This window comes from Ursus maritimus, unplaced genomic scaffold (assembly GCF_017311325.1).
Source record: "Ursus maritimus isolate PB19 unplaced genomic scaffold, ASM1731132v1 scaffold_8, whole genome shotgun sequence".
NCBI lineage: Eukaryota > Metazoa > Chordata > Mammalia > Carnivora > Ursidae > Ursus > Ursus maritimus.
In genome coordinates, this window is record NW_024426996.1 from 51,220,808 (window position 1) to 51,359,592 (window position 138,785).

Below are 138,785 nucleotides of genomic sequence, written 5' to 3' on the forward strand. Positions count from 1 at the left end.
CACACACTTGCTAGATGTGGGTTATTGAAGCAGGGTTACGAAAACACACGAGACACATTTTTTCCTCAGAGATCTTGTATTCTAGAGGAGGGAGGCCCAGGTTAACTGCCAACCGCCATGACAGATGTGAGTGGAGTGCCAGCTGGGCACCAGGGAGGGAACTTCAGTCCCCCTTGGGGAGGCAAGACGGTGGGCAGGGAGAGTTCACAGAGGATGATACTTGAACTGATACCCTCCTTGCTCACGGCCTTCAGAGCCCTTCTTTTGAAATTGTTGTCTGTAAACACTTAAAAATTATTTGCACACATGGCTAGTCATCCTCTGTGAATCTGAAGACTGATTTGAATTTCCAAAGTGGCCAAAGTGCACGGAGAACCATATAAAAAATGAAGTAGGGGGGGGAAGTGGGTGGGCGGGATGGGGTAAGTGGGTGATGGGCATTAAGGAGGGCACGTGATGGGAGGAGCACTGTGTGTTATACACAACTGATGGATTATTGAACACTACATCTGAAACTAATGTACTATATGTTGGATAATTGAATTAAAAAAGATAAAATAATAAAATATAGGCCGAAAGTAGAGTGCAACATAATGGAAGCTACTCAATCAATATTGTTAAATAAATGAGTGAATGGTTTCTTTCCTGGAAAAAAAAAATGAAGTAGGACTATAAAGTAGAAAGGTTTTCATTCTGCAGGTCAAACCCTTGCTCTGGAGGGACAGCCAGCAGAGGAGCCGCAATTCCCTTTGGAATGTGTTTTAATATTCATTGTCGTCGTAGATTCACACAGCAGGATAAGTGAGAGAGTCAGGGAGGGCATCACGGATGCTAGGACACCATTGTCCTAAAAACTGTAATGCGTATCACCAGGGCATAATGCAATCGGCGAGGAGGCTCGGGGAGAAGCTCGGCAGGAATTCATCAACACCAAACCCATTAGCTAGAGAGTTCGGCCGGTGGAAGCAAACGCACCCTGCATGATGGCTGCCACCACGCCTCTCTGCTCTGACCTTTTCAGAGCCTTCTTTTCTGCTCATACACTCATGAATAGGCCTCAGGGTCCTAGAATGGCCCACGGCAGATTCCTACACTTTAGATATATTTTCTAAATAGCAGTTGGCGAAGAGTAAAATTAAAAGGTAGTTATTGAATACATGTGCTTGAGTGCAACACTAGTGAAAATGTATACACACATGGGGGACATTATGGTTTCCCCGTGTCTTCTGCAGGGTAGCCATTCCCTGGGAGGGAATGCACTGGGGTTTTATGCTTTGGATATCCTTTGGGAAGGGTTCTTTTTGGCAAAGGACTCTTGTCAGCATCTTTCTACCACAGTATCTCTTCTGCTTCCTCCTAGTTCATTCCATTATGCCAAGGTGATGAGCAATGAATCTTTACTTCAATCTAGTAATAAATAATCATGCACTCCTCAATAAATATTCATAGAATGCTGACTATATGTTTGGCACCGTGCTAAGTGTCGGGAACACAAGGGTAGACAGCCTGCCTTGTCAATCTTTTCCCTGAAAGGGAATATGGGGTGCCGCTTTGAAGATTCTTGTTTACTGTTTTTGTTAGCTATTGAGTATAGTAGCAATAAGAATGATCAGGTTTTTTCTTAAGATTTATAGTATACCACATTGCCATGTCTGTTGCCATCCTAGAATCAATCTAATAGAATAGTAATGATAGTAATTCCTTAATATTTCCATATAATGTGTCAAAATTTTAGCCATTGAAATGTCAACAGAGGTGATGTGTATCATTTCTGGGTCAAAGCTCTTAAAAAATGGGAGCAGGGTACCAGGGTGGTACATGGGTTGAGCGTCTGATTCTTGGTCTAGGCTTAGGTCATGATCTCAGGGTTGTGACATTGAGCCCCATGATGGGCTCCGTGGGTGGGGAGCCTGCTTGGAATTCTCTCTTCCTCTCCCTCTGCCCCTCCCGCTCATGCTCTTTCTCTCTAAAAATAAATACATATTTTTAAAAAAATGGGAATGTACCCACTACACTCTCTGTCCTTATGCTGGTAGGTTTAAGATGACAAGGAGGCCCTAGAGGATGGTGACAGCCAATACTTTAGACTCAGACACAGGAGAGCCCACAGGGCCAAAGGGATGTGCCCACGCAGAGCCCCCACACTTCTCCTTCCTGACCACTCTCCAGGTACTAAAGTGACCAAAGTTTCCCTTCCACAGCCTGTATAGATCTCTTCCCAGGCTGCTCTCCTTGTGGTGGGACCACCCACTGTAGGGTACACACCTACGTCTGAAGGATGGCTAAGAGGTAGCTGTTAGGAGGGCTGCAGGTGCAGCTTGAACCAGGGCATCCTCACAGGTGCACAGAAAGCTCCTTGAAGGGAGAGACAGCTGGAAATAAAGGGGGCAAGAGCAGGCAGGAGGGTGGCATGGAAATGTGAGGGGTTTGAGAATTCTGAATGGGAACCTGGTTTTTAAAGTCATTATGAAAGTGTGTTTGCTAAGGTAGGATGACAGTATATTTTCTTTAACAGCTTGTTTCAAAAGTCCTTTAATTTTTTTTTAAGATTTATTTATTTTTAACAGAGAAATAGAGAGAGATAGAGCGAGCACCAGGGGGAGCGGCAGAGGGAGAGGGAGAAGCAGGATCCCCTCTGAGGAGGGAGCCCCACATGGGACTCAATCCCAGGACCCTGAGATCATGACCTGAGCTGAAGGCAGATGCTTAACCAACTGAGCCACCCAGGCGCCCCAAAAGTCCTTTAAACTTTAAGTACACCCTATGTATAAGAGGTCTAGTTAAATATGGATTCTAGAGAAACAATATTTTCTTAGTAGGAGGGTATGTCCCAAATATTGTACAGGACATATTTATACTAAAAAAGTATCCATTGTTTATCAAAAGTTGAAGTTTCACTCATCATCCTGTGTTTTCATTTGCTAAAGCTGACAACACCATTAGGGGTCTCCGTGTGTATTCTTGCCCGAGGCCCGTGAACATCAGGATGGGTCTAGTGGAGCCATAAGATGAACAGAGTCTGGCCGCTGAACCCCTAATGCAGGCAAGCTGCCTGATGCCCAGGAAGGCACTCCCATCTTGGGCTGTTACAGGAAGGAGGAAAATATTAGCCTACTGATTTTGACCCATATGTTTTTAGGGCTTCTTTATTACGGCACCCAGAAACTGTCGTTACTAATCCAAGAAAACAGACTGCATTCCTTACCGTGAATACTATAAAAACATCTAGGCCAGGGGAGAGAAAGCAGAGCTTGTAGGAGCAGTGAGCAAACAGGGAAATGCATCCCACCAGGGACCAAACTCCCTTCCTAGCAACATCAGTCCTTTGGGGCTCTTTTCTAGGGACCTGGGACTCTTTCACAGCTGAGACCTGGAATGAAACCCGCCAGAGTGGAATCTCTCCACCACCATGATAACCTCAGGGGGCCATGTGTCCCTGTCATGTTTTTAATAATAACACACACACACACACACATATATATAACATAAGAATGCATGTAAAAATAAAAGGCCATCAACATATATGCGTATACATATATGGTATACCAAGGCAGCTAACATTTATCGAGTACTTATGTATTAAGCAAGCCGCAACTGGCTTCCATGGATTCTCTCATTTAATTCTTTAAATATTCCTACGAGGTAGGTTTATATAATTATTCCCATTTCACAGAGAAGGGGATTGAAGTTAGATGGGTCCAAAATCATACAGCTACTGAGTGGTATTTGATCACATGATGGCTGACTCGAAACCCAGCTTTTATAAGAACAATTTGTGCTTCCGTGGAAAACTGCACTTTCTAGAGCATACATTACCAGATTATCTGATTCTGAGTCTATGGGAGCAATTTCACAACTCTTTAGATTGTGGCTCGCTGATAGCAGTGCAAAATAATTCTTGTCTATAGACAGGTGAATAGATTGTGTCTAGCAGACAGGCAACCTCCCCTCCTGTGGGAGGGTTATGCCCATTTGCACATTTATTTCAAAACTGCTTTACTCCATACAAATGTGTGCGTTGGCTTTTCCCCTTGAACCAGTTAGAACATCTGCTTGGTTCCTTCATGTAATGAAGAGGCTAAATAAATTCCTTAATTCATGTTCATTTTATATCTGTATATGAGGCATGATTTTGCTTTTAAAAAATCACCCTTTAACAGTTTCACCAGAAGACTCTCACTGATGGCTCATGGATAACAAGAGGAAATAAACACAGATAGTAACATGTAACTCCCTCCCTGGAGGGAGGAGGATTTCATCCTGCTTGGTTCTTGGTTGCCTGTTACCTGCCATTACCCCTGCCTAGGTGGGCATCAAGAATGTCTCAACCCCTTTGGAGTCCTGTACTTAGAGGACACCTCCCCATTCTAAAGCTCACTTCCAACTTCCTCTTCTCGTCGGGGGGCCTGCTTCTCCACAGGGAATGTCACTGAGATGACCCAGAGCCTCTCCCAGGAGGTTCTGTGGGTGCTGCCCTGTGGGTTCCCCCGGAAAGACATCCCGGATACAGTCAGCCTGACCTTCACACACAAGAGCTGTATGTACAATTAAATGAATTAATAGTTTTAAACTGCTTAGAAGAGTGACTATATAAGGCCCATATGAGTATTTGCTAAATAACCCTCCTTCCCACATAGATCCTTAAAAAAAAAAATCTCCAAATCCTGCTGATGTTTGCTATTTCTGTTTTGCCTCTTGAGATCCCAGTGGGGGAATGCGAATGTGCGGGGCTGTTAGGTAATGTTCGTCTTCAGGAACATTCTCAAATAGAACTTTAACTCCCAGTATGGTGGCCCAGGCATTTCAACAAGTGGGTGAATAAACCACTATAGAGCCCCTAAAACCATATTAAAACCTGCTCTCTGGTAGAAACCTCAGCTGCTTTGTTTTCACGGGGTGGGAGCGGCGACCCGGCCTGGTAGGGCATCCCTGGTCTGGGTGCTACGTCACCAAAGAGATGCACAGGGCCAGGAGCCTCACAGCCAAGTTTCTGAGCAGCCTTCTGTACCATGAAGTGGGGGCAGTGAGGACCCTTACTTTGCTGCCCTCTTGGGGCTGGGGTACGGTAGCAGCACAGGACAGAGAGGAAGTAAGATGGTGCATGAGGGGGTCAGCAGGCTGTAGAACAACTATGACCTTAGCACAATACTAATGAGGCCCTAGAAATGAGATATTTTAAAGGCAGATTTTCCAGTTTCTTTCATGTGTAAGAAAACACATTAGTGACTTGGTATTTTAAGCGACCAGAGTAGACATACCTTGCTTTCGCTTTCGTTGGATAGAATTTCCAGAGCTTCCAGGTGTGACAAACCTTGATACTCATCAAACAGCATCCCATAGTGGGCAGTCCTCTCGGCCGTCAGCTGCTGGGCCAGTCTCTCCTTCTCTTTCTCCTTGGCTTCCCTTAACATCTGCAGAAATAGACAGTGTTTGTACCCTGGATGTGGGCTCGAAAGCCTCGTTTCCTGTGTACGATGTAGGGGGAGATGAGGGCTGGCTTTCTTTGTGTCCCTTGGGAATTTCTAACAAAATGATTCTTTCCTTGATTCCACAGACAGTTTTTACATAATATTCCACTTCAAATCTTACATGTTTGTTATGTACACAACAAAACAAAAAGCAAAAATTCTATGCCTGGCAATGGGATTGGAAAGAAGCAAAACAGAAGCTGAACGAACAGTGGTTTCTGCAGAAGAGCTTTCCATGTGTGTGATTAATTTTCTTATTTTCTGAAATATCCAAATTTTCTATAATGAGCAAATTGATGTACACCGGGAAAGTGTAATCTATTGTGACAGGGTTCACTGCAACTTCTGCACCCAGGCAGACCTCAGAGCAGCCGCAAGCTGGTCTGCTTTGACTGGAGTTACATTGTTTTAAAAATGTATGTGTGTGGTTACTAACCGTCTTTGATGAAAAATTAATAAAATATAAACTCATAATGTATTCCTCATCAGATACTGAGTATAAATAAGAATATTAGCTTATTGATTCTTGAGAAGTATGACTGAGAGTGGATTTCCTCTCCATGTTGATCATTTTTCTCCCGTTATTTTTCATTGATTACGTAAAGAGAAGAAAATGAACACGAGTCCCTCAGTCACTCCCAGTTTCCTGCACTTGCTTTCTGTGATTCTAAGCATCTTTTATCTGATTCCTCATTAAGTTTACTGGGCACTATGTTTATAGGGTTCTTTAGTATCTCTGGAGAGCACCATAAACACAGTGGCCACCACGAATTCACAAGGGAAAGATCATGGAAGAACAGACTGTGGTTTTTACTGGGTGTCAATAAAACGGTCAAGCTCCTTCTCCTTTTGGGTTCTTGAGGCCATCAGCCAAAACCTCACCGGGCTTCCAACAGAATTCTCCCCTCTGTCCGTCTTTAAGAGTATGTATGTACAAGCTCTGAATTTTAAAGTTTTCAAAACAACTCCATCAAATGAAATTATCACTGGGGATTTTTAACACTTAAAATAAAACCCAACTTTTCCCACTGATCTTCCTCGCTCAGTGGTACAACAAAACAACACAGTGACACAGAAATTGCTTCCTTTCCCTCGAGCAACATCCGTTTCTAAATTTATGTTTTGGAACAGAGGGGAAGGGATGAAATGAAGGGGGAGTGGGGAAGGTCGCTCTGGAATGACTTGGATTCAGTCAAAAGATGGAGTGAAATTAAAGTTGCTTAAAGAAGAACTGGCTTTCTATAGGGTGTTGGTCCTTTTTCCGTCCGGCAAAGAAAAGGAGATGGTTTGAAACAGCAACGAGTGGTTGTGGCGTGGGAGTCTTCCTGACAGAAGGGCAGCCCTGGACACTTGCGTCTGTGAGTCTGGGATCCACCCTGTGCCACCGGGATAGAACACGGGAGAAGTTCGGGGAGTGTAGGAACACTGGGCTTCTGCAGTTACTTAGTGTGGATTAGGAAAAACCCAAGAGACTTCTCTACGTCAAGGGACGGCAGCTTCACCCTTTGAGCTGTGCATGCCAACAACCGTGGCTCTTGCTGCCTCCCTATGTCACACCCCACGTTCCCTCCATCGGGAAGTCTGGGTCGAGCCTCAGAATATCCCTGGAATCAGCACTCAGCCCCTCTTCCAGGGCTCCACACTGAGCCACCACGTCCTCCTGCTTAGGCAATGGCACTTGCCCCCTGAGGGGGCTGGGAGAGTTGCAGCATCAGTGACCTAGGGCCCCAGTTGCTGTACTTTGCAATCCATGCCTCACTGGCACCGACGTCATGCCTCCCGTGATCGATCACCGGTGCAGCAGGGACACTGGGGAGACCTGTTCCAGGAGATCAGCTGAAGGACTGTCCCAGGGCTCTGCCCGGCTTTCCTCAGGGGACACAGTAGCCTAGGACACTTCTACCCCATCTTCTCTCCCTCTCCCCATCCCTGGGGTCAGACTGGTATCTTAGTCTGACGGCCCTCCCAGCCGTCTTGCCCCCCACCTCCACTTTGTCGCTCAGCATTTCCCCTAATAAAATCCCCGCACATTAAGGCCATCTTGGCCTCTGCTGCTGGGAAAGCCTGCACTGGTACACACTCTAGCTGGTCTCCCTGCCCTCAGCCCTCCCCATACCCAGTCTGTTTTCAACACAGTAACTACAGCGCTCCTGCTACAGGCAGATCTTATCACTCCTCTTTTCAAAGTGCTTTAACGTTTCCCCCATTTCACTAACAGTACAACCTAGGTCCTTACAAATGCCCTCCGGATCTGCCATGACCTGCTCCCCACTAGTACTCTAGCCTCGTCTGTAACAGTTCTCCTCCTGGCTCACTCCTTTCCCACCATGTAGCATCCTTGTTCCTCATCCACACTAGACACTCCTGCCCCAGGGCCTTTGCACAAGCTCTCTTTCTGCATGGAATGTGCTTCACTCAGATTTCAGCATGGTCAAGCCCCTCATCTCCTTCAATTATTTGCTCAAATGTTGTCATCTCCATGAGGCCGCCCCCCTAACAATCCAATTTAATACCTAACCTGCCCCTCACTCCCACATTCCTGACTGCCTTCTTCCTGCTCTACTTTTTCTTTTCTTTTTTCCCACAGCACTCAATCATCTTTGAAAATACTAGACAATGTTGATGGCTTGTTTGTTTCTCCTCACTGTAACAAAAACTCCTTAAGGACAGGGATTTTTATCCATTTTGGCTGCTGATGCATCCCAAGTGCTTGGAAGAGTGCCTGGCACATAGTGGTCATTCAAAATGCATCTGTGGAATGCATGAATGAATGAATGAATGAATGAGTGAACGAATGAAGGAAAAATTACTGTTTGGCAGGAGGTTAGAGTCGGTAGTGTTGTGGTGATCCATGTGAATTAGAGGCGCCATGCTCAAGTGTGCCCCCGAATGTTGGGTACCATACTCGTTGCACTTTTCCGACGTGTAATTAGAATAAAACACTGTGGGGGGCGCCCGGGTGGCACAGCGGTTAAGCGTCTGCCTTCGGCTCAGGGCGTGATCCCGGCGTTATGGGATCGAGCCCCACATCAGGCTCCTCCACTATGAGCCTGCTTCTTCCTCTCCCACTCCCCCTGCTTGTGTTCCCTCCCTCGCTGGCTGTCTCTATCTCTGTCGAATAAATAAATAAAATCTTTAAAAAAAAAAAAAAAGAATAAAGCACTGTGGATGGCCAGTGTGGATTTTCACATGACATATTTCTGTGAGCATTGCTCCTTACTTTTCAGCAGTAGACTGATAAAAATTGTGACGGTGACCCCAAACCTACAGTAATCTGGGAACCTGAGCAGATCCAATTCTCCATTCTAGAGGTGTGTAAATTTCAGACAAGAGTAGAATTAGCCAGTTTCTGCACTTGGTTACATTTTCCCCACATTATCAGTTTTTTAACTAGAATCAAATTTATTTATTGACATATATACTTATATATGTATATGTATGAATACTTACATGTACATATATGTAATATATAGTTGTATATATATGTATATAGAAATTTTATAGACATATGAAATCTTGTGGCAAAAATATTCCTACATGCTCACCAAATATCCTTTTCCTCCCAGACACATGGCTAGACTATATTTCTCAGCCCCCTGCGTTGAATTAGGTAAACTACGTGATAAGTGTTGGCCAAAGGAATGAGGGTAAAGTCCTGAATTGTCCCACCTAGTCCTCTCCATCTCACCCTCCCCTCTCTATGAGGTTAGAAGTAAAGAATTTTAGGACGGCAGAGCCATGGGATAGGGGTCAGAAAAGAGCTACCTAGAAAGTCCCTGAACAGGAACACTCACACGGTAGGAGGCAAAGATAGACTTCTTTCTGTTCTTAGCCACACTGATCCTTGGGGGTTGGTTTTTTTTTGTGTGTGTGTTGCTTCTGTTTTACAACATCTAGTATTAATTATCTGAGTAATATAAATCTATTTTCTTTTTTTAATGCTTTTTCAAAAAAGATTTTATTTATTTATTTGAGAGAGAGAGGGAGCACTAGTGGGGGGAGGAGCAGAGGGGAAGCAGGCTCCCCACTGAGCAGGGAGCCCGACAAGGAGACAAGGACACGGGGCTCCACCTCGGGACCCTGAGATCATGACCTGAGCTGGTGGCAGACGCTTCACTGACTGAGCCACTCGGGCGCCCCTCTGTTTTCTTTTTAAATATCAGTAGGGTGGTGGTTTAGGTGATCCTGCCAAGTCCTGACCTGAGCTATAATACCAGAGTGGTTATACGAGGGTTACTCTGGAAGAGACAAGGGGAAATAGCTTAAAACAAAAGCTTTTCAGGAACTGCCACTAACATGATGTCAGCGATAGCTCCTTAGTGGCTTCCTAGTACTGAGCTGTGAGAAGCTATGTTTGTCCTGCCTGTGAAATTTACAAAACCCGGGGCCGTATCAGCTGCTCCTGGTTTCAGGAAGGCAAAGACAGACCCGGTGTGTCTGACTGTTAGGGGGAAAGGGGACAAGGGGCCTGCTTGCACTGGGCATGTGCCATCTAAAAGAGCAAGTTCAGAATTAGCGTTTTATACTTGGAAAATAAGATAAATAGTATTTTTAATTTACTTGACTACTATAAGTAAGCAAAACACAGATTAAATTCTTTTTTTCTTTTCTTTTTTTTTTTTTTTTTTTAGGTAATCTCTACCCCCAATGTGGGGATCAAACTCACGGCCCCATGATCATGGGTTGCATGCTCTACTGAGCCAGCCAGGCAGCCCACAGATTCAGTTCTTCATATCATATTTCTCAAGGAGGGTTGGGAAGCTTTAAAACTGGAAGTGTGAGAAGCCCATCCTTGCGCGTAGTAAGAGGACTATAAATTAAAATTCCAATGAAATAGTATTTCCACCTATTACATGGACAGAGAATAATGACAATAATAACCAACATTCCTGAGTGTTTGCTAAGAGCTGGGTACTATGCTAACTCATTTCATGCTTAATCAAAGCTCTCAGTAGGTACTGATGTTATCCCCAGTACAGAAGAGTAAACCAGGGCACAGAGGGGTTCAGTGACCTGTTCACGGTCATACAGCTAGAACGTGGCAGATCTAGAATATGTATGATAGTGTTATAAACTGAATGCTTGTGTCCCCCCCCAAATTCATATGTTGAGACCTAGTCCCCGGTGTGATGGTATTTGGAGGTGCGGCCTTTGGGAGGGGATTAGGTCGAGGGTGGAGCCCTCACGAGTGGGATCAGTGTTCTTAAAAAAGAAAGCCCGCAGGTTCCTTCCCTCTTCCACTATGTGAGGACGCAGCAAGAAGACAGCTGTCTATGAACAAGGAAAGGGCCACCACCAGACACCGAATCTGCCAGCACCTTGATTTTGGGCTTCCCAGCCTCCAGAAGTATGAGAAATCAGTGTTCGTTGCTTGTAAAACACCCAGTTTATACCATTCTGTTATAGCATCCTGTGTGGACTAAGACAAATGGCAAGAATATAATCATCTTCGAGAAATTATGAAGTGAATAAAGCAAGGTACAAAAGAGTGTGGTTAGTATGCTACCATTTGTCTGAAAAACTGTGTATGTATATATGTGTATATGTATGTGTATATCCATATCTCTCTATGTATGTACGTATGTGCGCCCGTGTGTAGCTACGCGATAATTCTGACAGAATCCCTAAGAACCTGTCAACTGTGTTCGTCTCCCATGAGAAACCAAGTGGCTGGGGAAAGGGCTGTATCAGAGACTCAAATTTCCTTCTCTACTATCTTATGTCATTTGAATGTAAGCCACATGCTTGAAAATACCTATTGAAAAAGATACATACAAATGTATTTACTTTACCAACTGAAAGAAAACATTGCATATATGCATAATCCCACCTGTGATAAGGAAACGGTTCTCTCCATGAGTGTCTTGGTCCGCTTAAAGCCTGGGTCACTCTCCGCAAGGACATTCATGGTTTTCTTACCGATGAATTCCAGAGCATCAAGACCGCCGGTTAAGACGCTTTTACCCTGCCGATGAGATAATTGCATGAGATTGGTTTTTGCCTTTCGCTTCTCCACAGCGGTCAGCAACTCCTAGATGGCACCATTTGCAAATATTAAAATCAATATAAAGTCACAAGTTTTTCTCATCGGGGATTTAATATCCATTTCATCCTATTTTCTTTTCCTTGGAAGGGCATATGTCATATAATTTGTAGGACAAACGATATTATTTAAAAAGGGTGCTTAGCAAAAACCGAAGCATATTTGGGATGAATTTTGCTGGCTTTGTGTGTATGAACAGACATGTAATCTAAGACATAAAATTAATAGGTGATCCCATTACTGTTTTTGTTTGAAAGAATGTTAACCCAAGTAACAGAATTACGTGGAACAGTCTATTAAAATGTCAAATACTCTGGCCAATTTAGTGAATTCTTTAATCTAGGGCCTTGGAGTGTAGGACCCTCCGGCTGTGTCAGATGGCTCTGGCATACTTTCACAAACTACTAATAACCGCCTATAATTAGTATATTCATGAAATAAGACAGGTTGATTTCCATAGACCACTGGCTCTAGAAACTGTTCTATCATACAGTTACCCTTCTGCAAATCCTCTTGTCAACCATTGCTTTTCTTTAAAAAGATTAAAACAACCAAGCTTTACTCACATAAACTGTTCATATAAATAGAACTGCTCACATGTCTTTGCCAGTTCTGTACACTCCCACGCCACAACTTCAGTTATACTACGCATACACCTGTGTTTTTTCCACCTCACATGAATTTATATACATTATATTTTTGTATTATATTATTGCCTATATACATTTCCTAATCTTCTTAATTATTGCTTCATTAGCAGTATTAGACTTCACTGACTATACTTCAGTCGTCATTTCCATCTTGGACATTTAGACTTGTTTTCAGATTTGGGAGCCCATCAACAGTCACGCTATAAAACAGAATTTAACACACACATATTGTGGAAGGACTACGGGATATCAGCAATTTATATTTTTACCTAATGTGGTTTATTTTCTTTTAACATCCTATGAGGGATTACTCTGGTAAAGCATCAAATGGGAGAAAGAAGGACATAGGGACTTCGATTAAGGGCAGATCTGATGGGAGCACCTGGAGCTCTGGAAAAGAAAGTACCAGAAGGTAGAAGCGAACACAGACCGGGAATGAGGGTGCTGAAGACAAACTCGGAGTGCCCTGCATAGTCGCTCAGGGAGACAAGGAACCCGAGTCTCATAACCAGGGCTACCGAAGGACCTCCTCCCCATCCCCGACCTAGCCACCCCTCACTGTAGACATACTGGTACTGCTATCTGACTCCAAAAACACATTTGTTGCTTCCCGTTCACCCTACTTAGTCTACAGGGCCTCAAGTCACCAAGAGAAGAGCCGGCATTTTCTAATTCTGCCATGCCCGGACCCCAAGGTCTAGGTCACCTTCTCTTCTTCCCACATTGCATTGTACTTGCCTGTGGAGTTGTCTGTCTCTGTTTTCCAGAATGTTGTGCCCTCTTGTTTGTCAGCATCTGCCCAGCATTTAGCATAACTCTTGGCACATAGTGAGGGCTGATGACCTTTTTTTTTTTTTAATGAATGAATGAATAAGTTGGATAGCAACTATATTTCTAGAAAACTAGTTGGCTAGTTTCACACGGTAGAAAATAAACCTTTTCTTCATGTCACTGAAGACCAGCTACTTGTGTCATCTCAGTGGAGGGCCTCCCTCTTTTCTCATTATTCATCGATGTTTTGTTGCCAATTCCATACTCGTTTAGGAGGCAGGCAGGGGTCTGGGCGGGGGGAGTAAACTTAAGGTTATTTAAGGAAGGGGGAGAGTAGGAATTGGAAGGTAGGGATGGGGGAAGAATGTTGGTCTTAGCTATCTGGAAACACTTCAGAAACATCTCGGGATGTTGTTCCCAATTCCCTACCAGGGTTTTTTTGCCTTTTTTTTTTTTTTTAATTTGAATGGCTTTATCATTTTCAAACTGAAGTTTAAGAAACACAGACCATCTAGGAAAAACAGCTGTCTCAGCTCTAAGAAAGAGCCCTTTCTCCTCCCCCAGCCAGAGGCTGTCCTTGCAGCTGTTGGAAAGGACACTGTTACATTAGACTGAAAATATTCCTTCTAAGCAGCTCTTTTCTTTTAAACATAAAATATATCTTTTTTGCCTTTATTATTCTGGTGCCAAGGTTACACCTACTCTGTAGGAGAAAGCATAACAAAATCATAATCCAAAGTTAAGAGCAAGGCCATCTTTTCTCTGATGTATCTAGGTCACTAGTAAATACAGATATCAAGGCGGCGCTGGGAGACGCAGGGGAAACAGAGAAGCAGCTAACGACTCACTGTGTTTTGAACCACGTTGCTGATGGTTGACAGCATGCCCCGAGACCCAGATGCAGGAGAAGTGGATGGGCTTTCTGCGGGGCTCTGATCTGTGGCCACATCTGCTAGTAAGGAGAAGAACATCCTCTTAGAGTTCATTCTGCTGATCCAAACTTGGAAATCTTCCATTTGTGCACATAATGCACTACGGCCCAAGTCCAAAAAGCTCCCAAGTAAATACATCACTCACTGTGAGAGGCTCCATTTTCAGCATCAGGTTGGGCCCCTTCAGGAGAGCTGGAATTTACACTATGAATCCGCAGGGTGGCCCCTGCTTTTTCCTTGACTGCTGTCAATCCATGACCTGTCAGGAAATAAAAACATGGTTCACGAATACAACAGAAACCCCTGGTCTGCCAATTCAACAGTGCACGTTCCAGAGCTTTCGTAAGCTGTAGGTGGATACCCTGGGTATAGGAGACTGCGGTGGTTCGCAGCGTGGACGTATCCTCTTTACTCTTTTCTAAACTCCTCAAAACAGGCATGCATCATCCACTTTTGGATTCCTTGCAGGCCTAGCCCGTCATAGACACTCAATTCATACTTGTTGAATTGAAATCCGGTGAGGCTCATGACGCTTTCTCAAAGGGTCCGCCACGCTCTCGGTGTGGAGAGTGCAAGGTCTGCAGCTGACAGGTCAAAACTGAAAGGCAAATCGGTGAGGAAACCAGGAGGGGCACCCAGCGGCTCTGACAGTTGTCCTAAGCAGTAACAGGACAGAAGCTCTACCGGCAGCCAGCCAGGATGAAGGACCCTGGCTCTACCCCACGTGAGCAGGGCCCACATCTTCACATTCTCCGCAGCCCAGCACAGGGCGCATTCGGTAAGTACTGGTAAGCGTAGAGCTGACCTCCTCATCCCAGCACCCCTGCCACGCACCACAAACCAACCCCCTGGCCTGGCAGCGAAATAGTCTTGTCTACATTTTATTCTGGAGCAATTTATTTTCTCCTCAGAGGCCCCCATGATGTGCTATAGTTTTTCTCAAGTTCCCAAACTGAACACAGAAATGAATAGTCTGCTGAGAGTCCTAAGTGGCTGCTTGAGTTCTTGAAGGAGAAATAGCCCGGCATGCCTTTGCTCCAGCACTCACCTCCCCCTGAGCCCGCAGGGAGAAAGGGAAAGATTTCACTAGGAACCTGAGCAACGTCAGGTTTTTAAAACCCAAGACAGCAGCAATATTAATATGTGCGGAAAAAGTCCCAAATCATGGCAGGATTTGAGAACCAAAGAGAAGCACCTACCCTTAGAAAGCACTGTCAGAATGACCCATTATTCCTCTCCTGAATAAGAGAAAGACAGAGATGAATCCCAAACCCAAATAACAGTATTTTATCAGTTGTAACTTTATTTATCAGAGTGATCTTCACACAATCAGGGCACTGATATTTACCAGAGGACTAATTAAATCCAGTGGAAATCACCTGTCATTATACACGATCTAGAAAACAGGGAAACTTAAGAAACATTTACAATGTTTATAACATTAATTTCATACAGAAATATGTCTACATCCACGTGCAGCTCATTAGATATCGTTCAAACTTATTATTGAGTTACTTGGAAGAAAACATGCCCGTAACTGTTAAAATTAAGGCTGAAATTCATTCTCTCTATCCTCCAGTAAATTCCAAGCATTTTAGTGGAAAATTGGAGTTTCGGGAGCACACTGAAGTTATAGGATATCATTGAACTTATTTACATACCAAGTCCATATTCCTTGCCATATTTTAAAAACATATATTCTCCAAAAGGAAATAATGTACACCCAAACCACAGTCATGATTCTCATTGAGATTTCTGAGGGCTTAACATAAAGACATAAATGAGCTGGAGAAGGCTGGGAGGCATCTGCTACAACTTCTCTGTGAGAGCCATACAAGAAAGATGATTCCACGTCCCTCATGCAGGGTTCAGTGAAGCTCACTGTCATCTCCTTTACCTTCTTTACCCCTTCCATGTGAGGGCCACGCCTGATTCATTTCCTGGGGAAAAATGGCTTCGTGCCATCTCAGAACACAAATGATTAGGGGTATGTCTGCAGTAACTGCCTCTAGAAAAGTTACTTTGTTTCTGGAAGGAAATAACCATGTTTGTGTTCATATAAATGGGTTGTACCTGTTTAGTACATATGATACTATGCTGCTACTCCAGCCTCTCTCTCTCTCTCTCTCTCTCTCTCACACACACACACACACAGCTTTACTGAGGTGTAACTGATATACAAAAAAAATTGTACACATTTAAGTTTGCTCCAACTTATTTCTTGCCGAACAATTCTCTCTTCTGAATTCTTCTGTTAGTGCAAGTACATCTTTTCCGCATCCTACTAGAAGAGACAGCTATGGCTCTTCACAGATATGGTTTAGACAATGCCACACCCTCCTTTGAAGACTAACTTCTAAAACTTTACTTAGTGTGACATCTAGTGCCAGACCAAGGAAGTAATAATATGGAGTCACTGTTGCCTTTTGACTGTGAGTGATTCATTCTCCGAGATACTGATTAGGTTTTACCAATAACAGAAAAAAAAAAAAACACAAAACAACCCAACAAATACGAGTAATACTATAGTGTATAATTCATGGATTCTTTATACATCATCATGAACCCTAAGTATCCTCAAAGAAATGAAACTCCTCCAAATTCCTTGGCTCGAAATGTGGACTCTCCTCCATGGCTTGACTTGTTGCAGAGGAAACAGGTGAACATTGCAAAGAAGATAAGAATGTTGTACAAACGCTGTGTTAGTGTATCATTTTAAAGCAAATGCTAAATGACTGGCTGGTGTTTAATTTCTCCCCTATACTCTAGTGGGAAACATCCTAGACTGTGGAGTCAGGAGGCTTGTGGAGGAATCTGGGTTCCATCACTTATTAGCTGTGATCTGCGCGAGTTACTCAACCCGAGTGTCTACTGTTGTGTCTTCTCTGAAAGGAGGATTGTAACATCTATGTCCCAGGGTTCTACAAGGTCACTAAGGAGAAATATGTGAAACCCTTGGTCCTGGCCAACGTTTTTTGAACACTTACTGTGTCCCAGGCACTGGACTAAATATTTTTAGTCTAGTAAATTATCTCATTTAGTCTTCTCATTATGAGGTAAGGGATATTATCATTCCCATTTCACAATGGAGAAAACGGAGACCTGGTGACATGAAAGCATTTGCCCAACGTCCCAAAGCCAATAAGGGGCAGAGGCAGGATTTGAACCCAGTCCTAACTCTAGAACTTACACACTTAGTCACAATGTTATATTTAGAAAGTTTTATATGCCATTTACAGTTGATTAAATGTCACGTTAGTCCCATTTCTATAACTGCCTAGAAATCATATCGTTTATCAGGGCTTTCTTATTTTTAAAACACTGGCTTAGGCTAAAATGACTTACCTTACCTTGACCAGACAGCAAGGTGAAGGTCACCCCTGGAATGGAACCTTCCTCTAATCCTGCCCCTTTCAGCCAGGTCTTGGGTTGGCATAATGTGATGTTTTTAGGGTCATCTCCATGCTGTGCACAGATCCTAAGGCACTGTGTGGTGTTATCTTATACACCCAGTTTAATTTTTCTTTTCTCAAAAAGCACTGTGATATCACCAAGCCATTATCTTGTGAGTTCCACCAAGATCAAAACCCAAGATCGAAACAAATTAAAAAATAATTTATTGGTGGTGGGAGGGTCTCTCTGGCCAAGCGGTCACTTCAGGAAGCAAGAGCAGTTCTCTGCATCACCCCGGATGACTGGCGAGCGCTAGGAGTTCTTTCTACTGGGCGCATACAGTAAATCACCGGTAAGTAGGGCACCAGCTAACTCACTCACAGGGCTCCCTCGCCACTTTAATTTTCATTTTTTAATTTTTAAAAAATTTTTATTTTTAAATTTAAATTCAATTAATTAACATATCATGTATTATTGGTTTCAGAGGTAGAGGTCAACGATTCATCAGTCTTATGTAATACCCAGTGCTCATTACATCACATGTCCTCCTTAATGTCCATCACCCAGTTATCCCATCCCCCACACGTCCCTCCAGCAACCCTCAGTTTGTTTCCTATGATTAAGAGTCTTATGGTTTGTCTCCCTCTCTAATTTTGTCTTGTTTTATTTTTTCCTCTTTCCCTGTGATCCTCTGTTTTGTTTCTTAAATTCCACATATGACTGAGATCATATAATTGTCTTCCTCTGATTGACTTATTTCACTTAGCATAATACCCTCTAGTTCCATCCACATCGTGGCAAATGCTTTAATTTTTAATATAATGTTTCCTTCTTTTCTGTTTCTTTATTTTTCTTTTAAAAATTAATATATAAAAAAGAAACTAAAAAAATCTCATAATCTCACTTTCCTATCTGGTTCATTTTTATTTTTATTTATTTTATTTTATTTTTAAAAAAGATTTTATCCATTTATTGACAGAGAGACAGAGAGAGAGAGAGACACACACACACACACACACAGTGCAAGTGCGGGGGGTGGTAGGGGCAGAGGGAGAGGGAGAGAGAATCCCAAATAGACTGCAGGCTGAGCATGGAGACTGAGCGGGGCTCAATCCCACAACCCTGAGATCAGGACCTGAGCCGAAATCAAGAGTCCAACACTTAACGGACTGAGCCACCCAAGCGCCCCTCTGGTTGATTTTTAAAACAAAAACATTTATAATATTACCAAATTCAAAGAGTTTAGGAACACAGCCAACAGTGTGGACCAGCCTCTTTCTCCCTAGTCAGCTCGTACTGACTTACTAACGATAGGCAATAGAGTCTATGAACTTATAAGGATCTATGGAATTTTCTTTTTTTTTTAGTAGGCTCCACACCCACTGTGGAGCCCAACGCAGGGCTTGCACTCACAACCCTAAGATCAAGACCTGAGCTGATATCAAGAGTCAAACACTCAACATGCTGAGCCACCCAGGCACCCCCTATGGAAATATTTAAGGCTGAAAAAAAATACTGCTTCTAAAAGAGAAAAAGGAAAATTTGCAAATTGGAAATAGAAATTAATATTTAAATATATTCAAAATGTGATATCAGGTCAACTGGCCAAATGAATTCAACTCTTACATAGTTATACGTAAATTACATATTTAATGAGGCACGTGGCTACGTTTCATTACGTTTGCTGTGATATAAGAAGGACTTCAAAGGGAAAAGTGCTTGGCGCTCTTAAAAGACTCTAAGTGACTCTGCCTTCCTCCCCACCCCCACCCCCCACTTCCCTCAAAAGATAACAGCTCTTATTTGTTTCTTGTGCTTCCTTTCATAAAGAATTTTTAAAAAGCATATACATACGTATAAGAGTTTTGGACCTGGCCTCTTCCACTTCAAAATATACAGTGAAGGTCTCAGCACGTGCAGGTGGTGGTGGGGGCTGTGCATTAATGACTCTAAAGAGTCATCCTGACCCTCCCCCACCCCCCGCCAGCTCCCTGGGGGCTGCCGGAGTCTCAGACACAACTGTATTCAGCTTCTCCCATGGCCCAGTTCTGCTCCCCAGTCATTTACTCCTCTGCAAGGCTTCCTCCTGAGAGCACTTCACAGAGAGAGACTCCCACACCCTAATCTCTGCTGTGCCTCTCCCGGGCATCCGATCTAGAACACTGATCCGCTCCATTCTTTTTAATGGTTGCATAAATTATTCTTCCAAACGGCTCCATCCCATCTTAACATTCTCTGTGCGTGGACACTTGCGGTGTTTCAAGGTGAACTCCCTCACCCTCCTTCAGGTCTTCGCTCAAACGTCACTTCCCCAAGGCCTATCCCTTGCCACCATTCTAAAATCTTAACCTGGACTCCTGACTCCACTTTTGATTTTCAGACACTTACCACTGTCTAGCCCTCTTTATCATTTTCTTTTTCACTGTATGTATTGTTTATTATCTGTCTCCTTCTACTGTATGTAAGCCCTACTAGGACAAGGGTCTTTGTGTCATTTGCTCGCTGCCTTATCTCAAGTGCCTAGAATAGCGTCTGGCACAGTAAGTATTTGCTGAGTGAACTCGACATTGAACATCTTTATATATATTACTGACTTTTTGCAAAGGATCAACAGAACTGCTGGGCTAGAAGGCACGTGCATTTCACATTTGATAGATAGTGCTACTGCTCTTCTGAAAGCTGCATCGGTTTGTGCTCTGGGTGAGTTTTGAGAAATACAATAGTTTAGACATATTTGCTGCATCTCAGACTTCTATCAAGGAATTCAAGAGAGTATAAAAAGTTGTGAGTAGTTGTTTACAAAAACCCACAGATGATGTTGCTTCTCGTTAGTGCAGCGAGAAGAGGAGCCATTCAATCTTCCTTCTGGAAAAGTCTTCCTTCTCCATCATGAAGGTTGGTGTCCACTCTGTAATCAGATACTCACTTCCTTTTAGGTTCAAAACTGACAAATGTCTCTGAACTGACAGCGTATGCCTGGCCATCAGACAGAGAGATTCATTAACTCCTGGGCCTTATTCCTGGATTGTAAATGATCGAGAACGAACTCCATGCACCGACCTATAACCCTATATCTTGTGTATGGATGATCCTGGAGAATTTTCACATCATCAGCGATGTCACCTTCAAAAATGAACCCATGTGATATCGATAGTGATTTACCCACTTAAGAGTTCTCACTCTAGTATGATTTTGACAAGTCTGCCAGTCTCTGGAATAAACGCTGTCATTATTTCTGACAGTGCTGGTAGAAGGGTTTCATTAACATGTGCAGAAGGGAAAAACTGTGTGACTTGGGAGAGGGTGGGAAAGGGGAGCAATGGTAATTTTGAAAAGGTAAATATACACATCAGATACACCTCTCCCCTACACAGGTAGTCCAGTACAGGGTGTTTAGACTTAGAAAACTGTCAAAACTAGAATTTTAAAAAAAGACTAAACATTTAGGGCTTTTGTAATATCTAGAAATAAACTGCTCTATTCTGCTACAGAATCTGTATGTTGGTATATTTGTATATGCCGGCTTTTGCTGTCGACTTTCATCGTGATTGTCAATTTATCATTTTGCTTAGCAATATAGTCTAGGAAAAGGTCAGGTCTCTAAGATGCTGGTGGGAAATCATATCTGGTTCTCACAGCATCACCTTGAAATGATTATCAAAATAATTATTTTTTTTATACTTTTCCTTTCCCATTCTGGTTTCTGCCTGATCTTAAATAATAACCATTTCAATTTCATTTTATGAACTTCCCCAAAGGCAGGGGCAGCAGGTGATCAAGTTTTCTTAGAACGTGATGACAGTGTAGGTGTGGAGGAAGCTAATGCAAGAGTTACAGTCTCTCCAAAAATAGCTGTTGGCTGGGGACTTGATGTCATATATGCAGTGGGGAGGTCACTTTTTCCCGTTTTCCCTTAACCGTGGGGTCAACGTAGTGAGGCAAAAAGACAAAATATAAAAATACAGAGTGGCGAAAGATCGATCAGTTTTTTGTATTTTCCCTTTTAGCACAGGGCTTATAAATATCTTTCTCCTTCTGTATATAGCCACAGACTATGGAATCATCATGTTATGGAAATTGGAAGGAATCTTGGAATTTCTCAAGTTCCCCCACCCACACTTTTCCAAATAAGGAATCTGTGTCTGCAAGAGGTTAGGTGCATGGTGTTGCTAGTTAGTGACCCTCCTCTGTGACTGCATGTTAGTAGCAGTGAGGACCAGGGCTCAGGTCTGTATGACTCCTGTTCCAGTGCTCTTTCCAAGAGAGAACTACCTTCCAAATGGTTAAGTTCTCCAAGCGCTCTCCTGCTAACTCCGCACAGTTCAGACTGCAGTTTTTCAACAAGTGTAAGAAGTATTGGTTTCTATTTCTAGTGCTCAATTGACAGCTCTGTGTTTTGTTACCGGCTAGGTGTTTTGCACTTCTGTCTGCAACTGGAATTACCCTGGGGGTAACATGGGGTTTCTGAGCAGGAATCAATTGCAATGGAATACATGGTTACTTTGTTTCTTTACTTTCCACAGGCAATTGATAAACCTTCAAGAGCTTATCTACTGCTGTAGAGTGCTCTGTTTCTCACTATGTTTCTTTGCCCTGTGATGATAACCTCTTAGCGCTGCAAAGTCTTGGGCGGATGTTCTAGCTGTACATCAGAAGCTGTGCCCGGCTTGCTTCTCTCCATCCCTAGGTAGCAGCTCGATATGGACGACAACCCAGGATGGCACCCAGAACTTTGTAAACCCCATTCCAACCCTCTGTTTCAGGTTCTGAGCCTGGCTATGGCACCTCTCCATTTGTGGGACGCCTGGGATCCCTATTATCTTTTGGGAGTCAAACTCCCAACCACCACCAAGGTTTCCAGCCTTGGAACCCATCACTGCAGCCTCCCCTTACGCTTCTAGCTTTAGTTCTCTCTCTTGTCCACAGAGAGACCCTCACCCAGTTTTAAAGCATGTATTGCTGTTATTTTAGCTACTATTGCTACAGAACGTCACACGTCTTGACCAGAAATCTCCAAAATAATGCCTCAGGAACAACTTAGGGCTGGTATTCGGGGTTATTGCTTTTGCATTCGTTGGGGTTGTGATGACCAGTGGTGAGGAACAAGTTTCGGCTCTACTTTTCTAAAGATAGCTCCAATCTGTCTAATAGGGTTCTTAGAATCAGCATCCACATTTCAAAATTTCTTTGAGCTCCCTCATGTGCCCTTTGGACACTGTGGGTGCAAATAAGAGAAAAATGCCAAGATTTAAATGCTTCTAAAAATTCCAGCATGTAGCTAGAGCCGTAAAAAGGAATATGTTTCTGGACTTGGGGGGGTCACTGAGGAGGACCTCAAACAGAAGAACGAAGTGTGGCAGGTAGTTTTGAGAGAATGCCCCCCAGAATACACACCCAGGGTAATCCCTTCCCCTCTGAGCATGGGCAGGACTGTGAAAATGATGGGGTTTCACTCCCATGATTAGGGAACATTATATGGCAAAGGTGAAGGGATTTTTCAGTTATAATTAAGGTCCTTAGTCTGTTGAATTTGAGTTCGTCAAAGAAGATCACCCTGGGGGGGGGGGCTGATTTATCAGGTCAACCTTTAAAAGGGATGAGGCCTTTCCTGAAGGGAGAGAGCTGAAGCATGGCTGAGATCATCTTGTCAGCTGTGAAGAAGCTGCCTGGAGGAGCTGCCAGTGACCCCCGGCCAATAACCAGCAAGAAAATGGGGGTGTCAACCCTACAACCTCAAGGAATTGGATTTTGCCAACTTGAATAAACTTAGAAGGTGACCCCGGATATCATACAAGAACACAGCCGGCTGACACCCTCATTTCAGCCTGGTAAGTCACTTAGCAGAGAACCCAGCTATCCCCTACCTGAACTCCTGACCCATGGAAACGGAGATAGTCAATGTCTATCATTGTAAGCCTCTAAATTTGTGGTAATTTGTTACACAGCGAGAGCAACGAATCCCGGAGGTTGTACCGGACTNCCTGCTGATATTTTATGGGGTGATGTGCAAATGTCATACAATCTCAGAAACACTCTATGTGTGCCAACCATAGGGAAAGTGGCCCAGTGACAGGCACAGTGATCCTGCTGGTCCACGACAGTTCTCTTTCTAGGCTTTTCTGGATCAATTACTGCACAAAGCCAGGGGAGCACCACCAGACATTTTAAGTGTTTGCAACATTAGCAAGATCCAGCATTTCTCATCTTCATGGTGCCATAGACCCAGGGAAACTTCAGGGGTAACGGCAAACACAAGCACTGGCCATAGATTAACACACCGACTTCAGATCAAGTTAGATGAGTGCCCCCCCCCCCCCGGTATGCGGTAGGACCTGCCACTGGAATCACATCCTGCTTCTAAGCAGTAAAGCCAACATCATCTCCTGGTTACACTTGAACCAGGTAACAAAACCCAGAGGCTGTGGAAGGCAGTCCACGGACCACGGCCACACCAGGCTCTCTCTGTGCAAAGGTCAGATTACAACAGGACACCTGAGAAGATAACGGAGGGTAATCTAACAGGCAAGCTGTCAGTTGGTGGATGGAAAACTCTGTAAGGATCCAGTGAAGCTCAAAGTCAAATGGTTAGGTGTAGCCGCTGACTGATGAGAAAGAGCAGCAAACCATGAGCTGGTGGCAGACCAGGCCCAGCTAGGGGCTCCTGTAAGTGTACCCAAAACACCTGACCTGCGACCCCCAGGACCGGTGAGTTCAGTGTTTACTGTGGAAGGAACTTACACTTAAATTTTTAATGAGAAAGTAAATCCTTTGTCTATAATAGAGCCTTTCAAAGCACCAAATTCATTATAAGCCAGGGCATTTCTGGACACCCTTATTACTCCTGGAAGCATCCAGAATGCTTCATGTTTTATGACATAAACCACGAGGAGAGCTGTATAATTTGGTAACCATGTTATTTACCGTTCCATGACTCAATCAAATGTCAAACACTTTTGGATTCGACAGTTTTAGGGTCAGAGAGCATATCACTCCTACGTGCTGTTGGCGTTCAGATCCATGGGAGAGCCCCGAAGAGCTCAGGTGTTTCCCTCAGGAAGCAGGACGCCCCCAAGGCACCTGTCTTCACTTTCTTGAAGACACTCTGTCCTGTTCAGAACACAAAACAGGCCCCTCTCCTGTACCTTGGCTGATTTTGCCATCGGCATAGGTAGTATCCACAGCACACCTGGCCCCTTCAATTAGCAACAGGAAATATCTGCCGTCCAGCATCTCCCCAAAGGTCAAAATTTAACTGACCACCATCTCCCTCTTGCCAGAGCGCCCCAACATTCCAGATACGAAACAGAGGAATGCGGTCTACCCATTCTTGCAGGCAGTTAAAATTCCACCTAATTAGATGTCTGGCCCTTAAACTGTGACCATGGTCCGTTGGAGTGGGACAAAGGACCTGCAGCCTCCATATCCCTCCTGCTTTTAGGAGTAACAGCCTTGGACTACGCCTTGAGGACTCCTGACTTAGATGACCTGAAAGCTATGTTACCTACTTCCCCTGTCCTGCCCTTCGCTCTCCACCTTCAGGATGAAATGCCTTTGCTAAATCAGCTTAGACACCTTGACGTTATACCTTCAGCTGTCACAAAGAATGCCCAAGAGAAATGGTCACACAAAGAGTATTGTGACAAACCTGTACCGATGAAGACATTGTCCATTAGATTTTCTCTTTGTATATACAGAGCCAATACAAGAAATGTCTTCAGAAATTTAACACCAGGAAAAGAAATTTATCTAGATAAACTAAGTTTTGGTTTATATTCCATGAAAATTTGATAATCTACTGGCAGCCAAGAAGCTCAGAGTCAAGGTCAATGCTCAATTACAGTAACTCTACCAGCCTTGGGATATATATTCTATATCCTTCATACCTGCACATTGTATTGAAATACCTCAAATCTTTTCGGGGAGTAGGTTAGTCGTATATTTTAAAATGTTCAGGTGGGAGGAAAAGTACAAAACTTCAAGAATATAAGACCCCAAATCTTATATTTTAAGATGCAATATAATATAGTGGTTAAACCTATACTACTTAGTTCAAATCTCAACCCAGCTACTTCTTACTTTGGACAAGGTCTTAGCCTCTCTGTGATTCACCTTCTTTATCTCTAAAATGGAGAAAACAAAAACACCTCTTTCTAGGGTTATTTTGAGGAATAAATGTATCAATATACATGAAGCACTTAGAACAGCAAGCATGAAAAATGATTTGCTCTTATTATCTTGCAGGCTACTGGAAACCTCTATCGGTACTGGTATGATCAAAATGTCAAATGCTATTATTAGGCTTCTGAACTTTATCCATTCAAATGCAACATATAATTCTTACCTACTGTAGCAGATGCCGATGAGAGCAGAGATTTGCCCCAGGAGCCCCAGCCCGCCCATCTCCCTCCGCGTGAAGGTGAATCCACAGCCTGTAGAAAAACAGGTTAGCAGAAGGTTAGCAATTCAGTATATGCAGGAATGAAAAAATACCCATTGGTTTGAACAAAACAAAAAGCTTTTAAAAAACAATCACCAGTAACCATATCTCCCTGGCTTAAAGCTCATAAGGGCCGTAAAAGAACACACCTACCCACATTTCAATGTGTACTTTGGAACAAAATTGATTAGTAGTGATGCTGGCTTCTGCGGGCTAGCCTTGAAGTGAGAGGAAGGGAGTTTGATGTTGACAAAGACCCAAATGTCCTCTTGTCTGGAAGACAGGGACAAGGGCTATAGGGGGGAAAACATTTAATACATTAGGGCACAAAGTGATTTGAAAAAGTTCAAAACTCCGGCAACTTTAACATAGCTAAACAAATGTTCTCTTCTAGGTAGAGGTAACTTTCAAATGTCTGGGGTGATAGGGAGCTCTGATGGATGACAGGCGAAGTGACTAGAAAAGCACCAGTAAGCCTAGGGATGGGTAGCAGCAACAGGTAGCCTTTTGAGGTAGACATCTTTCTTTCTTTCTTTCTTTCTTTCTTTCTTTCTTTCTTTCTTTCTTTCTTTCTTTCTTTCTTTCTTTCTTTCTTTCTTTCTTTCTTTCTCTTTCTTTCTTTCTTTCTTTCTCTTTCTTTCTTTCTCTTTCTTTCTTTCTCTCTCTCTCTCTCTTTCTCTTTCTTTCTTTCTTTCCTTCTTTCCTTCCTTCCTTCCTTCCTTCCTTCCTTCCTTCCGACTTATTTATTTATTTTGAGAGAGGGGGAGAAAGACGGGGGCGGGGGTGGGGGAAGAGCAGAGGGATAGAAAATCTTAAACAGACTCCATGCTGAGTGCGGAGCCCGACACTGGGCTCGATCTCACAACCCTGAGATCATGACCCGAGCCGAAATCAGGAGTTGGATGCTGAACCTACTGAGCCACCCAAGCGCCCCAAGGCAGAGCCTTTCAAGGTATCTTTCACTGTCCCTGGGCTCTATGGATTCAAATTCTTCTGCCTAAGTATTTGGATTGAGATTGAGAGACTCTGGTTCAGCTTGAGCTGGCCACTTGAATAGAAGATGAAAACTCAGGCAATGTAGGGTGACCATGTTCCATCCCGCATGCCAACCAAGGATTAAGAGAAATCAGAGTGAGCATAATGAAGGAGATATGTTCAGAAAAGCTGTCGAATCCTGAAAGCTTCTCAGCCCCTCGTTCCTGTCCCTCCTCAAGACCCGATTACATCCTTGGGTTTCATGAGATTCCTGCATAGTCAATGAGTCTGTTCCTTTTTTAAATGTTTTGTTCACTGATGTATCCCCAGAGCCTAGAAGAGTACATGGCATGTAAGAAGAGATTAACACATTTATTTGTTGAATAAATGACTGAAATTCACCTCTTTTCTTAAGTAATGTAATAGTTTCCATTACTTGCAACCAAGGAGCCCTGACTTAGTTAGTGGAACTACAGCTTTTCCTTATTATCTAGGAATACATTCTAGAAAATGAGGCAAGAATACATTAGGAGTAATACATTAAGTGCTGGAGAATCACAGCTCTTTCTTCCAAAAAGAAGAAGAAAGAAGAAAGAAGAAAGAAGAAAGAAGAAGAAGAAGAAGAAGAAGAAGAAGAAGAAGTAGTAGTAGTAGTTCAGTGAAATATTCCTACAGAGTTTGTAGCTTCTATGACTTTTGACCCAAGGCTGGTGCATCGGTCAGCCCCCTTCCCTTCTCCCTGCTGCCGTCTACCTTCGCAGATGGGGGTGGTCATGTCAAACGGTTTGGATCAATGAGACACAAATGGGAAGGCTTTTGCTTTCATGATAAACTACACACTTAGGGCAGGTGCCAATGCTTCCCACCATCCTCTTTGTCTGCCCTGAGTGTGAATACGATGCTTGAAACTGAAGCAGCCATTTTTGCGGCCACGGTGGAAAGGCCGGGGAATCAGAGTCGCTGGTCCTGGTACTGTTGAGCTACTACACCAATGTGAGTAGTTGACTGCCTTCATTCTTTCTGTTAAGTGGGGAAAAAATAAGTTGCTATTTGGTCAGATACTCTCTGTTGGATTTTAGTTATTTGTACCCAAATGCATTCTTAACTGATTCACCTAGTAAATATCGAACGCCATCCAACAGTGTAGAATATTGGTCAAGAGAAAAGGTTATGGAATTAAAGTGCTTGGGATGGACTCCAGGCTCTGCCATTTTGGGCAAGTTATTCAAGTCTTTGGAGCCATCATTTACTCACTACAAAATGAGGTATGGTAGTATAAGAACGGTCAGTATAAGAACCAATAACCTCACAGGGTTATTGTGAATGTTAAAAGAAATAATTCATATAAAGCTTTGAGCATAGTGCCGGGCACATAATACTCCACCCATGTTAACTAGTAATAATTAATAAGAATAACAATAATAATAATAAACAACTATATTTTTCACACTAAGAAGCAAAAAGCTTTGAAAGTTGGCTGACATTTATTTCTGTCTGGGAACAATGAAGAGCTTGTTAACATGAATGGAAATACTCATGATTCATGACTGTCTGCTTTCACTTTTGGTGTCTACACTGATTTACTTCACCTCTGCAATGGAAGCCAGTGGCAATTTTATACCATCATGAAGACACAGGTAAGTTGGTGATTAATATCATTCTTTCACAGGACAAATCACTACCTATGTGATTAGGCAGAGTTAATACACTTAGGGGTGACAGCTTCCGACTCAAATTTATAATACTTAATATGCTCTGACAGCTGGTAATTGACTAGCAAATGAAAATAAATGTTAAATGAGTCTAGAACTTTTTGCAATATAAATGACTACTTCAATTGCTTTATTAATAAAGCTCCTTTGACATTGAGCTGTGACCTCGTGATCAGCTACAAAGAATATTTGTTATCAATGGCAAATACTCAAATGACTAAATGTGCACATTTAATATAAAAACCATATAAACTAACTGTTCAACATGAATTCTCCTCTTGAGTATTGCCTCCGCTTTAAATGGCTTTAATGTTACACACTTATGAGTCTATAAAGTAGGCCGCATGGATCTACTCAGATCTTTCATTATCAAATATGGCTATTTTAAAATGTTTTTTCTCATCCTCATCCCATGGAACCCCTGCCTCCTTGAATAGACAGCTTCACATACGAATTTGCAGAGAAAACAGAGGCCACCAGATGGGAACTCTCTTAACTTCCTGCCCCTCCTCATAAACTCTCAGAAGAATGACCTCATCTCACAAGAGCAAATCAGACTTGACTGGATCAAGAGGGCTATCCAAAACTCAACTGAAGATCATCTGAACATCTGTGTGGTCCTAAGAATATGAAGAATGCAGGATTCCATCAAGTTCAAAGTTCTTTAAATAGAAAAGATATGTACACATCTGGTGTCCCATTCAAAGATCTTTATCATTAAATGGAAAATACATTATTTTAGGCTATAAAATTTACATGTATCATTAGATAGAAAAAATATACAAATGTTAGAATTCCATTAAATTTTAAGGCCTTTAACATTTATTTTTATTATTATTTTTTAAAGATTTTATTTATTTGTTTGGCAGAGAGAGAGCACAAGCAGGGGGAGCCTAGGCAGAGGGAGAAGCAGGCTCCCCGCTGAGCAGGGAGTCCAATGAGGGGCTCGATCCCAAGACCCCAGGATCATGACCTGAGCCGAAGGCAGACGCTTAACTGACTGATGCACCCAGGCGCCCCATGAAGGCCTTTAACATTTAGATGGAAACATAGGTACCTGTCGTAGAAGATCAAAGATCAACCTGGTTGTCCTATGTCCTTGAGTAGATCAAGAATCAGGTACTGTCCGCAGCTCGCATCTGCGAGACCAAATCCTTTTTAAGTTTTGCTACTCTTGACATAGCTGCTCTAAAAAGGGACTCAGTGTGACGTTCGGGGAGATGGAAATTGCTCTGGATGCCTGCACTGCTGTCAAAATATTTGCTTGAAAATGGCCTTGGTTATTTCCAAGTAATTTTCTTCCTTGGTGAATATTTAAAATTAAATATAGAAAGGTTTAAAGCATCAACATCATGCTATTATTTTTTTTAAGATTTTATTTATTTTTTCGACAGAGATAGAGACAGCCAGTGAGAGAGGGAACACAAGCAGGGGGGGGCGGTGGGAGAGGAAGAAGCAGGCTCATAGCGGAGGAGCCTGATGTGGGGCTCGATCTCATAACGCCGGGATCACGCCCTGAGCCAAAGGCAGACGCTCAACCGCTGTGCCACCCAGGTACCCCATGCTATTAATATTTTTATGCATATTTGTTCTTTTCTGCACTATTAAGAAATTAGAATGAAACTTAAAAAGAAACAATTTAAAGTGAATAATTGAATGATTAGACTTCTTTTTTTTTTTTAAGATTTTATTTATTTATTTGACAGAGAGAGAGAGAGAACATAAGCCAGGGGAGCGGCAGGCAGAGGGAAAGGGAGAAGCAGCCCCCAAACAGAGCAGGGAGCCCGATGCAGGACTTGATCCCAGGATCCTGGACCCCAGCCTCATGGTCTGAGCCAAAGGCAGACACTTAACCGATTGAGCCACCAAGGTGCCCCAAATGATCAGACTTCTGATTTTAAGTTGAAATCGTCCTAAGTTTATGCATGGTATTATAATATCTAATAAATCTTTAGGTCCATATCTATAATTTAATTTAATAGGTTTATAATACTTCCTATGCACTCAGCAAGGTTTTGAGTAGATAAATGAGGTGCTTAAAAAAGAAAACTGAATATATTACATTCATATAGACACAGTTTTAAAGTATTTGAACATTCTCAAGTTGGTAAAAAGGACCAACCATTCATCAAAAGTCCCTTGAAAGTGCCTGTTCAATTTTGCTAGACTTCCAAATAGAGTAAGATTTGTGAGATGACTATAAAGCCTGGAAGAGTCGCATTTTTGAATTTATAACCTTTATATATTGAACACTAATTGTTTAAACAAAATTAAAAGTCTGAGTAGTCCTTTTTATTTTTTAATTTTTAAAAAAAATTTATTTGAGAGAGAGAGAGAGGTGGGGGAGGGGCAGAGGGAAAGGGAGAGAGGGAGAGAATCTCCAGCAGACTCCCCACTGAGTGCGGAGGCCAACGTAGGGCTTGATCCCAGGACCCTAAGATCATAACTTGAGCCGAAATCAAGAGTCGGACACTCAACTGAGCCACGCAGGCACCCCATGAGTAGTCCTTTTTATGCACAAACAGACACTGGCCTACACCAAAAACCCATTGAAACACAAATCTAACTTAACTGCACCCCCACTCACGATTACCTCCTTCCCTTCTAGCATTACGGAAATGATGTCATCTTCTTAGTTACAATGATCACTTCCACCTGAACCCCACTGGACCTGGGTAGGTTGGTCTTCCTTCCTCTCCTGGCTTTTCAACCTTTCTCCACCTGCTATTTCCCACATTCAATCATGGACACGATTCCTCCACCTTAAAACGAACAAATGAAAATCAAAATGACAAAATGTTTCTTTCAAACCTATCTGGTGTCTGCTCTACTTCCCGCTTCTTCACCTCTTACAAGACGTGCCCACCATCCGCACCTGCCCCCTTCATTCCTCTACCTGCCACAGGACTCTCCCATGGCTACCACGACTGCATGGAACCATTCTCGTCAATGTCACAGTGGCTTCCTTTAGTCACTTTATTTCGTGACCTTTCACTAGCATCTGCAGCTTAACCACTTCTCCATTCTTAAACTACTCTCTTCTCATGGCTTCCATGCCCTATCTTCTGACTCTTACTTTCTTGGCCCATCTTTTATTTTGATGATTTCAGTTTACTTTAGGAAGTTTCTAAATGCATATTGTGATATTATGAGGGGTGCTTAATTAAGCTACAATCCAAGAGTTTCCAGCATTCCAATAAAATATGCATAGTTCAGGGTGGTCAGCTGGCATCCTAATCAGGAAAGCCATCCTCCAGAGGCATGTATCATGAGCATTTCTATTATCTGTCACTTTATTAACACCTGATGCTTTGCTAGCTAGCATACTGAATTGCAGAAGTGGGTTTTAACTAGTAGACATAGTGAACTATTAACTAGCATTCTGAATACCTGAAAGGGGGTCTACACAGTGAGATTAAAGGTATTCAAGAGTTACAGATGGGTAAATTTATTTTAGAGCCTCTTTCTATCTTTTTATGAACAGGGCATAAAAAGGTTTTTTGCCTTGTGCTAAATGGGGTTCTATCCAGCTCTGAACTCTGGGGAATTCTAGTTTTTTGATTACAGCTCTAAAGGAAGAAAATCTGCCTCTAGAATTCTAGGCATTTGTCTTGAGTGAAACTCATTCACGGTGGTGGTCGAAGCACCCAAAAGGACAGAACAACGGGACATTCTCAAGCCTACATGAGAAACAGTTCTCGTGAACTGTTTTTAGTTTTCCGGTTAATTAATGTTCAATTTTAAAATGTCAGTGTGGTACAATGTGATTTGTGATTTGATTTCCCTTATAGAATGTGATGAAAAGATCGTGAAGAAAAGAGGTAACCCTCACCATCTCAACTTCTGGCTACCACAGCCTATCAAAAAGAATCCAAGAGCCAAACTGGCTTAGGGACAGGAACCTTCCAGGGCCAAGGCCTTGGCCTCTGTGCTTCTTTATTTACATATAACACTGGGGGCAATCTCACCCAGTCCCATTCCTTAAATAACATCCAAGTATTAATGGCTTCCAAATCTCTCTCCTGGACTCCATGCTATTATAACCAACTGCCCACAAAATGCCTTCCTTTGGATGTCCCATGGCATGTTCAATACTGAACTCGCCATCTTCTCAATCTCACCCGATGCCCCAACTAGCTCTTTCTGTGTCCTGGTATTAGTAGTTCCCAAACACTGGTCCATAAGACTGACTACAAAAGTATCATCTAGGGGAATTTATTAAAAATACAGTCTTAGCTCCCACCGTGATCTTTTGAATAAGAATCTCAGTGTAGATCCTAGGAATCTGAATTTTTAACAATAACCCGAGGTTATTCCAATACGCCACCAGATTTAGGAAGTAGTGCCCTAGATGGCCAAACTGCACCAGCATCCACCAAAGTCAAACACTGAGTGCCATCATGGGGAAGAGGCTTAAAGGGGGAAATACTCAAAAAGAACAGAAGCGAACTCGACTTACTCATTTAAGAGGCAAAAATCTGCCATCTGTGTGTCTTGGTCTATGTTCACTCTTCTTTGTCTCCCTTGGCAGCAATTTTATGGCTCTTATACATTCTGTTTTTCCTTTTCTAGGGAGAGAACTAACCAGTGGTAGTCTCTATTTTCCTCTGTGAGTACCTTTAGTGATAACATTGGAATTCTTTACTTTTATAATTGACCTTATATATTGGTGTTGAACAGTAGAGATGATTTTTTTTCCACTCTGGGTAACATTTCTTGGTGTTAAGAACTTAGGGAAATTTGATTTAGACTGGATCTTGTAGGGGCTGATAGGCCAGTCTATAATTAAGTTCCCAGAAAATCTCTGGAAATAAATGTCACTCCTGACTAGCACTCCAGACAAACATCTCTAAATTGAGGCTGAAGATGTCCCTGACTCCTGAAGATTGATTTAAGTGCGTCTGCCCTGTCTAGTACTATACGATATGCTATCATTACTTGTATACAACACTCCCTTCTCCAACTAGACCGTAGGCATCCTGAAGCCAGTTGCACCACTCAGATTCCTGGGCATAACGTGTGGTATCATGGGGCTGGCAGAGGCCTTCAAGAGTCTAAGCTCCAATGTTCAAATGAGTTTGGGGGCCTTCTCCATGGATGTTGTAGAGTAGATCCTGCAGGACGTCTCAACTCAATGGCTTCTAGTCTGTACATCATAATGGACAAGAAGCTGAAGGAGCACCAGGGACAGAGATAGCTTCTGAGTGCATAAACTGTGAGTGGTGTGATCCTTCAAAGCAGAAGTGCCCGCCCAGCAGCTGGCAGAACCACTGGCCTCTTCCCCTTCCTAGTCATACCACCCTACCCGCCAGGTTACAGCCACTGGGTGGATTTTGAGGGGACACAGACCCAAAGTGACTATGCAGATACAAGCCACTTAAAGAAAAACTATATGCACATTTAAGCGCATTATCACAGAATCTAGTGTGTCCTAGAAGATGATGGGTTATCCTTTCTCAAAGGCTGTTCTGCCAGTCCTTTTGTTTTTGTTGTTGCTGGTTTTTTTGTTTTTTGTTTTTGTTTTGACAAAGCAGGCATTTCCCCACAGAAGCTTGTTTAAAGGGATAATGAGATTCTTTTAGGCTCAGATATGCCTGGGATCAAGTAGGCTTTTGAGCTTGGCTGTTTTCCTGTTGGACCTGCCATTCCTCAGGGGCCCTGTGCTCAAGATCCATAAAGTCAACTTGTAAATGGACTTTTGATTCAAAGTTTTCTTTAGAATTAATTCTCTTCTAGATCAAGAGAAAAATAGTTGTTTTCATCATTGCAAAAGGATTTCTCATAAATATCCAACAAGGCAAAAAACTAGAGCAAATGAACAACGCTTGAAGACAAGGTGCGGTGTCGGCTTCTTGTATAGACGTAAAAGGATAAATTACCAAGAGAAATAGTAGAACCCCCTTCTCTGGGTAATCTTTAAAAAGAGACTAAATTTGCACCTACTTAGAAGGGTTTAAATACGACCTGGAAGAGCTCTCTTCTTCCTGAGAGGCCCTTCCACCAGCCGTATTGGCTTTCTGCCTCCTTAGAACAAACATACTGACGGGCATTCCCCCCACAACTTGGTTTCATGGGAGCTCCCGGCGCAATGCCACACACATACACCCGCAGCCACCATCCCAACCCCGTGGCCAATATTTGCACTTCCATCCAGATAGTTTTGGGATGCTTCATGATGAAGAAATACTCTTTTCCAAGTCCTTGGAAACTATCAAGGTCATGCAGGGAGAGGAGGGCAGTATCTGTCCGCTAATTGGCTCTAACCCTGTAGCATGAAGGAGGTTTATAAAGAGCTTTTCAAAAGTAGGACTATTTCAGTTTGCTCAAAAAATTAAGAAGGCAGATATGTAGGACCATATGGACTTTTTGTGGTGCTACCTTTATTAGCAATCTCGTGTTCCTTATTAGAAGTCTGCAATTGGAGTGTATAATCTATCCATCAGGAGCGTATATATTTTGAATTAGTGGAACTTGTGTAGTTCTTTAGGTCATCTCAGGTCACAATGCCGTGGCCAAGATATGGGTTTCTTAATGTACAGATATTTATTAACCGTAGCACTTATGATAAGAATTGAGAATCAATGCTTCCCACAATAGAAAGCGTGCGGGAAAAACAGGTTCCAGAGTCAGGTATACAGGTATATATAGCTATAGGATTTTTCAATATATATCCTGTTGGCTCTGTTTCTCTGGAGAACCGACTACTACAGCATCAGCGTTGTCTAAAGCTTTCCCGGTGGTTGAAATGTTCGGCTACAGTTGAGAATCTCCGGTCTAGGAGTGCTTCATCCCTTAGGGGGTCCATGGATGGCTTTGAAGAGTCTGTGAGCTTTTAGAACTCACAGACTTCGAAACTGGGCCTGTATGTTTACCATATCTCATTCAAACTCTCAGCTGGTTCTCAGATCCCCTCCCTGACATCCCTGCAAAACCACTGTTTGCTTTTGTTTAAATATCTCTGGTCATGGGAAACACTCTCCTCTCTGAGGAAGTCCACCTCCCCTCAGAACGGTTCTAAAACTCAAACCCCTTGAGGAAACTGAGGCACAAGGAGCCTAATTTTGAATAAAAGAATCACAAAACATTAGTCAGAAGAATACCTAGTGCTATTCATGGGCAAAATTCTTCATCTTATAGAGGGAAAAACTGAGGCATGGAGAAATTAGGTGTCTTGCCCAAATTAACAGTGTTAATATTAGGTATGAGGGGGAAAGCCAGGCCCCCTGGTTCCCTGTTTTGTTTCCTCCCTCCATCGCATGCAGTAGAGTCCTTCAGGGAGGTAACCCACGGTGGGCCACTTCCAAGGAGCAGGGCTGGGGCCTGACTGAGGGGAAACCCCAATTCCCCATCTCGTACCATCACTCCGGAAGGCAGGACTGGAAGGGAGCGGCCCGCTTCCTTTCACGCCGAACGCCTCTCCACTCCCACCAGCCCCCACGTGACTGAAGGTGAAGATGTCAAGAAAACCCAGCTCGGCGGTCATACTGTTGTACAAGGTACCCATTGGGAGACACTGGTCTATCTTATCCCCCAGAAAGACAGGTGCAGGCACCCAAGGGAAGGGGCCAGAAACATGCTCTGCCTCTGGTCCTCTGGAAGGTGGTGTGATGATAAAATAGTGATCTGAAGGTTTAAGATTCCCACATGGATTTATAACTCTGTGTTAAAATTTAAGTGATATTAAAGAAACACTGATTTGTTTACAGTGGAATCAGGCTCATTAATAACTTGGACTCATTATGTTCAATATCTCAATATCTTCCATTTATTACCAAGTAGCTTAATATCTCACTAGGTTGCTTGCTATCTCTGAGCCGGATTGCCTCGTCTACAGATTATGGTTCCTAATATCCAGCTGAGAACCTCAACGAACTGTGGGATGGGGTGAATTACACAACCTATAAAGTGGCTAGTGGGGTGCCTGGCATATAGGACATAGCCGGTCATCGGTGGCTATTACTATTATTACCACAATTATCCAAACGCAAATATTAGAATGACCAATTATTCTCATATATACCTTTTCTCACTGCACAACAGCCTTTTGAAGACAGAGGTGATGTCACAGTATATTCTGAATGCCCCCCGATCCCCGTAAGCATAGCAAATACCCCGATCTGTGCCCACGGCACGAATCAATAAGAACGTAGGTTGAACTGAATCGAAGGAGCCACACCTACCGGGTTAGGCTGTTCTTTCAGGGATATTTCAGATCCAAGCTCTGCCTCGAGGCTGACGGAGTCAATGCATTCCACAAGGGCGTCCTCAGTCACTTCTCCATTGAGGGGGGGCTCCGTGGCACTGGTGCGTTGGGGCTGCTCATGGTGCCCAGTGTCAGTGGTCTCTGCACCCTGGACGGTGGCATTTTCGTGCCCGTCTCCCCTGGCGTCAGCTGCTGTCGGCTCATGTGAAATCATAGCTGATTCACAGTGTGTGTCTGTGTCTTTGGGTGAAAACTCAGTCTCGGGCATCTTGGCAATTTCTGCTTTGTCTCCAGTGGCTGAGGTGTCACCGGCATCGTCAGACATTTTACTATCTGTCAACACGATTACAAACACTTTCTGCTTTAATCTGCATTGTTAAACTTTAATTCCAAAGCCCCAATAATTACATCTGGTAGGGGAAAACCTTCATCTACCAGTAAGGAACTTTATGTACCCTTGAGGTAGGCTGAAATATGGCCCCCAAAGATATCCATAGCCTAATCCTTGGAATCTGTGAATGTTACCTTGCATGGCAAAAAGGGATTTTGCATATACGGTTGATTTAAGGGTCTTGGGATGGGGAGATTATCCTGGGTTATCTGGGTGGGTCCTAAATGAAATCATAAGTGCCCTTAGGGAAAGGCAGGAGATTTGATGACAGAGAGAAGGTGATGAGAGCAGATCTTGGGGTGATGAAGATGAAGGAGGGGCCACGAGCCAGGGAATATGGGTGGCTACTAGAAGTTGCAAAAGTCAAGGACACCATGCTCCCCTCAGAGATGCCAGAAGGAACCAGACCTACCAACACCTTGACTTTAGCTCAGTGAAACTGGTTTTGCACGTCTGACCTCCAGAACTGTAAGAAGAGTAAATCTGTGTTGTAAAGCCACTAAGTTTCTTGTAATTTGTGACAGCAGCCATAGGAAACTAATACAGCCCTACAGCACTAGCTCTAAACTTCCATGGATCTCTTACTTGGTATGTGGGGATATGTATATGGGAACTAGGAGTATTTGTATCTGTGAAATTATTTAACATCACTTTATTAATTATAATTGTAGCAATAATAAGAATAAGCATAGAAAATACCTGAGAGCTTATCAAAAACGACTTGACATTTAGCTTTGCAATGTCATCAGAGATTCACATTGAGAAAGAGACACATGTACATGTAAGTGTGCTTTGTTGGACACCGGCTGGTGAAGGCCTGGGCTCTGTTTGGACAACAGTTTACACAGGGATACACAGGAGGAGCTGGAAGGGAAAGAAGTGCGGTATTAAGTCAAATGCGGAATGTCACCACTGTGAAATTATCTACAAAGCCGAAACTCTTTACGAAGCTTGCAAGTTTTGTTTCATGTAGGACAGCACCACTCAACAGGAGTTTTTGTGATGATGAAAATGCTCTAAGTCCGTACCGTCCAGTGCCGTAGTTAACAGCCACGTGTGCCTACTGAGCGTGCGAGGTGTGGCTGGTGCAGCTGAGCAACTACTTTTTTTTTTTTTTTAAGATTTATTTATTTGAGACAGAGAGTGGGGATAAGGGGAAAGGGAGAGGGAGAGAACCTCAAACAGACTCCCTGCTGAGCGTGGAGCCTGATGTGGGGCTCGATACCATGACCTGAGCCAAAATCAAGAGTCAGATGCTTAACTGACTGAGCCACCCAGGTGCTCCTCCCCCCCCCCAACTTTTTAAAAGTAGGCTCTACACCCAGTATGGAGACCAGTGTGGGGCTTGAACTACGACCCTGAGATCAAGACCTGAGCTGAGATCAAGGGGTCAGGTGCTTCACCAACTGAGCCACCCAGGCGCTCCAGCAACTACATTTTAAATTTTATTAAATTTTAAATGATTTATGTTTGCATTTTACATAGGCACGCGTAGCCAGCTCCTACCTTACTGGATGGCACAGATCTACAAGGCTAGTTCGAGACGATACTTTTCTTAGGCTAGCATGAAAACACAGTGTTCGCACCATACCAGAAGGCAAGTCTCAGTCAAATCAGCGGGTATTTTTGTTGACCTGAGATTTACCAATTGGTCAAACCTCAAGTTGCCGCTAAAGCCACGGTATGTAAGAAGCCACTTAACATACTGGCTACATGGAGTACAGGCTTAGAATCACACACACATGTACTCTGGTCCCTCACAGAGCCGTCCCCAAGGTTATCTGACTATTGCCTTTGCTTGTGCTACCCTGTCTCCCTTGGTGATCACATTCCTTTCTCAGGGTTTCACACACCACTCTCATGTTGTGAGTTTCAAATATATCTACCTCGTTCCATTGAGATGGAACATGAATTAGTGGTTTCCAGAAACTGAAAGGAAGGGGAATGAGTAGGGACTGCTAATGGGTACGGATTTCTTTGGTATGTGATGAAAGTGTTCTAAAATTAGTGGTAATGGCTGTACAACTGTGTGAATATTCCGAAGACCACTAAACTGTGCACTTTCAAAGAGTGAATTCTGTCGTATGTGAATTGTATCTCAATATATTAAGAGTATACATAATACATATAATCTATAGGGTTACATGTTAATAACACTGATATTAAAAAATATTCTACTTCTGGGTAAGTAGTTCCAATGGCCAACTGGACATCTGTTCCCATCCAAATGGAAACCTGTTGTCTTACTGTGAATACTCGTTCTTCCTCTTGACTTTTGTGTTTCTTTTAATGGTACCTAGATTTCCCCAATAACCCAGGCTTAAAACCTCAGGGCTGTCATTAACTAAACCTTCACTCTCTCAGGAATATATAACATCAATAGTTATCACTTACTGAGTGCCTATTAAGTGCAGTCTCCTTACATGTATTCTGTCCTGTGAGTTAGATATTACAATCTCCATTTTACAGATGAGACAACTGAGGCTGAGAAGTCACACTTTCAGTAAGCAGATTTGAGATTTGAACCCACATCTAACTTTGAAAATGAACCATATCAGAACTGTATCTGCAGTGCCACCAGCCTCTCCTCTCACATTCGCCGATTGCCCAAATCCGAGAAGCTCTTGATTCAGAATTCATGTCTTATCTTTTACCTCTCTCCTCACGGCCACCCCTCTAGCTCAGGTTCTCACATGGTTCACGTTGATGATTTCAACACTGGGTTCAGCCCTCCCCATCCTGTTCCTACATCCTCAGGGCCTTCCCACCTACTGAGATGAGGCCACCAGCTTTAGCTGGCATCCAAGCACGTCTGCACTCTGACCCCACCAGCCTTACTCCCACTGATCCCTTCCAAAACGAGACAATGTCGTATCTACACAATGCCTGACATTCACACGGCTGTTGGTTCAATATGCTGTTTTTCACACATTTAAGACCCAGTTAAAATAACCACTGCCTCCATTGTTTGTTCTCCCCAACTGGGTATTATTTTTCTTCCTCTGACCTGCCAGAGTGCTTTGTGTCTGTCTCACCTTGGTTAGAGGTGTTGAGGGTTTTCCTATTATAGTGCACTATAAATACTGTGAAGACAAGGGTCTTCCTTATCTTATTTTCGTATTTGATATAGCACTCAACACGGCTTCTTGATCATAGTGGGAAGCTCAGTGAGCATGTGTGTTGTTCTATTGATATTTTTGGAGACTTAAAATTAAAATGTAATTTGGATTAGTGTTTTTGTATTTCTTGTCAATACCCAGTAGTATGATGACTGGATTGTAGTTGTACCGCTATGTTTCTAGCAGCATTATTTACAACAGCTAAACTATGGAGGCAGCCCAAGTGTCCCTCAGTAGATGAATGGAAAACGAAGATGTAAGATCGATTTGATCGATCTACCTATCTTAGCCAGAAAAAAGAAGGAAATCCTGAAATCTTGTCATTTGCAACAACATGGATGGGGTTAGAGTATCATGCTAAGCAAAATAAGTCAGTCAGATAAAGACAATACCATATGATTTCACTCATTTGTAGAATTTAGAAAACAAAACAAAAAAAAGAGAGAGAGAGAGAGAGAGAGAAACCAAGAAACAGATTCTTGACTATAGAGAACAAACGGATGGTCACCAGAGGGGAGGAGGTGGGGGATGGGGGAAACAGGAGATGGGGATTACCGAGGACACCTGTGATCATCACAAAGTGATGTCTACAATTGCTGAATCACTATATTGTACACCTGAAACTAATATAACACTGTATGTTAACTATATTGGAGTTAAATTTTTTAAAAATGTAATTTGAAATGAAAGCAAGCAGAAAATGCCTTTAGCCCGTTTACTACCCAAGACCTACCTTACAGCAAATGGTTCCAAATGATCCACATTGTCTTTCCTTCTTCCTTCACCTCCCAATGAACTAAGTTAGAATATGTCCTTCTATACAAAAATCCTCGAATTCAGTAATATCACTCCTGTAATCAAGTCTACAGGTGGGAAAGGCAAAAAAATGCATACTTCCCTTTAGCTGGCATAAAAGTTGAGGACATTTAAGGTGGGAAATGGACTGTCAATGAGTACGGCCAATGCCTAGTTGAAACCGTAAAGAAGGAAACAAGGCCACTGTACAGAAAAGGTAGTTTGGCCCTTGACAAAAATGTTTGCTGACCCACGGTCTAGAACATTGCTTGGTTGCCATGACCTGAACATTTTTCTTTTTCATCCTAGCCTCGCCTGGGTCCTAGGGGCGTAAGGAGAATGGGTCCGTGAATAAATGATGCTCCGGCATCACTCCGTTCCCACTTCGTATTCATCGTATTCATCAGTAGCTGGTCATAGGCACTGTCTGCTAGTTTCATTTCTTTGTCAAGACTCTAAGGCACTCCAAACTATTTCACTTTTCCACAAGCAGGGACGTGAGAATAAACCTGGTTATAATAAACATTCACAGGCAAATAAAAAGCATTTTGGACACTTTCTGATTATGCTTTGCCCCAGATGTGTCGCCATGCCCTTCATAATGTGCTCGGAAATACTCCAGCATCTATTGTGTGACACACGCGCAGCGTAGGTGAAATTTGCAGCCGAGGGGTGGATGGTTCACATCTGAGGTGCCCTATTCAGTTAGCATTCAAAATCTGTAACTGGGTGTCCCCCTCTAGAGAGGGTTTCACTAACACCCTCTTTAGTCAGTGCTAATTAGCACAAGGGATATTAGAAACCATTTCTCACCGGTGAAATGGGAAATGCTTACGATATGTGGATTGGCGAGCAGTCGTGTACAGGTGCGATCTGACCTTCTACTCCCAGGGCGTAAGATGATACTGAGTACAGCAGCTTAGCGCTCCTTGAGATAGAGATTTTCTAGTTATGCTCTGATTGCGGGAGCACCCCAAAGCCTGACTGGGCTAGCTGAGTCCTGCCTCTAGAGCAGTCCTTGCCAGAGGCCCTGAAGGGTGGAGAGCACGGACTTCATCAAGCTTCTAAGAACCAGCTGAGGGTCAAATTGCCTCAGATCCGTTTGCCTTAACTGTAGAAAATTTGGCTGTGACACAAACCTCTTTTCCCTGCAACTGCTCTGCATTCAGCCGGCAAGAGGGAGCCATCCCTTCAGAAATACCCCAAATCGGCTGTAAGGTGTTGAGCCCATACTGTTAAAAATATTTACAGACTACTTATACATTTCAGAGACCGTATTTGTACATCAGTTTGATAATAAAAGTGCTCACCAGAATATTCAGTCCTACTTTAACTGTATCTTTAATCTCTATTTACTTTTACCTGTTACAGGTCTCCATTTTCTCTAAACCAAAACCAAACCCCCAAATCTTCTTTGTTTGTTCTGGTAGGCCTTCCTTTCCTCTGGGGGTTGTGACAGGAGGGATGAAATCAGTTTCAAGACTGTGCCCCTGTATCTGAGACCGTTAGAAACTGTTGTCCTAGACACACGGCTGTTTGGGCACAGTGACTTTTGGAGTCCACCCGGACGACAGCTGTGACACATGCTGTTTCCTGGGACAGTCCCCATCTCGGCCTGGGTGTCCCAGAAGCAGTCAGACATAAATCTCTCCCGAGGTAGGGTTGGAAACACGCATCACCGCAGCCTGTCTTGTGGCTTTGATGCTAGCGAAACTCAACCCACAGAAACAAGGAGGCTTCTTTAGAAAACTCCAAGGAGAGGAAGAGTAGCATATAAAGGAGCCTTTGTGGGCTGGGAATAAGTTAGTTTTTCATGAGTAAATTCATTCATCACCTAAAATGCTCCCAGAATTATGCTGGGAGCAGCAACGTCATGGGCTCCAAAAATAAGTTTCAAACGGAAGACATGGCTACTATCCTTCAGAAAATGACTGATCTGTTTTCATGTTATCCCTGGTCAATGAAGGTCCAGGAAACCACTTCAAGCTAACATGCAATGGTTAAGTGAGGATATAAAACGGCACACCAAATAAGGGAAAGACGTGCCGGAATTAGACTGACCTCGTGCGAAGGAGAACCTTGACAGTGGCTTTGATAGGAATACTCTGGCATGATGGGATAAGAGTCTGTGCCAACGGCCCGCATCAGGGGTGAACTCTAGAAAACCGGGATGAACGTGGCCCGGCCAGGAGGCAGTACAGAGGACTGGCAGGGCAGATGGCTGGGGGCGGGGGGGGGGCGGTACTCTGAGGTGGAGAGGGCATGCTCTGGTCCCACCATCTCCTTGTGGGTGCACAACTCACTCCTGTTGGGCTTCCTCACTTCCTCCTCTGCAGAGTAAGACTGGACAAAATGATCTGGATACTTGGTTCCCAAACCCCAAAGACTGCAGGGCTGGGACCAGTCCATGATGATATAGGAAAATCAGGACAAGATCTCAAGTTTTTCATTAACCTAAATTTATTAAAGGACTGACTTCATCTTGCAGGTTTAGCCTCCATGCTTTTCTTGGTATTAAAATCTTTCATTTTATGAAATAGTGCAGCGGACGGATATTTTTTAAATGGCCTCATTTGGCAAAATATGAATTTGGTAACACGACACCCTAGGTAAAATCACTGCTCCCAATTTTAAAAAGGGCTGGACAGTGAGGCACAGGAACAAACACTCTGGATGAGAGGCTAATCAGCTCCTAAGAGCTCCTGCCTATGAAGCCCCAACCTGCTTCCTCCCATCTAGCCTCCACCGGTCTCCTATGTATTTTTCTGAAACACAGATGGGACCTATTTGCTTCCCTGTTTAAAAACAACTAGGTTTGGGACACCTGGGTGGCTTAGTCGGTTAAGTGTCTGCCTTCAGCTCTGGTCATGATCCTGGAGTCCTAGGATCGAGTCCCGCATCGGGCTCCTTGCTCAACTGGGAGCCTGCTGCTCCCTCTGCCTGCCACTCCCCCAGCTTGTGCTCTCTGGCAAATAAATAAAATCTTAAAAAATAAATAAAAACCATTAGCTTAAACACCTTTGCATGACATCTGTGGTCCCTCATGGTCCAGCTCCGATCTCTTTATCCGCCTCTTGGAACTCTTGACACCTTACGCTCTCGCCTCTGCAGACTTTGCATTAGTGCCCACAGCTTGCAACCACTCCCACCTCGCGTTTGCCTATCGGCTTCCTCTGCCTGGGCCGCCCTGCCTTCAACTGCCTGGCACACTCCTATTCCTTTCTCCATGTCTAGTGTCGCTTTTTACTCTACAATTTTCCTTAATTTCCCCCACTCCTTTCCCAAGAATTAATTGCTCTGTCTGTGGAAGATGCTGGTGTGTGTCTGCGTGATACTTTGCACGGACTTCTACAGCATTTATAAGGAGTACCTGTCTGTGTCATTTCCTCCTCCTCCAGGACTGTTACCAACAAGCACTTAGCTTGGGTTCTGACCCTCAGATGTTTACAGAACTGAAACATATTGTTTGATATTGGTCCAAAAGAAAGAATATTTGACATAAGCCAGACTTACAAATAAATGGCTACTTATATGGGCTGAATCCTTGGTATTCTAGAAGGCTCCCTGTCACCCTCAAATTCCTTCTGCACTGGCTCCCTTGTGTTTCAAATACCACCCTGGAAGTTTCATTCCTTTGCTTAAAGCTTACAATGTAAGGAGTTATCAAAGTCTTTCCCGAGCTCAGGCTCTGACAGAGGAAAGGAAGGAGGGAGCAGGGGGTGAATATGGGTGAGGTTGGAAAGGGCATTAGGAGGAAAAGAGGACAGAAAGAGGCCTCTGAGGAGAGAGGCTGTCTCCTCGGTTACCTCGGGTTGGGGTTCAAGAGACATCGATTTTAGAAGCCACCTGCTCGTACCCCTAACGTTCAGGATGGGAACTGATGGGATTAAGAGGGTACAGATATACAGCCCTCAGCACGGACAGAGATGTCTTTCTGCTCCAGGAAAGGGCAGAGAAGTTCAGGCGCCTGATCTGACATGGCTGGAAACACTCACCAGATTCCAGGGCAGAAAAGGAGACAGTGGGTGAGGGGTGGGGCCTGGGGAGCTGGGGGTAGGCTCGGCCGGGGGCTGTGAAGCCAGGTGGTACTAGCTTAGGGTGTTGGCTGAGGTGGAAGAGCAAGCTGGGCTGCAAGAGGAGAGATGATGAAGTTGGGTGGGAGGTCAAGGCCAGAGCTCCGGTTTTCTGAGGCCAACGGCAGGCAAACCCCGGGATAGAGGCCTTCGCCTTATGGGGACCCACTCCCTCTGTGCCCCCGGCGGCGGGGGCCCTGTAGCCTGCCTCTGACTCGGACCTGGGACACGGGGAGAACTTTCTCAGCCTTGCTTGGTGCCGGGACCGGATACTTGGAGAGCACAAGGCAGGCTCCGCGGAGGTTCACGCCGGCCGAGGGGGCAGACCCCGAGTGCGGGCGTGTGGGTGTGTGCATGAGCGTGGACCCGGAGCGACACACACTCACACACACACACTCACACGCCCGCACCCACGCAGGGCCCTCGGCCGCGCCGCCGGCGCCTCCCCGGACCTTCGCCCCAAGGTCCGGTCCTCCCGGGTCCCGCGCCCGGTGCCAAGTCCCTGCGGATGGCTTCCCACTAACGCAGCGGGCAGAATTCGGAGGCCAGGACAAGGAGCGACAGCAGGGTCTCCCCACCACCCCGCTGCGGCTGTCCCCGCACTCCGCCGCCCGCCCAGGGGAAGGGGATGGGGAGAGGGTGCCCGGGGCTCTTACCGCTCCGGCGGCCGAGTGCGCGCGGGAGCGCCCGGCGGGTCCCGCCCCGCCACGTCGGCAAGGCCGGCGGGGACGCGGCCGGAGGGCGGGCCGGGAGGGGGACACGCGGGAGGCCGGCCGAGCTGCCCCGCCCCGCCGCCGGCCCGGGGGGAGCCCCGCCCCGCGTGCGGCCGGCGCTGGAGCCCGAGCGGCGGGGCGGGGATCCTCCCTGGGAAACTTGGCTTTTCCCGCTCTGTGCCCGCGGGGAGAGCCGGAGGGCGCCACCCCGACCTGGGGCAGGCCTCGGGGCTCCCCGCACCCGTTTCCTGCCTTTAAGGGTGCCCGGAAAACCCCGCGGGCAGTTCCCCTGAAAGGCGTCGCTCAAGTTCAGCAAGAGTTTACGATGCCCGGATTGTGCGTTCAAGAGCTTTTCCTTACCTTGCCCGAGGGAGTGCAATCTGATTTAAAACCGATCAGCTAAACAAAAACGCTTTCTAGAAGGTCAGTTTGGAAATGTGAATCAAAATCCAAAAGCATTAGCTTTGGCCCAGGAATTCCTCATCCGCAAATTTGTCTTAAGTAAACAGTCAAATGTGCGAATATGTATGTACAAGGGTATTTATTGTTGTTTATGCCCGCAAAAACCCGGACATAATCCGACCCACAATAAAGGATTGGTTAAGTAAATTATAGCAGCCTCAAACAGTCGCGTATGCTGTAGCCATTAAAAATTATTAACTATCCATTTGATCTGTTGACAGGCAAAGAAGGCAGGCCATCGCCAAATTCTAAGTCGATACCGGAGGAAGTTTACAAAAAGCGTATGTAGAGTGCAAATATTTTCTTGTAAATACATCTGTGTGTGTGTGTGTGTGTGTGTGTTTATATATATTAGGGAAAATACAATTTTAAAAACAGTGATTCTTTCCGAGTTCTGCAATTCTGAGCGTTAGCAAATTTTGTTAAAGAAGGTACGACAGGTGTGTTTGGGCGTAGCATGGACACAGGCACCGTGAATGGAACTTCTGCGCCTGCCGCACCTGCCCTCCCTGCTGCGCCGAATGGCCAGAGCTCAATCAGACGTTCCCTTTTAAGGGCTGGTTTCCTTTTCTCCTTTGACCCAAACCACACCTTTCCAATAGAAGACTATCAAGTAAGCAACTCTAGCAACAAGTTTCGGGGCTGACTGCAAATTATGCCCTTTTACTTAACTGCGGCTGCTTCCAAGCCCATCAGGTTTTACTTCAAAAACTCTTACTTTTTGCAACTTAAAAATTCTTTATTCATTTAAAAAATTCCAGAGTCTTTAAATCATATAGAAAATCAGAGAATAATATTTCAAGTACTTATTTGTGTAAGGAAAAAAGTAGAGAAAATTATGACAATAGGTAGATTGAACAACTTTGTGTCACATTTATTTTAGAACTTTCTTTTAAAAGAAAAAAAAATGTTAAAGATACGTCGGAAATCCTTTCCCTTGCAGCTCCGCCTTCCCTGAAGGTGACCCCTGTCCTGAGGTTGCTGTGTATCCTTCCCACCCATCTTTCCATACTTTACTGCACATACTTTTATCCATATGATGTAGGAAAGATGTTAGGGTTTGAAGCCGACGTCCAAGAAAGAATTCTGGAGACGTCTTTGGTGCAAAAAGGTAGTTTTATTAAAGAACAGGCACAGGGCCCGTGGGCAGAAAGAGTTGCACTGGGGTCATGAGAAGCGGCCCATTATATACTTTAACGTTGGGAGGGGGTTCGGGTTCTAAGGAATTTTGGAAGCACGGTTTCCAGGACTTTGCAGGGGTTACCTGTTGTTGGGAAAGGGTCATTTATTACTAATAAAAACCTGAATCACGAGACCCTTCAGATGTATATCGGCGGGTCATATGCTTGGGGGATGATTGCCAACATGCATCTTGTGGAAATTTCCAAAGGAATTTTTATATGTTAAAGTGGACTCACAGGATCCTGGGGGGTTGGGTAAAATTGCCTTTTGCTCTTAGCAAAGTATTAACATTGAGGCAGTTGAGTCCCTAGAGAAATGTCACTCTGCCTGTTTCAAGGACTTGTCAATGGGCTGTAGATAGTAAGGAAATTTAATAATTTTTCTTCTACTTTTGTTTCCCACATCACATAGATACTAAATAGAAGTCTTTTTTCAATGTTTTAAAATTGTATAAATAACATCCTATACCTTTGTTTACCCAACCTTATATTTTTGAGAATCATTTATGTTCATACATGTAGATCTAGTACTTTGATTTCAAGGTCTCATAGGATTCCACTGTATGAATATCCATGACTTATCTATTCCCCAATTGATGGACATTTGATGTATTTCATGTTTCACTGTCGCACAAGTGCTGCAATGGCCATCTTTGTGTATGCTTTCTGGTATCTCAGGTGAGAAATGGAATAGCCCACTCATCTTAACTAGATATTTGAAATTGTCTGTCCTCCTGTGTGGTTCAGCTGAGATGGGGGAGCTGAAGGGACTCCATAAAAATCTGCTTTTTCTTCTTTTCCCGCTTCTATTCTTGCTAGGACCTGCACCCCCACCTTACATGTGCCTCATGTACAAATAATACATGTCCTCTCACTGGGGGCAAGGAGTTAATGATTTCTTCAGTCTTCAGCACGATAGATAACATCTCAGAAAGGACTGGGTGAGAACGACCAGACAAACTGTATTGTAGACCACTAGCTCTATTCATCTCAATGGCAAGACCCCCAGGCTCCAAGCAACATGGGACTTATAGAGGACACCTGGACCCTTGTCCTTGTTCTGACCAGTTCTCGGGTGCCTGAGCAGACACGTACACTAGACCACAATCCTCAATAAAAACTCCAGACCCCGAACCAAAAAAAGTCTCTCTTTCCTTTTCCTTTCTGAGTCTCCCAGATGCTCTATCTGTATCTGCACTCTCTCCCTATCCTTAATAAACTCTGCTCTCACTCCTTCCCGACCCACATGTGATTTCTATCCTGCACATAGCCAAGGACCCTCTTGGCTGGTCCTGTGGGACCCCTTCTGGATTCTTGGTCCCAGCCTGCCTGCATCACAACCATTCATTAAACAAAACTTTTTTTTCTAAAGTTTTTATTTGTTTATTTAAGTAATCTCTACACCCAACATGGGCCTCAAACTCACGACCCTGAGATCAAGAGTCACATGCTCTTCTGACTGAGCCAGGCAGGTGCCCAATTAAACAAAACTTTTTTGAGTATCTACTATGTACCTAGATCTGCTTCAGATGCTGGGAATACAGTAAGGAGTAAAGCAAAGTCCTGCTCTCAAAGAACTTACATTTGTTGAAAGGGAGAGACCCTAACTAGATAACGTATCAGGTGGTGGCGTAAAGCAGGATACAGTGTCCTTAGGTCTGGAGAATGATGGGTGGGAGCCGCTGTGATCTGGGAAGGCCATGACAATGAAGTGACATCTCAGTGTAGACTTTAAAGAAGGGAGTGAACAGTGGTGATACGTGGGGACATTTCAGGCAGAGAGAACTGCAAGACCAGGGTGGGAACATGCCTGGTGCACTCGCGGAACGGTAAAGTGGCCAGTGTGGCTGGAGTAGAGGGAGGGTGGGCCAGAGTGGAAGGAATGAGGCCATAGAGGTAGCGGACTCTAAGAGATGAGGCAGACTAGGCTGTGCCTTGCAAACCACAGTAGGGATTTTGGCTTGGACTCTGAACGAGAAGAGAATCCCTACAGATTTTGAGTAGGCGTGTGCCGTGATTCTAGTGTCTGATTCTAACTGGGGTGGGAGAGGATGAAGGTGGGTGGGTGGAGGGCGGGGCAGAGGCAGACAGACCAGTTAGGAGGCCACTGCGGTTATCCACGTGAGAGATGACTGTGGATTTGGCCACCATGGGAGTGGTGGAGGGCATGAGAGGTGTTTTTCTTATGGAGATATTTCAAAGAAACACCCAATAGAATTTGGTCAAGGATTGGATATGGTTTGAGGAAAAGAAAGAAGTCACACAGTAGTCCAAGAATTTTGACCTGAATGACTGCAAGAATAGAAGTATCACGGGGCACCTGGGTGGCTCAGTCAGTAAAGCGTCTGACTCTTGCTTTCTGCTCAGGTCGTGATCTCAGGGTCACGAGATTGAGCCCCACAGCAGGCTCTGCACTGAGTGTGGAGTCTACTGGAGATTCTCTCTCCTTCTCCCTCTGCCCCTCCCACTTGTACTCTTTCTCTCTCTCAAAATAAATAAATAAATAGATCTTTTTTTTTTTTTTTTTAAAGTCTCACTTATTGAGATCAGGAAGAATGCAAAAGAGGCAGGTTTGGGGTCTGAGGTCGTGAGGATTCATGCATTTGATTTTCAACAAGAAAAGTTTAGCAAATGTTTAGCAGGCAGTTGGATGTAAGAGTCTGGAGTTCAGGGGAGAAGTCTGGGCTGGAGATAATAACTGGGGAATCAGCAGCAAATCGATAGTTTTGAAGCCATGAACCAGGATGAGAATGCATGGAGTTACAGAAGAGAGGAGGGTCAAGACTGAGTCTTGGCTGTGCCAAGTCAGATAAGGAGGACCCAGAAGGAGACTGGTAAGGAATGTAGTGATTTAGCACGAAGTTGGGAGGAAGGTATGTGGAAATGAGAATGGAGGAAGGGAGTATGGGGTCCCAGAAGCCAAGTAAGAAAACCTTTCAAGATCCTTTAACTGTGTTAAATACTGCTGAGGGTTCTGATCAACACTGAGAATTGACCCTTGGATTTGGCAATGTGAATTATTAACAAGAACCATTTCTCTGGAGTGGTAGAGAAAGAAACCTGATTGGAGTGGGTTTGAGAGAATGGAAGAAGAATATTTAGAGACAGTGAGTAAAGTGACTTTTTCAAGGAGTTCTGGTGTAAAGAGGAACAAAGATGAAGAGATTGGGAGTTCAAATATGAGAGAAGTTGTAGCATTATATGCTAATTAGAATCATACAGTAAAGCAAAAAAAAATGATAATATAGTAGAAGAAAGATCATGGCTAGAGTGAAAGAGTGATTTTCTTGAGTAGACAAGCAGGAATGGAATTCAGTGCTCAACGGGCAGGAGTTGGCTCTTGACAGAGTTCATTCAGGAGATCAGAGGAAAGTACAGGTAGACAGGTACAAGGAGGCTAGTAGAGTTTTGGGGGGAGGATGAGGAAATGCTCTTCTGGTTGCATTTATTTTCTGCATGAAAAATGAAGCATCATCAGCTGAGAGAGGAAGAAAGGAGGTGTTGGAAACATAAGAGAGGGAAGGAAGTATAAAATAGAGCAAACAGGCTAGGGAAGGGGAGTAGAAAGGATAGTAGGATTGCTACTCCCTCTTGAGGTTGGGACCCAGTCATGAATTTTGAGTAAAACAAGTCAGCATGGATGTGTATTTTCTCCAATTGCAACCAGCTGTTCAAGCTCCGTGTGGTCAGTCCGGTGATGAGTTGAATTTAACCTGGGTAGAGGAGAGAGGAGGAAGGGAGTTGAGGGTGAATGCAGAGGGATGATTAAAAGGCTGGATCATGACCTTTCAGTCCAGTGCAGTGGGGCCAAGGAATTATTGGCAGTAGAGGGAAAGAGTTGGGGGTGGTAGCTGGAGAGTGGGATGCTGGCGGTTGAGATTACGGAGAGGGAACGGCCATTGGTAATAATAATATCTAGGGTATCATGAGGAAATGCCTGGCTGGGGTACGTCACAGTATACGATCACTAGAGGAGAGAATATCCAAGAACTAAGAAGCTGGGGGAATGAAAGAATCTCCACATAGCTACTGAAATCACTAGAATTATGGCAGGGGCGGTGTTGCACTGGGACTCTGAGCGGTGCTGAAATGCTCAGTGAATGAGGGAGTGATGGACCTCTGTGGATGACTGCACACAGGAGGGGTAGGTTTCAAGGGTTGGAGGGAGAAAGATGATCTGGAAGTGGCGGTAAGAGGGTGGCTACATCGCCTCCAGGCCCTGAGGTGTGAGGGGTGCAGTTGAGGACAATATGGACCACTAGAGGGGGTGTGTTCAGCATGGCCTTTAGATCTCAGAGTGCCCTGGTCCTTTGCAACTAGATCGCCTAAGAGCTTTTATTTTTATTTTATTTTATTTTATATTATATTTTATTTTATTTTATCGAGCTTTTACAATAATACAGATGCCTGTTGCCATCCGAGACCATTTAAGTCTCTGAACACGTGTGAGAGCTCCTGTTTCCTCACATTCTGACCAACATTAAGTATTACCAGATGTTTTAATATTTGTCCATCCCAGGTGTATACAATGGTGCCTCCTGGTTGTCTTAATTTGTATTTTCCCATATTCTAATGAGGATGCATTCCTTACATGTTTGATCTACTTACTTTCCTGTTGTCCATCTGTTTATATCCTTTGCTAGTTTCGCCCCCATTGGGTTTGTTAGTCATTTTCCTATTGGTTTGTAGGAACTTGTTATATATTTTGGATATTAATCCTTTTGTGGTTATATGTGTTGCAAATATCATTTCCCTGCATGTGGCTTGCCTTTTTTCTTTTTATTAAGCAGATTTGGATTTTAATATCAATATTTAAGTTACCAATTTTATTTCTAGTGGTTTGTACATTTTATGATATAATTTTCATATAGGCTGTTTTAAAGCTGTTGGTAGACGCAAGTCTTCATTGATTGATTTTCCAGGAAAAGAGAAAGGCAGTTTTTTAAAAAGTAAATATCATCAAAATGTTTTGCTCTGTCTGTACTGGGGTAGTGTATTTGCCATTCTTAGACTGTTATTTTACCCATTTTACTATGACACTGTTTTTTTTTTTTAAAAAGATTTATTTATCTATTTGAGAGAGAGAGAGAGCAGGGGGAGGAGCAGAGGGAGAGGGACAAGCAGACTCTGTGCTGAGCATAGAGCCTGACTCAGGGTTTGATCCCACAACTCCGAGATCATGACCTGAGCTGAAATCAAGAGTTGGACGCTTAACCGACTGAGCCATCCAGGCACCCTGACATTGTTCTATTTTTTAAAATAAAGCTAATGCATGTACCTAGTAAAAAAATTTTAAAAGGACAAAAAAGCATAAAATGGTGAATAAAAATCTCTCTTTCCTTTGGTTCTTCTGCTCAAAGGTAACAGTTTCTTAAGATTTTTATGCATATACCAGAAAAAAAGATTTTTATGCACGTACCAGCATATGTATGTAGACGGTGTCAGTGTCCTGTGGCTGTCATAACAAATTCCCATAAACTGCGCGGCTTAAAACAACAGAGAGATTCATTCTCTCCCAGTTCTGGAGGCCAGAAGTCCAAAATCAAGGTGTGGGCAGGGCTGTTGGCTTGTGACGGTCCTAGGCATTCCTTGGCTTGTGGCTGCAAAGCTCCAGTCTCTGCCCACCTTCTCCCCTCTCTGTCTCTCCTCTGTGGGTCTTGTAAGGACACGTGGTATCTTCCAAGGCACCTGGCTTGGTGCTGAAGCATACAGATACTGGGGCTGGATTTCATCTGGGTTTGGACCCCCGGTCCCAGTATGCGCAACCAGGGACAGTTACTTGATGGCTTCTCCCCCAGTTTAAGTGGGGCTAGAGATAGGACTTATCTCGTAGCCCCTTGATGAGGGTTAAGTGAGTTAATATTTGTGAAGTGCCAGAAGGTTATCTAAGTGAATATCTGAAATGCTCAGTGAGTGAGGGAGTGATGGACCTCTGTGGATGACTGCACACAGGAGGGATAGGTTTCAAGCCCTGTACAGCCCAGATTGTACACACATATCAACGCTCTCCTTGATTTTCTTCACTTAATAGTATATCCTGGTCTTTCCATCTCAACGTGTACAAATGTAAGGCTTGTATAGAATTGCAAAGCTTCTTACTAGAAGAACTTCTCTTCTGTGTCAAGCACGATTCCAGCCACTTTATATTCATTTTCTTCCCTAAAAATCGCAACTACTCCCATTTGGAGTAAATACATGGAGACCCTCTGAGGTTAAGCAACTTGCCCAAGACGTACTTGGTATTGGGAGTTCAGCCCAATACTGTCTGTTCCACCGCCATCCGGTCTTCTATACAAGCTGACTTCTGTGGCTTTATAGTCGCCTTAGAGACACTTCTCCGAATTCTAACAGCCTCAACAGGAATAGTCTCCTTGTTCCCGAAAACCGACATTGTGAAACGTCCTCATGAGCATCTGTTCAATCATTGAGCGATGTGACCAAATCTGCAGCGATGGGTCTATGTGTGCGCATGAATGTCGTGTATGTAAACGTGTGTGTGTTTTCTTAAAGACTTCAGCCCAGTGTTGCTTAAAATTCCCTTAAAACCCCAGATGGCCGCTTTCTCCTCTGCCTGTTTCACAAAGCGGGTCTCCCAGTGTCAGCAATACCTGGTGCTTCCTAGCTGTTTCCTTTTGCTGGCCCCTCAGAGACCCATCGCTCCTTGCTGGCCCTCCCCGGGCCTGAGAAGACTTCCTGTTAAGGCTGATGAGTAAGAATGAATAGTAAGAAACCAGCCTTTCCCTTCCTCCCGAAAGCAGAAGTGACTCTTACCCAAACGTCTCACTTTGTTATGGGCCGAATTGTAGGGTCTCAACTTGTTTTTCGTAAAGATGAGGTAATGCTGGACAATGGGATCGATTACAGAATAATTATTTAACTCATATGTTCAGTTCTTTACAGGATCTTTATTAAGTAGAAAGTCTTGGAAATTAGATATCCTGGCTGCCTGAAGCGTCTGGTTAACCAGACACCTTCTTTTTGTATGAGCCTTTGTTGATTGTTCTAAAATTATTCTAAATGGCCTCTAGAAAATGGATTTTTATTTAGTCCTGCAGCATCTCAGTGTTATTTGTTATTCTAGAATTAAGAATTAGTGCATCGGGGCACCTGCGTGGCTCAGTCATTGGGCGTCTGCCTTCGGCTCAGGGCGTGATCCCGGCGTTATGGGATCGAGCCCCGCATCAGGCTCCTCCACTGGGAGCCTGCTTCTTCCTCTCCTACTCCCCCTGCTTGTGTTCCCTCTCTCTCTGGCTGTGTCTGTCAAATAAATAAATAAAATCTTAAAAAAAAAAAAAAAGAATTAGTGCATCTATTGGCCCTTATTAGCTGCGTGACTTTGGGCAAATTCTCCAGCCTTTAAGGCTTAGTTTCCTCATCTACAAAATGGGCACAATCATAATATCTACCTCGAGGGATCGTTACTACATCACATGTGATAATGGAATAGAAAGCCAATAACACAGTATGTAGCACACCATGAAAGCCCAATAAATGTGTTTAGTAGTGAAAAAAAAGAATTAATGCATCTAATAATACCAAATATTGGTCAGAATGTGGGGAAACAGGATGCAATATCCCCCAGGTGTGGCTATATACTTATGTATCAACTACTAAACTTTCTTTGAAAGCTGATTTTTCAAAAAACGAATCTTGGACCTAAGCTTATTTTACTTTATGTATTTAATTAAAAAAAAAAGATTTTATTTATTTATTTGACAGAGAGAGAGACAGCCAGCGAGAGAGGGAACACAAGCAGGGGGAGTGGGAGAGGAAGAAGCAGGCTCCGAAGTGGAGGAGCCCATGTGGGGCTCGATCCCACAACGCCAGGATCACGCCCTGAGCTGAAGGCAGATGCTTAACGACTGAGCCACCCAGGCGCCCCTTTAAAGGACCTCATCCAACTAAAGCAATGCTCCAAAATTGCTTGGAAATGGTGGCTGCGATCATTTTGGAAACGTTAAGTACACTGATCATAGAAAACAGGCCATGTTCAATAACTCTACTCTGGTGACAATTCAACATTCTGGCTGCAAACTCTTACACATAAATCTTACCTTAGAAAAAACCATTTTCCTTCACACTGAAATTGTCCTACAGTGTGTGCTCATACGAATTTAAAAATTGGATTACTGTTTGAGTCCAGAGCCCAGAAAAATCTTGCTGCCCCACATGCTTTTCACGTGATCTTTGAAAAAGAAATCCCTGCCTCGGTGTAATTCCAGGAAGACTCAACAGATGGCACAAAATCGTTTCTGAGGCACCGCTTTCCTCATACCAAGGACCTGCATTTTGTTAAGCGCTTGCTTTCCCCTGCGTTTTGAAGTTACTTTCTCTTCTGGGGGAAAGAAACACCTTGGTAAGTAAGCAGGCTTTTGTGGCTTGTTCAAATTATGGCATAAATATACCTCAAGTGTGCGAGAAAATGCCAACGATGACACAGGAGACAGGTAACGCTTTGACAAATTTGCCAGATGATTTCAAGTGTCCTTTGAAAAATGTTGTGGATGTCCTTTCAATTTCCAAGAATGATCGAAAGAAGGGTGTCTTCCGGGCCGTCTTGAAAAGACGTAACTAGCACTTGCAGCCATAATGCAGGGAAAACGCTGATGTTATTTCTTCTGTTTCCGTCTACACTTGTCACCTCTCTCTAGCTGCTCGCTTCCAGGAACGTTCACAGGAGTTTCTGCCACTGGGGCGGCACACAGCCCAAGTTCTGTGTTTCTATAGTGGACAGAGCGTTTGATCTCCCCCATCACCTGGTGCTGTCCTTGTTCCTTTGTATCTGTCACTCCTGTAGGAGCCCTTTGAAAGCAGGGATTATTTTGTCAGCGCTCTTGGTATTTCTACCCCCAGCTCCTGCCCTCCGGCATAGTGCGCCCTGAAGAAACATTTATTAAATGGAGGAAGTGCCAGGGATGGGTCTAGCACTGCCTTCCTCCAGGTCTCTTACTTACGCTTTGGCAAATAGAGCAATGCCTTTCTTTCTTTTTTCTTTCTTTCTTTTTCTCTTTCTTTCTTTCTTTCTTTCTCTTTCTTTCTTGACTTCACGATGGACTCACATGTATCTCAATGTTTTGCTCATCGTTGTCTTTTTCATAGTTTTAATTTTCATAGATTCTTATCCACCAGAGTTTCCACCCCCCCCCGAAACAGAGCTTTTTCCATCTTTTTTTTTGCCCTCTTTTTATTGGATGCTTTAAAGAAAAAAGAAAAAGACTTTTACATTTGGTCTCTTTTTACTTGCTTTTAAAACAAATTACAAACACTCTGACCCTCTGCTCCCTCTTTTCCCTCTCCTTTATTTTGCTTAAATAGAAAAGCTCCTGGCTGGCTTGTTAAGGGTATACACTAGAAGCTGCTTGAAGATATAAATGCCCTTGGAGGAATATTTGTGTGCGTAGGGGGAAGGATGTTCTCAGGGCAGCTGGTCAGCTTTCCTACATGGTGGCTGAATTTCAGTCCCCTGAATATAGACACCATGGAGGGACCTCTCCGTGGGTCCTTATCCACGAATGTCAGTGATCTACTATCGTGTAGAAGTTCTCTGATACATCAATATTCCAAATAAGATAAGCATGTTTCTTTAAATATAAAATATTTTTATGTTATCTTTATTTTGAGACAAATCTTTTGTGTTAAAAAAATGTTCAAAATTAGAAATTTTCAACTATATGCAAAAGTTCATAAGAAAGAAAATGAAATGTACCTGTGATTCAGAGATCACCACTATTAGCATTTGGTATATTTCTTCCTATTCTCTTTTGCCTGAGGCTTTGTGTATTTTGTCAGGTTTTAATATTTTACAAAAATCGAGTCCTACTACATACACAATTTTGTATTCTTTTATTCATTATATTATTTGTAGCCTATATTTAATATACATTTAAATTATATTTACATAACATATTACTTCAAAAGTACAATATTTGAGGCTGCATGCTATTCCGTGTTAGGTATACAACAACTGATTAAACTGTTTTCTACACTAGACATTATCATTTTTTTTTTCAATTTTTCCTCATGTCACAAGCATTTTCATAGTAATGTTTTATGTGTATTTCTGATAATTCCTTTAAGAGAAAAATCTGAGAAGTGGAATTGCTAAAATAAGGGTAAGCATGTTTCTAAGGAATTTATGTATGTGACCAAATTGCCCTTCAGAAAGTATGTACTAATTTTTCATTTCTGCCGGCAGTAAACAAGAGTTCTTATTTTAGTCACACCTGCCAATATTGGTTAATATATATATGTATACATAATATATATACATATGTATATACATATACATATATATATATTTTTAAAGATTTTATTTATTTGAGAGTGCACGTGCGTGCGAGAGAAAGTGAGAGAGCACAAGCAGGGGGAGTGGGAGAAGCAGGCTTCCTGCTCAGCGGGGAGCCTGTTGCGGGACTCAATCCCAGGACCCTGGGATTGTGACCCAAGTCTAAGGCAGAAGCCCAACCGACTGACCCACCCAGGTGCCCCTGGCTATTATATTTTTTAATTCTTCCAGTTTGGTAGGTAAAATAATCATACTTTTTTTTTTTTATCTTTAAGAAACAAAAATTCCCATTTGATTCCCTTTATCTTTTTATGCTTAAAAAATCTTAAATTATAGACATCCTAACATTCCCTCTGTAAATGCTTCATTCTATATCTCTAAAAGAAGTACATTTTCCTACATGGCCAAAGCACATTATCAAAAATTAACATTTATTATTTTTTAATAGAATCTAATGCTGGGTCCATCTTAAAATCCCTCCTCCTTTTGTTATTCAAGTAACTTCTTTGCCTGGGTCCGTCTAAACTGAGATCTAGAACATGATTCATCTAGATGTTATGTCCTGTTTTGTTTTAATATGCATTTTTAAAAAATTCAAAATGGTTGACAGGCAATGTTACATTGGTTTTAATACATTAGTATCAGTTCACAACATAGTGATTCAACAAGTCTAAATGTTATGCTATGGTTACCACAAGTGTGGTTACCATCTGTCACCATATGATACTATGACAATGACATCTACTATATTTCCTATGATGTACTTTTTTTCACCTTGAAGTTTTCATTCCATAGCTGGAAGCCCATACCTCTCACTCCCCTTCACCCATTTTGCCCATCTTCCCACCCCACTCCCCTCTGGCAACCACCAATTTGTTCTCTGTATTTATGGGTCTGTTTTCTACTCTTTGTTTATTCGTTTGTTTTGTTTTTTAGGTTCCGTATGTAAGTGAAATCATACGGTATTTGTCTTTCTCTGTCTGACTTACTTCACTTAACATTATAAGTCCATTCACATTGTTGCAAATGACAAGTAATAATTATGGTTGAGGAATATTCTATTGTATAAATATTGTATAACTATCTTCTTTGTCCATTCATCTATGGATGGACACTTGAGTTGCTTCTATATCCTGGCTTTTGTAAATAATGCTGCAGTGAACCTAGGGAGCATTTTTATTTTTTGTGAGGTTGGACATAATTCGTATTGTTAACTATTGATTTTTAATTTTTTGGTATATTTTCTGAGCAAATAATGTGCTCTTCTTTTTTATTTTTTCTTATTTTTAATTAATTAATTAATTTAGAGAGAGAGTGAGTGTGGGGGGGGCAGGGGGCAGAGGGAGAGAGAGAGAGAATCTTATGCAGGCTTCACACCCAGTGTAGAGCCTCCTGGGGAGCTCTATCTCATGACCCTGAGATCAGGACCTGGCCGAAATCAAGTCAGACACTTAACCAACTGAGCCACCCAGACACTCCAGTAATGTGCTCTTCTTAATTTGAATGTTGAAAAATTGAAGAATACAGGTAACAGCTAAGAGGAAAATAAAACTCCCTCATAATCTTACCATGTAGAGATAATTACTCAGTATCTTGATATGTATCTTAATTTTCCCACATGTATCTATACATATTTATTGCTGTACATTTTAAAAATAGACTTTTTGTCACTTATAGATGGTGTGCAATTTCCCATGAAATTAGGTTTTTATTATTTTTGAAGGCCACATAGTAATATTTAATTATATGGAGATAACCATAATTTACTTGACAACTCACTATTTTTAGATGATTAGATTTCCTTTTCAGAAAATAATTTATTTTGTACCGGCCACTTCAGCATATTCTTTTACTTGTTCTAACAGTTTTTCCATTACTTCTCTGGGGTTTTTCACACTAACAATCATATATCTAAAAATAGTGATCATTTTATTTTCTACATTCCAATATTTCTCTCTCATTCCTCCTCTCCCCTCACCTTAATTATAATGGTTGGAACTTCTAGAACACTGTTAAATAACAGTGGGCATTCTTGACTTTGAATTTAACAGAAATGCCTTGGGAGTGGGATATTTTTAAGTTAGATACTTAATATATTTTTCATCAAGTCAAAGTATCTTTTCAATATCTACTTTAATTAAAGTTGTATTTTTAGTCAAAGGTGAATGCTGAATTTAACAAGTCAATTGTTAACATCTGTAGAGATGCTCATCTGTTTCTCTCCTTTTATCTATTGGTGTATTATCATCATAGATTTGCTAATAATAATAAACAATTCTTACAATATTAGATTCTAATCCTAATTAATCGTTACATGCTATTCCTTCAGTAAGAGCTTCTGCCCACCACCAAATGATTGGAATTTATCTCTTTTATTTGTATTTTCTAGTAATTACTCTTAATTTTATAATATACATACCTAGACTTGTAGTTTTCTAGCAACATCTTGAATTAACTGTATCTATCTATAGATTCTCCTTAATCAGGCAAGGATCATAGCATGCTTTTAGTTCACTCTCTCCCTCGCCCCCTCTGTCTACTAACTCCCTTGTAATTGTTGGCAATTTTAGTTTCATATTGTTTTTAAAATTTTTGTCATCAGTACTTATTGGAATTTAGCACTAAATTTTCCTACCTTCTTTGCAAAGTATTCCTTCTTGCATCCACTTCATTCCTTTTTTTGTGGGGGAGTCAGTTTATTTTTCAGAGGACAGTCTGTCCTCTGGTAATTCAGATGGTGGATCTATCTTCCAAGTCTTTTAGTATTTCTTTCATATATATCATCATTTTGGCCTCTTGTGCTGTGTTTTGGGAAAATTCCTCTTCTTGGTCTTCCATCTCACAAATTCTCACATCAGCATTTGCCACTCTGCAATTCAACTCATACAATGAGTTTTCCATTTCAGTTATTACGTTTTTAATTTCCATGATCCTATTCCATTCTTTTTTAGAATTCTTATCTCTCTCTGAGGATATCTATCTATTATCAATGGCTATTCTGCTCTTTTATCTCTGTTTCCTTGGGCGTTAACTTCTCTTATATCTTCAGTTTGGTTCCCTTCTATCGTGGTGTTTGTTTTGTAAGTGTCATACTTTTTGATTGTGCAACCCAAATTATGGTTGAAACTCCATGTCAAACTGCTTATTGATCTGTTTTCACAGCCTATTTGTCAGAAGGGTGGATGAAACTGTCTGTATGAATTTTATATTGCTGCTATGAAACTGTCTATATGAATTTTATATTGCTGCTATGACAAATTACCACGAACTCAGTGGCTTAAAAAACATATCTATTGGGGCGCCTGGCTGGCACAGCGGTTAAGCGTCTGCCTTCGGCTCAGGGCGTGATCCTGGCGTTATGGGATCGAGCCCCACATCAGGCTCTTCCGCTATGAGCCTGCTTCTTCCTCTCCCACTCCCTCTGCTTGTGTTCCCTCTCTCGCTGGCTGTCTCTATCTCTGTCGAATAAATAAATAAAATCTTTAAAAAACAAAAAAAAAACCCCAAAAAACATATCTATTATCTCACAGTTATGTAAGTTAGTTAGTACTCCACCATAGGTCTTGTTGGGCTTATATAAAGGTGTTGGCAAGGCTGCATTCCTTCTGGAGGCTCTAGGGGAGAATCCATTTACTTGTCTTTTTGAGTTTCTGAAGGCTACCTGCATTTCTTGGCTCATGGCCCCTACCTCATGGCAACTCAAGTCCTTTTTACATCACATCACATCACATCACATCACATCACATCACTCTGACCTCCCCCCTTCTGCCTCCCTCTTCTGTTTTTAAGGACCCTTGTAATGACATTGGTTCTACTTGAATAATCCAGGATAACCCTCTTATTTTAAGGTCTGTGAATTAGCAAATTTAATTCCATCTTCAACTTGAATTCCCTTTTTCCATGTAATAGCATATTCACAAGTTCTGAGATTAGGAGGTAGACATCTTTCAGAAGCTAGTACTCTATTGCAGTCCAATCTGCTTGTGATTTACAGAGACTTCTCTTGGTTTCAGTTCCCCTAAAGACTTCTCTTCCTGACTTTAAGTGTGTGTGTGTGTGTGTGTGTGTGTGTGTGTGTGTGTGTATTTTTTTCCCTATCATTTAGGGGATTTAGGGCAAGAGGAGGCATCTAGAGTATGTGCACACCACATTATTGACTCTCATAGTTTTTAATGTTTGTCACTGAAAACGTGATTTTCTTGATCCAGAAAATGTTTAGAACATTTTAAAAAGTGGTTTAAAAAGTTCATTTTGTAGTCTGAAAAATGACTTTACAAATTTCTGCTTTGGGATATTTATTTAAAAATGTATTTGACTGAATAATCAATATTACCAAATGCTCCATGAAACCTGGGGACTTAGATACACAATATTCTTTTTTTTTATAGGTTCAAAGACTATTAAATCCTTTATTATTTTATTTAGATCCTCATATGCTTATCTTATGCTGCTCGATCTAATGTGACCCAGAGAAATGCACTACATGTCTTCACTATCAATATCTCCTTACGTTTTGAGCATTTTTACTTTGTAAATTTTGATGCAGTTATTCAGTGTGTCTTTATCTCTATATTTTCATTGTGAGCTGTTTGTACCAGTATATACCATACTGTACCAGTATGAAGTAGTAGCCTCTCTTATCCTCACTGCCCAATTCTCTGATACTTTGACCTAATGGAGTATTACATATACAAACTGCAATTCCTGATGAATACAGCCCCCTAGTGTTCTTAGCTTTGCCCTTTTACAAGTATTGTTGTATGGCTTACACATCTCAGAATACAATATGCACTCACCTTCAAGTCCCTCCCTACCTCTTGTTAAGTTCTTTTATCCCCCTAGATTTATTGAGATATAATAAACATATAACACTGTGTAAATTTAAGATCTACAACGTGATAATTTTATATATATATGGCAAAATGGTTACCACAAAAAGGTTAGTTAACACATCTGTCACCTCACATAGTGACCTTTTATTTTTGATTGTGAGAATCTGCTCTCTTAGCAACTCTTAAGTATATAATACACTACTGTTAATTATAGGCATCAGGCTGCACATTAGATCCCCAGAACCCATTCATCTTTTATCTGGAAGTTTGTACCCTTTGACCGACATCTCATTTTCTCTGTCTCTAAGCCCTTGGCAACCCCCTTTCTACTCTCTGTTTCTATCAGTTTGGCTTTTTTAGATTCTCATATAAGTGAGATCATACAGGGTTTTTTTTTCTTAGTCTGACTTTATTTCACTTAGCATAATGCCCTCAACTTCCATCCATGTTGTCACAAATGGCAGGCTTTCCTTCTTTTTATGCCTAAATAATATCCCATTATATCTATCTATTTATCTATCTATCTATCTATCTCACATTTTCTTTACCTATTCATCTGTCATTGGACACCTATGTTGTTTCCATGTCTTGGCTATTGTGAATAATGCTGCAACGAATATGGTGATGCATGATTTTTTAAGACCGTGATTTCATTGCCTTTGGATATATGCCCAGAAGTGGGATTGCTGGATCATGTGCTAATTCTATTTTTAATATTTTGAGGAAACTACTGTTTTCCACGATGGCTGTACCAATTTACCTTCCCACCAATGGTGCACAAGGGTTTCCTTTTCTCTACATCCTTGTCAACACAGGTTATCTTTTGTCTTTTTGATATCCATTCTAACAAGTGTGAGCTGATAGCTCATTGTGGTTTTGATTTGCATTTCCCTGATGATCAGTGATGTTGAGCATCTTCTGATGTACTAGTTGGATATTTGTATGTCTTCCTTGGAAAAATGTCTATTCAGGTCTTCTGTCCATTTTTAAATCAAATTATTTTTAAAAATATATTGTTATTATTATTCCCTATTGAATTGTCTGAGTTCCTTATATATTTTGGATCTTAATCCCTTATCAGATAATATGATTTATAAATATTTTCTTCAATTTTGTAGGTTGAGTTTGCATTTTGCTGCTTTTTTCTTTTGTTGTACAGATGCTTTTTAGTTTGATGTAGCTTCATTTGTTTATTTTTATTTTTGTTGCCTATGTTTTTCGTGTCAGATCCAAAAAATTATTGCCAAGACCGATGTCAGGGAGCTTTCCCCCTATATATTCTTCAGGAACTTTATGATTTCAGGTCTTATAGTTAAATTTTTAATCATTTGGAGTAAGTTTTTTTGTAAGTGGGGTAAGATAGGGGTCCAGTTCTTTTACATGTGCATATCCAGTTTTCCCAACACCATTCACTGAAGATAATACATTTTCCTTATCAAGTATTTTTGACTCCCTTGTCAAATGTTAGTTGACTGTATATGCATGGATTTATTTCTGGGCTCTTGATTCTGTTCCACTGGTCTACATGTCTGTTTTTATGCCAATACCATACTGTTTTGATTATTACAGCTTTGTAGTATAGTTTGAAATCAGGAAGTGTGATGCCTCTAACACAGTTCTGCCTTAGGATTGCTTTGACAGTTGGAGTCTTTCGTAATTTCATATGAATTTTATAATTCTCTTTTCCACTTCTGTGAAAAAAGCCCTTGGAATTTTAACAGAGATTGCACTGAATCTATAGATGGCTTTGGGTAATGTGAACATTCTAACAGTATAATTCTTCTGATTCATGAATACAGGATATCTTTCTATTTATTTGTGTGTTCTTCAACTTCTTTCATCAATGTCTTATAGTTTTCAGTATACAGGTCTTTCACCTCCTTGGTTAAAATTATTCCCAGGTATTTTAGTCTTTTTGATGCATTTGTAGTGGGATTTTTTTTTTTTTCATTTCTTTTTCAGATAGTTTGTTGTTAATACATAGACATGTAACTGTTTGTATGTTGGTTTTGTATCCTGCAACCTTACTGAACTTAATAGTTCTAACAGTTTTTTCATGAAGTCATTCAGACTCTCCACATATAAGATCATACATCTGCAAACAGAGATATGCAAACAGAGGGAGAGAAAATTCCTTCCCACCCTTTGTGAAGGACTCTTTTCCTGAGACAAAACTTGAGTAGGATGGATTTCCCTTAATATGGCTCCTGATCCCTTTTCATGGATGTAGATGCTTTTCAATCCCACCACTAATTTTCTATCCTTCTTTGTTTTTGGTGGCAGGATGGGTTTTTAAAAGTTTCTATGTTTTCATGGGTATTTTGGTGGCAACTGGAAGAGGCTCTAGAAGAGAAGCAGTGAGGGACTTTTAAAAATTTTGTTATTTATTTATTTATTTATGAGAGAGAGAGAGAGAGAGAGAGAGAGAGTGGGGGGGTAGGGGGTGGGGAGCAGAGAAGTAGGGGGAAAGAATCTCAAGCAGACTCCATGCAGAGTGCAGAGCTGAGATGGGGTTGATCTTATGACCCTGAGATCATGACCTGAGTCGAAACCAAGAGTTGGACACTTAACCGACTGGACCACCCAGGCACCCCTAGAGACTTTTAACCATATGCCATTTTGTAATGAAATTCTCCAGCCCAGAAGAGTTTTACTCTTCTGAAGAATGGTTAATAGAAACCCTACTTATCTCTTAACTGTTTTACTATTTCCAATATACCTTCAGGTGATGAACAATAAGTAGTCAACATCTGCTTTCAATTGTTCCTGCTATGCAAGGCCCTACTTAAGAAATGTTGTCTGTTCTTGTCTCCTGGGAGCTTCTAGATGTTTACGTGTGCAGATCAGCTCTTGAATAGGGTAGAGCGGACCTCACATTCCAACCGTTTGTACCAGTCTCAAGTATGGCATCTGTGGATTCGTGCACCTGCCTCCACCCTTCAGACAGGTAATCTTTTCTCATTCACTCAGCATCAGTGTCATGAACATCAACACCTGTAATCTGTTGTAGTACGGTGAGACTTTCTGGGCTCTGGGGAAAACTGTTATCCCACACATACAGCAGCTTCTAATAGACATGCCTTCTGACTTCTTCAGTGTACTTTTTAATATTTCACTGTCTTTTCCTGTTTTATCAGCATGTCAACTGTAGGAACTCGATGTTTTCAGATTATCAAATGCCCATTTCTGTCTCTCTCAATTTGTGGCTTTTGATCTAGTGTGAATTGGAAAAACACATATCCATTTTTATGGGAATTATGTCAAAGAATGAGATCCTATGACAAAAAAAAAAAATTTCCTGTGCCCACAAAGGATGGAGTCTATGTTATCTCATCTGCCTCTTCCCGGTCTGTGAGAGCACCTCTAACGTCTACCTGTAGGTGCTTCCAGGCAGGTGTGGTTGTGGGCACTCTTTGTAGGTGGAGGATGCTGCCCTGTGGCCAGCACAGCTGCCACTGCTGCTTTTAGGATGCTGCATGGGAAGGGGGCAGCTGTGGAGCCCTGTCTGTCCTGCTAGCTTTTGTTCCCTGCAGGGGCTCATAAATGCTTTTGCATACAGATCAAAGCTGGAATGGTATAGACTCATGAATGTATGTCTTAGTTTCTGGGACTAGCTTCTTGCTTGATCTTTTGCACAGTTATAGTCCCACTGCTTTGTCTCAGTCACAAACATGGGGTCCATGGGCTGCTGTGCCTGCTTCTACCCCTCAGCCAGTCAAAAATGTCTAGTTTGGTGTGTATTAATCATATCTTCTCAAATAGCTCCATGAACAGTGGTATCATCTCTGCCAGCCCAGCTACAACTGGTTTTGGTGAGGTCCAATTCATGGAGGTGGAGGGAGTAGGTGGTTCTTCCTTATGACACAAACTTGGCTCTGTTCCAATCTTCAACCTCACAGAACGATCTATCCTGTCATGTACCACAGAGATTTAGGCATCAAGCCACAGGTGGATGGACCTTCCACCCTGTCACCCACTTCCCTCCCCATTCCTTTTTTTTAAAAGACTTATTTGATTTTACTTGAGAGACAGAGCATGTGAGCATGAGCAGGGGGAGGGACAGTGGGAGAGGGAGAGAGAATCCTCAAGTAGACTCCCTGAGCATGGAGCCCAATGTGGGACTCGATCTCACGACACTGAGATCATGACCTGAGCCAAAATCAAGAGCTGGATGCTCAGCCCACTGAGCCACCCAGGTGTCCCCCATTCCTTTTATCTCATGTTGCCTTGCCCAAACTGAGTTGAGGATCTCAAAGTCTGGCCAACTGCATGCTATGGCTTCACAATGACCACCAGGAGCTTATCTCATGCTCATCTAATCATTCAGACTCACAAGCCCTCATAGGCCACACCTGGTCCACTTTTCTTGGAAAGATATAGGAGAGGAAATACAGCACAGGCTTCTTACTTTGCACATAGAGTTCACACACAGTCCTTTTAATATGGATGCTATTTACCATTCAAGAGTCATTGTTACCAAAAAGTAATGTTTTCTGGTAACAAGGGACATTCTACATGTGTTAGGTTTTCAGAAAAGAGCTAGAAAGTTAATCCTAGGTAAGATTAGTCACTAGAGAAAGAGATAAATGGGTTTTATTAACCCTTCACCCATGAGAAGTCACTGGTTACAGCAGATGGCTGAGTTTAGTGCCAAATTAAATACTGGTGTAGACTCTTGAGAACGTCTTGTAATTTCTGGAAATAGCTCCTTGATTGCCCTTGTGTACAATTTTAGATTACCAAACTGAGTGCTACAACATTTTGGAGGGATAAAGGACTGCCTTGTAAAAGAAAATATAGTATCTTCTAAGTCCAATGAAAAGAGGCCATAGTTATGTCATTAACTTTTAAGACAGTTGATTTAAAACCTTTGTCTAGAAAATCAATGCCTGTGATTCTTCAGAAACCATTTCTATTAATTTCTTCTTCTCCTTTTTTCCCTATTTTTAAAAATCCATTTTGATTTTATTTTTGTGTATGGTCCAGTTTTCCCAACACCATTTTTTGAAGAGACTGTCTTTTCCCCATTGTATAGTCTTACCTCCTTTATTGTAGATGAATGGACCATATAAAAGTGGGTTTACTTCTGGGCTCTCTGTTCTGTTCTGTTGATCTATGTGTCTATTTTTGTGCAAGTATAGTTTTTTTAATTACTACAGCTTTGTAGTATATCTTGAAATCTGAGGCTGTGATACCTTTGCTTTGTTCTTCTTTCTCAAGATTGCTTTGGCTAGTCAGGGCCTTTTGTTGTTCCATACAAATTTTAGTATCTGTAAAAAATGAGGTTGGTATATTGACAGAGATTGCATTAAAATCTGTAGATTGCCTTGGGTAGCATGGACATTTTGATAATATTGATTCTTCCAATCCATGAGCATGGAATATTTTTTAATTTGTTTGTGTCATCTTCAATTTCATTCATCAGTGTTTTACAGTTTTGGGAGTACAGACCTTTCACCTCCTTGGTTAAGTTTATTCCTAGGTATTTTATTATTTTTGATGCAATTGTAAATGGGATTGTTTCTCTTAATTTCAAATTGGACAACAGAAGAAATGGATAAAATCCATTTGTAACCTTCCAAAACTGAATCAGGAAGAAATAGAAAATTTGAACAGACTGATTACTATTAATAAAATTAGATCACTATTCAAAAAACTCCCAAAGAACAAAAAGTCCAGGAGCAGCTGGGTTCACAAATTCTACCAAACTTTAAAGAAGAGTTAATAGCTGGTCTTCTCAAACTATTCTTAAAAAAAAACAAAAACAACAACAACAACAACAACAAAAAACCCAAAAAAACAACACCACACGCCACAGAAAGGGATGAAAAGCTTCCAAATTCATTCTAAGAGGCCAGCATTACTCTGAAACGAAAACCAGATAAAGACACTACAAAAAAAGAAATACAAGCCAATATCTCTGATGAACATAGATGCAAAAATGCTCATCAAAATACAAGCAAAATGAATCCAATAATACAGTAAAAAAAAAAAAAAAAAAAGCACTCACCACTATCAAGTACGATTTATTCCGGGAATGTAAGCGTGGTTCAGTATTTGCAAAGCAATCAGTGTGATACATACAACAAAAGAAAGGATAAAACCATATGATCTTCTCCATAGATGCAGAAAAAGCATTTGACAAAGTATAACATCCATTCATGATAAAAACTCTCAAATCAAAACAGGTTTATAGAGAACATGTCCTTATATGAAAAACCCATAGCTAACATCATACTCAATGGTGAAAAACTGAGAGCTTTTCCTCCAAGATCAGGAACAAGATAAGGATGTCCATTCTCACCACCCTTATTCAACATGGTACCAGAAGTCCTAGTCACAGCAATCAGACAAGAAAAAGAAATAAAAGGCGTCCAAATTGGCAAAGAAGTACATTTTTATTATTTGCAGATGACATGATACTGTATGTAGAAAACCCTAAAGAATCCATCAAAAAACTACTAGAATTGTTAAGTGAACTCAGTGAAATTGCAGGATACAAAATTAATATGTAGAAATTTGTTGCATTTCTATATACTTCTCCTCTTTTTAAATTAATGGACTCTATTTTTTTAAAGAAGTTTCAGTTTTATAGAAACATTGAGCAAATAGTCCAGGAGTTCCCATATACCCCTTCTTCACTGTGTACAGCTTTTCCTATTACAACATTTTGCATTAGTGTGGTACATTATATAATTGATATATTATTGTTAACTAAGGTCCATAATTTACATTTGGATTCAGTCTTTGTGTTGTATAGTTCTTTGGGCTTTGACAAATGCAGAAGGTCCTGTATCCACCATTACAATATCATATGGAACAGTGTCACTGTCCTAAAAATCCTCTGTGCCCTGGTTATTCATCCCTCTCTTCTCCCAAACACTAGCAACCATTGATCTTTTTATTTTCTCTTTGGTTCTGCCTTTTTATGAATACCATAAAGTTGGAATTATACAGCATGTAGCCTTTTCAGATTTGTTTCTTTTACTTAGAAACATGCATTTGGTTCCTCCATGACTTTTTGTGGTTTGATCACTCATTTATTTTCAGCACTGAATAATGTTCCATTGTATGGCTGTACCACAGTTTGTTTATCTTTCTACCTACTGAAGGACATCTTGTTGCTTTCAGTTTTTGGTAGCTGTGAATAAAGCTGCTAAAACATCTACATGCAAACTTTTTCAGTGAACTAGATTTTCAGTTCATTTGGGTAAATACCCAGGAGTGTGATTGATGGATCATATGGTCAGAGTATATTTATCTTTGTAAGAAACTGGCAGACTATCTTCCAAAGTGTCCGTACCATTTTGAATTTCCACCAACAATGAATGAATGTCCCTGTTGCTCCATAGCCTCACCAATATTTGGTGTTGTTTCAGGATTTTGGCCACCCAAATGGGAATGTAATGGTATTTCATTATTTTAATTTACAATTCTCTGATGACATATGATATTGAGTATCTTTTCATATACTAATTTGTTATTTGGTGAGGTCACTGCTCAGATCTTTTGTCCATTTTTAAATTGTTATTTTCTTATTGCTGAATTTAAGAGTTCATTGTGTGTGTGTGTGTGTGTGTGTGTGTGTGTAAAACACAAGTTTGTTATCAGGTATATGTTGTGTAAATATTTTCTTCCAGACAGGGGCTTGTCTTTTCATTGTCTTAATGGTGTCTTTTGCAAAGTAGAAGATTTTAATTTTAGTGAAGTCCAACTTAACAATGTTTTCTTTCATGGATTGTGCTTTTGATGTTGTATCTAAAAAGTCACCTCCAAACTGAAGATCACCTAGATTTTTTTCCTATATTATCCCCTAGAAGTTTTCTAGTTTTACAGTTTACATTTAGGTTTATGATCCATTTGGGGGTTATTTTTGTAAAAGGTGTAAGGTCTGTATTAGACCCTCCCCTCCTTTTTTTTTGATTGTTTGTTTTTGTTTTGTTGTTGTTGTTGTTGTTGTTGCATGTGGCTGTCTTATAGTTCTAGCACCATTTGTTGGAAAGACTATCTTTTCTTTACTGAATTGCCTTTGCTTCTTTGTCAAAGACCAGTTGGCTATATTTGTGTAGGCCTATTTCTGACTTCTTCATTCTGGTCCATTGATCTCTCTGTCCATTCTTTCACCAATACCATACTGTCTTGTTTACTGTAGCTTTATAGGAAAGCTTGAAGTTGGGTAGTGTCACTTCTCTAACTTTGTTCTTTTCTTTTTTTCTCCTATAAATGGATAATACTTTCTAATTTATTTGCATGCCTTCTATTGTTTAAAGTAGGCATTTTGAATGTTGTAATGTGGTAACTCTGGAAATATTACAATGTGGTAACTCAGATTCTCCTCTCTCCCATGTTTTGTTGCTGCTGCTTGTCGTGGGGTGTGGTTGGTTGTTTGCTTAGTGACTGCTCTATTGTGTAAGGACTGTATTTTTTGTTATGTGTGGCCATTGAATTCTCTGCTCCATTAGCTTAGTGGCTAGCTTGTGCTTGGTGGAGATTTTACTTAAACATCTAGAGAAAAAATAAAACAAAACTTCTGATCTTTGTAGATTGGCTCTTGATTTCTGGCATTTTCTCAGTGCTTATCCAGGCTCTTTACAGCTCTGCCCTAGCTTTCACTTTCTGCTTTCACAGAGCCAAAGGTCAGCCAGAGGTGAAAATTTAGGATTTTCTTAGATCTTTTGAGCTTCCACACAGCCCTGGACATATGCGTAGTTTTCTAGATTTCATGATATACATGGAGTTTTCCAAAGACTTTTTTCTCCCCTGTATCTATTTTCCCAGCCTCTTCCTTCCCTGGCTTTTTGGTGTGTGTGGTGTTTGTCACATTTGGTATTCCTTGTTCTAGGTGCCTGTGGCTAATATGTTTGCTTTTAAAGATTTTCAGTAAACAGTATCCAGGAGGCTGCTCCAGCCCTGAGAAAGTTCTGAAGAGGGTGAAACAAAGCTGAGCCCCTGAGTGGATCCCTCAGAGAGTACCCAGACAGGATAAAACACAGAACCATAATTCTTTGGTAATAAGGTCTGTATTGCCTCCCCTGGCACCAGCAAGCTGCGTAACTGGGAAAATATCACACTTAATTACGTGGGCAGAAATGACTCTGATAGTGAATGAAAAAGATCATTAAGATTTTGTGTTTCGAAAGTGAAGGTTTGAAAGCAATTCTCCAATAGTTATACAACTTAATGTTTATTATATTTCTAGAATTTGGACACATATCAAGATGCTCTGAGGAACAGCAACAACGCTTTGGGGAATAGCCATCTCAACATCATGACCAAAGACAAAGAATCTATCACTGGGAGCTTTTACTTTGTGTACACGGTCACCTTAATAGTTGGAACCATAATCCAGTTCTCTGATGAAAGTGAATTTGCAGTAGACATGTCAAATATGAAGCTTACTCATGTCCCAAAAGACCTGCCACCAAAAACCAAAATCTTAGATATTTCTCAGAACAGCATATCCGAGCTTCACATCTCTGACTTGAGCTACCTCTCAGGGCTAAAAGTTTTGAGACTTTCTCATAATAAAATCTGGTACCTTGATTTTAGCATTTTCAAGTTCAACCAGGATTTGGAATATTTGGATTTATCTTACAATCAGTTACAGAATATATCCTGCCATCTTATCACAAGTCTCAAGCATTTAGACCTCTCCTTCAATGACTTTGATGTCCTGCCCATCTGCAAGGAATTTGGCAACTTGACACAACTACATTTCCTAGGATTAAGTGCTACAAAGTTACGACAATTAGATCTGCTCCCAATTGCTCATCTGCATCTAAATTATATCCTTCTGGATTTAGAAGGTTATTACGCAAAAGAAACAGAAAGTCTTCAAATTCTGAATACGAAAACACTTCACCTTGTTTTTCATCCAGATCAGTTATTCTCTGTCCAAGCGAACATATCAGTTAATAGTTTAGGGTGCTTACAACTGACTAATATTATACTGAATAATGACAACTGTGAAGTTTTAACTAAATTTTTATCAGGACTCACTAGAGGTCCAACTTTATTGAATTTTACTCTCAAACATATTAAAACAACTTGGAAATGCCTGGTTAGAATTTTTCAATTTCTTTGGCCCAAACCTATAGAATATCTCAGTATTTATAATTTAACAATAGTTGGAAGTATTGATGAAGAAGATTTTCATTATTCTGAAACAGCACTGAAAGCATTGAAAATAGAACACGTTAAAAATGAAGTTTTTATTTTTTCACAGACAGTGTTGTATACAGTTTTTTCTGAGATGAACATTATGATGTTAACCATATCAGATACACCTTTTATACACATGCTTTGTCCTCCGCCATCAAATGCATTTAAGTTTTTGAACTTTACCCAGAATGGTTTCACAGATAGTGTTTTTCAAAATTGTTCCCAACTAGTTAGATTGGAAACACTTATCTTACGAAAGAATAAATTAAAATCCCTTCACAAAGTAGGTCTCATGACTAAGCATATGACATCTTTGGAAATACTGGATGTTAGTGGGAATTCTCTGGAATATGATAGAGATGATGGAGATTGCACTTGGGTTGGGAGTATAGTGGTGTTAAATTTGTCTTCAAATATCCTTGCTGACTCTGTTTTCAGATGTTTACCTCCCAAGGTCAAGGTACTTGATCTTCACGATAACAGAATAAGGAAAATTCCTAAACCAATCATGAAACTAGAAGCTTTGCAAGAACTCAATGTTGCTTCCAATTCTTTAGCCCACCTTCCTGACTGTGGTACCTTTAGCAGCCTTTCTGTACTGATCATTGACTCTAACTCAATTTCCAACCCATCAGCTGATTTCTTCCAGAGCTGCCAGAAGATTAAGTCCATAAGAGCAGGGAACAATCCATTCCAATGTACATGTGAGCTCAGAGAATTTGTCCAAAGTCTAGGCCAAGTATCAAGTGAAGTGGTAGAAGGTTGGCCTGATTCTTATAAATGTGACTATCCAGAAAACTATAAGGGAACCCCATTGAAGGACTTCCACGTGTCTCAGTTATCCTGCAACACGACTCTGCTGCTTGTTACCGTTGGGGTCACTGTGCTGGGGTTGACAGTTATTGTGACTGCCCTCTGTATCTACTTTGATCTGCCGTGGTATCTCAGGATGATGTATCAGTGGACCCAGACCCGGCGCAGGGCAAGGAACACACCCTTAGAAGAACTCCAAAGAACCCTCCAGTTCCATGCTTTTATTTCATACAGTGAACATGATTCTGCTTGGGTGAAGAATGAACTGGTACCTTGGCTAGAAAAAGAAGATATAAGGATTTGTCTCCATGAGAGAAACTTCGTTCCTGGCAAAAGCATTGTGGAAAATATCATAAACTGCATTGAGAAAAGTTATAAGTCGATCTTTGTTTTGTCTCCCAACTTCGTCCAAAGTGAGTGGTGCCATTATGAACTCTACTTTGCCCACCACAGTCTATTTCATGAAGGATCTAATAACTTAATCCTGATCTTGCTGGAACCCATTCCACAGAACTGCATTCCCAGCAAGTATCACAAGCTGAGGGCTCTCATGACACAGCGGACTTACTTGGAATGGCCCAAGGAGAAGAACAAACATGGACTTTTTTGGGCTAATATTAGAGCTGCTTTTAATATGAAGTTAACACTAACTGGTGAAAACAATGTTGCAGAAACTTAAAGTCAGGAAATTCTATTTACGAAACCGTCATTCATTTGGATTCTGGTGAACGTGATGGTTTTAAGTTGCTGTCTAGGTGGTGCCTCTATTAGTTCTACACATTCGGGGAAGAATTAATGAAAACTATGTTTCAACTAAGCTAGGGAGCAAGGCTGGAGGCTGAAGTGGTGCTCAAACTTGCCTATTACAGGTACCTCAGTCCCTTCTGGTTCAACCATTCTGTTTCAAATGGAAACACTCTTGAGTAAAGCTCATTCAAGGACCTGTACTCTCCCTTCTCCTTTTCCAAATGGATTCTGTGTGAACAGGAATTTTTGGGATTTCATGGCAGCAAGAAAAGGGTCAACCTCAGAAGTGTACACAGTGGCCCTTGGAGTGTCTTACGGAGCCTCACTGGCCTCTGGGTGAGCTTTGTCATCCTGTTCAACTTTGGAGCTTGGGAAAAAAATTAGACCAGTTGTGAAAAATAAAGATTTTTTGTTCACATCGGAGTATATTATTTTTTACCCTGCCACACAAATATGTAGTTAACCAGTGGGGACTCATGACAATAATTTATATATATAAAGGGAAATACAGTTGACCCCTGGGCAACATGGGTTTGAACTGCATGGATCCACTTGTACGTGGACTTTATACAGTGCGGTACTATGTAAATATATTTTCTCTTCCTTGTGATTTTCTTAATGTTTTCTTTTTTCCCCCCAGTTTTATTGTGAGAACACAATATATGATACCCATAACATATATAAAATGTGTTAATTGTTTAAGTTATTGATGAGGCTTCTGGTCAACAGGAGGCCATTAGTAATTAAGTTTTGGGGGTGTTAAAAGTTATACACAGATTTTTTACTAATTAAGTTTTGGAGGTATTATAAGTTATACACAGATTTTTGACTGTACAAGGGGTCAGCACTACTAACCCCGACATTGTTCAAGGGTCAACTATATAGCCTACCGTCACAGGCTGTTGAGGGCAAAGGCGTGGATTTATTTGCTTGCAAAGGAAACTCAGAGCCACATTTATTTATAACTGGTTACTGAATAGGACTTTTCTGGTTGTCTTAGAATTTTAGCAAATGGCTGCCTTCTTGCTGTGTCTTTAGATGGCCTTTCCACTGTATGCACACATCCCTGATGTCTCTTCCTCTTATAATAAGGACACCAGTCATATTGGATTAGGGTCCTACCCTTATGACCTCATTTAACCTTAATTACCTCTTCAAATATCTTCCCTATCTCTGAACAGAGTCACATTCTAAGGTACTGGGGGTGAGGGCTTCAACATGTGAATTTTGGAGGGGACACAATTCAGCCCCTAACAGATGACTATGCAGATAAATTAAAAAATGTTGTGAGAGAGATTGTTAGTTGTCACCAATATCCCCTCACCCTTTATTTAATTAATGTGTGAGTTTTTTCAGGGCACTGACAATCCAGATAGAGAGTACAATTCCCAGCCTCCCTTGCAGCTTGATGTGGACATGTGACTGAAATCTGGTTGTGGGATGTATCTGGAAACTGGGTCATATCTCTAAGAAAATGAGTATGGATTCCTTTGACCCTTTTACCCTTCTCCTGGATAGGAGATACAAACTGGAGGATCCATCCGGAAGCTAAAGATGAAAGCCACATGTGGAGAGCAGGCTCCTCAGTGTACCACTTTTGTGCTTTTCAGGCCAGCCTCTCACCCAGTCCTGGAGTGCTCACCTCTGTTATGTGAGACAGAAGTAAATCTGCACCTTGTTTAAACCAAATATGTTTGGGATCTTTTGACCCAGCACCCTCATCTGCACCCTCGTGAATACAGACATTAATGCCCCACAGGTAGGGGTGTAGCCTTTGACATTTTCCTCCCTGTGTACGCCTATTATGAGAGGAGAGTGTGTATAGTCCATTCTGCAACCCCTGCCATCCTGACAGCCACCAATACCTGTCACTTGTACAACCTCTGGCCTCTTAACTGGCCTCCTTGCTTTTACTCTTTCCTCGGAGGGAGTGTTTTTAAAGTGTAAGTTATATCAAGCTACTGCCCTGCTTAAAACCTTCTAACGACCTCCCCTTACAGTTAGAACAAAACCTCATGACCTGTCATTATGGTCTGCCTTCCTCCCACTCCGAACTTACCTGTGCATCTTTTTCCTCTCTCCCCTTGCCCACCACAGTCCAGCTACAGCTTCCTCTGGCTCTTCCCCCATGCGCCACATTGATTCCCACCTTTGTCCCCTCTGTCCCCTCTGCCCCTGGCACTTGCTACTCTCTCTGTTGAGATTATTCTTTCCTCAGAATATGCCTACCTCGTTCTGGCCATTCGCATCTCAGCTTAAATGTCACCTCCTCAGCGAGACCTCCTGTAATTCCCACCCTAAGGAAGCATTCGTCCCAGTCACTCTGGTGCATTACTCCCTTTGGTTTCCTTTACAGCACACATCACCCTCTAAATTATCTTGTTTACTTGTTTTCTATTTCTGTCCACTAAAATATAAGCTCCGGGAGAAAAAGAACCAACCGCCCCTTGTTTTCTGCTCATCCCCAGAAACCTTTCTACAGGTTTTTAATTATAGTTAGTTTATGAGAAATCTCAAGAGAGCCATATGTAAATATGTAGTTTTTATTTTTCCCCATTCAGTCAACTGGATTCTGAAATTCTCCCCTTCTCATTCCTTAGTGATGAGCAGACTTCATAGCTCTCTAGTCCTTTTGTGGTATTAATATTGCAGTCTAGTTTTAAAATTTTAATCTCTGTCTCCATCTAAAGCTCCTCTCCTTTCTCCATATCATAGACAGAGCTCCTAGCTCAATCTTGGCATATAAATGAGAGGCAGACATGGTCTACCTGAGATACATACTTCTTGCCACTCCCTCTTCCAGACCTGACGTAGGCACCAGGGGTAAGGGGTAGGAAGGCAGATGTCCTTTTCTGTAATTGTGTTGGTTAAGGTACGGAATGAGGAGACCTCAAACACAGGGGCTAAAATAAAACAGAAATTTCTTTCTTTCTTAACTGTAAGTCAAGTATAGTCAGGAGGTCTAGGACAGGTAGCAGTGTCTACCCCAGAAAGTCATTCAAGAGCTCAAACTTGCCAGTTGGCTCTGTTTTCCATGAGGGTGAGGTAATCGGTGGTTATGGCTAGTGTCTGGTTCAACTGCTTTTTAGAATGCCCTGAGGAAGGTGCTTGGCCCCAGCTGTTGGCAGCTCTCTTAAGAACATGTGGTATGTAACACTTTCTTGTCTTCAGTTTTGGATCCAAGTCATAGGGAAAATTCCAGTTAACACCCTCTTATGTAATCAGTAGGACCAACAGATTGTAAGGGAACTTGAAATTGTTGGTGGGCTACTGAATTACATAGCAGATGAGCAACTTAAAATTCCATCCTAAATTTGTATTAAATAATCATTAAAAAGATATATCATTCATAGTGGCAGAAGAAAAAGCAGAGAATAATGGCACAGATTTATGTCCATTGGTGAAGAAAGTCCACTTCATGGAGTATATCCTTTTTTTTTTTTTTTTTTTTAAGATTTACTTATTTATTTGAGAGAGAGCAAGTGAATGCACACAAAAGTGAGGGGAGGGACAGAAGGAAGGGAAGAGAATTCTTTTGTTTAACCCCCCACATTAAAAATATATAATCAGTCCTTCATCACAATCCCAGTGCAGTTCTTCCTGCCCACGGTCCTGTCCCTGTGCTTTAATAAAAACACATTTTGCACCAGAACATCTCAAGAATGCTTTCTTGACTGTTTGCTGCTGGCCCACATCACATCATTTTGGCGCCCAACGTGGGGCCTGAGTCTTCTCATCTGGACTCCAAGCCTTGGTGCAAACTTGGTGAGTAGTTCCTCTTCTTTTTCTTTACTTTCATTTGGGCAGCTTTTTAAGGGGTATGGTCTTATTGGAACACTTTCATGTTGATTGCTTAGGCTGCAACCCTCTAGCCTGTGGCTATTCCATGGGAAGGAACAAAAGCCTGCCTTTCACCTGGTAGCTAGTACTCTGGCCAGAATGGTAATAAGACCCAGAAACTTGATGCCCTCTCTTTATTCTTACTGTTACACAAAGTTGTCTTTCTTGGGCATGGACAGCCACCTAAGTCACAAGGATGGCTGCCAACCTTAAGACTCCCGTGTATGGTTTCCTCCTCACTGGTCTTATGTGATTCCCTCCACATCTCTGGCCTAGCCACTCTGCTACAAGACCTCTGCTAGGAACTGGCCAAAATCTGTACCAGACTGAATTAAAACCCAGCCAGGGACCATTTCCTTGGGAAGTCAGCTGGAAAAACTACGTATGTTGAAATGTTGCTTAGACGATTTCTATCTTTTTTCCCTCAATGTCCCGTACTAACTATTTACATCACAATGTTGGGTAATTTCTCCTTGTAAAGTTTTTCTAGTGATTTCCATGGGTTAAAATGGTGGGTTTTTCTTCAGTCCATTCACTGGCACCTACGTGTAGCCTAGGATACAATGGATAAGTGGGGGGGAAGGCCAGCATCTTTCCTACAAGACAAGGCAGTGTTCCAGTAGTTTTTACACTGGGAACCTCTGACATATCTTGTGCAGGACACCACCTGGGAGTCTTGGGGGATTTTCTTGGTAATGGTCCTTCCCTAACACTGCATGGCCCTAGTACTTCTTAGGAGATAGGGAAAAACGGTCCATCAATGGGACATTAAACTTCAATATGATCTATCCCTTAGATCTCTTCTGCACGAAAGAGGGCAAATGAAATGAGGTACCCTATGTCTAGGCCTGCATGACCCTAAATCAGGACCCTGAACTAAGGGCCTCTTGCAGAATGTGTTTGGCCACTAACCAGGATAATAAGTCCCCTCCCAATATATCGGATGATGATCATCTAAATAGGCCTCCCTCTTCCTAATAAACCCAGGTTGTTGGAGGAATCACAGGTGATCCCTAACAAAGGGGACACTGACTGTCTCACTGTTCTACCTCCTAATAGACCCAGGTTACTCTTGTATGTGGGGGCTTCTCCCTCATTCATTTCTTGGGTAAAATGCTGTGATAATTGGAGCCAACTGTCTCTGGCTAGTCTACCTCCGGACAGGGACTTTAAGGAATATTCTCAAGCAGCTGCCGAACTCCTTTTGTTTCAGGGAAGTCCCCTGTCTTCTCTGACCTGATGTGGACTGCCTATTTTCATTTGTTGGTGGAAAGAAAACATGTCTTTTCATCTGTCCAAGCTGATGAGCTTTAGGACCAGGAGTCCACTTTCTCTGCCCTCTGAGCTTTTATCTGCCTCCAGCGTTGCTGGCGGCACCTCACTCTTCTGCCTTCCCCTGCCCTCCTGTTTCTGCACCAGCTTGGGTGGGACTTGCATAACTGCTTCCTATACCATCCTGGGTGCCTCCAACACCATTAGCTCTTCTTCCTCCCCTTGCTATCAAGGAGCGAAGAGCACCCCCTTGGACTTATATCACCCACTTCAGATAACCCCACTCGTGCCCCAGCTAAAAATTGACAATGGGGAACAAATTGATTGGCTTTTAAGTGGATTGACTTTTAAGGTGGGACTTATTCGGTATTTAAATTAATTTAAGTTTGTTAAGTTTAATTAAGATAGATCTATCTTTAGAATTATCAGCATTAAATATAAAAATTTATTCTACCAAGGTTTACTAAAGTCAAGTAAGCTCCTATTATCTGTTACAATTTGTCAGCAAAAAGATGATTTAAAACGACGCTTAATTTTTGTCTCAGAGTTTTCATGGGTAATTGTTAAGATAGCTTTCAAAGTCATTGGTAACTGAAACTTTAAAGTTTTGCCTGGATGATGAATTGGATTGAATTTGTTGGACATTTAAGTCTTTTCCAAATAAGATAAAACACTAAAGAGCATTGATTACAGAATGTACGTTTGTATTTTTGGCTTCTTATTGCAGAAAAGCTGTGGATACTTGGATCTGTTGGTCAACATGCTTTGTGCTTTATTAAAAGATTGCACTATGGAAATACATGTTTTTAAAAAATTATGAAATCTACTCATGAATTTCAAATCTAAAGTCTTCTGGTGTAACAGACAGTTCACAATTGGTTACTACTTAATTTTCCCTGGAAACTTAGGTTTCTAAGAGTTGAAATTCTGCTAAACATAATTAAGACTGATGGAAATAAGGAAAGCAACTCTGTATGTAGGAAAATAGGAGATATATGAGAAAGATATAAGGAATAGGAATACATTTTATTCAGATGAAAGTAATTTTGTCCTAAAACGAGACTGGTTGTTTGCACAGAAAAGGCTTAGGACAAAATCTGAATGAAAAAGGAAGTTGTAGAAGGTTTATGAAGGGAAATATTTGGAAAGGAATTTTATGTGTGGTCAGGACTGAGGTTGAAATGAATAGGTCGAGCCCTGTGTCAGGCTCTGCGCTCAGCACAGAATCTGCTAGAGATTCTCTCTCCCCCTCTGCCCCTACCCCTGCTTGCAGGCGTGCTCTCCCTGTAAGTAAGTAAGTAAGTAAGTAAATAAGTAAATAAGTAAATAAATAAATAAATAAAAACTTTTTAAAAACGTACGCTGGTATAAGATTGACTCTCTGTTAAAAAGACAAAGTTTTCTTGGATTGTTGGTCTGCTCATGATAAGGACACCTGGGTGGCTCAGTCAGTTAAATGTCTACCTTCAGCTCAGGTCATGATAAGGACACCTGGGTGGCTCAGTCAGTTAAATGTCTACCTGCAGCTCAGGTCATGATCTCAAGGTCCTGGGATCAAGTCCCACATCAGGCTTTCTGCTTGTGGGGAGGCAGGGAGCCTGCTTCTCCTTCTCACTCTCCCTCTGTGCTCTCCCTCTCTCTTAAATAGATAAAATCTTAAAAAAAAAAAAAACCTAAAAAAAAGAAAATGTAAATAAAGTTTTTTTTTCTCTTTTGTCTGCCTGGAAAACCAAAACTTTTATGCTTTGTCTTTATCAGGTCTTTGATTACTTAAGATGGCTAAAACTTCTCAATATTAATAGAGCTAAGTTTTGCTAACAACTATATAACTCTATATATTTGCCTTTGGAATCTTTTATTGCCACCTGAGTTAAATAAATAAGTTTCAAGTTTTGTAAAGATCTGTAATCCTATTTAGGCATGTGCTTTATAACTTTCTGAGATTTTAAACAAACTTCCCCAAGATTTGAATTGTAAATGAAATCTTTTTGACTAATAAGGCCTTTTTATTTGGTATATTAAGTTATTTCAGAAGCACGGTTAAATAATGATAAACATTAGGTTATGTTGTTTGGGTAAATGCTATAGTTATTCTAGAGACTATATGAAATTCCTGAAGTTTTAATAGGTTTTGGTATAAGGCCATTATTGCTATTCTGATTATTGAAGTGTTATGTGTCACAAAAATAACTGGATTTCCTTATCAGCTATATTATAATGAACTATCCTACCAGATCTTTCACCACGTCCATTTTTGAGCTCTTGTCATTTATAGTTACTGTCCTTATTCTCTTTCAAAATGTGTTTCATCTTCAAGGAGATTCAGAAAAAGGACTTGACAAATTTAGGTTTTTGACATCTTTAAAATCATAAAACTAAGATGGGTAAGAATTTCCAAAACTAACTAAAAAAAGCTGCATTCAAACTGAACACGAATTAGTAACATGGGACTAAATAAATTGAGGAAGAGGATTATAGTTTTTGTGACTCTTGTTTCAAACATTATTGGTTCATTAATGTTTGCTCTTCTAGACTAAGGACACTTTCTCTAAGATATCCATGATATACAGAAATATGACAAAATATTCCTTTGTGAACACATTGAAGCATTTAACTCTTCTCTCTACCTGAACCCTGGGTTCTTTCTCAGTGAGTGTTTTTTCTTTCATGGCAATTACAATTATTTGCCTAAGTTCAATAAAAATCTGTTCTCTTTATAACAGGACAACATTGGAAACATTGGTTATTTACTAAGGCTTTGACTGGAATGTCATATTTGAGAGAAACATGCATAGATCAGATATAACCATACAGCCTTAAGGAAGTAAGACTGACTTTATGAAGCATGAAGACAATAGAGCCCCTTGGACACAGCCTACAGAGGTCTCAGCAGCCTTATCAAGTGAGAAGAGAGTGTCACTTCCTGGCAGGTACAGGAACTTCAGTATATTTGGGGGACCTCAAGAAGAGGAATTCACCCAAGTATACAGGTATTGCAGGCATGTCTGATGTTAAGGGGAACAAAGGCAAAAGAAATACAGATAAAATTACATTTCCTTACAACTTGCAGCCCATTGATAAATACCTGAGACAGGCAGAGTATGACATTCCTCAAGGAACTCATGGCTGCCTCAATGTTAATGCTTTGCTAGAGGCAAAATGCAACCTAAGCATGACAATAGCCAGATCTCCAGGATCCTAGTAAGTCTTCTTTAACATATGAAAATCCTTTTGGAAACTTCCTCTTTCTTTACTCCCCCAAACTTAAAAGCATCTAATCAATCCTTCCTCACAATCCCAATGCAGCTCTTCCTGCCCACAGGATCCTGTCCCTGTGCTGTAATAAAAACACCTTTTGCACCAAAAACATCTCAAGAATTCTTTCTTGACCATTTACTCCTGACCCACATCACATCAGTAGATAGATATTTACTGACATGAAAAGATATTTATGATGTGTTATAAATTAAGAAAAGCAGATAACAAAACAGCACACACAGTCTAATGCCATTTGAGTGTGTGTGTGTGTGTGTGTGTGTGTATACAGTGGTACAAACTTTCTGGACAACAGTTTGGGAGCAGGCATCAAGAGACTAAATCATGTTCATTTACATAAAGTCTGCATGGTTGCTACAAAAATGATGCTGGTGTATCTCTATATGATGAGATTATTGCTGATTTACATTTTTTTCTTTTTATTGATCTATATATTCTGGTTTCTTTTCAGTAAACATTTATTACTTAGATAATAAAAAATTAAAATAACTAAAAAATTATGCTTGAGAAGAACACATTCACATATATTTGTTTGACCTTGTTATAGAGAAGAATTTTCTAAACCTAAAAGCAATGTAGAAGTGGTCTGCTGGAGTTTGTATAGACTGTGAGAGCCAACTGTTAAATATTCAGGAATTTTGCAAGCAAGTCAGTTGGCAGCTAGAAATCAACTACTGTGGAAATATTTGCAGGGCAGATATTGGCAAGTGCTACAGATTGGGCTTTTTTGGGGGGTGGTGGTGACGGTAATTTGGTTTACCAGGACGCAACTGAATGATAGTGATAGCAAAGAAAAAGTCAACTTACTTGTTTATATAAAAATGTATGTATTTATCGATTCGAAAGATCATGAAGTGAAAAGGAAACAATGGGGGAAGATGTTTGCAAAAAGTTTGACAGAGAGTTAGTGTCAGTAACATAAAAGAGAAGGGATAATTAAATAGTAAAAAACATAACCCTGATAGAGAAATGGGCAAATGATGTGAATAGGTAATTCACTAAAAGATAAAAAATTGGCAATAAACATGAAACACCATCTGAGACATTTATAATAAAAGAAAATAAAAATGAAACAATAGCAAGATACCACTCTTCATGTATGAAATTGTCTCCAAAATGTTACTTTTGTGGAGAATGTAGAGTGAGTATTCTGACACCCTTGGGGGCAGGAAAATCGGCTCAAACTTAATGGAGAGCACTTTGGCAGTTATGTATCAAGCACATAACGTTGTCCATAACCTTTAACCTATTCATTCCTTTCAAAAGTTTATCCTAAGACAACAGTAAAAAGCTCCAAACAAAATTGTGTACAAAGGTGCTTGCTGACATTTTATGAAACTGAAAGAGGGAACTTCCCATCAGGTAAATAGCTGGAGACAAAGCTGGCCTTGGCCTACAATTTACTCAGGTGGCAGTTTCAAAACTTTGGCTGGAAAACTTTAAGTAATTAAGGCAGAATTAATTTTAAGGCAAATGTCCAAGTGATACCATTTTTCAATCCCAGCAAGCCTGATGAGGCACAATTTGAGCACTAGGGTCAGGAAGAATGGTGGTGTAAGAAAAGTAGGGAGGGCAGGAAGGAAACAGAGGCACCCCCCCAAAGTAAGGCACTGTGGTCATAGCATCGTCCTCTTCCTTACTGATTAAGAAACCATACTCTCTACCCCTTTCTGATTAAAGCACTCAACAAACAAGGACTAGATGGAAACTTTTTCAGCCTGGTAAAAAGCATCAATGAAACATTCACAGCTAACATCATCCTTAATGGTGAAATACTCAAAGCTTTCCCCTTAACATCAGGAATGAGATGAGGATATCTGGTCTCACCACTTCTATTCAACACTGTCCTGGAAATGCTAGCCATGACAATTAGGCAAGACAATGTTATAAAAGGCATCCATATTGGAAAGAAAGATGATATTTTGCAGATGACATGATCTTGTTTGTAGAAAATATTTAGGAATCTACTAAAAAACTAATGAGAACTAATAAACAAGTTCAGGAAGGTTGCAGAGGAGATATACAAGAGGCCAGTCTGCACATGAAAAGATGCTGCATATCCTTAGGCATCAGGGATATGCAAAATAAAACCATAATGATATACCACCTCATTCCCACTAAGAAGGCTATAATAAAAGTCAGGTAATAACAAGTGTTAGCAAGGATGTGGGGAAATTAGAAGACTTACACACTGCTGCTAGGAACGTAAAATGGTGCAGCTGCTTTGGATACAGCCTAAAACTTTCCAAAAGGATAAACATAGTTACTATATGATGCAGCAATTCCCCGCCTAGGTATATACCCAAGAGAAAATATGTCTATAGAAAAACCTGTACACAAATGTTCACAGCATTATTCATAAAAGCCATTAAGTGCAAGCAACCCAATTGTCCATCAACTGACAAATAGGTAATAAAATGTGGGCTATCCATACAAATTATTTAGCAATAAAAAAATGAAACACTGATACCAGCCTAACATGGATAAATCTTGAAAACATCAAGCTAAGTGAAAGAAACCAATTACAAAGAAACATATATAGATTCCATTTACATGAAATGTCCAGAACAGGGAAATCTACAGGGTACAATGTATCATGGTTTTCTAAGGCTGGGGCCTATGCAGGAGTGGAGAGTGACAGAGAAGGGGTATGGTGTATCTCTTTAGGGTGTTGAAGTGTTCTAAATTGATTGTGGTGATGGTTGCACAATTCTATGAATTACTTAAAGCCATTGAATTATATACTTTAAATGGGTGAACTTTTTGTATGGTATGTGAATTATATCTCAATAAAGCTTTTGTTAAAAAAAGAAGAAAACAACTACAGGTCATATCTTATTGGCAAGATATTTACAATGCCCTAGATCCAAAAAGAAACGCCTGGGTATGGGTGGGCAGAAACTGCTGTTGACAGTAGGTGAGGAGTGCCCAGAGTCTAAGATATGGAAGCTCTACTTGGAGTTCATTCTCTGGGCTCCTATCGACTAAACTTAGGCTTGTCCTCATTTGCATGGCTGTGATGACTCCATCTAGACCTGGGCTCTCCCATGTGGTAGCCACCAGCCCAATGTGTCCATTGAGCACCTGAACTGTAGGTAGCCCAAATGAGATGTGCTGTAGGTATAAGACACACACTGGATTTTGAAGACTTAAAATAAAGCACATATAAAATATCTCATTAGTAATGTTTTAGGTTGATTGCATGTTGAAGTAATATTTTGGACCCATTAGGTCAAATAAAATATTTAAATTTTACAAAGAAACCATATTTTCTGAGAATTAAAGTTTTTTTTAAGGACATGTGGATCCATGCATGATTACAAGTAGACATGATTATAAGTGTGTGTTCATCCAATGACGATAGGGAGGAAAGAAAGGCAGGTGGGCAACTCAGAGTGGTGGGGAGGAGTTTGAAGGGAAGCACAGGACTCTAGAATACTCAAGTGCCTCCTTCCTAGACTTGGTTCACAAAGTCAAATACCTTTGGGAGCCAGAAGCTGAATTCTTAGTCAAAGACTACCCTCATCTCCTGTTAGGGGTCTGAGGGAAGAAATGGTTAACATGGAGGAGAAGGAGGTTCATTCTTTCAGTTTCAGAAATATATTTATAGACACATTTCCCCTATTATATTGTGAGGGGTTAGGGGGAAACACAGAGAGAGTAACAGAGAGAGGGAAGTTGGCCTTGCTCATTGTGGAAGCTAAAGCAGATTACAGCAAAAAATTGTATCCAGTCTATGACAGCACATCATGGAGTCCTAGGCTGGGGACAAGTTCTGCTGCAGACAGTGGGCATTTCTTAGCTTTGTTTGCACATCTGTTGTTATTGTTTCCTTTGTTATTTTAAAAGAGTGGAGCTGTCAGAATGGATTCCTGGGGTGTGCAGATAACTAACCCAAAGGAGATGTTTTAGACTTTATCGGACAAAAGAGATTGTTAGATAGAACGTTTCTCACGTAGAGTTTTGAAAAATCACTTTTTGGAGAAAGTTTGAAAACATCAATGGAAAAAATTTGAGCACCAGATTTTCTTTGAAAACCAATTTGTCAAAGACAAAGACACGATTAGCATCCATTCTATATCAGCACATGAATGATCTTCCCTCTTTATGAGTTTTAGCAGAACTTTGATCTTGAACCCTTCCTCTTTCCTCTCTCAGTCACTTTTAATGGACTGATCACGAGGCAAGATGAAAAGCAAAGCATGTGAGATACACCCAGACTTGTACTACCTTGATCAGCACAGCTGCAACCATATGAATTTTTAATTCAGTCAGTAATCATCTGTGGTTTATTAATACCACCTCCTTCACTTCATTAGTAGGCAAGAGTGAGCTGACTATAGTGAAATAGAGAGCCACAAAAATTCTATTTAAATACAGGTCCATCAGTCAATCTACCAGACCCTATTCTACATAGAAGAAATAGGTTTCCAGAATTTTCTTCTGAATAGAAGAAAATAGGTTTATACTTACTATGTAATTTCAGTGGGATTCAGCAGATGGCATAAAAGAGCTTTTCTCTCCACCCCCCGACATTTAAATGTAGTTACTAGTGAAATAAATGTTTGAGGAAGTACTTAAATTTCCTACAGACTGCCAACGCGACAGACGGGCAGGTTGTGTTGGTAAGTGGCATTTTTTTTTTATTCTATAAAAGAAAATAATGGTTTAACTAGTTATTGCACACAAAAATCTCAAAAGTCTCTATGATTAAGAGATACTGTGGGTTTGGGGTGTTTTTCTAAATATATTATTTCTGACATGGGCTTACTGTGGTTTGAACTAGCATTTGTTTATCAGCTTCTCATCCTAACTCAGAGGAAGGGTTTTCTTTGTTTGGTTTGGTTTTTTGGTGTGTATTTGTTTGTTTTTCTTTGGGTGTATTTGTTTTTCTTTGGATGCCACCTCATCTCATGCATGGCTTGCTTTCAGGAGCTGAATTTGAGTCGGGAGATGAATTTTTGGATTGCAAACATCTCATAGTTTTCTTACAGAGCTGCTAGCTGTGGGTCTCAGGTGGCACTGGTCCTCAACCCATCGCTCCCATTTCTCCCTTTGCAGCAAGAATGCTGAAGAAGATGGGGGTGTAGGAAGATGGGGGTGCAGGTAAATTACTCCTGGAGGCAGTGCTGTCGAACAACCCCTCTGTTTTCATGGGCAGGTTGATTTTAATTTTTTCTCTGGGCTGTTCCCACTAGATATTCTTTTCCGTTTCCTCAATATTCTGGGTGCTACTAGTCAGGTGCAACTGTAGATTTTGAAAGTGTTTCCCAGGCTACACCCAATTTGATCAAAAGAATTGAAAGTAAGTACATCTTTACAATAAAAAGCGAAAGTTTACAAAACCACATAGGAAATAAAGCCAAAATGCTCTTGAACTGGTTCTGATCCTTTCAACCTAATAGCTAGTTGGCCTCGTGTAGAGAAGACTTGCAATTACTATTCGTGGTACTGAACTTAATAGACCAGGTTTACTGTCTGGATTTTATCCATGAAGTCAAGGCAAAGTCCTGATTTGATTATGCCAAACTCTCTAAAGACAACTCAAATGTACTGATGTATTGTATCACAGAAAGTGAGGCCAAATCTATCATAATCATTAATATTGACATAAACACACCTAGAGATACTTTCATACTTTTAAATTAAAGCTTGCTTTTACTAATCAAGTTAGCAAATAATCATTTTATTTGGTAGTAAAATAGTTTGGAGATTCAGTGCTGGCCATCAGGACTTTGATTAAAAAAATTTTTTTTTGCTGATTTAGCAAGTTTGGTATATGAAATTTCAAGATCCTCTAAGTACCTAAAAGTCAGTTCCTCATGTGTACGATACTTTGACTTTTTTTTTTTTTAAGATTTTATTTATTTATTCGACAGAGATAGAGACAGCCAGCAAGAGAGGGAACACAAGCAGGGGGAGCAGGAGAGGAAGAAGCAGGCTCATAGCGGAGGAGCCTGATGTGGGGCTCGATCCCATAACGCCGAGATCACGCCCTGAGCCGAAGGCAGATGCTTAACCGCTGTGCCACCCAGGCGCCCCGATACTTTGACTTCTTAATCACAGAAATAAAAGTGGTTTCATAAACCGAGTACTTTAAATTGATGATTATAAAGGGGAGGACAAAACAGAGGCTGGGAAAATAGAGGATATTTAAGTCAATTCGTTTAACTAGATAGAAAACTGAAGCCATGTTTTCATTAAGTGCTTGAGACAGGCAGTTTCTAAGAACACAAGGACCACTTTTTCATCTCGTTTGTGGTGGGTTCACTGTGTGCTAAGCACTCACATCCACGCATGGGGCCCTGTCTCGGCTTCTTGTCTCTCTTGTCACTCTCTTGAACCACACCTGATTACGCTGATCACTGCTACCTTCGATCCTAGAGTTGGCCAGAAGTTAGAAAGATGCCCAGATTTGGATTCAGGCTAAGGAATAAGTCAAGAAATCCCACTTGAACCTTAAACCCACGCCACTTTTACTTCGACCTAGCTTTTACTAGCTGGTTCTGTTTTGATAGATTAGGCCTTGGCCCAGACAGTAATTGAGTATAATTTTGATTCTCACTTAAGTATTTTTACTTGTATGAGTAGCTCTTTCAGGAAGCTGGAGAGAAAAAATTGGGAAATTTCTGGGTCTTTCAGCCAAATATAATCAATGTCATAAAAATGCCACCTTTACTTTTTTTTTTTTTAATTTAGACATTCTCTAAGTGTAGTTGACATACAATGTTATATTAATTTCAGGTGTACAACCTAGTGATTCAGCAATTCTATACAATAAGCTGTACTCACTATAAGTACAATTACCATCTCTCACCATAAAATGTTATTGCAATATTATTGACTATAGTTCTAATGCCATACTTTTCATCCCAGTGACTTATTTATTTTATAACTGGAAGTTGGTATCTCTTATACCTCTTCAGCTATTTTGCCCATCCTCCCAACCCTGTTCCCTTTGGCAACCACCAGCTTGTTCTCTGTATTTATGATTCTGTTTTTTTCTTTGTTTTGTTTTTTAGATTTACATATAAGTGAAAACATATGGTATTTGTTTTTTTCTGTTTGATTTATTTTACTTAGCATAATATCCTTTAGGTCCATCCATGTTGTTGTAAATGGCAAGATCTCATTCTTTTTAATGGCTGAGTACTTTTCCACTGTGTGTGTGTGTGTGTGTGTGTGTGTGTGTGTGTGTGTCTTCTTTATCCATTCATCTATCAGCAGACACTTGAGTTGCTTCCATATCTTGGCTCTTGTAAATAATGCTGCAATAAACATAGGGCTGCATTTATCTTTTCAGAATAGTGTTTTCATTTTCTTTGGGTAAATGCCCAGTAGGGGATTACTGGATCATATGGTATTTCTTCTTTTTTAAAAGATTTTATTTATTTATCTGGGGGGGGGGGAGAGTAAGCATGAGCAGGGGAAGGGGCAGAGGAACAAGCAGACTCCCCACTGAGCATGGAGCCCATTGTGGGGCTTGATCCCAAGACCCTGAGATTGTGACCTGAGCCAAAGGCAGACACTTAACCAAATGAACCACCCGGGTGCCCCTGGATCATATGGTATTTCTATCTTTAATCCTTTGGGGGGAACCTCCACACTGTTTTCCACAGTACCTGCACCAGTGTACATTTCCACCAACAGTGCACAAAGGTTCTCTTTCTCCACATCCTCGCCAACACTTCTTATTTCTTGTCTTTTATGTTAGCCAGATGTTAGCCATTCTGACTAATGTCAGACACTTGTGCAAAATGATATCTCATTCTGATACATGTGCAAAGTTATATCTCATTGTGGTTTTGATTTGCATTTCATTGATGATTAGTGATGTTAAGCATCTTTTCATGCATCTTTTGGATGCTACCTTTCCTTTGAACATGCATTTTCATGGCTGGGTTCCTTTCCTTGCACAGAGTTTACATGAATGGTGATGAAAGGACCCTCTCATATATTCGAAGAAATCAGGATAACCAAGGCATCATTGGATACCTCTCCAAAGGGTAAGTCTAAACAGTGCTCCAAATACTAGATAGGTTTGCATGTGTACCTTGAGGAATTTTTACAACTTAGGGTTGTTTCTGGGACTTTAATTATTTAGGTCCTTTTGTGCCCACTGAGAGATGTGAGGGGTATGTGAAAAGGAAATTGACTCTTTGCTAATATTGATGGCTTGCCTGTCTGATGCAGCTCCAAGAGATTGGATAAGTTCCCTGAAAGATCCTTGTAGCTATGTAGTCCCAGCTGAAAGGGTCTGGGTGGGGCAGAATAGGGGGATGTGGATCACACTCTAGGGTTCATCCCAACACAACACCCTCTGGTCTCCTGTGTCATTAGAATCTTGATAACAAAATAGTTTCTGGACTATAGTGGGTTGATAGCTAGTGCAATAAGCATAACCTAGAATAATGCCTAGCACTTCATAGGGAATAAATACATATTTGATGAATGGATGAACAAAATTTTTCTAAAGAGGAGGAAACTACTCCTATCCTTGACACCCTTTAGTGCTCACCATTCCCTCCTGACTCTCAAACCAGAATCCCAACTCCTTGCAATGATCTGCATCTTGTACAATCTTAGTTCTACTTCCTTTCTCCTCACTCACTCCATACTAACACTGACCATCTTACTATGCCTCAGGTCAGCCACCTCAGGACCTTTGCACTTGCCTTTTTCTTTCTCAGAAATGCTTTCCCCCCAGATCTTCCCATAGATTACTCATTCACTCCATTCTGGTTTACACCATAGTGGCATCTTCTCAGAAAGGTCCTCTCTGACCAATCAATCTAAAAAATCCACCAACCACTGTTACATACCTACCATTATTCTTGATTCATTTACTCTGCTTAATTTTTCTTTTCTTTTTTTTTTCTTTTTTTTTTTTTTTTTTTTGAGAGAGCATGTGCATGTTGTGGTGAGGGGAGGGCAGATGGAGAGGAGACGGAGAGACTCTTAAGCAGGTTCCATGCTCAGTGCAGAGCCCAATGTGGGGCTCAATCCCACAACCTAAGCTAAAACCAAGAGTTGGATGCTCAACTGATGGGAGTGGCCAGGTGCCCCTTTGCTTAAATTTTCTCTATAATATTTAATACTAAACGAAATTTCATTTAGTTATTTATTTTCCATCTCTCCACTGGATAATAAGCTCCTTGAGAATTAGGGCTTTATCTTGTTCACTGCTTTATCTCTAGTTCCTAAAACATGGCCAGTAGATTAACAATAAATAGTGGTTGAATAAATAAATGGATGAATAAATGGATTTTCTGAGAGACCTTTTGCCATGGTCTAATTACCTTTTGAATAAGACCAAAGTTAGGCATGAAACCATGTGCAGGTAATAGAAAGTAATGCAAGTAGAGTCTGAATTCAACCCCATGGGAAAGGAACTCTTAAGAAAGCCATGAGGTGGTACATGTCAAAGGTAGAAAATGCACCAGCTGTGAATCATAGCTCGAGTTCTATATGACCTTGGGAGGGTTGGGGTCAGTGGACTTCCCATAAATATGTAAAACCATCTGTATTAGTTTCCTGTGGCTGCTGTAACAAGTTACCATAAACTTGGTGGCTAAAAACAAGAGAAATTTATTTTCTTGTGGTTCTGGAGACCAGAAGTCTAAAATCACAGTGTTGATTCTCCCTAAAACCTCTTCCAGTTTCCAGTAGCTATTAGTATTCCTTGGTTTGTGGCTGTATCCCCTCCAATCTCTGCCTCCTTCTTCAGATGGCCTTCTCTTTGTCTCTGTTGTCTCCATCAAATACCCTCTGCCTTTTTCTTTTTCTTAAAATTTTTTTATTATGTTATGTTAGTCACCATACTGTACATCATTAGTTTTTGATGTAGTGTTCCATTATTCATTGTTTGCACATAACACCCAGTGCTCCATGCAATATGTGCCCTTCTTAATACCCATCACCGGCTAACCCATCCCCCTCCCCCCCTCCCCTCTAAAACCATCAGTTTCTTTCCCGGAGTCCATAGTCTCTCAAGGTTCATATCCTCCTCTGATTTCTCCCCCTTCAGTTTTCCCTTCCTTCTCCTAATATCCTCCATGCTATTCCTTATGTTCCACAAATAAGTGAAACCATATGATAATTGTCTTTCTCTGCTTGACTCATTTCATTTAGCATAATCTCCTCCAGTTCTATCCATGTCAATGCAAATGGTGGGTATTCATCCTTTCTGATGGCTGAGTAATATTCCATTGTATATATGAACTACATCTTCTTTATCCATTTGTCTGGTGAAGGTCATCTCAGCTCCTTCCACAGTTTGGCTATTGTGGACATTGCTGCTATGAACATCAGGGTGCATATGGCCCTTCATTTCACTACATCTGTATCTTTGGGGTAAATACCCAGTAGTGCAATTGCTGGGTCATAGGGTAGCTCTATTTTTAACTTTTTGAGGAACATCCACACTGTTTTCCCAAGTGGCTGTACCAACTTGCGTTCCCACCAACAGTGTAAGAGGGTGCCCCTTTCTCCACATCCTCTCCAACATTTGTTGTTTCTTGCCTTGTCAATTTTTGCCATTCTAACTGGCATAAGGTGGTATCTCAACGAATTTTCCTGATGGCTAATGATGTTGAACATTTTTTCATGTGGCTGTTAGCCATTCGTATGTCTTCTTTGGAAAAGTGTCTGTTCACATCTTCTGCCCATTTTTTTACTTGATTATTTGTTTTTTGGCTGTTGAGTTGAGAAGTTCTTCATAGGTCGTGGATACCAGCCCTTTATCTGTAGTGTCATTCCCAAATATCTTCTCCCATTCCGTGGGTTGTCTGTTTTGTTGACTGTTTCCTTTGCTGTGCAGAAGCTTTTTATCTTCATGAAGTCCCAAAAGTTCATTTTTGCTTTTGTTTCCCTCGCCTTTGGAGACGTGTCTTGAAAGCGGTTGCTGTGGCCAATGTAAAAGAGGTTACAGCCTATGTTCTCCTCTATGATTTTGATGGATTCCTGTCTCACATCGAGGTCTTTCATCCATTTAGAGTTTATCTTTGTGAATGGTGTAAGAGCCTTTTTCTTATAAGAACACTTGTCACTGGATTTAAAGACCACCTGGATAATCCAGGATGATCCCCTCATCTAAAGACCCTTAACCTAATCATCTCTACAAAGACCCTTTTTCCAAATTAGGTAATATTCACAGTTTCTGGTGATTAGGACAGGGTTAGAAGGTGGGTATATCTTTTGGGTGGAGACACCATTCAACCCATTACACCTTCCATATTAAAAGTGATTTGGTTAGAGGTAGTATAATTGTTTATCGATACGTATATTTCCCTGGTTTCAGTTATGTAACTCCAAAGAACGCAGCTCCATTTTATGAGTTTCTCGGAAAAAATGTTTAATGTCAGCCATGCCTGGTTTAATACAGTCATTTAAAGTGTTTTATTTTGTTTTGTTTTTTAAGGATCTGTACCTGTATCGAGATGCTATGAAGAATAGCAACTACGCCTAGGAATGTCTAGTGTTACAAAATGATGAAAACTAATTCTAGCATCTTCCATTTTGCCATAATCTTCATGTTAATATTTGAGATCAGAATCCAGTTGTCCAATGAAAGTGAATTTCTAGTTAACAGATCAAAAGCAGGTCTCTTTCATGTTCCCAAAGACCTATCCTTGAAAACAACAATCTTAGATATATCACAAAACTATATATCTGAGCTTCAGACTTCTGACATCCTATCACTATCAAAGCTGAGGATTTTGATAGTTTCTCATAATAGGATTCAATTTCTTGATACCAGTGTTTTCAAATTCAACCAGGAATTGGAATACTTGGATTTGTCCCACAATGAGTTGGGGAAGATTTCTTGCCATCCCACTGTGAACCTCAAGCACTTAGACCTCTCGTTTAATGCATTTGATGATCTGCCCATATGCAAGGAGTTTGGCAACATGTCTCAACTAGAATTTCTGGGATTAAGTGCCACACATTTACAAAAATCTAGTGTGCTACCAATTGCTCCTTTGCATATAAGGAGGGTTTTACTGGTCTTAGGAGACACTTATGGGGAAAAAGAAGACCCCAAGAGCCTTCAAAACCTCAACACAGAAAGTCTACACATTGTTTTCCCCAGAACAAAGGAATTCAGTTTTACTTTGGATGTATCAGTCAGCACTGCAGTAAGTCTGGAACTATCTAATATCAAATGTATCCTAGATGATAATGGATGTTCTTATTTCCAAAATGTTCTGTCAAAACTTCAAAAGAATTCAAGGTTATCAAATCTTACTTTAAACAACATTGAAACAACGTGGAGTTTCTTCATTACAATCCTCCAACTGGTTTGGCATACAAGCATAGAGTATTTCTCAATTTCAAATGTAAAACTACAAGGTTACCTTACCTTAAGATATTTTGATTATTATGACACGTCACTGAAGGCCTTATCTATACACCACGTTGTCAGTGATGTGTTCAGTTTGTCACAAAGTTATATCTATGAAGTCATTTCAAACATGAATATCCAAAATGTCACAGTGTCTGGTACACACATGGTCCACATGGTTTGCCCATCCCAAATTAGTCCATTTCTGTATTTGGATTTTTCTAATAATCTCTTAACAGACCTGGTTTTTAAAAATTGTGGAACCTTGGCTAAACTGGAGACACTTAATTTACGAATGAATCAATTAAAAAATCTTGCAAGTATAGTTAATATGACCAAGGAGATGAAGTCTCTACAACAACTGGATATTAGCCAGAATTCTCTAAAGTATGATGAAAATGAAGGAAATTGTGCTTGGACTAGAAGTTTATTAAGTTTAAATATGTCTTCAAATATACTTACTGACTCTGTTTTCAGATGTTTACCTCCCAAGGTCAAGGTACTTGATCTTCACAATAACAGAATAAGGAACATTCCTAAACCAATCATGGAACTAGAAGCTTTGCAAGAACTCAATGTTGCTTCCAATTCTTTAGCCCACCTTCCTGACTGTGGTACTTTTAGCAGCCTTTCTGTACTGATCATTGACTCTAACTCAATTTCCAACCCATCAGGTGATTTCTTCCAGGGCTGCCAGAAGATTAAGTCCATAAGAGCAGGGAACAATCCATTCCAATGTACATGTGAGCTCAGAGAATTTGTCCAAAGTCTAGGCCAAGTATCAAGTGAAGTGGTAGAGGGTTGGCCTGATTCTTATAAATGTGACTATCCAGAAAACTATAAGGGAACCCCATTGAAGGACTTCCACGTGTCTCAGTTATCCTGCAACACGACTCTGCTGCTTGTTACCGTTGGGGTCACTGTGCTGGGGTTGACAGTTATTGTGACTGCCCTCTGTATCTACTTTGATCTGCCCTGGTATCTCAGGATGATGTATCAGTGGACCCAGACCCGGCGCAGGGCAAGGAACACACCCTTAGAAGAACTCCAAAGAACCCTCCAGTTCCATGCTTTTATTTCATATAGTGGGCATGATTCTGCCTGGGTGAAGAGTGAATTACTACCAAACCTAGAAAAAGAAGATATAAGGATTTGTCTCCATGAGAGAAACTTTGTTCCTGGCAAGAGCATTGTGGAAAATATCATAAACTGCATTGAGAAAAGTTACAAGTCGATCTTTGTTTTGTCTCCCAACTTCGTCCAGAGTGAGTGGTGCCATTATGAACTCTACTTTGCCCACCACAATCTCTTTCATGAAGCTTTTGATAACTTAATCTTAATCTTGCTGGAACCTATTCCACAGTATTCCATTCCTAGCAGCTATCACAAGCTCAAAAATCTCATGGCACAAAGGACTTACTTGGAATGGCCCAAGGAGAAGAGCAAACATGGACTTTTTTGGGCTAACCTAAGAGCTTCTATTAATATTAAACTGATGGAGCAAGCAAAAAAAATAGATCACACATAGATCTAAAACTATTCCTTTGCTGCTTTTGGAAAAATGTTGCTGCTTTTGGAAGTTCCAGCAGTGACTTATTTTGCATCAATACAAATCTAAATGCAATTTTGAATATATGATGTAGATAAAAATGTGTAATTTCAGGCTCTCCAGTTCACCATTTATAAATGGTAACAAAAATTAATGCAATGACATAATTTTGATTTAAGTAGTTAATTTCGAACACATGAGGAATTAATCTTTTTTTTTTCTAGGACTGAATTCATTGAATTTATCATGTAATCAAGACAACTACCTGTTTAAATAACTTTAGTTTCTATAGCAGATATCTATATATTGGTGTCCTTCTTGTTTCTACTCAGCGTTTGTCCCTGCATATTGAAGGTCACTTATTGCTAATGCTACAGACTCTTTACCAGGGGGGTTTTCTCTTGACCATGAGAACCTACTTGGCTCACACAATGGGCAATTTAGAAGTGCTGGGGATTTTTTTTTTTTTTAAGATTTATTTATTTGAGAGAGAAAGCACAAGCAGGAGGGGCAGAGGGAGAGGGAGAGAGAAATTAAAGCAGACTCTATGCTGAGCATGGAGCCCAACATGGGGCTCGATCTCACAACCCTGGGATCACGACCCTGAGATCACGACCTGAGCTGAAACCAACAGTTAGACTCTTAACCATCTGCACCATCAGACGCCCCAAGAAGTGCCAGAGATTTTTCTTGGAAGGAGCTTTCAATGAATATCAGGAAGAGAACTGGTGGATAAATGACCCAAATTTCTCACTCATTTTGGAGATAAATCTGGGCTGTGCTTTACATTATCCCTGAATTTCGAGTAGAATGGAATTTTAATTCTCCATGGTGGAAACAGCTTGATAAATGTATTTTTTTATTGGCTTCCTTTCTATCCCTATCTCCTATCCTCATTCCTCTAAGGGTGTTTCCTGGGATCACCTTTGAAATAAACTACCTGTAGTTGAATAGTTGTCTCAGGGTCTGCACCTGGGGGTACCCAAACCAAGAGTTCTTGAATTACATCTCAGGCCAAATGGAAATTCTGAGTCTGGTTTTCTGTGGCTGGAGATCTTGCTGAGATTCTAGTTGCATGACCTGGCATGCACAAGAGACTTTGCTCTTTTGATCAGAAGGAGGAATATAGTCCATGTGTACTGTTTCTATACATAGCATTCTTGCCTTTGGGAACTATTAAACATGAGCAGGGCATGAGCAGATTGGAACAGTACAAGGAATGGGCTATATTAGGTATTTTTTCCTAACATCATTTTATCAGATTTTGTACTCATCAATCCTTCTCCCTGTCTATCCTTTCAGTCTAGCTGCCAGCTCTGGGAAGGTGTAATCAGATAGCATCTTGTCATAACTGCACCATGTATCTCTCACTTTATGCCCTGTGGCTTCATTAATACCCCTGCACATGATGTTCATAGAAGCTTGTTCAACCATTCTGGTGTATGCACAAACCTGGAAGTGCCAGAGATATCCCCTAAGGAGATCTTTGACCACTTAAGGGAAGGGAGCCATTAGATAAATATTGTTTTCTTTTATTCTTGGGTTAACAAATGAGTTATGTTCTACACCATTCCTCAGTGCGTCCCCAGTAGGACTGAGTTTTACTCACTCTGAGATTGGCTTTTCACTTCGTCCTTGTTTCGTTCTTCCCAGTCTCCTTACTCTTGATCCCTGACATTACTTCTCCAAACAAATGACCTGTACACAAAGCTCTTGTCTCAGTCTCCACTTTTGAAGAAGAAACCCAAATAATGACCTGTACTTGTTGTTTCTTGCCCTAAGAAACTGAAAGTCAATCAGAGGATATTACATGAATCTAGATAACTAAAATAAAAATCACTGAAACGGGCGCCTGGGTGGCTCAGTCGTTAAGCGTCTGCCTTCAGCTCAGGGAGTGATCCCAGCGTTCTGGGATCGAGCCCCACATCAGGCTTCTCTGCTAGAAGCCTGCTTCTTCCTCTCCCACTCCCCCTGCTTCTGTTCCCTCTCTTGCTGGCTGTCTCTCTCTGTCAAATAAATAAATAAAATCTTAAAAAAATAAAAATAAAAATCACTGAAACAAAAATACGCAATGGAAATTCAGAACCATTTAGATCGAATGAAAAAAAGTCTTAGACGTGATGGTTTTTCTACTGGGCACTGAAGGAAGATTTTAACTTCGGATTTTTCAATGTGTGATGATGAGGAATAGAAAGACCATTCTAAATAGAGAGATGAAGGGAACAAAGACAAGAATATTTTGGGGATGGTGTCCCAATTTGAGCCATGTAGTTTATGAAAAATGACAGTGAAAAGTTAGATTAAGATCATATTGTCAAGGATCTTGAAAAGTTTTTTTTTTTTAAGATTTTTATTTATTCATTTGAGAGAGAGAGACAGCCAGTGAGAGGGGGAACACAAGCAGGGGGATTGGGACAGGAAGAAGCAGGCTCCCAGAGGAGGAGCCTGATGTGGGGCTCAATCCCAGAACTCCGGGATCACGCCCTGAGCTGAAGGCAGATGCTTAACGACTGAGCCACCCAGGCGCCCCATGGACCTTGAAAAGTTAAGCTATGGAGTTAGAATTTAGGGATATAGAAAAATCATCATTTAAACTTTTATGACACGTTATAGTGGAAAGGAAAAAAAAACAATGAAATAAACGCTAAAAAATATGTAAAAGTTCTTGCTCTGGGGCACCTAAGTAGCTCAGTGAGTTGAGCATCTGACTCTTGATTTCAGCTCAGGTCATGATCTCAGGGTCCTGAGGTTGAGCCCTGCATCAGGCTTAGGGTGGAATCTGCTTGAGATTCTTTTTCCCTCTCCCTCTACCCCTGCTCCTGCTCACACTCCAAATAAACAAATAAAATCTTTTTTTTTTTTTTTTCCCCAGGCCTTGTTCTGTAATGGAAGTTGCAATAGTTGTTAGGACTGGATTTTCCTGTTTTCTCTAGGATGACTGCACTTCCTGTACTGAACTTCAAGATTCTGTAATCAAGCTTCAATGCTCAGCACTAGTTGTGTATTAGTTTGCTAGGGCTAATGTACAGAAGTACTACAACCTGAGTGGCCTAACCAACAGAAGTGTATTGGCTCACAGTTCTGGAGGCTTGAAGTCCAATAGTAAGGTGTTAGTTATGTGTTTTTTTTACCACAATCTAAAAAAATAATATAAGAAGTCTTTCTTATTAACAGAAGAGAATGCTTATATTACAATATAAATGAAAATCACAGGATACAAAAGTATATGTACAGGATGGTTTCATATGTTAAAAATATGCAGAATAAAAGGTCTAGATGAAAATATACAAAAACATTATCACTGCTTGCCTGTGGTTGGTGCTTGCTTTTACTTTTATACTTTTCTGTACTTGAAAAATTTACAACCAACAAAAGGAAAGGATATCAAAACTAAGTCTTCATTCACAGTGCACCTCTCTGGGAACAAAGGAACTTACTGGCATCATTCTCCCCTGCCACCCCCCCAGCATAAACACAGAGCCACTGAAGGAAGCAGCTCAGAGAGGACACTGGCTACCTAACTTGCTTATGACAAGCCCCGCCCCTCTGTGCTCTGGTGGGACTGCCCTTCTCAGTCCCAGTAGAGTGGGCCCCTCCCCAGAAAACCAGTACATACCCCTGCCCACACCACATCTCCTGACCAGACAGTTCTGTACAGGTCTCATTTCACAAGGAGACCAGAGCACATCTAGTTAAAAGTTGCCACATTCAGGCCAAGAACCAAACACTGCCCACAGCAGGCAAGGAGAGCCTCGGCAGACAACTATAGCCTGAAGGACAGAGCAGCCAAAACACAACAGCAGAGCACACGCAGCACACACCAGAGACACCCCCTGAGGCACAGGCCCTGAGCACTGAGACCTCTTCTTCATAAGGCCATTATGTTCAGTAGCAGGAGACATAACTGGCTTTTTAAAACACAGAGAAGAAGGCAGAGACTTAGATAAAATGCCAAGACAGAGGAATTTTTCCCAAATAAAAATACGATAAGGCCATGGCCAGAGATCTAAGTGAAACAGATATAAGTAACATGACTGATGGAGAATTTAAAGCAATAATCATAAGGATACTCACCGGGCTTGAGAACAAATAAATGAATACATAATGGTAAATAATGAAGCTGAACAAAAGAAAGAATTGTGCAACATGAGAATACATTAGAGAACTCAGTGACTCCATCAAATGTAATAATATTCATATTACAGGAGTCGCAGAAGAAAAATAGAAAAGAGGGAAGAAAATTTATTTGAAGAAATAATAGCTGAAAACCCTAATCTGGGGAAGGAGGCAGACATTCAGATCCAGGCAGCACAGAGAACCCCCATCAAAATCAATAAAAGCAGGCCAACACCAAGACATATTGTAATTAAATTTGCAAAATTTGCAAAGTATAGTGACAAACAATTTCAAAAGTCATAAGACAAAAGAAGTCCATAACTTATGAGGGAAAACCTATAAGGCTAGCTGGAGATTTCTCAACAGCAACTTGGCAAGCCAGGAGGGAGGACCATGAAATATTCAATGTGCTGAATGGGAAAAACCTGCAGCCAAGAATACTCTATACAGCAAAGCTATCACTAGGGGTAGAAGGAGAGATAAACAGTTTCCCAAACAAAAACTAAAGGAGTTTGTGACCATTAAACCAGCCCTGTAAGAAATATTAAAGAGGACTTTGAGTACAAAGGAGAGACCAAAAGTGACAAAGACAAGAAAGGATCAGAGAAAATCTCCAGAAACAACCACAAAACAAGCAATAAAATGGCAATAAATACATATCTATCAATAATTACTTTGAATGCTAATGGACTAAATGGTCCAATGAAAAGACATACAGTGTCAGAATGGATAAAACAAACAAACAAACAAACAAACAAGACCTATCTATATGCTGTCTACAAGAGACCCATTTTAGACCTAAGGACCTACAGATTGAAAGTGAGGGTGTGGGAGAAACATGTATCACTTGAGTGGTGTCAAAAGAAAGCCCGAGTAACAATACTTATATTGGACAAAGTAGCCTTTAAAACAAAGACTGCAATAAGAGACAAAGAGGGGCATTATACAATCATTTAAAAAAAATCACAATCCAATAAGAAAATATAGCAATTGTAGATATTTACGCACCCAACATGGGAGCACTCAAATATATAAAACAATAACAAACATAAAGGAACTAATTGATAATAACACAATAATTGTAGGAAATTTTAACACCCCACTTACATCAATGGACAGATCATCTAAACAGAAAATCGACAAGGAAACAATGGCTTTGAACGACACACTGGACCACATGGACCTAACAGATATATGCAGAACATTCCATCCTAAAACAGCAGAATACACATTCTTTCAAGTGCACATGGAACATTCTCCAGAATAGATCACATATTAGGCCCCAAAACGGGTCTCATCAAATACAAGAGGATTGAAGTCATACTATGCATCTTTTCTGACCATAGCACTATGAAACTAGAAATCAACCAAAAGAAAAAAATCTGGAAAGACTACAAATACATGGAGGTTAAACAACATGCTACTAAACAATGAATGGGTCAACCAGGAAACCAAAGAAGAAATTAAAAAATACATGGAAACAAATTAAAATCAAAACACAATGGTCTAAAACCTTCACGATGCAGCAAAAGCGGTCCTATAAGGGAAGTATATAATACAGGCCTACCTCAAGAAGCAAGAAAAATCTGAGATAAACAACCTAACTTTACACTTAAGGAGCTAGAAAAAGAACAAGAAACAAATCCTAAAGCTAGTGGAAGGAAGGGAGTAATAAGGATTAGAGCAGAAATAAATGATATGGAAACTAAAAAAACAGTAGAACAGATCAATGAAATCAGGAGCTGGTTCTTTGAAAAAAAAATCAATAAAGTTGATAAACCTTTATGGGGTGCCTGGGTGGCTCAGTCGTTAAGTGTCTGCCTTAGGCTCAGGGCGTGATCCTGGCGTTCTGGGATCAAGCTCCGCATCGGGCTCCTCCGCTGGGAGCCTGCTTCTTCCTGTCCCACTCGCCCTGCTTGTGTTCCCTCTCTCGCTGGCTGTCTCTCTCTCTGTCAAATAAATAAATAATATCTTTTTTAAAAATTGATAAACGTTTAGCCAGACTTATCAAAAAGAGAAGAAAAAGGATCCAAATAAGTAAAATCACAAATTAGAGGGGAGAAATAACAATCAATACCACAGAAATGCAAACAATGTGGAGAAAGGGGAACCTTCTTGCACTGTTGGTGGGAATGCAAACTGGTGCAGCCACTCCAGAAAACAATATGGAGGTTCCTCAAAAAGTAGTACTACTCTATGATCCAGTAATTGCACTACTGGGTATTTACCCAAAGAATAGAAAAATACTAATTCAAAGGAATAAATGCACCCCGATGTTTACAGGAACTTATCTACAATAGCCAAGTAATGGAAAGAGCTGTAGTGTCCATCCACTGATGAATGGATAAAGAAGAAGCGGTATGTATATACACAATGGACTATGACTCAGTCATAAGAATGAATGATATCTTGCCATTTGCAATGATATGGATGGAGCTGGAGAGCATTATGCTAAGCGAAATGAGTCAGAGAAATACAAATACAATATGATTTCACTCATATGTGAATTTAAGAAAGAAAACAAATGAACAAAGGAGGGAAAAAGAGGAGGCAAGCCAAGAAACAGACTCTTAACTATAGAGAACAAACATGGTTACCAGAGGCAGGGGGTGGGAATGGATTAAATAGGTGATGGGGATTAAGGAGGGCACGTGATGTGATGAGCACCAGGTGTTGTATGGAAGTGTTGAATCACTCTATCGTACACCTGAAACTAATATTAAACTGTATGTTAACTAACTGGAATTTAAATTAAAACTTAAAAAAATACCCAAAAAATATAAATATAAACTAAAAAATCCCCCACAAAACATCATCAAAGATAGAAGTAGTAAAGAATAGAGGTTATAAAGCTGATTTCTGTACACAAACATTCTGGAATTAAGTCCTGGCTCCATTTCTCTGTAGCTTTGTGCCCTGGGATGAATTCCTTAACCTCTTCCAGCCTCCTTTTTCACATCTGTAAAATGAGAATAATGATGCTTCCCTATGTTTGTTATAAGAAACGAGGGGTATGAAGTGTGGAAAGCCAGGGTCTGGCTCTTCCCTCTACAGCTGGCAGGACACAGTGAGTAGGATGAGCACTCCAGAGACAGACCACCGCAGCCTGAATTCTGCCTTTTCCACCTTCTAGTGACCCTGAGTGGTTATGCATTCCCTCTCTGCTTTATTACCTTGAATATAAATGAGAATACTCGTATTTGCCTCATACTATTGTTAGGAGTATCAAATGAGTTAAAACATGTAATGTGCATAGAATAGTGCCTGGTGCAGAACAGAAGCTCTGTAAATGTTAGCTCTTATGACAACGCCATTATTATTGTTATTATTGGGATCTTCATTATCTTATGCCAGCCCATATGGCACTGGAGCTGAGCTGGTAATCATGTGCAGTTTAGATAGTCCTAGGCTTCATCTAGGATTAAATAAAATCAGAAAAGAGATGGAATTAGACTGCATAAAAACTAGAAACAGCTCCCTGTTAAAACAAGCAAATGAGTAAGCAAACAAATACAAACAGCTAAACATGGCCAATGGAGAGAGAGTAAATTGAGAAGTAAACTGGCAGTAAATATTACAGATAAAATTGACTTTTTTCTTTTATATAAAGAACTAGTAGAATAAAATAGAAAAGCACTAAATCCCAGTTGGTATATTGGCAATGAGATGGACAGCTCAAAACAGGATTCAGTTAGAGAACAAACACACAGAAAACTTCAACCTCACTAATGCAACCCAAACATCACCAAAGTTTCTAGTTTTTCCTTTAATTGTCAAGTAAAACCATTCAAGTCCCCCATCTGCATAGTTACAGGACAGCAGTCCCTCCTGAGGATTTCAGAGGCGTGTTGAATTTCTGGCTACCTCTCATGTTCTCTCTTTCTGGACTATTTCTTCCAGTGGCTACCCAACACTTTGGACCAGCTCATCCCTGCCTTCCTTCACTGCTTCAGAGCTCTCTAATGGACCTCATCCCCTTACTATGACACAGTCAGTTCTTGAATTCCACAAATTAACAACCACACAAGTGGATGACCATCCATTATCAAAGTTAATCTACTAGGTCCCAGGAACTCATGTTTTTGAGAGTCAGGGGAAGGAGTGTTGCATGTTGATGATGTGGCCTACGAGGATGTTAACCTCTCTTCCAAGACACCTTGAAGATACTTCTTGGAACTTAACTATGATAGCCCTATCCCCCAAAGAAATGGAAGCATTGGAAATTATGCTAAGGGAAGTTTTAAGGACTTAGAACAAAGGGATTAGTTGCCAATGTAAGGGAAAAAATAAGAAATAAGAGCCTAAATCTGGGAGGTCCACCTGCATCTAGTGTTTCCAGACAGAGAAAAAGGAGGAGAAGACATCGTCAAAGTAATACAGCAAAAAAATTCCACTGTAAGACCTGAATCTCTTAACTATGCCCAGCAAAATAAATGTAGAAGTCACCTCCTCTTGAAATTTTAGAGCAATTTTAGAATAATGTTAGACAATGATGCTAAAAGTTTCCAGAGAGAAAGAGAAAAGCACATAGTAACAATCAGAAACCAAGATGGCATTGTACTTCTCAATACCAGAAGCTAGAAAATAAAATTGTGTGGGGTAAATTATTTGGAACTTAGGAATTTAGATACAGCTAAACAATCAATCAAATATGAAGCAGGACATGCAAAATTCCACTCTAAATTAACCCTCAAAGACTCTTAGGAAATAACTGGAGGATGTGTTCCACTAGAGACATAAAAACCAGGAAAGACAATGCTATGCATTCTCTAGAGTGTTTCTGTCATACCGATGCAAAAGACGTGAGTAACTTCAGGAGCATAACAAACCATAAATATCTAGTAAACTAATTAGGAAACGATGAGTTTTGCTTACCTATTACTTTTGATTTTAATATAGTTTATTTAATTGCAAGCATATGCAATTTAATTTTTAATAGTAGTTCCTTTTAATAACTGGTTCACAAAATTCTTAAAAATTAAAAATTGGCCCTTATGAGCTGGTATAACCCAGCTCTAGCACGCCACTGGATATATTGGAAGATATCTTAGTAAGCGTGATTCAGTGAGTACTTTTTTCATATTCAGTCAAAACATTGCACATATTTGGTTGCCAACAAGGAAATCTAGAGAGATTCCTCACGCTGACATGTCTTATGGGATGTTTGTTACGTGATGGCATTTCTCTATTACTCGGTCTAAAACAAACATGAAGCAACTTATTAATAAAGCTATAATAATAACTGGTACCTGGATGAGAAATCCACTCCTTTCCTTCTCTACTGTTTTCCCTTTGTCATCCCTTGTTTAGCCTATAAATTTTATTTTCTCCCTTTTTTGGGGGTCTCCATTCCTATCCTGTCCCTTGCCTTCCATCCTGATTTTCTCTGTTTTGTTGTCCCCTCTTCTTTCCACTATGTTTTTGCTTTCTCTTTTAATCTGCTGTCCTTTCTAAAAACCATCCATTTTCTCTCTCTTTTCTTCTTTAATCTTTACTTAGTATTTGCTTATCTTCACTCTTCTCTCCTCCATTCCACCTCTAATATACGTTATCTTCTTCTTTCTTAATCTCCTTCTCTTTCTACTGCCAACTTCTCTTTAAGCTGCCTTTGCTTCTATTTCTTCTGACAGCCTTTTCTCAGTGTCATAGCTTATGGGCAGGACAGAGACTCATCCTGAGGGTACATTCTGAAGATAAGAAATCTGATTATATATATAATGTATTATATATATTCTTTCTTATCCCTAAAGGCTTTGTGGGTAATTTCTGAGGACACAGGTCCTGATAGACGTTTCTACAAGAGGGTCATTTGCAGAGTGAACAGGGTCACTTGAGAAGGGGTGTAAGAGCTGAAGTCAGGAAAGGTGAGGAAATGAGAAATATCAATATTTGGCATTACTGGGGAAAATTCTGTCGGTGAATAGGAGTTCCAGTTTTTTGGCTAATTGTAGGATGGTCATTAATTAAGTTAAGGCTCTAGCCCTATTTGTTCAATATGGCAGCCACTAGCCATATGTGGCTACCAAGTGTTTGAAATGCAGCAAGTCTGTGTTGAAATGTGCTCTAAGTATAAAACACAAACCAGATTTCTAAGACATTTTATGAAAAAAATACGAAATATCTTAATAGTTTTTATATTGAATATGTTAATATTTTGATATAGTGATTCAATATATTATTAAAACTAACTTAACCTGTTTCCTTTTGTTTCTTTAAATATAGTTACTAGGTAACTTAAAATTACTTGTGTGACTTGCATTATTTCTATATTCTATTGGACAGTGCTGCTCTAGTCCTTGATAATGGAGTATCTACCAAATCTCTGTAAAATCTTCCTTTAGGTTTCCATTACATATTTAGGACCATTCAATTTATTTGTTCAGACAAAAATTTTCTCCCCTCCATATACTTGTCAAGTATAGTAAATTTTAGTGTATGTGCTGCCGAAGTGAGCACTCAAGTTTAGTAAGTGAATGATAAATTATTGGAATCTCCTAACCATGTGAGAATTTTGTTACCTTTTTCAGATAAAGAAAAGGGGGTAATCAGAAGGGGGAATGAAGCATGAGAGACTATGGACTCTGAGAAACAAACTGAGGGCTTCGGAGGGGAGGCGGGGTGGGGGAATGGGATAGGCTGGTGATGTTACTAGTAAGGAGGGCACGTATTGCATGGTGCACTGGGTGTTATACGCAACTACCTTACATCAAAACCTTACATCAAAAACCAGGGATGTACTGTATGGTGACTAACATAATATAATAAAAAAATGTTATTATAAAAAAAAGAAATATAATTTAGAAAAAAAAACCGCCACTCTTATCTCTTATTGATATTTATAATTAAACTAGAGGAACTTTACTCAATTAACGCCTGCTTCATACTAGACTATGAGCTAGCGTGTAGTGGCTTTAAGGGAAAACAGCCACAGTCCCTTCGTTCCACCAGTGGGGAGCCTTGAGTTACGTGACTTTCCTCCCCGGACCTTGGCCGTATCAAAGGCAAGACATAAAATAGGCCAGTAGGCTATCAGACGGTCCCTGGGTCCTCTGCCCAACAGAGATGCTCCATTTGGAGCTCCTTGTATGGATCCAATTAGACTTCTTATCTTCAGAAAGTACCCTCAGGATGTCTCTGTCCTGTCCATAAGCTATGACACCTAGAAAAGGCTGTAGGAAGAAATAGAAGCAAAGGCAGCTATAAAGAGAAGCTGGCAGTAGAAAGAGAAGAAGATTAAGAAAGAGGAAGGGTCAAAGGGAAGCTGACTCATTACTAGAGTAGAGAACAGCCTTTCCCACTTTGGAGAGTACAGTAAGATGGTCCAACCACCAGGGCTACTGCGGTAGCCATTTTGTTAGTTCTCTGTGAGGTCTGGCAGTGTGCTGCTATGGTTCCTTACTTCTTGGAGTGCCTTTAAAATAAACTTCCGTCCTCCTGAGGTAACACAGGTTCTCTGTTCATTGCAATTTATATATGAAGGAAGAAATAGGGCAGGCAGAATTCTGAAATTAGGGGAAGTTCTAAGAGGGGAAAGGTATGTGAGAGAGAATGTGTGTGCATTTGTGTACGTGTGGGGTAGTTACCAATGCAGATATCTCTGAAACAGAGTAAGGGAAGACGGGGAAAAGGGACAGAAAAAGGGGAAAGATTTTTGAAAGAAATAAAGAAAATTACATCCCCAAATTATCAGTGTATGGTTCTGAGCTTACTATTCTTATTGCTAACTGCAAATAAGGATTTAAATATTTAGAAATTCCAGGTGAAGGCAGAGAGAGTAGTACATGAACTTTTGGGCACCTGGAATCGTGAAAACACTGTGGGCTTTGGAGCCAGACAGGCTCAGTTTTGAATCCTGACTCCATCTCTTACTGGGTGATGACCTTGGGCAAGTTTCTTCTTCTCTCTGAACTAGTTTCGTCATCTGTCAAATGGGAATTATATATAAATTTGATGGCGTTTCTGGTGAGGATTAGCCAACATCTTGTATGTAATACTTCCTATAATACTTCCTGTATTTTAACTTTAGGAAGTAAATGCAAGGTGTTCTGATGCTGCTGCTGGTGACACAGAATACTTCTCTTTAACTGGGCTCAACTGGTTTTTGATAAGTAAATTTTAAAAAAGTAAAGAAAACTTCTCCATTCACAGATGGAGTGAAGTGTTTAGACATTTTGGGCTCTGGGAAAAGGAAGAATACGTCTTTGGACACCAAAAAAACCCAAGTGATTTTTTTTTTCTTTGAGAGGACAATACAGATGTGAGTGTGCTGATCATAGTGGTCTGAGAACTTCCGCGATGCAAGAGATTTTAGAGCTTAGTTCATCCAACAAGCTAGGAGGATTCTCCTCCACGCTCATGATGGGTGTGTGTCCGGCACCTGTTTTTATGTGTATGTGTATATGAACATGTTTGTTTAGGTGTGCAGTAGACTGTTCATTTTCTGTAGTTGTTTTACTTTATACTGTTACTTATTGTGTGATTCCCCCCTCTAAATTATGTGTAGGAATACATGCATTACATTTTTACTAAAAACCCCAATATTACTGTTAAAAAATTCTTGTTTTAAGAAAGTACCCCCTCCCCACTTTCACGTTTACATAAGCCTATTATAATCATTCATTTTTGAATTGGCCATTCCTCCTGTGGACAGTCCATTTGGAAGTTTTAATCTTCACTAGTGATGTCGAACAGTGTCACCTGAACCTTAAATATAAATAAAATCTCAAAAACTGTTGCTTTGAAAAGCAACCCCTTCCCACTCCTTTCTAGTTAGATTAGTGAAATTATGGAGTCATTGTTCCTATTCTTCTGATCACTACTTAGCCCTCCCACCCAGTTTGATGGGTGGGATAACTGACCTGAACCTTGAAGCAAGCCACCATCATAGTGCTCTAAAATGCCTTGGGAAACAATATGGCAGTTCTGCAGAAAACTAAACATAAAATTGCCATGTGATCCAGCAATTCTACTTCTAGATATAAACCCAAAAGAATTAAAAGCAGGGACCTGAACAGGTATTTGTACACCCATGTTCACAGCAACATTATTCATAAGAGCCAAAAGGTGAAAACAACCCAAATATCCATGGATGGATGAATGGATAAACAAAATATGGCATATACGCAATAAATTATTATTCAGTCTGGAAAACGAAGGACATTCTAATATATACTATGACACGGAAGAATAAAGTCCTGCCTTGCCATTCTTTTTTTTTTTAAGATTTATTTTTATTTATTTATTTGAGAGAGAGAGAGTGTGTGTGTGTGTCTGTGTGTGTGCAAGCACATGCATGAGTGAGGGGAGGGGTAAGGACAAAGACTGTGCTGAGTGTGGAGCCCAACACCAATGCGGGGCTCGATCTCACAACCCTGAGATCATAACTGAGCTACCAGGTGCCCCCTCCCTTACCATTCTCTGACAAGAATTATCAATAATGTTTTCTTTAACAAAGTTTGATCTTGAAGACTGAATGAGAGCAGTTAGAGAAAGAAAGATAAATAAAGGAAACAGGACGATAACGGAGGGTATGGCCCTGGGCCTTATCACCACTGCCATACGGAGAGAAGGATTTCCCTGAGAATCAGGTTTTTGTTTTGTTTTGTTTTGTTTTTTGTTTAAGCAGCCTCCGTGGCCTGAGTCAAAATCAAGAGTTGGACTTTTAACCGACTGAGCCACCCAGGTGCCCTGAGAAACAGGTTTTGGTCGGGGAGGCCAGACTATTCCAATATGAAAGGTGAAATGAGATATGCGTGCACCTAACTGCTCTCAAGGAAGGTATTAGAAACCCTTTTTGTTTGTTTTGGTTATTACTAGACCAGAAAATGTGACTGGGCCCCAAAGAACTCTTACTGAAGGAGATGAGATTTCAGAAAACAGACCCAAATAGTCTTTACCCTGCCACCCCAATGAGGGAATGCAGTCCCAAGAAGCTTTAGAGAAGTGTCCTTTTTTTTTTTTTTTTTTAAGATTCATTCATTTATTTGAGAGAGAGAGGGCATGAGCAGGCGGAGGGCACAGGGAGAAGGAGAGAGAGAATCTTACGCAGACTCCCTGCTGAGTGTGGAGCTAGAGGCGGGATTCAATCTCTCATCCCTGAGATCATGACCTGAGCCGACACCAACAGTCAGATGCTTAACCGACTGAGCCCCAAGAAGTGCCCTCTTAAAAGGTTAGATAAGGAGTCAACAAGTTTAACTGGGGAACGTTTTAAAGACTGTGACAGTTACACCAGGTAGTCACACAACTGTGGAACGTTTTAAAGACTGTGACAGTTACACCAGGCAGTCACACAACTGTGGTCACACTTGAGGCGGGCCGTCTGAGAAGATGAGCATAGCATCTTCTAGCTTCTAGCATTGCCAGTGAGTTTTGAGGTGGCTCAATTATTACGAGAGAGGGAAAAAAGGAAGGAAATTCTGATACATACTACAACATGGAAGAATTGAAAACATTGTGTGCTAAATGAGTGAAGCCTGTCCCAAAAGGACAAACATTACATGATTCCAAACTCCTATAAGGTGCCTATGGTGGTCAAACTTATAGAGACGGAGAGTGGACAGAGAGTAGACGCCAGGGGCTAAGGGGTGGGTGGGTGGGGAGTTGTTGTTTAATTGGTCGAGAGCTTCCATTCAGGAAGATGAAAAGATCTGCAGATGGATAGTGTGATGGTTGCACAGCCACGTGAATGGGCTTCATGGCACCACACTTAAAGATGGTAGATATTATGTATGTTGTATTTTACTGCCATTTTTAAAAAAGTGCTTGAAGATTGTAATGAATTTATGTAACATGCAATGCCACTAGCCTGCGGTAGAGGGCAAAGGCACTCAAACTTCACTGAAAAGCTTGACTGCAGTGCCCCTACTGCCAGTCCAGCCCTGTCAACGAACCATCCACACCTGCAGCTCTGCTGGAGCCTCTGCAAGCCACAGGGGTAAGAGCTACTAGCCTTGTCTGCTCTAGCACTCTCGAGAAAGGAAGAAGGGTCGAATGGGTCTTTTCTAAAGAAGGGATCATTTGAACTCCTATACCTGGGAGGAAAGTAGCCTTACTCAGATTTTTAGTATTTCTTATTCTGCCTGTATTAATCTCAAGATGAATGATTAATGAGTGACCTTGGGGCTATTGATCTAAGAAACTACCTTACAAGCGCTTGAGGTTTGGGTTTCCTTTCACTGGTTGCTGACTAAACCTGGTCAGTCCTTCTACCCAGAATGGATGCTCCCATCATGGTGGTGAGGTTTCTCCAGCTTTTACTTTTCTTGTCGTGCATGTTAGTAACATCTGCTGCTTGGCTATTTAAAGCATAGTTGTGGCTCCTTTACTAGTTTAAGAGTTGGGCATGTGTGTTGTAGGTCGAAAAGTAGGGGCACATCTGATGGATTTTGTACAATGCAGATCTTGTTCAGATGGCTGCAGAAGTCCAAAGTGGTCAAAGATGGCCAGGTGGCTGCTGTAGAGAACAGAGTGGTTAATAGCACCTGGACATTTGATTCCTAGGAGAGCTTTCTCACAGAACACCTATGCTGAGTTATGAATTAAGAGTTCTGTGTACTTTCTAAGTTTCATGTCCATTCTTATGAATTCATAACTTTGGAATGCACGGAGGCAAAGTCTCTTGAGCTTTATGACAGCTAGCGGAGTGTCCGATAGCAGCTGCTTGCCACCGAGAGGCACGTGGGGTGGGAAGGGTGGAAGAAGCCACCATGACTGCTAGCCCTGACGGTGGAATCAGTGTTGGTAATCACGTCCCAAACGACTTCATTTCGGGTTTTGAAATGCCTTCAGTTTGGGTTCTGGAAGGGACTAGATGGGTCTGCGTTCAAATTCAAACTCTATCCCTTATTCACTGGGTTACTCTGGGTGAGTTACTTAACCTCTGAGTTTTAGCTCCTCCATTTTTAAATAGGGGATAAAAGAGTCGCCATTTTGTTGAGTTGTTGGAGGGATTGAACAAGATAGTGTATAAAAGCATTTAGTTCTATGCCAGCCACATAGGAAGCACTCAAAAAATGTCAGTCTTGCTCTTTCTTATGTTGCAAAGATCATTCAACATGCTCTGAGGTTTTAACCCCTTCTCCACTTTTTTGCATCACTGGGAAAAAGAGATGATTAAGTATTCTTTGGTAAACCACCAACAGTCATTTCATAGTATCTTCTGATTTGGACTTTTAAATCATAAGCTATTAAAGAAAGTCATTCTGTTTTTCACCTGCTGTCAGCATAGTAGTAATAGCAGTAGGACTATGACAATATACAATACATATTGAATGCATCTTTCGTAAAAAAAAATTACGTCCTACTTTTTAAAATGTTGAAATGGAATGCCATGATTCACGTGCATTTAGAGATAGGACCTTTTTATTTTATTCTATTTAGAGAAATTTTAAAAAGAGTTCCTCTCCCTTCTTTAGAATAAGTTACAGATGAGGTTGTGGTATTGGGCAAGGAGAAGAGGTCAGTAAAATATGAAAGCTATGACACCTCATTTCAGAGGATTCCAGAGGTAGCAACTGTGTTAGATTCTGCTGCATTTTTCAAGGGCCATAGTCCCCAAATCTAGGAGCTACAAATTGAAGTACTCTGTGAAATCATAATGTCAAAAACACTTTTGTCAGCTTAATGACTCTAACTGCCAGGGTCCTGCCAAGCCACACTGGACCCCTAGACAAAAGGAAAAATGAGGAATAATGATCCTGTCTTTATGAAAATCTTTGATACTTTGTTCATTGTAGATTTTTATGTTAAAATTAATTTTTAAGAATGTTTCATTAAAAAGGTATTTATCTTGATTATTGAGTTTCTTGACACTCCTTAAAATTGGTGCCTGAAATCACCCTACTCTTGGCCTAGATGATCGCTACCATTTGTGACAAGCTACACATGACAACAGTGATTTGTATACATGACCTCTTCTAGGCCTCCGCCAAAATACATTTACAGATGAAAAACTGGAACCCTTCAGCAGTTAAATAAATGGTCTGATTTAACACAGGCAGTGAGTAGCTAAGTTGGACTGGAACACAAATCTATCCATCCCTAACACTAAACTTGTTCTCTGACCACCACACACTGCACCGTATCAGGAATTCGCAACACAAATTCATTCATTTGACACAGAGTTTTGAGAGCGTATTATGTGCCACCTTGTACTAAGAGATACAAAATTGAGATCATATATGCATTTAACAAGTATTTACTGAGCATGTGCTGTGTGCACTATTCTATGTGGTAGGGATGCAGAAGTGAACAAGCTCATCAGCTCCTTTCTTACGGGTGGAAGAGGTGGGAGAGACAGTCAATAAACCAATGAACAAAGGTTTCAGATAGCACTATGTTTTGAAGAGACATAAAATAAGGTAATGTGAACTAATAGCAAGTTTCTCACTTTATTTATTTTCTGGAAGATTCTATTTATTTATTTGAGAGAGAGAACATGATGGGGGGAGGAAGGGGCAGAGGGAGAGGGAGAAGCAGACTCCCCGCTGAACAGGGAACCTGCATGGGGCTTGATCCCAGGACCCTGAGATCATGACCTGAGCCGAATGCAGATGCTTAACTGACTGAGCTACCTAGGAGCCCTGCAAGTTGGCTGCTTTAGATTAGATGGTCGAGTCAGGTCTCTTAGAGGAAATAATCTTTAAGCCAAGACCTAAATGACAAGACAGATCCAGCCAAGAAAGGACGGGGGAAAGAGCATCCCAAGCACGGGGACAAGCTAGTGTAGGGTGCTAAGGTGACAGAGCAAGTGTGGTATGAAGTGAGATCCCAGAAAGAAGCAAGAGCAGCTCATGGAGGGTGTTATGAACCAGTATTGGGAGCTTGGGTTTTACTCTAAGCATGACAGTACATAGGACAGGCTCGCTGCTGTAACAAAATACAATGGCTTAAACGATCGGGCTCAACATAATGGCTCAATCCATGTCAGTCCCTGTAAGTAACTGATTTAAAACCTAAACTGGGGGGCCATTTGCAGACTTACTTGGTAGGTTCCTTTGACTGTATAATGGGAAACTTTAAAGAATCAGTATGACTTAGTGAGATACAATTTCATTGTGTTAAGGTTTTATAACATATTTGAAAACAAATCTACCTTGACTCACTGGAGAGAGACAAGGTAGCAGAGTCACTAAAACTGGTGTATTAACTTTGTGACTCTGGGACACTTAGAGACTCTGACCTCTCTAAGTACCATCTTCCATATCTGTAGAAGGTGAACAGTGATAGCACTGACCCTGTAAGGCAAGCTGTTGCAAGGATCAAGCTATATGAAGTTAGTGTTACTGAGCTCAGTGAATACCTAAGAAGACATCAAGGGGCCATGGCCTCATTTGCATGATAGAACCAACATGGAGATGCCATCAAATTTGTTGAATAGATGTAAATGTATAGATTCATCACCCAGAACAAGTTACTCAGGTCATCTTAAATGTGGGTAATGGATTACTATTATGGTACTGGTAACAAATTTATTTTACTGTATTTTTAAAATCTGGAAAATTATCATGAACATAAAGTTGCATCATAGAGGCTCTCTCGTTATGTTCATATTTGATTCCTAGGAATCAAATCATTATTGGATGCTATATTAAGTGTTACATAAAAGGGAGGTAACTAAGAAAAGACTACCTGGGATAGATTGGAGGAATATTCTCAGTGGAAAGGTGAAAACCCAGGCCAGTTCCAGGCTACCATCTTCTCAATCCCACCCCCCAACCCAGTGCCTTTTGTGCCCCCTTCCACTGAGCACACAATGGACAAGGAATATCAAAATCAAAGTTTTCTCTTTATAGTCATGGCGTAAGATGGTCGAGAATTTCTGCGTACATTTTCCCATATTCTCCAAAACAGTTTTATAAAGTATTTTCATTTTTAAAGTATTTTGGGAAATATCCACATTTTCTAGAATTTCTTCACAACAATAGTAAATTTGGACAGGTTCTAGAGAAAGAAAAATCCAGATGAGTGTGAGGTAATATTCCAGGTGTCCTTTTGTCTGAGTCCTCCCTGCTTTGTCCCGTTTTGTTTATGTATTTGTTATCTCATTTATTTATCCCAAAACTCTGTGAGGAGAGTACTATTGCAGTACTATTACCTGCATTTTATAGATGAGGAAACTTCCGGATGCTGAGGACTTTGAGAGAAGAGTCAGACTTCAAGTTGTTTGGACACAGAACAGAGACAATTGAAGAACTAAGATTTTCACAATATTCATTATTCATGATATGCATTGAGTACCTATGCTGCCAGGAACTTTCTGGGCACTGGGACTGTAACAGTGAACAGAACAGCTAAAACTTCTGTTCCTACATAGCTTACATTCTAGTAAGGGGATAAGAAAAGAAAGACTATAAACAAAATAATGAATGTGTATGTTAGGTGGTGAAGGCTAGAAAGAAAAATAACTTTAAGAAGAATAGAGAGAGATTCGGAAGTGGCATTTTGTAGAGGGTGGTAAAAAAAAAAAGTCTCTCTGATATGGTGACTGTCATGCAGAGATGTGAAGGAGTGGGGGAGCTTGCCACTTGGCATCTGGGGAAAGCATGTTCTGGAAAGAGATCAGCAAGTACAAGTTCAAAGATCTGAGGTGGGATCATGCTTAGAAAGTGTAAGGAATGACCAAACAAGAGCTGGGAGGGATGGGTCAAAGATGTCAGATCTTGCAAGGACTCGGGATTTTCCTCTGGTTGAAATAAGAACCCAGTGGAGGATTTGGAGTAGAGGAGTGGCAGATTCCTGTGTGCATTTTAAAGATTCCTCTGTCTGTTGGGAGGAAATGACTGAGGAGGCACAAGGTTGGTAGGAAAGCCCCTCTGGGACTCTATCAAGAAAGGAGGCAGTAGGGGAGGTGGGGAGAAGTGATTAGACTCTAATATTTAATTCATAAACTCTTAAACTTTATGTTCTCCCACACCAGGCACTGGGAAAATACCAAGGCAACGTAAATAGCTTGGTGAGTTTTCCTGTTTATCCATGCATGTGTCCAATATACACCAACCTTCACTTCCCTCAGACTGGTCATCCTACAGACAAGCAGGATGAACAAAAGATATACTCCATGGGAAGATACGGTGTAGTGAGACCTCTCTGGGCTATTCACACTGCCCCCTTGTTCTGAGAAGCTGCGTGTGTGCCCATGGACCTGTGCAGGCATGGCGTATATATGTTGGCACTGTAGAAAGCCCCCAAGAAATGGAAACTGCTTTCATCATTATTGCTATTATTTGACAGCGATCCAGATTGCTTCTGCCACCAACCTGAAGACATATGGAGCCATAAGGACAGGAACCATTCTGTTTATTTCTATGTTTTGGACCTTCCATGTATATGCGTAAGTGTTGTTGAAAATCAGATATTAGCTCAAAGGACTCTCTATGTCTACAAATATAAAAGTTGAAGAACAATTCCTTGACATTAACTCAGGAGCCCAAAATACTCAGTAATAAAAAATTACTTCATTGAGAACTTAAAACACACACATAGATGTTTATAGCTGTTGCAGTCATAACTGCCCAAACTTGGAAGCAACCAAGATGTCCTTCAATAGGCGAGTGGATAAATAACCTACGGTACACCCAGATAATGGAATATATTCTGTACTAAAAAGAAATGAGCTATCAAACTATGCGAAGACATGGAGGAACTTTAAATGCATGTTAGTAAGTGAAGGAAGCTGATCTGGAAAAGCTACATACTTTATGTTTCCAGCTATATGCTACTCTGAAAAAGACAAAACTATGGGAACAATAAAAAGATCAGTGGTTGCCAGGGGTTGTGGAGCAAGGGGAAAATGAATAGGAAGAGCACAGAGGAATTTCAGCGCAGTGAATGAATGCATAATGATCAATGCATGTCATTATATATTCGCCCAAACTCAGAGAATGTCCAACACCAAGAGTATGAAATGTAATGTCGATTATGGATGTTGAGTGATGACAATGTGTCAGTGTGGCCATCAATTGTCACACATGTGCCACGCTAATGGGGAGGCTGTGCATTGTGTGGAGGCGGGGGAATATGGAAAATCTCTGCACCTTCCCCTCAATTTTGCTGTGAGCCTTAAACTTCTCTAAAAGAATAAAGTCTTAAAAAGGTTTACTTTCAATTTTCTTAAAGCCTTCAGGCTATCAAAATGGCATATAAGGGAGAGTGTTGAGTATGACCCAGCAATGAAATTCCTAAGTTGAACTGGGAGAAAGGCACTTCTGCCAACTGTTATATATATCCCTTCTGGGAATCCTGACTTGCCTCGGTGGTGGGGGTACGGCACAGTAACTGACTTGGAAATCTATAACCCAAGCTCTCGGATCAGGTCCAAGACTCAATATACACGTTGGAACCCTATTCCAATTTTTGGCATTAAAAATAGTCTATACGGAGGCGCCTGGGTGGCTTAGTCAGTTAAGTGTCCAACTCTTGATCTCAGCTCAGGTCTTGATCTCAGAGTTATGAGTTCAAGTCCCACATTGGGCTCTGTGCTGGGCATGGAGCCTACTTTAACTAACTAACTAACTAACTAACTAACTAACTAACTAACCTACAGGATTTAACAAATGATATAACCACTTAATATCATATGCTTAATATTATATGTCTTTCTAGGATTTTGAACTCCTCTTCATCGTTCATATGAGGGAACCCGTGATAGAATCCTTGGAATTACAATGAAACATATCAGAAGCATTTATGTGTTTTGTAGTATTGCTCTGTCAGTGCAGGGCTGGGCTTCAAAGCTGCCAGAAGAAAGGGAGTTAACGACCAATTTCTCCAACATGTCCCTAAGAAAGGTTCCTGCAGACTTGACCCCAACCACAACCACACTGGATTTATCCTACAACCTCCTTTCTCAACTCCAGACTTCAGATTTTCGTTCTGTCTCTAGACTGAAAGTTTTGACTCTATGCCATAACAGAATCCAAGAGCTGGATATCAAGACCTTTGAATTCAATAGAGAGTTAAGATATTTAGATTTGTCTTACAACAGATTGAAGATTGTAACTTGGTATTCACTGGCAGGTCTCAGACATCTAGATCTTTCTTTTAATGACTTTGACACCATGCCTATCTGTGAGGAAATTGGCAACATGTCACATTTGGAAATCCTAGGTTTAAGTGGGGCAAAAATACAAAAATCAGATTTCCAAAAAATTGCTCACTTGCATCTAAATACTGTCTTCTTAGGATTGAGAAGTCTTTCTCATTATGAAGAAGGTAGCCTGCCCATCTTAAACACAACAAAACTTCACATTGTTTTACCAACAAACACAAATTTCTGGGTTCTTTTGCGTGATGGAATCAAGACCTCAAAAATACTAGAAATGACAAATATAGATGGCAAAAGCCAATTTGCAAGTTATGAAACTCAACAAAATCTTACTTTAGAGAATTCTAAGACTTCTATTCTATTACTTAATAAAGTTGATTTACTCTGGGATGACCTTCTCTTAATCTTCCAATTTGTTTGGCATTCGTCAGTAGAATCCTTCCAAATCCAACATCTGACTTTTGGAGGCAAGGTTTATCTTGACCACAATTCATTTGATTACTCAAATACTGTAATGAGAACTATGAAATTGGAGCACATACAGTTCAGAATTTTTTATATTCCACAGGAGAAGGTCTACTTGCTTTTTACCAAAATGGATATAGAAAACCTGACTATATCAGATGCACAAATGCCACACATGCTGTTTCCTGTTTATCCTACAAGATTCCAGTATTTAAATTTTGCTAATAATATCTTAACGGATGACCTGTTTAGGCAACCTATCCAATTGCCTCATTTGAAAACTCTCATTTTGAAGGGCAATAAATTGGAGACACTTTCTTTAGTGAGTTTCTTTGCCAACAACACATCCTTGAAGTACTTAGATCTGAGCCAGAATCTGTTACAACATGAAAATGATGAAAATTGCTTTTGGCCAGAAACCTTGATCACTATGAACCTGTCATCCAACAAATTCGCTGATTCTGTTTTCAGGTGCTTGCCCAGAAGTATTCAAATACTTGACCTGAATAATAACAAAATTCAAACTGTCCCTAAAGAGATTATTCATCTGAAGTCTTTGCAAGAGCTAAATCTTGCATTTAATTTTCTAACTGATCTTCCTGGGTGCAGTCATTTCAGAAAGCTCTCAATTCTGAACATTGAAATGAACTTAATTCTCAGCCCATCTCTGGATTTTTTTCAAAGCTGTCAGGAAGTTAAGACTCTGAATGCAGGAAGAAATCCATTCCGGTGTACTTGTGAATTAAGAGATTTCATTCAGCTTGAAAAATATTCTGAGGGCATGATGACTGGATGGTCAGATTCATACATCTGTGAATACCCTTTGAACCTAAAGGGCACTCAGTTAAAGGATGTTCATCTTCCTGAGTTATCTTGCAACACAGCTCTGTTGATTGTCACCATTGTGGCTATCATGCTAGTTCTGGGGATGGCTATGGCGTTCTGCTGCTTCTACTTTGATCTGCCCTGGTATCTCAGGATGCTGGGTCAGTGGACACAGACATTGCAGAGGATTAGAAAGACAACCCAAGAACAACTCAAAAGAAATGTTCAGTTCCATGTGTTTATTTCATACAGTGAACATGATTCTACCTGGGTGAAGCATGAATTAATTCCCAACCTACAGAAAGAAGAGAAATTGATTTGCCTTCATGGGGGAAACTTTGACCCTGGCAAGAGCATTGCTGAAAATATCATGAACTGCACTGAGAAAAGCTATAAGTCCATTTTTGTTTTGTCTCCCAACTTTGTCCAGAGTGAGTGGGGCCATTATGAATTCTACTTTGCTCACCACAGTCTCTTCCATGAAAATTCTGATTACATAATTTTTATCTTACTGGAACCTATTCCACTCTACTGCATTCCTACCAGGTATCCTAAGCTGAAAGCTCTTCTGGAAAAGAAAGCATACTTGGAATGGCCCAAGGATAGGCGTAAATGTGGGCTCTTTTGGGCAAATCTTCGGGCTGCTATTAATGTTAATTTATTAGAAACCAGAGAGATGTGTGAACTACAGACATTCGTGGAGCTGAATGAAGAGTCTCGAGGTTCTACAATCTCTCTAATAAGAACAGACTGCCTATAAAATCCTCTTGCCCTAGGGAAGTTGGGACCTGCATACACTGTTGGGATAGAAGTTGATACACCCTTTATGATGGTAATTTGGCAATATCATTAAAATGAAAAATGATTATTTTTTTCATGTCAGTTCCTGGAAGGATTTCTAAGAATGTATACTATAGAAACACAAGTTTGCAAAGGCTTATGTAAAAAGGTGTGCATCCCCGTATTATTTATAATCATGAAAAACTGAAAACAGCTCACATTTCCATAGAATAAAGATTGATTCAATAAATTATAGTTCACTAATGCAACAAAATATTACACAACCATTAAAAAGAATGAGGTAGTTCTATTTTTACTGGTATGGGGAAAATTATTCTAATATGGTGGTTTATATATTGAAAAAGAAATCTAAATGAACTATACCAGTGCACTGGTATAGTAACAGTGGTTTGGGTCTGGGAGGTTGTATTACAGAAAACCTCTGGTTTCTATGTTGTATATTTCTATAACATTGGAATTGCTTAAGTGAATCTGTATTTCTTTTGTAGGTAGAAAAAAACAATAAAGATAATTTTTAAAGCCTACACATCCTATTCATTTCGTTTCATTCTTCCTTTCTAGTCTCACCAGTCATAGAACGAAAACAAGCTTTTCTAAATTTTGCAAAATTATATGTTACTTCCCTGATTAGAAAAATTTCTGTGGGTCAGGATGTCTGGGTGGCTCAGTTGGTTAAGAAAAATTTCTGTGATTTATGGCACATATAAAGGAAGAAAACGGCAATATTTAAAATCTGACACCCATCTCCTCTTACCTCCATGCATCCTATCATTGAGCCATATCCAGTTATTGCCCTTTCCCAGAACATTCTGTCTCTTTGGTATCACGACTGATTGTTGAAGGAATCTTACATATCCTTCAAGGTACAATCCAAATGTCAACTCTTTTTTGAAAACTTCCTCACTTCCAAGTATGATGCTCCTTGATGCTCCATAACACTTCAGACATATTTCTATCACCAAACTGACCATATATGTTTTTAAAGTTTCCCTTTCTTATTATACTATAAGCTCCTGAAAAGCTAGGACAGACTTCTCTATGCCCTTATTTTCAGCAGCCATTTGCTCAGTCCCTGGTTCAGAGAAGGTGTCAGTGAATACTTATGTTAGGTAAGCTAGAGGAAAATAGAAGGGACCCAACTGGCTTCAGGATAGAAGGTCAGCTGAGAAGACCGAGAATCCAGAATTGAAGGATTTCTGAGTATAGCTTGAATCATGTGAAATTGTCAGTATGTGGTTGCTCTTGGCCTATAAGAACATCTATTTTATCTCATTCAATCTAATAACCCTAATCTCCTAAGCAGGGTAAAACTGAGCTCTGCATCTATTTTATTTCCTCATAGTTGTCATCTTATGAATTCCTCATGCTAGTAGTCATCTGAGAAATTGTAATCAAGCTGGTCAGCCTGAGTATAGGGACAGAGTTGGGTCAATCTCCAAGCCAGGTTGTGCTAGCTTTTGGCTCATGATCAGTTTATTATGATGAGCTAGAGCTCAGTAGCCTTGAGGCTGAGTGTCTTTCTTCTTCCCCCCTTGGTGAGCCCATAGTCTGTTTGGTAGAAGGGGAAATCCAAGGAAACCACAGTGCAGGGAGAGCAGAGAATGGGGAGAATGCATTTCCAACCAGGCTTTCAGCATCTGGGCCACTGTTGTTAGTGTGATTCATGGCTTCTGGGGGAGTCAGACAGACTCTGTAGGAGGATTTTGTAAAATTTGAATAAATGACTCAGTGTGAGACTCTTACCTTTAACGATGAGTTAATTGGGAACATGTAAAGTAGGTGACATCGGCCCTCAGTCACCAGGATTAAGTTATTCCATGGTAGAATCCTCAATTTAGTAATACAGTCTTAAAGATTAAATGTACTTTATCACAAATAAAAAAATAACACATCAGGCATAGCTGTCAGCAACTTCTTATTTCAGCAGCTGGACTACCCTTAAATCTTACGTATCAGACCATTGTACTATTCCTTTCTCAGAAACTCAGATGCCACCAAAAATGGCCTGCTTTGCTTGGTTTTGACTCTTATGTCTCATACTGGAAAACGAATTTTACATAAGTTTAATGTTGGGGCTTGAGATAGAGGTAGCACCTAGGCTCATGCAAACCCGATCTTATACTTTTACCCAGACATTTCGGATTTCACACAAGGGACCCACTCTGCTCAAGCATGACACTGATGAGGAAGTAAGCATTACACAGACTCATGCTGTAGTGGAACCCAGTGTAAGGACTCTGATCATGTTTCCACAGTGATTTCAGGTCTTGTGAAGTTGCAAGTTCCTTTGCATTTCCTTGCCATTTGTCCACCTGGACCTTCTTCTGGTGTTTTTTTTTTCCCCCAAGGAGACTGAGCTCTATCAATATTGTTCATGTCTGTCTTGGATCTTTCAGGGTGCTTTCACAACTACTGTGCATCTCTGCAGGTAAATGACAATCTTTTCAGGATGCCAACAGTCCGGTGTTGACGATGTTCTATAGTCTACAAATATGGCAAAGAGGTCTATACTAACATGGGTTTATAATCCTCTAATTCCAAGTGGTTTGGAGGGAGAAGAGTTTTAAATGTAAGTTATGGCAAATGTGCCCTGAGGTTCAACTCCTTTATAAATTATAATGAACCATTCAAGAAAAGCATGGACTAGGAATATTTAAACTGAGTGAGGGTTTAGAGCTTATCAAGTATAACTCTCACTTTTAAGTGGGAAGTTGAGGCTTGGGAATTCTACATGACTCACCTAAGCCTGAGGTCAAACATTAGTCTTTTAATTTCTTGGCTGAAGAGGCTTTTCTTTCCAATCTAGGACAAGGTGTCTCTTACTTTTTGTATTTATTTTATCATCTTGATCCTTTCATTTCCATTCTGGACAACAGGGCCCTGGGTTGGGTCCCTTGCATATCCTGCTTATACTGTCCATAATTATTTGTGCCTGGACTCTGCAGTCTCTCCCTACTGCCTCACACCCCTTCCCCCACCCCAGCCCCCAACTCTTAGGAGAGCCTTCCTTGAATTTCTAAGTGCTTCTTAGGGTCTGGTACTGCCAAGACTGGCAGTATTCTTTGAGTGAGATATCCTCGGCCCACGCCCAGATCCACATGGATCCTGGTCTTCATTTGTCCCCTTCAAGATGCTTTCTGACCCTCTGTCTTGCACATGAGGTCAACCAAGTATTCTGAGGAGCTCCAGAACTCATGCCTATGGGGTCCTCTCAGAGTCTGGTGGTTGGGCCCTGATTTGAGTTCGACAATCTGGCAAGCAGATCACGCCTGCTGGCTGAAGCAGTGTGGTACAACCCTAGATTGGGCCACCAGAATAGTGCTAACACACTGAGGCAGGGTGACTCTCACAGTGAACACAAGATGACTTCAGGGGTCAGAGCTATCAATGGTCTACCACCAACACTTGGGCTTAGGCCACCAGTGTGGGCTTGTGTCCATCTGCGTTTTGACTGTGGTGCCACCCCTTGTCTGTGTCACCTTAGGATAGCAAGCATGGTGACAGGTGTATTTTACCCTGTACTCCTCCTCTTCCCCTAACCTCTGGCATCCAGGGTGATAACCACCATAGCTACAGGCTCTGTGTCATGTGCTAGGTAGTCCTGCAAGGATGGTTTTCAAGACTGAACACCAGCAGGCCTTCCAATCAATGTCCTCTCTTATCTGCTACTGATGTAGTGACATTGTGTTCTCCCTGTCTTAAGCCATGCTAAAGAGGGAAGTACATATCTTATAAGAGTAGGATGGTGCTTCTCACCAAACCCCCAACTGGTGTCGTTGTGTGGAAGGCAAGGGTTCAGTCAACATCAAAAGAGCTCCCATTCTGGGAATGCAATGATTACTACCTCAAGAGTCCAAGAGAAGACAAGACTGGAAAATACCTTGTTCTGTGTTTATACCATACAATTCCGAATGGTAAACAGGACCAGAAAAGGAATATTGATTTATATTTACCTACATATTTGGGGAAGGCTCACACCAACGAAGCACAGTAGCAACCTTTGAGAAAAAGTCATTGGAAGGCAGTGTGGCTGGATGATACAGTATCATCGCTAATAATGTGACCAGCATTACAGACATACTACTGGGGAACTTCAGAGGCAAGAAGAGCTATCCTGGTTTAATGTAAACAGGCTCTGAAGGACCCATGTCCTTGTGATTAATTACAGCACTGCTACCGTTTTCTCCTGGTGGGACATATAAAATTAACCGGGGAGAGGGCATTGGACAATAAAATGCCTGAAGGATGGTTCCTGGATTTGAACAGGAATTGATGCTTCTTGGACCCTACAAAGAATCTTTCAATGTGCCAACTGGGCAACAAACAATACGTAAGTAATTCCTCTCTATCTATCTTCATGAATACGACACTATACCTCTCATGGGTCCATATATTTTGAAACATTTTTGAATCAAATTATTGATATAGATAGGAGCCCTACATCGCAAAATATCTTTTCCCAGGGCCCTGCACACCCTGGAGGCAGCTCTGAGAAGAATATCCTGACTTATGCAGCCAGAACTTACCTTGCTTCTTATTTCTTAGCTGCTCAACTTATTCTGGTTTTTGCATAAGTCATTGACAGCAGGAGACTCTTGTCTCAAGTGCTAATGGGTCATGTGGTGAAATTCAGGGGTAAGACTGAAGGATCTGACAGAGTGGTAAAGGCAAATTCTAGTACCACAGTATTAAGGTTATTGGAAGTTCCTCCTACGGTTTTTATAAAAAATTGAAGGGAAGCGAGGCATTTCTTCTTTTATGTCACGATGGGTGAAAGCTCCACATGATTAAATTCTGTTCTCTTTATGGAAGACGTTAGATTTTTAGTTGTGCCTGGGATCTTTCTAAACCTAATGACCTGAAGTATTTAACTTCCTGGCAGCAGTACCTTTGGCCCAAGGGGAAAAAATAGGGCAGAGAAAGAAGCTATATATATATCAGGTTAGCTCTAATTGTCCATCAGGACCAAAGTCTTCTTTTGATTCCTGGACTCATTAGTCCTGGGGAGATCCAGAGACCCATCAGCCCTCAAGCTCCTCCTGATTCTTTGATTTCTAGAAAAGAGTTGGGTCAGTCTCCATGATACTGTTTTTAGTATGATTGTCCTGTGTGTAATAATACAAATAGCTAACCCTTCTTGAGGCTTATGTGGGCCAGCCACTATACTAAGGATGCTGTGAGTTATCCTTGTTAATTCTCATAGACCTATGAATTAAATTTATCATTCTTCTCATGGAACAAAGTACCCAAGGTGCCCCAAAGTTAAGGTTTCAAGGCCAATAAATCAAAAAAATCCAAGGCAGTCTGATTACAGAGCCTGCTTTCGTATCTCCCATGCTATGCAGCCTCCCAAGAGTTTGCTAACTATTGGTTTCATTCATATTTATATTCACCATGACAATACTTGTTCCTACTAGACCATATTTTTGGATGGAGGTGTCTTGTTGCTTAAGAGTGACTCTCATCATTTAGGGTATAACCCAAATTCTGCCAGGGCTCACTGTGGCTAAAATAGGGCACATCAACATCAAGGACCCCCAAGTTCTTGTTCTTGCCCCCACCTACTGAAGCAGGGCTTCTGCTCCTCCTGCAAAGGTCCCCATGAGTAGTGCTAGGAGACCCCAAGGAGCCTCAGTTCTGCGGGCACATCACACTGTCAGCTACACTCACCATTTGGCGCCACCGTAGTCTTCTGCCACTCTGGCTAACTCAGGCGGCTAGACCTGCAGCCTCTCAAAGCCCTTGAAAGAGCCTTGCACCATTGACATTGCTGAATGAAGGTGCCTCCTTGATGATGCTAATATCCATGCTGAGGTGTTTTCTCCCAATAACCCCAAATTCATTTATCCTTGGGGTGAGGAGAGAAGCCAGGCTTCCCAAAACAGGGTGTCAATATCCCAGCATTCCAAAGCTGCCATGCTGGAATCCAGAACCTCACCAAGCCAACCTGCTCAGCATCGCTCATCATCAGGGCGATGCAAATCAAAACCCCACTGAGCTATCACGTCACACCTGTCAGAATGGCCATGAACCAAAAGACAACAAATAATGTGTTGGCAAGGATGTGGAGAAAAGGGAACCTTTGTTCCCTTGAAAAGGGAATTCCTTGTTGGTGAGAATATAAATTGGTGCAGCCACTATGGAAAACAGTATGGCGGTTCCTCAAAAAAAATCACAAATAGAATTACCATATGATCCAGCAATTCCAAAGAAAGCAAGAACCCCCATGTTCCCTGCAGCATTATTCACAACAGCCAAGATAGGAGAACAACCAAAGTGTCCATTAATGGATGAATGGGTAAAGAAAGTGTGGTATAAATATACAATGGAATATTACTTGGCTATAAAAAAGGAAGTAAATCCTGCCCTTTGTGACACCATGAATGGACCTTGAGGGCATTAAGTAGAATAAGTCACAAAGAGAAAGACAAATGCTGAATGATCTCACTCACATGTGGAATCTAAAAAACAAAACCCAAACACATACCAAGCTCATAGATACAGAGAACAGACTAAGGGTAGCCAAAGGCTGGTGGGTGGTAGGTGAAATGGGTGAAGGGGGTCACATGGTACAAACTGCCATTTATAAAATAAACAAGTCCTAGGGATGGAACGTGCAGCATGATGACTATTGTTAATAATAATAATGTATTGCATATCTGAAAGTCGCTAATAGGGTAGACCTTAAAAGTTCTTATCCCAAGAAAAAAAGGTTTTAGAACTACATATGATGATGGACGTTAACTAGATTTATTGTGGTGATCAATTCAGATTATATACAAATTTTGAACCATGTTTTACACCTGAAACTAATGTAAGGTTATATGTCAATTATGTCTCAATTAAAAAAATTGGAGCGAAAAGTAAGACAATCATACTAGGGTTTACAGTTTATTTAAAAATAATTTGAAATCTAATGTCACATTAAATGACCCTGTTAGAAAATAGATAAATAAACCTCTAAAAACAAAACAGAAAATTATTCAATTGGATGCACATATACATCATAAACCTCCAAATCTATAGCAGTCAATTAACTTTTTTAAAAATAAAAAGTGGCTACACACGTCTCAGGAAGCTTACGATTAAAGAGGCACTAAGGAAAGAGGAAAACCCTGCATATTCGTTATAATAAAAATAGTATTATGAGTATGTGTACTCAACCTAATGAACTGGTGAAAACTTTCTGTAACTATTGTAACATGAAAATTAAACTTTCTGTTCATTTTTAAAACATTCCCAAATACTTAACTGGCCTCTGTCCTATAATATTTTTCTGAAAAGCAAAAGTGAAAAAAATCACTACATCTTTTGATGCTTAGCAATAAATTTATGAGTGTGCAATTGTGAATACTTAGCCAATTGGGCAAAAAATAAATTTTGGTCCTTTGCTGCTTCCCTTTCAGTTTTTGTACATTATGGTTCCAGGGTTCACAGTTGTGCAGAGACCACAAAGTTATGTCATATGTCTTAGTCTTTATGATTCTTGTAGCAAATTTGAATTAAAATTTAAAAACATTATAGGGCGCCTGGGCGGCTCAGTTGGTTAAGCATCTGCCTTTTTCTCGGGTCATGATCTCAGGGTCCTGGCATCGGGCTCCCTGCTCAACAAGGAGCTTGCTTCTCCCTCTCCGCTGCCCCTCTTCATGCTCTCTCTCGCTCTCGCTTTCTCTCTCAAATAAATAAAATCTTTAAAAATAAATAAAAAATAAAAACATCTTATTCTTTAGGAAGTTCAAAAAATCTGCTCCCCCAAGCCAAGCATGTGGTTTATATAATAAAAAGAAATAGCTGAACTACATATGTGACACAAGATTTAAAAAAAAATCTCTGTCCTCAAAAGCAGGTGTGCACATCTCAGCACCCCAAAGTCTCAGTGCTGGGATCCAGAGTTTTATTGAGTCTCTTGTGAAATCTGTTTGTTCGGCACTCACTCCTAACCTTTGTGGGAGCTCCAAACCAGTCCAGGGGGCAAGGAGTATGACTAGCACCCCATTTTCCTTATTCCTTCCCACCTCTCCTTTGCAACCCCACCCCCTACCCCCACCAAGGACTCTTTCCTCCTCCTACCCACGCATACCAATAGACGCATAGAAACGGAGAGGGAGTGAACATCATCCAAACAGCCCAACTTATACTCCCAGTTTGGATTCAGTTAGATCACACTGCTACCTATTTTATAAAGCAAATTGGATGGGGAGGATTGCCCCATAAGGAAGCCGAAGACAGGCCGGAGGAGGGCAATGAATACATTCTCCACTGTCAGAACCTTAGAAAACCTTAGACCCATCTTCTTCCTGAGGTTTTGTAAGCAGGAAACTCGGTAAGCTTGCAACTGTCCCAAAACGAAAAGATAGAATTTTGCTTTTAATTTTTAAATCTCTCAGTCTTAAACCTTAGCTTCAGGCCTCGAACTAAAAAGGACAAAAACGATATACGAAGGTCATTAAAAAGGCAAAACCAAACCACACAAAACAAAAAAGAAAAAGAGAGACAAGGACCAAGAGAAAAAGACGGCTGGCGCCAGCTCTCCTGCAACTTCTCATTTTGCAGTGTGCATCTAACCTTAAAGCAAGGCCCCGGGGGGAAGTCAAATGCCCGGCCTGGGGCTTCACCGGGAGTTTCACTTCACTGGTTGCTCCTCACCGGCCCTTGCCGGCGTGGAAAGCAGAAGTTCGCGACATTAAAATAGATCGCATTGTGCATGCAAGAGTAGTACCATCAGCAAAGTGTGCCTTCCCGTTAGCTCACTTCTTCAATTCTCAGCTTGGCTCCTTGCAACCCAGTTGGATGGGCTCTATCAGAAACCCTGCCTGGGCCGGAGCGGGAAGCTTTGCAGGGTTTGCGGAAGCATCTGACCACTTACTGTTTTGTAAATTCTGCAATAAATTCCTTAATGAGTCCCAGTGCCAGAGAAAGAAGTACAGGGAAAAACCATTCTGACCTTCTCCAGAGCTCACCTTGACCAGGGGCACCTGCCACATCCGTCATTCTTCAGAGGGTGGACCTGCAAGGGATCCAGGACATTGGGATGTTACAAGAAAGCTGCCCTGATTTTTCTTTTGTTGTTTCTCATTTTTCTTTCTTTTCCCTCTTCACTACCACGGAAAGGCATAGAAGGAAGCCGCTTTTGGGTCGGCTCAATTCTTATTCCTGTCCTAAATCACAAACTACTGAAAAAAAAACAGTTGGAAACCAGGGAAAATCGCTTGAAAGCCAGAACCTTGCTGCACACACCGCATCACACCTGAAAGCTTGTTAGAAATGCCGTATTTCAGGATCCATCCCAGACCTACTGAATTAGAATCTGCATTTTAACAAGCCCCCCCTGCCCCCCGCTGATTTCTATGTACAATCTAAAGCTTAGGGCGGCAGATAGGCTTAGCCCATTCTCTGCAGTTGAAACAGCAGGACAACTGATCTCAAAGCATTTCTTCACCCTTCACAAGACTTCTCATAAAATTCACAAAGCCATTAACACTCAGGGGCACAAGATGGTTTTAGAGATCATCTAGATGAGTGGTCCTCGCCTTTCAAGGATGACGATCACTATGTAATATAGTTGCTATTACTGAACATTTACTTTGTTTCAGGCACTAGTCTAAGCACCTGGATGCATTAAGTCGCTTCAGCTCCACAAGGCAGTGAGGCAGGTGATCTATATTACCTCTATTCCGTAGCTCCTCATCTGATCATTTCGTTAGTAGGTGTTGTTGGTTGAGAAAAATCTATACCAACAAGAAACTATGATGATGAATCTAGTAACTCTTGAAAATGAATTTGCATTGAATGAAACCCAACGCCTTCTATATATATTTTGGGAAGAGCAGTGCATGGGAATAAGATTTGTTATCTACCCAGCCTCAGACTGCTTGGGCACACATAGACGTGTGGCCTCTTGAAACAGCTCCAAGGCTCTCCAAAGGATTCATAGTCCACAGGCTGGGAATCCCCAGTGTAGAAGCACCCCCCAAAGGCCTTATTGATGCCATAGCATACAATCCTGAACACTCCTGATTTCATCTGGTTTCTGATGCCTTGGCCTTGGATGGCAGACTTTGGGGAAGAGCAGATGAGGGAACTGACTTCAGAGAAGTTGCCTATGGCTACACTGCTAGCTTGAAAAGCTACACTATAGAGACAGAGTCCGTGGCCAATCTCTTTGTTCTGTGCTCCAGCCTATACAGCCTAGCAAGAATAATCTTCCTCAAACACAGTTTTCTTTGGGTTAATCTCCAACTCAAAATTACCTCCAACTATGCCCAGCTGGCTATGTGAGATAAAGCCCATTCTGATTACCTTGGTTTTCAAAGCAAAATCTTACACCAAACAACCTGCTCGTCGCTGCTCCCTTCATGTCTCCTATGCTGTCTAGATTATTCCTCTTGTCCTCTGTGTGGTCAGGTCTCAAAGGAGACCTCTAGGAGGCCAGGTAGTGGCTAAGGTGACCCTCCCTGGGAAGCACTGCCTTGGTTAAGTCACTTGGAATACAGAGCTAGATCCTACATAGACAGACGAACAGTCAGATGGCCTTCTCAGAAGAGCAAACACAAGTTTACTGTAAAAAAATATATATAATTACTGATTTGACCACATAAGTGCACATGCTGGTGGGTATTCTCTTCTACCAGCCCTTTCTGGAAGAAATAGCATAACCAAAAGGTAGCTTGGTCAGCATGAGTCTTAGTCATTTCTTGTTTCTGGCTGCCCGGTATCAATTCCCTCTTCCTAAAAATACTTTATTTCCTTTTGAAGCATCCTCTCTTCCCACTGGTGGATATAGTCTGGGAGACAGTGACTAAGATTCTGGCACTTTCTGGTTAGTGGGTAGAGTGGTGTCCCAGGCTCACAGAACAGTAGACAACTGCACACTCTCTTCCTGGTATTTCAATCTTGACAAGAGGAGCAAAGAAATAGAAAAATATTCTATTTCATCCCCACAGTAGTGCCCTGGTCTTCCGGAGCCTTCTTTTAGACTTCCTGGTGGTCTTCAAGTCCTATCCCCCAAAGGGGGTGGGGGGGGTGAGGTAACTGGTTGATGGGCTTTAAGGAGAACATGTGATGTAATGAGCACTGGGTGTTACATAAAACTGATGAATCACTGACCTCTACCTTTGAAACTAATAATACACTATATGTTAATTAATTGAATTTAAATTAAAAATTTTTTCAATCCTATCCTCCAGAAATATCATAGTTCCTGCCTGTTTCCAAGCTTCCACCTCATTGATTCTGTGAATACTCTGCATCCTTGAAAAAAAAAAAATTCTTTTGAATTAGCATGCTAGTCAACTACTGCTAGAATATGTTGTATAAAAAACAACCCTCAAAATCTCTGCTGTTTATACCAACAAGAATTTATTTTCTGAAGTCCCAGGTCTGTTGGTCAGCTGGGGCAGTGGTGTGTCCGACTTCAGGTTCCGCTAGGTCTGTTCCATGGATCTCTCATTTGAGGACAGAAGCAGTTACTCAGGGTGTGCTCTTCTCAAGGTAGGCGGTAGAGGGCGAGGTAGCCCACGCAAGCACATTTAAAATCTCTGTGGAGCATCCTCTACGTTAGTCTGCATTTCATTGGCCAAAGCTAGTCACATGGTCAAACTTAAACGCAACTGTGTGGAGATGTGTGTTACGGCTTTACTCCACAGGCCAGCACGGTGAAGACCCCAGGGAAGGGGCATCGATGTATTTGTATTCTTTTGCAAGGAGAGGGTGCAAAATTAGGACCATTAACCTACCTTGGTTAGCCAGAAAATAATAAAATGTTAACATTATGTTAACAATTTAACATAATGTTAAATTAATTTTAACAAAGTTAATTTTATCAATCTTTGCCTTTATGGTTTGTGCTGTCCAACTCCTGTTTAAGAAATTTCTGGTTCTTTGACCCAGGAATATCACACAGATAGTCCTCTTTGTTTTTCACATTTAAGTGTTTAGTCCACGGCCCAGCTGAGGCAGGGACCCAACTTTGAATCTTTCCTGATAGTTGACCAACTGGCCCACCCTTGGTTTTTGTTGTTGTTGTTTTCTTTTTTAAGATTTATTGATTTATTTGAGAAAGATAGAGCACATGCGGGGTGTGAGGAGAGGGAAGAGAGACTCCCCGCTGAGTGTGGAGCCCACATGGGGCTGAATCCCAGGACCCTGACATTATGACTTGAGCCGAAACCAAGAGTCGGCCGCTTAACCAACTGAGCCACTCAGGTGCCCTGCAACCTTGTTTTTTGAATACTTCATCCTCTTCCTGGTGAAATGTAATGCCACCTTTGCCATGGAACAACTTTCCATAAATGCAGGAGTGTCTTGCTGGAGTCTCTCTTCAATTTCATTATTCTGATCATCAACTTTCATGCTCATACTGCCCTTCTCAATTATTCCATCTTTAATCCTTACTCAGAATCAGCTTGTCAAGTTCCACATATGCACACTAACAATATTGATCAATATTTTGTGTGGAATTTCTTTGAATTAAAGATTAATATGGGGGAAAGAGGGTAAGAAAGAAAGTAAGCCTCCCCCCCCCTGGAGAGTCTCTACGTTCTGCAAAATTTTATAATTTTCTTCTTACAGCATGCACCTCATTTGTTAGATTTATTCCTAGAGATTTCATTTGCGCGCTATGAGTTAAATGTGATCTTTTAAAAATTACATGTTTTAACTATTATATAGAATAGAGAGAGAGAATATAATACATAGAATCAATTTATTCTATAGAATATATAGAATATAATCAATTTTTGTAGATGGCTCTCAAAGCCAGCAACCTTTATCATATAGCTAACATTATGCACTCCTTACCATGTCCTAAGCATTTTATGTGTGTGGAATGCATTCAAATACACAGCAACTCTATGAAGGAGTAGTATTATAACTATTCATCTATGAGGGAACTGATATCCAGAGAAGAACGGAGAGATTAAATAAGTTGTCCAAGGTCATATAAGGTGAAGCCAGGATTCAAACTCATTGACCAATATCCAAGGCGATAACCACAACACTGTATTTGCCTTTTAACCTTGTTAAACCCTTGCCTTAATTCAAGTGATTTGCTTGTCTATTCTCTAAGGTTTGCCATGCAAACCACAAAAATAGTGACTACTTTAAAAAGCAACTAGCAAATCCATGGTGAACACCCTAGTGATGCTATGCTTGTGTGTGCACGTGCGCATGCGTGTGTGTGTGTGTGTGTGAGAGAGAGAGAGAGAGAGAGAGAGGAGGAGGAGGAACTTCATAAAGAGCAGCATTCTCAGAGCTAATGGAATTCCCCAAACCTTTGGGATTGCTGGTCTACACTGGGAGGAGCCAGGCATCCTGAGAGAGGCCTGACTGGGGAAAGAGGCCCAGGGCTCAAGGGCAACAGACAGTGTCAAATGACAGGCCCTCTCCTTCCCCACCCCACCCCTGGATTTGTGCTGAATCAAAGGCCCATTCAGGCCCCTCCCTTTCACAGAGCCAGGCCAAGGGGGCCATCCCTGGAGGCTGAACTACGACAATCCCATGGGCTTCTGCTCCACACAGGCTTGGGTTTGAAACCACAATATACTTGGCACTGGTTTTACACACATTACTTTCCCAGTGCTGGGGTGGGGGGGGGGAAGGCATTAGAAGGATGAAAGGGGAGGTCTGGAGGGAGGAGGAATTCTTTTTCCAGTCTAGTGAATGAGGTTAATAAGTGGAAAAATAAAACTACTTTCCGTGAAGGGTCTTTGGAAGGGTTACCAGGCCACAATAATTAAAAGCAAATTAAAAGGCTATATCATTCATGCAGCCTCAATGGCCTGTCTCAGCCCTGAGAGAGCGGAGTCTACTTCTGGGCAGTGGAGGGAGCGTGGGGAGGAGGGAAAACAGGGAGGACTTCGGGTAATCGCATGTGGGGCAGCAACCAATGAGAAGCAGGGTTGGGAACTTTCTGGAGGCTGCAGATCCCTCTCTGTGGCATCCCAAATGCCTGGGTCCCTCTCTGTGGCATCCCAAATGCTAAGTCGTGAATTAGGGAATTGATTGAATGATCATCTTCCAAAACCCCAGCAGGAATTGGACATTTGTTCACACATTTCCAAGGAATGTTTTCTGGTGCTTTGTGTCATGTGAAAAAAAAGACCCCATACCAAACCAACCTTAGCTTGGTCATCTTGAGGGAGTCGCTGGAAGCTCTCCGGCTCTCAGTTTCCTCTCTGTAAAAGGAAGGTGCAAACTAGATCAATTTTTTTTTTCCAAACCGTGCTCTCCTGATCTTCTCTGAAACCTGGAACAGGTAGAAGGAGGGGAAATAGAAATTTTCATTAAGCAATTCAACCCTTTCTGCTTCTGTCATTTGACCTCAGACCATTTGCCACACCAGCTGGTTGAGCAGTTAATTCTAACCAGGCCCACCTCTGTGACACGCTAATGCTGTCAACAATTCCAGGTGACCTCAGGGGTCAGAGGCACTGCCTCTGCACTGGATTGGCCCCTTTGCCACCTTGTGGGAGCTGTGAAAGGTTCCTGTCAGCATCGCGTCTTTCTCAAGGAGAGTGACTTGTGACAAGCCGGCGGGCTGGTAAGAACTCACGGGTTCCGGGCTGGCGGAGGGAGCCCGGTGGCCTGCGTGGAAGTGGGATTGCAGAGATCTACGTCTGTATTTTCACAGATGCAGGGCAGATACTCTGCCTGAGAGTCTGCAACCATTAACAATTTCCCGGCGAAACCTTTCTTGAACTCCAAAGGTGGGTTATATGATGTCCTTCCTATGTTTTCCAAAGCACCGCGGCTATTCACTCCCCAAGAACTTAAAATTGTGAGTGATATTGTTGAGGGAACAGAAGGCAAGCTGAGGACAAAGCAGAAACTGACACCCCGCAACCCCCTCCCCCCCATGGGACGTTTGTGACATTCCTCAGGCACTCCTGGCTGCCCTAAAGCAAAAAGAAATAGTTAACCTATACAGACCACAATCCTGCAAGGCTTGAGTCTCCCTCAGTTTACAAATGTCTTAGCGATCTACAAGAAAGAAGCATTTCTATCAATAACCTAGCTTCCAGAAGGAAATGTAGATACAATTAAAAATCTTTATAATCTGCAGCCTCCAGAAAGTTCCCAACTATCTTCATGTTAATGCCTTGCTAGAGGGGTAAACAACCTTAACTTGACAATAGCAAGGCCTCCAGTTTCCTGTGAGTCTTCTTTAACATATGAAAGTACTTTCTTGAAACCTCCCTTTTCCCTTACCTCTGCCAACCCCATAGTATATCATCAGCCACCCCTCACAACCAGGGGCAGCAGCTTTCTGCCCACGGGTCCTGTCCCCATGCTTTCATAAACCACCAATTTTGCACCAAAGGCATCTCAAGAATTCTTTCTTGGTCTTCGGCTCCGGACTCCACCCCACTGAACCTCACCTATATTCCACAACCTCATCAGTATGGGCTGTATACCCACTCTTCATGTACCCTTTCTCTAGTCTGGAGGTCAGAAGCCATAGCTTTCCACTAGGAATCCCCAGGACCTAGCAAAGTCCTTGCCCTACAAAGGTGATGGTATTTCCCAGAAATAGCAACAGCAGTATTTCCAGCATCTGCCACATGTTCTTCCATAAACTTCCCACTCCCCATCACCAGGCAGAATCTATTTCCCCTCCCCTGACACCCAGGGCAGGAGGAGGGCCAACTCCGGGACTGCCTCAACAAATAGAATCCTGCAGAATGCTTGATTTCCAGGGCTAGAGCATAAAGAGACATAAGGATTCTGCCTGATGCTGCCTCCCTTGGGATGTTGACCCTTGAAACCAGCCACTGGGTCGTGGGGAGCAAACAATTTCCCAGCCGACAGCCAGCTTCCACTGCCAGACAGATGAACAAAGGACCTTCAGATGACTCCATCCTGTAGACTTCGAGCTTTGCAGTGGAGGCATCAAACATTGTAGGGCAAGACAAGGTGTCCCTGGTTTTTCATGTCCAAATTCTTGATCCACAGAATTGGTGAGCATATAAATGCTTGCCCCGCCCCTCTAAACGTTGGAGTTGTTACTCAGCCCCTGTATTTGGAACAGTGGTCCATGATAGACACTAAATACATTAGTGAATGTCCAGCCATGGGTTCTAGGAGATCCCTGGCCCCTCCTAAGAGGGAGAAGAAAAACAGAGCTATTCCAGGAAATAAGTGGAAATGTACTGTGTTTCTCCAAAGTTCTAAGGCATAAATATCTATAAGTACCTACTAGACTATTATAGAAAATATTCTTTTAAAAATCAGGATCCTATCAAGCCATGAAAAGACATGGAGGGAACTTCAATGCATTTTACTAAGGGAAAGAAGCCAGTCTGAAGAGCCTATCGATTGTATGATTCCCGCTAATACGACCTTCCGAAAAAGATGTAACTGTGGAAGCGGTAAAACAGATCTGTGATTGGCAAAGGTTAGGGGAGAGGACGAACAGGCAGAGCGTACAGGATTCCTAGGGCACCGAGACTACTCCACGTACTGCAATGGTGGATACGTGTTATTCTCTATCCACACCTACAGAACGCACACCACGAAGCATGAACACTAAGGCAAACTGCAGGCTTTGTTGGTTGTCGGTATTGGTTTCTAGATTCACTGTCGGTTTCTAGATCGTAACAATGTCAGTGTTGGTTTCGAGACTGTAACAAATGAATCACTCTGTGCTAATAGTGGGGTCCCTGTGCTTGGGTGGGGACAGGAAGGATATGGGAAATATCTGTATTTTCTATTTAGTTATGTTTTCTTTCCATTCAATTTTGCTGTGATCCTAAATTGCTCTAAAAAATAAAGGCTAGGGGCTCCCGGCTGGCTCAGTTGGCAGGGCACATGACTCTTGATCTCGGGGTCGTGAGTTTGATCCGCATGTTGGGTATAAAGATTACTTTAGAAGTAAGTAAATTTAAATAAATAAAAAATAAAGGCTATTTTTTAAAAAGGTCATTTAAATATGGTCTTCTTTGTTTAAGAGCCTAGGGATTCCTTCTTCCCTCTCCCCAACCTTCTTGCAAATAAACAGGCTGTGAATTTTTAGTGTTTGCAGACTTGAGGGTAAAGTCCGACCATGTACCTCATGGGTTAATTTACCCCGGGACTTAGTCTTTCCTTCCTTCCTTTCTTTGGTGGGCTGCATGTTATCTGGGAGCTGATCTGTTTCTAACATAATTTAAGGACTCCTCTGTTTTTGCCTTGAGTGACAGGGAAAAAACCTGAACCTTACAAGGCACAGAACTAAATGAATGGCTTAGGAGGAGATTAAAACAAGGACTCCAGGGCAGTTTGAATAATGAATTAAGCCTTCATTATTCTTGTTTCTCTAACAGTTATTAATTAGTAACTGTTTTCCATAAAAATATCAGTGGGATCATCATTCTTAAAACTGGGCAACATAAACGTGATGTTTAATTTTGTGTTGTAATTAAAATTAGATGTTATAATTGGCTTTTATTGTTATGTCTATTTATTTAATAGGTATCTCCTCGGAAGATACAGCAGCTGACCATGTAGTTTCCAGATTATCTGGATGGCAGGTTAATTTATATGCACGCGTGTATGTATACACACTTGCCAAACAACTTGAAAGAAGAGTGGGTGTCTTTCTACGCCACAGAAACTTCCAACCTCCACGGAGCAGAGATTTGATGGCAGTATCAGTGGGCTGGGGACCGCAGGACAGGAAAAGGCATTGCCAGAAGCCTAGGCTGAGAAGAGGGAAGTTTGAGAGCTGCTTTCTGTAAGTTTTTCACTTAGAAATGATGACAACAGATAGATTCTTTTTATTAAAAATATTTTAAGAATGTGCATTTGTTAATTGGTTTTTTAGTTTTATCAGTGTTCAACATGTACAAAGGTTAACATGTCAAATGGTCTTATTTTTTAAAAAATTTTTAGAAGACTTTATTTATTTGAGAGAGAGAGGGAGAGCCCACGAGCAGGGGGAGGAGCACAGGGAGAAGCAGACTCCTGGAGGAGTGCAGAGCCCAGCAAGGACTAATCCCAGGACTCTGAGATCATGACCTGAGCCAAAGTCATACACTTAACCGACTGAGCCACCCAGGCACCCCTCAGATGGTTTTATAAGGCTTTAATTGAAAACCAGCCGTCCCCTACTGTCCTTTT

The 138,785-nt window shown here is 41.2% G+C and overlaps 3 protein-coding genes across 10 annotated transcripts in view; 2 read left to right on the forward strand and 1 right to left on the reverse strand.

Annotated features, from left to right (window-relative positions):
• FAM114A1 (family with sequence similarity 114 member A1) overlaps positions 1 to 45,692 on the reverse strand; it is a 67,513-nt gene extending 21,821 nt beyond the window's left edge. The window contains exons 1-7 of one of the 4 annotated variants that reach the window (XM_040625220.1): positions 45,619 to 45,692; positions 36,562 to 36,917; positions 25,599 to 25,686; positions 14,010 to 14,123; positions 13,781 to 13,884; positions 11,299 to 11,433; positions 5,259 to 5,411 (exon numbers count right to left, since the gene is read on the reverse strand). In XM_040625220.1, the coding sequence (XP_040481154.1) occupies positions 5,259 to 5,411; positions 11,299 to 11,433; positions 13,781 to 13,884; positions 14,010 to 14,123; positions 25,599 to 25,686; positions 36,562 to 36,909 (942 nt within the window). In that variant the 5' untranslated portion in view covers positions 36,910 to 36,917; positions 45,619 to 45,692. Of the gene's footprint in view, positions 1 to 5,258; positions 5,412 to 11,298; positions 11,434 to 13,780; positions 13,885 to 14,009; positions 14,124 to 25,598; positions 25,687 to 36,561; positions 36,918 to 37,674; positions 37,826 to 45,618 lie in introns of those variants that run through there. The other 3 variants (XM_008701400.2, XM_008701399.2, XM_040625221.1) reach the window with 3 other exon arrangements.
• Positions 45,693 to 65,261: 19,569 nt separating this feature from the next.
• TLR6 (toll like receptor 6) lies at positions 65,262 to 74,572 on the forward strand. Of its 2 annotated transcripts, XM_040624979.1 has the most exons (3): positions 65,262 to 65,382; positions 71,309 to 71,451; positions 71,635 to 74,572. In XM_040624979.1, the coding sequence occupies exon 3, from the start codon at positions 71,704 to 71,706 to the stop codon at positions 74,086 to 74,088; it is 2,385 nt and encodes a 794-aa protein (XP_040480913.1). In that variant the 5' UTR covers positions 65,262 to 65,382; positions 71,309 to 71,451; positions 71,635 to 71,703; the 3' UTR covers positions 74,089 to 74,572. The 2 variants fall into 2 exon arrangements, with proteins under 2 accessions (XP_040480913.1, XP_040480914.1); XM_040624980.1 differs by lacking the exon at positions 71,309 to 71,451 and having other exon boundaries at positions 65,265 to 65,382.
• A 12,544-nt stretch (positions 74,573 to 87,116) lies between these two features.
• On the forward strand, positions 87,117 to 121,215 carry LOC103672666 (toll-like receptor 10). 4 transcript variants are annotated; one of them, XM_040624977.1, is made up of 4 exons: positions 87,117 to 87,169; positions 90,464 to 90,550; positions 116,472 to 116,885; positions 118,157 to 121,215. In XM_040624977.1, the coding sequence occupies exon 4, from the start codon at positions 118,219 to 118,221 to the stop codon at positions 120,646 to 120,648; it is 2,430 nt and encodes an 809-aa protein (XP_040480911.1). In that variant the 5' UTR covers positions 87,117 to 87,169; positions 90,464 to 90,550; positions 116,472 to 116,885; positions 118,157 to 118,218; the 3' UTR covers positions 120,649 to 121,215. The 4 variants fall into 4 exon arrangements, with proteins under 4 accessions (XP_040480911.1, XP_008699616.1, XP_008699611.2 ...); XM_008701394.2 differs by lacking the exons at positions 116,472 to 116,885; positions 118,157 to 121,215 and adding an exon at positions 93,964 to 97,387 and having other exon boundaries at positions 87,121 to 87,169; XM_008701389.2 differs by lacking the exons at positions 87,117 to 87,169; positions 90,464 to 90,550 and adding an exon at positions 111,282 to 111,488.
• Positions 121,216 to 138,785: the final 17,570 nt, after the last annotated feature.

What these genes read in the sequence shown, in the direction of transcription:
- TLR6 (XM_040624979.1), top strand. Translation starts at nt 71,704, where the DNA reads ATGACCAAAGACAAAGAATCTATCACTGGGAGCTTTTACTTTGTGTAC.
- LOC103672666 (XM_040624977.1), top strand. Translation starts at nt 118,219, where the DNA reads ATGAAACATATCAGAAGCATTTATGTGTTTTGTAGTATTGCTCTGTCA.